This window comes from Gopherus evgoodei, chromosome 22 (assembly GCF_007399415.2).
Source record: "Gopherus evgoodei ecotype Sinaloan lineage chromosome 22, rGopEvg1_v1.p, whole genome shotgun sequence".
Taxonomy (NCBI): domain Eukaryota; kingdom Metazoa; phylum Chordata; order Testudines; family Testudinidae; genus Gopherus; species Gopherus evgoodei.
The window spans coordinates 7,835,502-7,975,508 of NC_044343.1; the positions used below are offsets into that span (position 1 = coordinate 7,835,502).

Consider the following 140,007-nt stretch of genomic DNA (forward strand, 5'->3'; position numbering starts at 1 on the left):
TTCTCATTTGTGTTGCCTTTCTCTGGACTTTTTCCAGTTCTAATATATCCTTTTTGTGATGGGGCAAGCAGAATTGCATGCAGTATTCAAGGTGTGGGAATCTCACCCCCCCCTCCTCCACATGCTCATAGATCTCCCCTGCCCCAGATCCTACACAAAGAGACCCACAGGGACAGATACATGCAGAGACCCCACAAGCTTCATCCACTAACAGAAACCATCTCCTCCTCCCTCACATACATGCTCAGAAACCTCCTTCCCTGCACTCACTCTGAGAACCCCCTTGTACATGCACATGCAAACACATGCCCCTCTGTACACATACATTGAGTGAAGTCTCCAGGTGTGTACACACACACACACACACACACACACACACACACACACTTCCCTTCCCTGACATACAGGTAAAGACTCCCAGTCTACCCCCTACACAAACTGGCACAGAGAGCTCCCACACAGATGGATCCTTTGGCCACCTACAGGCCCCCTCCTTATGCTGATAATGAGATTTCCACATCATAGCCATCCTCCTGCACAACCGCACACTCTTGCAAGACACCCTTGACTCACCCATCCCTCAAATAGACCCTCCCACAGAGAGACCTTCTGCCCAAATATTCAGAGACCCCCCGGACTGGACACACACTTCCATGCACTGAGACCTCCATTGCACACATATACACTAGGTCTGTCAAGTGATTAAAAAAATAAATTGCAATTAATTGCATGATTAATTGCACTGTTAAATAAATGGTATTCCATTATTGTTTAAATATTTTTGGGTTTACATTTTCAAATATACTGATTTCAATTACACCACAGAATACAAAGTGTACAGTGCTCACTTTATTTTTGATTACTATTTCTTTTGTTTTTTACAGTGCAAATATTTGTATTTTTCAATTCACCTAGTACAAATATTATAGCAAAATCTCTATCATGAAATTTGAAGTTAAAAATGTAGAATTATGTACAAAAAATAACTGCATTCAAAAATAAAACTGTGTAAAACTTTAGAGCCTACCAGTCTGCTCAGTCCTACTTCAGCCAATTGCTCAGACAGACAAGTTGGGTTACAATTTGCAGGAGATAATGCTGCCTGAGTTTGTTTACAGTGTCACCTGAAAGTGAGAACAGGTATGCTCAGGTAACTGCCAACATAAGATATTTACATGCCAGATGCGCTAAAGACTTGTATGTCCCTTCATGCTTCAACTACTATTCTAGAGGACACATGTCCATGCTGATGACGGGTTCTGCTTGATAACGATCCAAAGCAATGTGGACCGATGCACGCTCATTTTCATTATTTGAGTCAGATGCCACCAGCATCTTTTTTGGTGGTTCGGGTTTTGCAATTTCCACATCTGAGTGTTACTCTTTAAGACATCTGAAAGCATGCTCCACACCTCATCCCTCAGATTTTGGACAGCACTTCAAATTCTTAAATCTTTAGAAATCTCACATTGGTACCTTCTTTGTGTTGTCAAATATGCAGCAAAAGTGTCCTTAAAACAAATATGTGCTGGGTCATCATCTGGGACTGCTATAACATGAAATATATGGCAGAATGTGGGTAAAACAGAACAGGAGACATACTGAACTCCTTGGGGGAGAACTGTAACAAGTTTAATTAACACGCATCAGCATAGAAGCATGTCCTCTGGAATGGTGGCCAAAGCATGAAGGGGTAAGGCATGTTTAGCATATCTGGCAGGTAAATACCTTGCATCACTGGCTACAAAAGTGCCATGCGCATGCCAGTTCTCACTTTCAGGTGACATTGTAAATAAGAGGGCAGCATTATCTGCCATAAATGTAAACAAACTTGTTTGTCTGAGTGATTGGCTGAATAAGAAGTAGGACTGAGTGGACTTGTAGTCTCTAAAGTTTTACATGGTTTTGGTTCTCAGTGCAGTTATGTAACAAAAAAATCTACATGTTTAAGCTACACTTTCATGATAAAGAGATTGCACTACAATACTTGTATGAGGTGAATTGAAAAATACTCTCTTTTGTTTATCATTTTACAGTGCAAATATTTGTAATCAAAATACTATAACACTGCACCCTTTGTATTCTGTGTCATAATAGAAATCAATATATTTGAAAATGTAGAACATCCCAAAATATTAAATAGAATACCAATTGAAATTTATTAAACAGTGCGATTAATTGCAATTCATTTTTTTAATAGCAGTTAATTTTTTTGAGTTAGTTGCATGAGTTAACTGCGATTAATCGACAGCCCTAGTGTACACACACATGCACACACTCACTCCCTGGTACTCATACACTCAGAGCCCCACGTTGTATGCACACACAAACATACCCAGAGACCCCTCCATATACAGATATATGTGGAGACTTCTCCCAACACCCACAAGCTCATGCAGAGTGGTGCTCTTAGCCACTCGCCTGTCACCCTGACACTCTCAGCACCAGTCCCTCACAAGCCTATCGCACACCACACTGTGTCAGCAGGCTCTTGACAGTAATAATGAAGTTCCTGAACTGGCAAACCCAGCTAGGCTGGTAAACACAAAGCACTGAATCTTTCATAAGATGTGCGGAGATAAATTTTGGCTATGCTACACATAATCAACGGATTCTCTCTCCTTCCTTCCCTTGCCCCTGATGGAGGCCCCAGAAGGGTTTGTGTGTCTGCAATAGATGTCACCAATAATTCCCCATGGTTGTTCCTATTGGCTCAGTTCCAGCAATGCTAGCCATGGGGTAAGCATGAGAATAGACAGAGATGCAGCTGTTATGGCCATTGCGCCATGAAACTCTATACACTTGTGCTCGCACCATTGCTAGCACAAGGGTGGATGGAAACAGCATACTACAGGTCAGATCCTCAGCTGGGGTAAATCAATGTTGCTCAGTTGATTTCAACAGAAATCCACTGATTTATGCCAGCTGAGGATCTAAAACAAAATGTTCAGGCCACAGACACACCCAGAACCAGGCACTGCGTGCTTTCACCAGTTACTTTCAAGTTTTCCTGTTATAGCCTGCTAGTCCTTCCCTGTCCCAGCAAGGAGACAGACGCTCAGCACCTGGCCAGATCAGGCCTCCAGATGGGTTTCAGGGGATCTTCCCTCCATGACCCAGAGTCTGGTTTAGAATTGGGTGGCTAGAGGCAGCCCCAGTGCACCTGCCAGAATCCAAGAGAAAGAGTAACTGCCGTTGGTTTCAATGAAGGATCATTGTATCCTGCATTTGGGAGGACAGAGCTAGACCTGAGGGGTCTGGTTCTCCTGCCGCTTGGACCAGTTTTACACCAAATTAGATCTGTGGAAATCAGTGGAGTTACTTCTGAGGTACACCAGAGGGGAGAATCAGGGCTGAGACCATTACATGGTGCAAAGAAACAAACAAATACTAACTGGATGAAGCCTCTCATTTTAAAGGGCAGTGTGTGTGTGTATATCCACCCCCCATGAAGGTGCATGCATGAGGGGGAACACCCAAGGCACCTCCGACTGGGCACTCTAAAATCCCAGGCATCCAAAATCTCTAATTGCTTTTGAAAGTTCAGCTGCCAATGTGTGTAATGTTTCATGGACAAATACCAAAAGGTTCCTGCCCCAGGGAGCTTACAGCCTACATGTTATTGTAGGCTTATCAGTGTGCAAGAATGTGCTTCTATTCAGTGTATGTATGTGCATGCATTCATTCAAGTGTGTTTTTGTGAAAACACACAAGTTTAATATATACACACACACTCATGCAATTTTGAAAATACACACTTGTACTCATGGTGACAAGATGGCCACTGTAGTATGGTGGGTCCTGCACTTTTCTTGGTGGGGGGCTAAGATGCCACCCCTTGCCCCTGCTCTTGGGGCACCAAGAGCCCCACTAGTGGCCCAGGAAGGTGGTAAAGGGGGAAAGCAGGGGAGGGTCTGGGTTTGCTCCTCACTCTGAGTCCCAGCCCCTCTCAACCCCTGCAAGTCCTTACCCTCTTCTCCCTTGGGTGGGGATACCTTCAGTCCTTAGACATTTGGGAAGGGAGTCTCCCTTACTCCAGTTTTCTGATTTTCCAAGTCTCACAGCACACCTCCAAGCTCCAGTTCTCTCTTCTTCCTCCTTCTTCCTGACTGCCTGAAGCAGGGGGGGGTTTATTAGGGTGCTAACAGGGCCTTAATTGACTACAGGTGCTCCAATTAACCTGTAGCAACCCTCCCTAGTCTTCAGGGAACCACACCTTAATTAGACTAGGGTTTATATACTTCCCCTCGACCACTCTCCCACTGCTACCTGACCCTCCTGTGTCACATCATGCACACACCCAACTTCATTAGGTATGCAGGTGCAGTAAGGTGGAGTTAATTTGGGGGTGTGCAAAACTGTTCATCCATGGGGATTGAGATTACACATGAGTGAAAAGTAGCAATGTGAGTGTAAAGGTACAGCTCTGTGCATTTTTTGTGTGGGGGAGTGCATGAGTATGTACAGCAGGATTGTGTATGTGGAGGGGGGCAGGGACATATTTGGTTCTGGGTGCATCAATGTTGGAGTGTATATAATATGTTTGATGCCTGTGTGGGCGCATCTGTGCTTCTGGTTGTGAGTGTGTTGGTGCGGGGGTATGTGTGTGTGTGTGAGAGAGAAGTGTAGTTTTGGGGAGGGATGTGCAAAAGGCAAGCAACTGTGTGTGTGTGTCTGTGCCTGGGCGGTGCGTGAGGCAGGCTATTTCTGTACCACTTTGTCTTGGTACTGAATTAAACTCCCTGTGGATGTGCTTGAACTTGTGACATTAAAAGCATGAGAAAGACAAGGATCAGGAAGCAGTCATTCAGCCAAGCACACCTGTCCTTGGTTAAAGTTGTGTTTAACTCTCACGGTTGCTGAGGCAGTTAAAGAAAGTTAAATAAACACGATTGGCAAATCAGAACAGCGGGAACAAGACTTTCAAAAGCAGCTAAGTGATTTAGGTGTCCTGTCCATTTTTGAAAGTGTCTTAGGAGCCAAAACCCCATTGACTTTCAGTGTGACATAGACTCTTAAAGCATGGAGAAGATTTTGGAGATTTTACCCTAAATGATGTGCTAGGATTTTCATCTGATGCTAACAACTTGAGCTTCTTTTGGAACACCCTAGCATCAGGGATGCTCATTTACACTGGTGTAAATCAGGATTAACTCAACAGGACCCAGTTGTGTAAAATATGTGTAATCAGTGAAAGGTGAATCAAGCCCCAAACAGTTAACTTAGGTTTTGCCAACACTGGGCTTGCTCCCATTAAAACCAGCTATTCAGAGGTTCCAGCACCAAGCACTACCGTAGACAGGCCAAGCCGGTTTGAATTAGTGGTAAGCTGCACCAGTGCAAATGGCAGCATGGAGTGGCTTATCTGTCTACACTAGGGGCAGGATTTTTCAGAAGTGCTCAGACTTGGCCTCTCTCTTCTCCCATTGGCAGGTCAGCAAATGTCTGTTGAATAACTGGTGTGCATGGAGCCAAGGGGTTTGACCACATCACAGCTGCCGAGGTGCGAGCAACAATCCCTAGCTTCCTCTGCAGCGAGGGCTGGGCTAAGAGTTGTTGCTGGTATGGCTGGAGCTGTAATTTGGACACAGTCTGTGGCGTACGTGTGTGAGCGTATGGAGCTGATTTTGTCTGTAGTGCAGATCCGTCTCCAGGCCTGACCCAGCCATGACTGCTCCTCCAGCATTTTATTCAGCACTGATGAGGTATTGGCTTTGTGGCAGGAAAGGCTAAATTCATTCCCACGGAGAGTCCTGGGAGCAAAGGCCGAAAACTTTCCATCACTGTGTTTCCTAGAGATTTTTCTGACGGGGCTGCTCTCTGAGTCCACTTCCCCAGCTGAAAGCAAACTGTACAGAGAAAGGGGCCGGGGGGTCCCAGCACCGACGGGGTCAGTGTGGAGACACTCTTGGTTTTCGCTGGTACAACCGAGGGCAGAAACTGGCCAACTGTGAATGACTCTGCGACAAGCAGTGAAATTGGTGGTGATGTGGGCCGCTGCCTGATAGGCGATGCCATGTCTGAAACCACAGCCTGGCTCATCTTCTATTAGCAATTAGGGCTAGATAAATAATAATTGCTGTTGATATAACAGTATTACCTAGAGGGCCAGTGTTCCCTCTAATTTTTCCCACCCATGTGCGGAATGAATTTTGTTATGTGCAGCAATATGGAGGTGATGTGTGGAGGGGGTGGGGCCCAAGGCGTTTGGAGTGTGGGAGGGGGCTCAGGGCTGGGGCAGAGGGTTGATGTGCAGGGGGTGAGTGCTCTGGCTGGGGATGGGAGCTCTGGGGTATGGCTAGGGATGAGGGGTTTGGAGTACAGGCTGCCCCAGGGCTATGCCGGGGAGAGAGGACTCCCCTCAGCTCTCTCTCCCCACAGCAGCACCTGGGGCTGGGGCTGTGGGATAGGTGCCTCTTCTGCGCCTCTCCCGTGGCCAAGACAGGTCCGTGGCTGGGCTGGGTTGGGCATAGGGGAGGGGCGTGTCTCATGGTTGGGCTGGGTTGGATCCGGGGCTAGGGGAGAGGAATATCTCCCCACCGCAGCCCTGTGTGCGTGCACGACACTTAACAGGCTGCTGTGCGGCCGCGCAGCTTAGGGGGACCTCAGGGCCCCAGCCAAGAACAGTGACCCATCATGCTAGGTACTGCAAGTGCATAGTGAAAGACAGTCCCAGCCTTGAAGAGATTACAATCTAAATAGGAAAAGAATCAGTTACAGGCCCTATTTTCACATGGGAACCGAGGCGCAAAGAGATCTCGGGACAAAGAGGACAAGGTCAGACAAAGAGTCTGAGGAAGAAGCAGGAACTGAAAAGAGATCCTAGGCCAGCGCTTGTAACCACGAGACAAACCTTCAGCCCCAAATACGGCAGCCAGACGTCCAGAAACAGGTATTTGGTGTTTCTAACAGCATTTGCTTTGCCCGTGTTTCTGCTTCTTTGGCATTCGCTTCCCCTGAGCATTCAAGCCATTGAGTTTAGCTGGGATGAATGGTCCCGGAGCTTGGGCAGGCCTCACTGCAGAACGAATGCATCTGAGGAAACCACAACCCGATGGCAGACATTTCTTGAGCAGCCACAGCGGCTAAATTCATCAGCTAGATGATCTGTTGCAAATTATTCCCTGGGCTCTATGAGGGATAAATTATGATCTGTTTTCCTGGGGGATTAGTTACCTTTGTGAGGTGTGCTCATTGGATCTGGGTGCTACCAGAGGGGATTATTGGATATGCTACGTGCATGGATACAAGAGGGGATTATTGGACATGCTACATGCGTGGATAAGACCTGGAAGGTAGAGCAGTCACACATGTGCACAGGCTTGTTAAAAGCTGGTGCAAACACATACATTTCCCTGCATACACGTGACTCTTTCTCCGTATCATGCAAGAGGCAGGTAAAGTCACGGTGACAGGACCAGAAGCTGACCTCAGTTACACTGGTGTAAATCCAGAGAAACTCCATTATAACAGTGGAGTAAACCCAGACTGACACCGATAGAGCAGCCATCGGGGCCCGGCCCGCTGTTGCCGATACCCGTACAACGTTGCTGTGGACACGTGTGATCCGCTGTGCGATGCTGCAGCGTGTGCACATGTGCGTGGTCCACTGTGCAATGTTGTGGCGTGTGTGTATGTTGTGCATGTGTGTGTGTAAATCCCACAGGAATCAGCTTCTGGTGATCAGAATAGCTCAGGGCATGGCCCAGAGCCTCTCTTATTTAACTCTGGTCCTTTCTTCACTCCTTCTTCCCAGTTCTCATTCCCTCCTTTTTTCCATACTCTCTTTCTCCCTCCACCTCTCCTTTTGCTCCACTCACATTCATATACCAAGGCCTTTTCTTTTTTTTGGAATAGAATTATGAAAAATAAAGCCCTTGTTCTGAGCTGCACCGTGTCTCCTGCCAGAGAGGGGTCTTATTCATTAAGGTAATGGTCTCATATGCATTTGGGTCTGTTATCAGTAACACTCTAAAGGAAAATGGGCTACTTAAATCTATTATATCATTTCTTTATTCACCATGTGCTGCCATTTATTCCTACATGACACTGGGCTCTAATAGCCCCAGTTCCGAGAAACCCTAAGCATTAGCCACCAAGCAGCTCATTAATTCACTGTTTTTATTCTTGGGAAAATAGACTCCGACTGCAGGAAAGCTCAGACACCGACGGCTCAGCTGAAAAAGAAATGCTTTCCCATGCCAGCATCCCTGTGCAACCCTCTTCCCTCCCCACCCCGCCCCACGCCACACAGGACATCCTCTGCTGGGGGGTGCGGAGACAGAACGAGTTCGAAGAGTGGGAGGGAGACAGACAGACACGCTGCCAATGCCAGCCTGTCATCAGACTCTTATTGGTATTCTGGTCATGCTTAGGACCCGTGGCCATGGACCAGGACCTGCACTGTGCAAGGTCCTGTACAAACACAGAACAAATAGAAAGCACACTACCTGACTCAGTGCCATGCCCTCTCTCCTCCCCTTTTTCCTCACTGGAAGCAGCTAGGGGAGATGTATTGGTGACCTGGGGGCTAGAATAGGTCCCATCAGAAGAGGAACAAACCTATCCTGGCCGTGCTAAGGCCCAGTCGTGGGCAAGAGCACACGGATGGCGTCCCAGCTGGTATTGGCAGAGCGCTGCTAAGAAGAGGTTTACAAGTTCCACAGCTGGAGAACAGTGTGTTGCAAGGGTTCCCCTGAGAAATTCTACCAGAGCTGCAGTTTGCATGAAGAGAGGAGCCCATGCCGTCTGCAGTCTGCCGAGGCGGCAGCTCCTGAGAAGGGGGGTATGTCGCTTGGCACAAAAGTTGCCGGCTCCCTGAGTGTGTGTGTATGTCCCAGAAGCTTCAAGCCTTGCTCTCCCCAAGTCTGAGAAAGGTCACATACCTCACCCCCTTGAGAGAAGACCTTGCTGGCTGCAAAGAAGCTCCTTCCCCTGAGTCCTGCTCTACTATGGGCTTCACAGCTGTAAACCAGGAGCCAACTGGCCAGATCATCAGCTGATATAAAGCAGCCTAGCTCAACTGGAATCCGTGGAGCTATGTGGATTGACATCTGCTGAAGATCTGGCCCAGTAATGTGACTCCAGTGTAACTGAGATTAGGCACTGGCTGTGGCTGTTTGATGCAAGCCCTTGGCTGGCCACGCTTTCATCCCAAGGCACAAATTGTCCCAGGTGGAGACCTCCCCTCCCCCTTCCTCCCTTATGCTCCTACTCTGGGGGTTGCGAGCACTTGATCAGACAGAGAATTGAATGTTTAGATGATAGCAGAATTAATTCCAGGCAGGTACAATGAGACCTTCCTTGAGAGCCCTTGAAGGAAATGAAAGGCCCCTCATCCCAGCTCCGAGCCACAAATCCATATGCTCTGCCACTTCTTTTCAAACACACACAGCCTGAAAAAGCAGCCGCATCTGCTTCATGAAAGACAAGGACTCCGCTGAGAGCCCTGACTCCCACGCCTGTCATTCTCCTGCCCGTGCCATGCCAAGTGGGCACGATGCCGCCATTGTCCTGGGTCTTTGGTCTCTGTGTCCCCAGCCTTCCTCCCCGAGTCAGGGACGCAGCAGACTCTGGAGAGCTGTGTGCGCGCCAGCTGTGTTCTGTGCTGATATTTCCAATTCCAGCAAACGAGGCCTTCCGGTCACTCTAGGGGGCTGGGCTCCTGCGAGGAAACTCGCCTGAATTCTGCTGCTCGCCTGCAGCAAACAGCCATCCTAGAAAAGACCAGAAGGAACTTTACACCCATCTCCTCCAAAAAGGCACCAACTTGAGATGAGCAGCAGTATGGTCTAGCAGAAGAGGGCACTAACCTGCCATTAGGATTGCTGAGAGCTAGTCTTGACTCTGCCACTGATGTGCTGTACGTCCTTGAGCCAGTCACTTACCCTCCTTCCCGTTGCCCTTATCTGTTTGGATTAGGAGCTGTCTCAGACAATGATGCCTCTGTGCAGTGCCTGGCACAATGGGGCTCGGTTAGGACCTCTAGCTGCTACTGTAATCCACATGATAATAAGGAAATGTGGTTAAGCCAGAACCCCAGATCTGGTCCCCATCAAACTTTGGGACGGTTCCTCTCCAGATCTGGAGAGTGGGTTTCTGGCTCCCATGCCTCAAGGCTCAGAGACATGCAGCAAAACTGGGCCTGACCTCCATGATGTCACTGATCCTTTTCAAATGCCATTGTGGAACCCCCATCCCTAAAGAACAGCCGGGTTTCAGGACAACCTAGGGTGATCATATTTGCCAAAGGGAAAACGGGCCACCATGCGGGGCCGGCCCAAGCCCCCTGCCTGCCTCCTGCGCGAGACTGGCCTGAGTCGCTCACCACTCACCCTGCCTGCCCCCCACGTGAGGCTGGGTCACTGCTCACCCTGCCTGCCCCCCGCACGAGATGTTGCTGCTTGGTAGAGCCCTGCCTCCTCCCCTGCGCAGGGCTGGCATCACTGCTCGTCTCCCCACACTTTCCGCCCCATCACCCCCACTTTTCTGACAAAAGCGGGCCCCTGTCCCGTTTGCTCTTGCCAACTGATCAAGTCAGCACGCACACTTCTGCCAAAATAAAGGTTGGGACAGGGCTTAAAAACGGGACTGTCCTGGCCAAAACAGGGCATGGGGTCACCCTAGGCTTGACATGCTGCTTTGCAGTTGAGGCGAGATTCCCCTCAAAGCACTTTACCCACTTTCGTTCCTGAGGTGTTGCACGACCATTGGGGCTGTAGGTCAAAATCATGATCCCTTCTTCTGGAGACATGGAGAGGGCAAAGTGACTGAGCTGTGGTCTCACCGCAGGCTGGCAGCACAGCCAGCAGCAGAATGCAGGAGTCATTGTAACGCTCAGTAACCCTGCCTCCGGGGCCCTTGTGCTAACTGCTAATACTCCCTTTGCTGGTGCTGCCACTGAACATTATCACCAGCATCAAAACTCCAGCTGTCCCTTCCCCTTCCTCCACTGAATGGAAAGCTGTGTAGAGATAACAACCCGCTGCAGGTGTTTGCCAGGGGGGCCTGGAGTGTCTTGTTACCACCTGTGCCTATCTCCCTGCCAAGGCAATCCCTTTCGCTGCTGGAAAGGAGGGCAGAGACGCTGATAGACAGGAGGGGAAACTGCATACAGGATCCTTCCAGGATCAACCCCAAGAGACTTCCATTTCTGTCTCTGTGAGCAATTTCTCTCCTCCCTTTCAACCCGGCTCCTGGCTGGTGCATCTGGCTAGCAAGCAAATACGCCAGCAAATACCTGCCTGCCAGATGTGCACAGCTGTACGCAGGCCACAAGTGAGCCATCTGTGGCCCATCCAGCGGTGCGTGCCAGTTGCGTTTTGCGGGGAGCCTTAAAGAGAAAGTCTAAGCGTGCATTAGAGGAGAGGAGCGGGGCTCGGGAGACTTGCAACCAAATTCTCTGCAGCAGGGTTAGCGCTTGACGCAAAGAGAATGAGGTGCTCAGAATGATGGTGATGAGAGACCACAGAGGCGCCTTAGTCAGACGGACCCGTTTAGCTTCAAGCGGGAAATTGCATTTCTGCTTTTAAAAGAAAAGATGCAACGACATTGCAACGGGGTAAAAAGAATAAAATCAAATCCACGCTGATGAGGTTAAAAGCTCTGGTGAGCAGAGGTGGGCAGACGCACAGCACAAGCCGCCCAGGGAAACCAGGGCTGATAAAGAACCTGCCGCAGAAAGGAAATGCAATTACCGGCCTGATCCTGCTTCCAACCTGTACTTTTGTGTCTAAACAAAGCAGGTCACGGCGGGTGCACGGCCAAAGGCTTGGATTTAACTCTCCCCGCGGGGACATTCTCACCTAGGACCTGCAGCCAGCTCCTTTGCCAGCGTGACGCCAAAGACATCAACAGATTATTACTACAGGAGGGAATTTGGCCCTCACTGTGTCACCCTGGCACACTGTCATGTTCTCGCTCCGGAACACACCGTGTGTGTGTGTGTGTGTGTGTGTGTGTGTGTGTGTGTGTGTGTGTGTGTGTGACATAAAGGTTTTATCAGCACTCCCCTGGGACAGGCTGTATGATTCCCTCATGGCTGTGCCCCTCTCAAGCCATGAGGACGCTCAAGCCATCCTGCCGCATCACAGCATCCTCTGTTCTCTTCCCCCTCACCCTAGCTCAAGCTTACCCAGAGACCTGCATGGAAAGCAGTGTCAGGCTGCCCCCCCGCCCGCCCATAGCGTCTCCTTTCACTGCCCCACCTGAGGCTTGTTTTCTCTCTTGATGCCTCTAATGAAGCTAAGTGGCTGCCACTTGAAAGTTTCCACTTCCTGCCTCAGGGCTGATTGCTGCTGAACTGGTAGCGGCAGCTTCCCAAGGCCTAGCCTCAGTGGATGGTGACCCCCAGGGAAGGGGATATGTAGTGAGCCGTGCCCTCTGCTTACCAAGGGCCATTAGAGCACTGCCTGCCTGACCTAGGGGCCTAGGAGACAGGGGGCTTGGGGGCCTGGTGTCTGGGACCAGGGCATATAAGAAACATGCACTAACGCACGGATGCATGATCTCCTTTGACACCCTGCACGGCTCATCAGCTGCACATTGGTGTTACAGGCTGGAACCAAGAATAAGCAGGGCGGCTTTGCTGGCGGCAAGGCACCAATTCTCCACTGGCACTTGGAGGAAGGGAGACTGGTTTCTCTGCTGTAGTGTGTACATGTAGCATGGCTGAGAGACGCTGGATGTGGTTCTCTGTCAATCCAGTGAACTGGTGCAGAGAGAGAGAGAGAGAGAGAGAGAGAGAGAGAGACACACACACACACACACACACACACACACACACACACACACACACACACACACACCCCTACCTACCTTGGCCTGGAAGGACCCACTGCTAAGGGCCATTCATGGCCCATTCAGCCCTGAGGCTCTCTTTTAAGATGACTCACAATGAGGACAGGGCAGCAGGTACCAGTCAGTGGCACTGGGTCTTTATTGCAGGTTGCAGTGGGGGCATTGGTTGACCGGACTGTGAATGGAGACACTCGTTTCATGCAACACACAGAGGGTGAGTCTTGGTGTGTGTGGCATGTCCCCCAGTGAGCTGCATCTATCAGAGATGGACGCTGAGGGAGGGAGGTGCAGTTCGATCTGTTTGCACGAGTCATAAGAACATAAGAGCGGCCATACTGGGTCAGACCAGAGGTCCATCTAGCCCAGTATCCTGTCTTCCAACAGTGGCCAATGCCCGATGCTTCAGAGGGAGCGAACAGAACAAGGAATCATCAAGTGAGCCAGCCCCTGTCGTCCATTCCCAGCTTCTAGCACAACATGTTTGCAAATATTTATTGCCGAAGGTGAAAAGACAGAGGAGGCAAGTCAAGGCCACTGGCACAAAGGAAGAGGGAGTGAGAAATGCGAGGAAAAAGAGAGAGACGCACACATGCGCATATCTAGCGATCGTAGGGGTTTATCCTACCATCCAGCACCATAGTATCAGGGCGCCTCCCATATCAATAAAAGAGCAATAGCAAAGTCCTTAGTAGACTCCATGCATCTCTGGCACATCTCTCTTTTTGGGGTCAGAATCCTGCTTGGGGGGGAGATTTTCATTTTCTTGTTTAGATTTTATCCATTCCCTTGATTTGGATTTATCCTTGTTGGTTGGTAAGGGATCACTGGGGAGCGGGGGGCCTGGAAGGAAGGGGAGATCACTGGGGAGTGCGGGGGAGGAAGTGCGGGGGGATCACTGGGGAGCAGGGGGGCAGTGCGGGGGGATCACTGGGGAGTGGGGGGCCAGTGGGGGGGATCACTGGGGACCAGGGAGGGCAATGTGGGGGGATCACCGGCTAGTGGCGGGGCATCGGTGTTGAGAGTGAAAAGAACAGGAGTGCTTGTGGCACCTTAGAGACTAAAATTGATTTGAGCATAAGCTTTCGTGGGCTGTAGCCCACTTCATCGGATGCATGCAGTGGAAAATACAATAGGAAGGCAGCAGTCCCGGTCTTCAGTGGCAAGGGGCCCTTCAGTGCTACTGAAGACGCGGAGCAACTGAAGGGCCTTCCGCTGCCAAAATGCCCCTCGAGTCCTGGCCCGGTGGCGGTCCGGGTCTTCGATGGTGGGGGGCCCTTCAGTCGCTCCAGGTCTTCAGCAGCATTTCGGCGGCGGGGGGCCCTTTAGTGCTGCCGAAGATGCGGAGCGACTGAAGGGACCCCGCCGCCGAAGACCTGGACCGCCACCAGGTGAGTACAAGTGCCGCAGCTCCCCTGCTGTGCCCCAGGCCCCCTGAATCCTCTGGGCGGCCCTGCCCAAAGGATGGTCAGATTCTGGATTATTCAGAGCCAAATACAGCCCCAGGACAGCTGCGTCAGGGGTGAGTTTGGCCTGTGGTGTCAAATTCCCTTTTTGCCAGCTCAGCACTATGGGGCAGTGAAGGCTGGTTAACTTTTACAAGACTATAGGTGTAAATCAGACTAGATCTACTGACTTCAAAGAGGCTTTGCAGATTTACACCAGCAGGGGATTTGGCCCAAGGAGCCTCTATCCATAGCCTGTGCAGCCTTTATTTGGGAGGTGGTCTGCAAGAGGCCAGGGGTGAGATCCTGGCCCCACTGAGGTCCACAGGAGTTTTGCCATTGACTTCGCAGAGACAGGATTTCACCGAAGTTACTAGGAGCAAAGGCTGCCCTTTCCCCAGGAGGCCACTGATTCTCCCTTTCTGGCTGTCTGGATGTCCTGGGCCTGATTCTGAGCAGTTGTAACTCCAGAGGAAGTCGCCCGAAGCTGTGGGTGCCTGGCACAGTCTGAAATCCGGCCCTCCAGGTCTCAGGCGGCTCCTGTCAGCTGCTGGCCTGTCTCCAGAATCTGTTCAAGCCATTTCCTCAGGGCCCCATGGAACGGTGGCATCAACCATCTTCAGCAAAACTCCAGGATAAAACAGTGCACCCTAAATCCAGCTGCTGAGCCAGGGGCTTCCTTGGGAGAGTCCCCCTGTTCCTGGCTGCTCCTCCCTCCTACAGGCCACCGGCTCCAGGGACCTGGTTCTTACAGCTCCCGCCTCAGCTGAGCTCTTTCATCCTGGATACCAATCTCCTGTGCTCATCAGGCAACCCCCCAGCTCCTTGCAAAATCAACAGGGCTTTGCCTCAGAACTGGGCTGGCTGCTTTCAGGCTCTCTAAGCGGCAGACCGCCTTGTTACCATCCCCTGTAAGTCAAGGTATCTGCCAAATCACTGGCCACTTGTAGAAAGCTGGGCCTGTAATCCCTGAGCTCTGAGGCTTGGTCCCTGGGAAGCTTGGTTTCCCTGCATGTCAACCTGCTGACACCAGGGATGAAGTAAACAAGATTCTGCTCGGCTCTGTGGAGAGGGGCTGCTCAGGGGAGACCATCTGCTCCAGTCTTGAGCCCCGGGCCTCCCCCGCTAGGTGTCCAGGTAGGGAACTGCCACAGACTTCAACGGGGGAGTCACGGCATGACCGGGTTCTTTCCTGGTGAGGTGAGGAGTGACTTCAGAAGTCACCAGGCACAGTGCAGCATCCTCCAAGACTGAGTCTCTGGGTTTGGAATCTGGAGAGCCAGAGCCCTTGGGGTGACCTCTCTGTCTCCTCTCCCCATCACCCTCTCCCTCTTTCATCTTCCTTCTTTCCTCCCTCCTTCACTGACTTGCTTTCCTTCTCGCCATCCTTTCCCTCTCACTTTCCCTACACTCCTTCCCTCCTTTCTCTGGGATGCACCAGCATCACCCTGCTGAAAGACCATTTTATGAACCACCATTCCTTACATGGTAACAGCTGGCCGCTCCTGGTGACACTGGAGCGGTTGGGACACGAAGGCCATTAGAATCCAAGAAGCGACAGAAAGGCCTGTGGAGCTAAAGAAGGGGAAGGAGAAAGAAAGGAGGAAGGGAGAAATGAAGGAGAGAGGGGGAAGAAGAATGACAATGAGAAGGGAGAGGGGAAGGAATGAAATGAGAAGAGAAAGATGCTGGGAATATAATACATTCAACTAGTTGTAACACCTAGACCATCATCAGGGCGCTTTTCAAACAGCCCTGTCCTGAGGTAGGTCACTGTCAGTGCAATTAGAGAGTGACAGAGCCAGGGGAGGAACCCAGGAGTCCTGGCTATCAGTGCCTTCGCCCTGCCTCTTGATTCTCTTTCGACCCAGCTAGACTCTCCTTAAGCTGGCGAGGTTGAGGGGGGGAAATGCACTAGAGCTCTCTGCTTAATTAGTAGCAATAGCTGAAGCCCTTGAGAGACAAAGGCTCATCTCTGTCTGCCCCACTTTCAGCAGCACTTGGGAGCCAGGGGTGGGGAGCAAACTGCTTAGAAGCCAGAAAGCGCCCTGAATTCTGTCACCATGGCTGCACAAACACAGCTTCTGTTATCTACAGAGAGAGGAACAAAACCCTCCTCCCGCCCCCTTCCTGTCTCAGCTGCAGCTGATAAAAGAAGGAAAAATAAACTAAAACATCAGGAAACAAACAGGCAGGGAATAAATCAGCCTCCTTCAACACATGTCCTATTTACATGAGGGGCCTTGGAACCGCTGGGCGTGCCTGATGCAGGGACTTATATTTCCAAACCAGGCTAGCAATCCAGCCTTGCCAACCACTGGAGTTTCAACAGTCTGCAGCCAGGCCCCCTAAAATCATGAGGCTGGTTTAAAAATCATGAGGGTTTAAAAAACCCCACAACATATATGGGGTCCCTTTTATTTGACTTCTGGTTTTGGAGCCTTTAGGGTTCGCATTTGTCTCCACAACCCCAAGGGACAGAAACAAGATTTGAGTGTAATTCACATGACACCAGGTCTTTCAGAAATACTGCGCGGCTTGTGATAAACCCATGAAAACTGGCAACTCTGTAATAGCCACAGATTCATAGAACTGAGGCCAGAAAGGACCATTATGATAATCTAATCACACAAGAAAGTTGCATCCAGTGACTCATGCATCAAATTTAACTTCTGGTTGAACTCCAGCATGGCTTTAAGCAAGTTGCCCAGTTTCAGGTTAAAGAATTTAAGTGACGCAGGATCCACCAAATCCTGACATAAATTGTTCCAATGGTTAACTATCCTTGTATGGCCCGGCTCCACCAAAGTATTTAGACTCCTAACTTCCATTTCCTGGCTTCGGTTTTAGTCATGGGAACGTTGCATGTATGTGAAAGGCTTTGCCCGTGTTAAATGTCTGGATCTGTTTTTCCTTTGATGGAAAGTGCCCTGCCTCCACACACACATTTCTTCTAGTTAATGTTTCTTTGGTCCTCTAGCAATGCAACTTCACCCCCGTTGTTCCAATCTGGGGCATGAGAGACGTCAGTGGGAGATTTATTAAGAGAGGCCTCGCAGGAGTGAGCCCTTGCTCTTAAAACTCCCCACTAGTAAGCAGACTCACCTACATGAACTGGTTTAGTTTGCAGATTTCAGATCATAACAACTCATCAGGCCAGGCAGCCTTCCAAGATCAGGTTCTTGTAAATATCTCTGGCTGCCCTGATACCGCCACAGAAACGGCCCTGTTCTCCACTGCCAGATACAGTCACAAACATATGTAACCCCTGTTGTAATGATACAAATTATTTGATAGCCTGGTCTGGGGCTGGAACCAAATTTCCAAGGCCCAAGAGCTGGACCCATGAGGTTATTTTCACTAGGTTGCTGATTTTCTCCAAGATCCATCCATCAACCCAGAGCTAAGAACAAGGCTTCATAGAACCTCAGACACACAACATGGGAATAGATTTATTAGGTCATCCGGCATGGGAAGGAGTGGTATCCAAGGGGTTAATTCTGGGGACTGTAAATCAAGCTGGGTTCTAAACCCAGCTTTGCCACTGACTGGCTGTGTGACCTTGCACAATGTCTCTGTACCTCCATCTCCTCTGCTGCGCAGTGGGGATAACAGACCAGTGCTCACTGTGAGGCACAAGGAATGAAAAAAAGCTGGCTGGGCAATTTGAGATCTTCAGAGGGGGTGGAATCCATCCCCATGCAGAGGGACCAGAACAAGATCTACGCACCCGTCAACTCTACGGCCCAGATTCTCAAAGATGTTTAGGTGCCTGACTCCCACTGATTTCCTAACTACTTCTGAGGATCGGCCTACTTGATTCAGGGGACAATTTGCTCTGTAAAGGAGTGAATGTCTTTCCTGCCCCCACCACTTACTGGTCAAGGCCGCAGACTGCAGTTGCCATCTCGATTGACTCAGGAGTCCCTGGCTAAGAATGGAAAGGAGCGGGGTTGGCTTATCAAAGGACCAGCGTGTATTTTTGACCAGCCCATTTTGTGCAGTCCATGCGACCCCTTGTCTTCTTGTTAGAATAACTTTTTATTGCAATATGTCCCCTGCTACACCCGCCCCTTGTGCCACTTGCCTGGTCGGTCTTCTTTCCTTTGTCTGCCCCCTCCGTGGTCGTGTAACTGCTATTGTTCAATCCCTGCAACTCAAAAGCCAGCCTGACCTAATTTGAATCAGCGCTATTGAATCCTTTCTTGTTTTATCTCCCGGCACAAGGGATGTGCTCCCAGTTCCATGGGCTAATTGGGGGTATTGTGAAGGCAGCTTTGTCTTTCAGCCCCGGGTTGTCAACTTCCCTGCTTGATGGGGCTCTGAGCTCCCCTGAATGTCTCTCCACTCTCCTGTAACAAATTATGCCGACTGTTGGGGGGCTGGAGAGGGGGACTTGGGAGCCATTATGGATTGTCACCGAAACAAAGCAGAGCATGACACTGCTCACTACACCGGTGAAAAAGCCAATTTAGAAGGGGATAATTCAGTCAGTGCAGTGACGAGCAATACACAGGGTCATTTACCCCTCACATCTAAATTAGCCCCTGCTTGTTCTTTTAGTGTTGTTTATACAACATCGAGAGGCTTGCAATTGAAACAGACAAAAGGTAGGAAGGGAAACCACCTGCCCATGGTCACACAGCAGAACTGGAATAGATTCTAGGTGTCCTGATTGCCAGGCCAGTGGCCTACCCACTGGGTGGCACCACCCCTCTCTGTCTCACTCTTTCTCACTGAGCCCGTCTAGATTATGAAACTGACCAGAGTTAAGCCTGTTTATTGAATGTGGCTTGAGTGACTGCAATGTGGTGTTGGTCCTTGTTGTCCCTTCGTGCCTTTTTGGGGGGGCTTGATTCTGCTCTTACGACTGCTGCGGAGAATCGGATCCACTCGTGCCCTGCCATCATCTGGGCTGTGCTGTCTGTTGGAGGCGCAGCACAGACTCTGCCCTGTCCTTTCTCCAAAGTGTTCACTTATTCTTGGAGTTAAATAGGTCTTTGTGGCGTGGTTTGAAACCATCTGGTCTTGTCCAGGCTGATCTTCTCCCACCAGTGGTTTAGTGCCACTGCAGCTCTGCTGGAGCATGCAAAGGTGGGAACACTCATCTGGCTTCTGTTTCTTTCACCACCTTGTCAGCTAGATGGGCCACACTATTGCTGTCACGGCGGTTAGCCCCATGGGGACTATGCTGGCAGTAGTGGGATTCTGGGAGACATTAACAAAAGTGCTAATTCAGACAAGGTCCCACGGCTTCAGTGCGGCTATGGAACATAATTTAAGATCCAGGTCCTACCGCAATCTGAAACCACGTTTGCAATATTGCCAACCCCCAGACTCATGAGCCAGGCCCTCAAAAATCACGAGATTGGCTTAAAAATCATGGGATTTTAAAATAAACTGATATATTTTTGTGTCGTTCTTTTGATTTGCCTTCTGGAATCTGAGCCTTTGGGATGCGTTTGCATCACACTTGCAAGCTTTTCTCTGCAGCCACCAGGGCAAGAAACTTATTTTTTTTCAAACATGGAAGCCAAGATCCTTATGTAACCTCATGATTGCTGGAACTGGGGCTTTAAGAAAAACTTCAAAAATTATGAGCCTCACCATGAAATCAAGAGATGATTTGCAGATGATGCAAAACTACTCAAGATAGTTAAGTCCAAAGCAGACTGCGAAGAGCTACAAAGGGATCTCACAAAACTGGGTGACTGGGCAACAAAATGGCAGATGAAATTCAGTGTTGATAAATGCAACATAATGCACATTGGAAAACATCATCCCAGTTATATGTATAAAATGATGGGGTCTAAATTAACTGTTACCACTCAAGAAAGAGATCTTGGCGTCTTTGTGGATAGTTCTCTGAAAACATCCACTCAATGTGCAGCGGCTGTCAAAAAAGCGAACAGAGTGTTGGGAGTCATCCAGAAAGGGATAAATAATAAGACAGAAAATTTCATATTGCCTCCAAATAAATCCCTGGTATGCCCATATCTTTAATATTACATGCAGATGTGGTTGCCCCATCTCAAAAAAGATATATTGGAATTGGAAAAGGTTCAGAAAAGGGCAACCAAAACTATCAGGGGTACGGAACAGCTTCTGTATGAGGAGAGATTAAAAAGACTGGGACTTTTCAGCTTGGGAAAGAGATGACTGGGGGGATATGATAGAGGCCTATAAAATCATGACTAGTGTGGAGAAAGTAAATAAGGAAGTGTTATTTACTCCTGCTCATAGCACAAGAACTAGGATTTACCACATGAAATTAATAGGCAGCAGGTTCAAAACAAATAAAAGGAAGTATTTCTTCACACAACGCAGTCAACCTGTGGAACTCCTTGCCAGAGGATGTTGTGAAGACCAAGACTATAACAGGGTTCAAAAAAGAACTAGATATATTCCCGGAGGAAAGGTCCATCAATGGCGATTAGCCAGGATGGGCAGGGAGGTGTCCCTAGCCTCTGTTTGCCAGAAGCTGGGAATGGGCGACAGGGGATGGATCACTTGATGATCACCTGTTCTGTTCAGTCCCTCTGAAGCATCTGGCATTGGGCAGTCAGAAGACAGGATCCTGGGCTAGATGGACCTTTGGTCTGACCCAGTCTGGCCGTTCTTATGAGAGTTGGTAATACTGTGTTTGTCACTGGCTCAGGGATCACACCAGGTGACTGAACTCCCAGACAAGGTCATATTTCTTGAAAAGTCCTTAGTGAATGGAGCCTTCTTTAGAAAAAGATGTTCAGGACAATGTTCAGGAGGGCAGCCCTGATGGTGGCAAAAGGCTTTGGTTTAGTCTCTCTCTTGACTGGCAGATCTAGTCATTTGGCCTCAGATCCAGTCAGGAGCATAAGTAAATTTAAGCACATGACTGGCTCCACTGAAGTCTACAGCTCCCAGGGAAGTTGCATTTAGAGTCACTTGTATGTACGTGCCTTCCTGGATCAGGGCCAAGGGCTGATGTAACTGGGTCTGGAGCCCAGGTACCATGGTGCCAGGTGAGACAGAAAAGCCTAGATAGATAGAGTAATTTAGTCCACATGTGAGCAGGGCCGGTGCAAGCATATTTTGCGCCCTAGGCGAAACTTCCATCTTGCGCCCCGCTCCCCGCCCAAATCACGTACATTATAGACAATACACAGTCACAGAGTAACATGTTATAATTTAGAATTTATGTTTCTGCGCTTTAAGTTTAGCAAATTTAGAAACAAGTTCCTCCAAGTCAATGCTGTGAGCAATGTCATGTTCTAGTGACAAGGTAGATAGCCCAACAAGTCTTTGTTGCAGCATTGATGTTTGCATGTATGTTTTTATCAACTTGAGCTTCGAGAAGCTTCGCTCACCACTGGCCACAGAAACTGGGAGAGTCAAGAGGATGCGAAGAGCAATAACTGTGTTAGGGACACTATCTGTCAGCTGGGGGTCAGGGCTGTGGGGAGGATGGGGTGAGGGGGTTTCCAGCTCAGAGGGACTTGGCTCGGAGCTGGGGGTCAGGGCTGTGGGGGGGATGGGGTCGAGGGGGTTTCCAGCTCAGAGGGACTGGGCTCGGAGCTGGGGATCAGGCCTAGGTGGGGGATGGGGTCGAGGGGGTTTCCAGCTCAGAGGGACTGGGCTCGGAGCTGGGGGTCAGGGCTGTGGGGGGGATGGGGTCAGGGGGGTGCCTGGGGGCACTGGGGCAGCTCAGCCCTGCAGGCTGCTGTTCTCTCCAGCCATCCAGGCACAAGGGGAGCAGCAGCAGGGACCAGCCAAGGACCAAGGGGGCAGGAGCACGGGCACTTGAGGCCGACCTGTGGGAAGCACTTGCTTACCTTGCCCAACGCATGAGCGCTGGGGTCCTCTTTCTTCCTCCGCTCCACCAGACCACTGCTGAGGCTCTTTTCTTCTCCATGCCCCTCACTGGGGCTGACATGGAGCCTGAGCCAGGGGGCAGCCCCCGCTTTCCTCAAGAAGCCCTGGTGTCGCACTGCCCTCGCAGGGCTCCTGCCACATGCCCTAAGCAGAGCTGCGCAGCTCTGCCCAGCCGCCGGCGCTCCTGCCGGCAACGAGAAAAATGGCACAGGCTGGAGCCCCTGCTCTGGGAGGGAGAGGGATTCTGAGCTTCTGCCGGCAGCCCAGGGATTCCCCTGGGTCAGCGCGCCACGGGCAGCCCGAACCTCTGGGCTGCTGCGGTGGCGCCCTGACCCAGGGGATGCCCTGGGCTGCCGGCTGCCGGGGCGGCGCGCTGACCCAGGGGATGCCTTGGGCTGCCAGCTGCCAGGGTGGCGCGCTGACCCAGGGGATGCCCTGGGCTGCCAGCTGCCAGGGTGGCGCGCTGACCCAGGGGATGCCCTGGGCTGCCGGCTGCTGGGGTGGCGCGCTGACCCGGGGGACGTCCTGGGCTGCCGCCGGCAGCTCATACTCCCTCTCTGTCCCAGCAGCAGCGGCTGCTTAATCATTTAAAAAAAAATTGGGGGGCGCCGCTTTTTGGCGCCCCCAAATCTTGGCACCCTAGGCAACCGCCTAGTCCGCCTAAATGGGTGCTCCGGCCCTGCATGTGAGTCTCTCTGATGAGTCCCTCTCCAGCATACAGTTTTCTTTTCTATAGTTGCGCTGGCAGTGGATTTCTGCAGGCATTGAAACATGTCCTTGAAGAGCTCAAGCTATAGATACGGCCTCAGCGCCAGTCTCATCAAGACCTAACTGAATAGATGTCCCTGGAACCAGGTTCACTTTGACATACACTGGTAGGTGTTCAAACAGCCTCCTTCATCTCAGAGCCCAGCAAGAGCTGCTCTCACTGATACAGAGACACAGACCTACCATAACGGTGTCCACATACGGGCTTTGCGTGCATGTCCCGATTGGGGAAGAGGTGGTTAGAGGAGATAGGTGCTGGGGTATGTTGCATGCACAATATTTTTTGCAAGCTCTGATTTGCAACAGGAGGGATTTTTCTTGTGATGAGTGGCAGTTTCTTTTTGCTCTTCATCAGGACTTACAGCTCAGCAGGGATCAAACTGGTGCAAGGAAGCGCCGCTTTTACTGACCTTGATTGCATCTACTTATATCCAGCACTGAGGCTGGTCCTTACAGCTATCCATACTTTTTGGCGTAGAGGTCTGATTGGGCTGGCTCACAGCAATTCACTGAGCTATTACTTTTCCTGGGATGAGGCTTCCACTTGTGCTCCAGAATCCAAGCTTACATATATTAAAATAAAATACTAATAATAATTCATAATGATAATTAAATTGTCAACCCTTATGGTGGCAAAGAAAACCTTCAAAATGTAAACTGATGCAGTGACCTCTGCCTGAGTCTGTCAGCTGCCTGAACAAGATCTCTGAAACAGGTGTGAACCATCCCTGCTGTCTGCAAGGAGTTATTAACACTGAAATCCAATGTCAGCATTAGCTAGTTCACTGCTGACCAAAGCACGTAAAAAGGCGAGAGATGACTGTGTTATGGAGAACTGAGCTGCCTTAAGTGGAATGGGTGGAGCTTGGGCTGTGGGCGGAGCTTGGGAGAACACCTCCACTCATGTTTGTTTCACTCTCAGTATTCCCAACCCTTTCAACACTGATCCATGTTTAAAAATGCTGAGTCAGCCCCTCCACCCCCCCAAGCATGAGTTTGGCTTGAAAATAAATCATGAGATTAAAAAACTAAAATAACATAAAAGTTTGGGGTCTTTTCATTTCTCTTCAGATTTCTGAGCCTTTAGTTTAGTCAATAGTTGTGTTTTCATGGTTAAGTGGATCACACATTGGACTGGGATGCAGGAAACGTGGGTTCTTTACTTGGTTCTATCACTGGTTGTGGGGTGACCTTAGGCAATTCACTTCCCCTCTCTGCCTCAGTTTCCCCATCTGTAAAATGTGGATTATGATGTTCTCTACTGATGAAAGGTGCTACAGAGGGGCAATCTGGTGTTATTATTATTCATGCTTCTCTTTGCAGCGGGCTAGGAACATAATTTTGTTTAAAAAAGTATATGGAAGCTGAGATTCTCATATAGTTGCATGATTCCAGCAACTGGGGCTTTATAGAAATACCAGTTGTCATGAAACCCGGCAGAGCTGGCAACATTGCATGGTGAGCCCTTAGAGTGACCAGATGTCCCGATTTTATAGGGACAGTCCCGATTTTTTGGGTTTTTTCTTATACAGGCACCTATTACCCCCCCCATCTCCTGTCCCAATTTTTCACACTTGCTCTCTGATCATCCTATGAGCCCTAGTTGTGCAAGTAACCTGTTGGGTGACCTTGGGCACTCTCTGAGCCTCAGTTTCCCCATCTGTAAAATGGGGTTAGTGGCACTGACCTCCTAAGTAAAGGATCCTTTGAGATCTATTGAAAATGAGGTAGTGGTTATTATATTGTGCCCAGTCCTGCTAAGGGTTACCCTGGTAGTGCTGCGTGGTGGCCACAGAGAGCAATATTTGGCCCACGGTGTACCTGAGCAGCTCTGCTTGCAGGCAGGGCTACTGCCCAAGAGTGTTGGAGCAAGCAAGGGAGTTGGCCCAGGCCTGAGTGGGCTGCTCAATCCCTCTGAATCTCATCCAGGTCTCCGGTGCCATCCTCCTGGCTGGCTCCATGCCTCTGATTCCGCCCCTCGGGACACCAGCAGAACTGCCCCCAGCTTCGATGCTGCTGCAATGGGGGCTGAGTTGCTCCCCACATGGAGCTCCCCTTCTCTTCCCCCTTCTCCAGCAGCAGGTCCCTCACTCCTTCAACCCATCCCCAGAACTCCTCTAAGCTCCCTCCATTTCTGCAGGATCCCGCATGACTGCCTTCCCTACAGGCCCCTCCCAGGGTCTTGCTCAGAAGGCCAAGGACAGACTCTTGTTGCTGCTGTCAATTGCTTGGAACTCTCTTTTCTGAGCTGCGGGATCCTTGTTCTGCAAGGAGGGGAAGGAAGGCCTGTCCTATATTTCTGCTCTTCTGCCGACACCTGGTGGCAGCTGCATCCACACTAGTGGAGGCTTGGAGGCAGGTGGGTTGCTCAGGGATAGCACACAGGAGCCATGCAGAATGCAAATCAATCAAAGGAAAATGCAAAGCTGAGACTCTCTGCCAGGCTGGCTGACAAATGAATCAAGCTGCTGGAATCACGTGAGGTTGTGCGTATATCATTTTGGGCTAGTCACGTCTTCCATAGATGCCCTCTACTCCGTGTGGATTGGAATGGCTCAGTGGGCTGCTTACAGGCCTGAAGGCGAGGGGCTCGGGCTGGTACTAGAGTGGAGGATATGCATGGAAGATGCCTATTCCGGCCAAATTTATAAAGTGGCACCTTATCCTAATTTTCAGAGGAGCCCCGCACGATGTGGCGCCCGATTGCTTCCATTGGAGCTTGTGAGTTCTCAGCACTTCTGAAAATTGGGGGTCTCAGGCTAGACGCCACAAATATGGAGGCACACAAAATCCTTGGCCTCTGTGATTCTGAGCTGGGCTTGTCATGAAGGGCCAGGATCTGTAGATTACATGCACTTTAACCCCTCTGCAGCTGAGAGGTACTGGGTATTGAAAACCCCTGTGTAAATATACGATATGCCAACACCATGGGATGAATCCAGCAAGACAGCAAACACCCTCATTTCCCATTGATGTCAACAGGAGCGGAGTCAACTCTTCACAGGATCACACACATATTGCTCTTTGTAGTTATTACTAAGAATTACTATTTTATACTGCTCATTAATTACAATGGCCCATGTTCAGCCAAACTCTCGCCCATGTCCTTTAAGAACGTGATGTGTTGCCAACCCTTGCGATTTCACAATATTTAGTGGTGCTTGTTTTTAAACCCTCAGCTCCTGAAATCAACATGAGACTTTCAATTTTCATTTAAAAAAAATGTTTCTTGTTCTTTCAAAGAAAACCTGGAAACGTGAAGCAAGTGCACCCTAAATGTTCTGAAAACAGAAGACAAATAAAACCCCCCCAAATTTCTTTCTCTCTTTTTTTAAAATCTCATGATTTTGGGGGCCTACCTCATAATTTTTCAGTGCTTGTGGTTGGCAAACAAGTGACCAACGTCAGTCACCTGGGTTAATACATGACTGGGAGGCCCCGGGGCCAGATCCTCAAAGGTATTGCGGCTCATAACTCCCATTGACCTCAATAAAAGCACCCATGGAATAGAATAGTATAGACGAGAACCCATGCCTAAATTCCTCCCTAGGCCCTGATCCTGCAAAACAATTATGTGTGGGCATAGCTTAATGAATTGATTTAGGCTAGTCACAGTCTTGAAGTTAAAACACAAACATTAGTGTTTGCTCAATTAAGGGCCTTTTCAGCAAAGCATGTACGTATGTACTCCTGTATGAGTTACGCACACGCTTAAGTACTTTGCAACATTGGTTCCAATAATACTTAGCTAATAGTGTTGCTTCGTTGTTATTAATAATCAACATTTCTTCTAATAATTGGTAATGAATTAATAGTACTTAACATTTTGGATCCATGCGAGTTCATTGCAAAGGTTGAGGTATTGTATTGCTGTTTGTATCTCCAAAGGGCTTTATGAATTTTTACTTACTATATATACACAGATTCCCAGTATTTATAATTAATATTAATAATCAAAATATTTTGGAATCAGTCACAAATCTATAATATTTAGTGTTATATTATATCCTAGTTTTCCAGCTCTTTTTGTGAAGTTTAACTTACTGTAAACACATTATTATTATTTCTTGTTAATTAATAAGAAACCACCTCATAGTTAATAAATGAAGAATAATTAGGGATTACATTGCACTTTATGCTTAAAGTTCTGCTTGGCTTGTTCTTCGGTGTTTCTCCTGAGTGTGGCTTCAAAATCAATATCAAATAACCTCTGGGTTTCTAATATTATTTCTCAGACTTTTCAGCAATAACCCAGAAGACACATATTTTTAAGAGATATCAAGGCTTATAAGAGACACTTCCTTCATGGGTTTCCGTAGTGTAGCGGTTATCACGTTCGCCTCACACGCGAAAGGTCCCCGGTTCGATCCCGGGCGGGAACATGTTCAATTCTTTTTTATTTCTATTTTCTCAGTTTCAGGCTCATTGAACATCAAGGTTGATTAACCAATAAATTTCAAGTTAAATACCATGACGCTGCAGAGAATTCCTGTGGCCCCCTTGTGTTAAGCAGCCTTAATTCACTACTGTTTATTAGAATAAAGGTTGAGCATTACTTACAACTAAGCAATTAACAACTAATGTTCAAATTTAATTTTGAATTAATTAAAAAAATAAAACCCTAAGCTGCGTTGGCCGGGAATCGAACCCGGGTCAACTGCTTGGAAGGCAGCTATGCTAACCACTATACCACCAACGCGCTTCTAGTACAGCCGGTCCGAGAGCCCTACAGGAGAACAGCACAGTTCTAGGAATGTACCATTCGCTGTCTCTTGGAAGCGGGTAGTGCCTACGAAAGGCATTCTGAGGACTAAACCAATGCCTGTGTGGGAAAGAGGGGGGAGCTGGGCGAGCGAGTGCCCAGGCTCCAGGAGGGGGACAGAAACCTCTTCCATCCTCCTCCCATTAGGTTTAGTTCCCTCCATGGACTCTCAAATTCCCGGCTGAATGATTCCATCCCTCTTCTGCAATGTCGGCTTCCCCTCTCCCTGGTACAATGGTTGCGCCCACGCTCCCCTATCCTCGAGAGTGGTTCCTCCCAAGCTCTTCTCCCTGGTGCCCCTCCCAGGGGCGGGCTGGTTCCTCGCGGACCTCCCCTCTCCGCGGCGTTTCCGCCTCCGGGTTAAAGGTCGCGACTGTGCAGGCCGCCCCCCTTTCCCCTCCCCGTTTCCGGGGCTGCTGTCTGAGTGCCCGGGACATGGAGCGGGAGTGAAGGCGCCCCCGCCCCCCTCCCCGCTGAGGAGCCGCCCCGGCCGGGGGAGGACGCCGAGCCCCGGGGTGAGTCCGGGGGGGGACGCCCCTCCCCGCCGGGGCTCTGACTGAGGGAGGGGCGGGGTCACTGCCCCCCTCCCGCAGGGGCCCATGGCGCGGAGGGGGGTGGGCTGTGCCCCGGGGGGGTGTCCCTGGCTGGGCCTCTGTCCCCATTGCCCAGGAGGATGGGGAGCCCCCCCAGTGCCTGGGGGGGGGCTGTGTCCCTGGCACCCCCTCCCCCGATTTCCCGGGAGGAACGAGGGGGCCTCGCTCCCATTGCCCTGGGGGTGGGGGCATGTCACTCCCCCAGTCTCTTGGAGGGTGGGGGAGTCTGCCCCCCCCGGCTGCCTCTTGGGGGGGCGGGCGGAGTGGGGGCTGTGAGGAATGTGCTCACTCCTTATTTTCGCAGGCAAGCGTCGACTCACCCTTCTGGCAGCTGGGGCGGAGGTTACAGTGAGGCGCATTCCAGCTGCCCTCTTTGCCGGGCATTGCCTTGGCAGCCGGCTCCCTCCTTCAGAGACATAACCGCTTCTCTGGCCTTGCCTGTGACAGGAGCTTGAGCAGGGCTTCTCCACCTTGCTGCTAATGCCTGTGGCTGTTGGCAGCTGCTCCATGCCAAACCCTTTTCCTTTCAGTGCAACTTCTTATTGATTTGCCTGTTTTGGGGTAGGTAGGTCTCTGAGCTGCCAGACAATGCAGGGAAACATTTAAGGCTGTTAGGCCTGAGGATGACAGCGTCTTTGTGGGGCTTGCAGATACAGCAGCAGTCCAGGGTCTTTAGCCCCACTTTGAGCTTTCTGGAGTCAGGGAATATCATTGCCTGGAGCTTTCCCTGATGGAGAGGGCAAGTGAAATAGCCTCTACTTAGCCTCCCCTAGTGTACTGTTGGGTGGATAAGAAGTGGTGGTGGTTTGGACAGGCTCTGGGGTCTGTTAGTGAAGGCTGTTAGTGCTGCAGATCTGGGGCGTATTTACAATCCAAAGCTCTATGAGGGGGTGAGAGATGAGGGAGAGATCCCATAGTACTTTCAGGATTTTCTTGGCTTGGATTTTGCATTAAAGATACATTCCTCCTTAGGGTCTTAAGGAGCAATAACATCTTGTAAATACTAGTGACCCTGGCCATTCTGTCACAGACATCAGGCTGTTGCTGAGACAGAGAATTGTCAGCTCTGTAAACAAGTGGGGGTTATATTCTTGGTGGAGCTGGTGCCTGAAATATATGTAACAGACTTGAGTACTCTCTCTAATCTAGGGCTTTACAGCAATTTGGGCATTAAAGATTGAGATCATTCAGAAGAGTTTAACTGGGAATTTGGCAGAAGAAAAAGCTGCTGACTACCTGCATGGTTCACTGCATACACTGAACTTTGGTGCTGAGGAGATAGGAAATCCACCTCTTAAAATATTTGGATATTAATATCCCATATGGGTTAATTGGAATGGATCTGAACTGCAAAGCAAAGATATCCCCAGGAAGCTGCTCAGTAGGCCCCAGGCTGTGTCAGCAACATGATGGATGGAGGATTCCTTTTACAGTATTTCATTCCCATGCCAGGGGGAACTGCGGTTACATGAGATCTGTTCTTTCTCTCTCGTCATCTAGTTTCCTGTCGTGCCCAAGGCTTGCTGAATAGTTAATGCAGAAGGTAAAGAGGGTTCGTCTGGAAAACGAGACTGCAGGAAGTTGGAGAAGGTAACTTTCCTGGTCTCTATCAGGATCTTTGTGGCCTTTGGGACTAAGTGGTCAGTGGGCTACAATCAACATTCTGAATGAGTGATGAAGATGATAAACAACCACCTGTTAATTCTGCCTGTGGCATCCTGTGTCCAACCATATCGAGAGTGCCTGAAATGTTTGAGGAAAATTACCTCTTTCCTACTGAATTTAGGTTCCAGGCTTTAAAAGGTCTTTGTCTGCATTTTTCTACCCTAATGCTCCTTGCTCCCTTACCTTTGCTGTTTCTTTTCAGCCTAACTTTATTAAATTTCCCCCCTCCCCAAAACCTGGAGCCATGTAACCTCGTCAGATGTGGCAGATTAAGCAGGACGGTAAGACAGTATTTTCAGACTTCTTCAGACTCTTTTGTGTTGTCATTGAGGAATACTGAACGTAGGATTAAAGGCTGACTGTTCCATTTCCACCGAGATCATCTCGGCTCTTGGGCCATGTCTATGCTGCAGGGTCTAGAGCAGCATATCTATGGTGCCGTAACTATGCCAGTTTAACCCAATCGTGTAGATGCACTCTGCAGCGATGGAAGGGTTTTTTCCATTGCTGTGGGAAAACCACTTCCCCGAGTGACTGTAGCTAGGTCAACAGAAGCATTCTTCCATTTACCTAGCTGCATCTACACCAGGGGTTAGGTCAGCATAGCTGTGGTGCTCAGGATGGGGGATTTTTCTCACCCCTGAGTGCTGTAGCTATGTCAACCTAAATGTTAAGTGTAGACCAGGCCTCGATCACAGTGTGTTCTACAGACAAAATTCACCAGGAAGGGGGATAACCCCAGGATCTTTTGGAGTGCGTTTTTCTACCACCTAATTGTTAGCTGTGGGGTTAGTCACTGTGGAGTGGGTGGTTGCAAGTATGTAAAATCTGGGTGTGAATGGACTGTCTTGAACTTAGGTCACTGAAACCTGATCTGGCCTTGAAAGCCCTTCTTGTGAGGAGCAGTGTTGTTTGACTGATCATGTCACTAACCTTGAAGTGGCTTCACCAACTGGGTGGGAATTAGCTGTAGGCTGGAATGTCTTCAGCTGCATGAAAGCTATTTTGTTTTACCAGCTGAGCAGACTTTTAAGATCCAAGCTGCAGTGGGATTTGGGAAGAGCGGCGTGTACCCAAGTCACTGCTCTATCCCTTTTATATCCTTGTGTTTTCTGTGATGTATTTTTGATAGACAGAACTTTGCCTTGAAACACCGTATTAGTTGCTTTGAAGGGGAAGGACATTAGATTGAATTTAATTCCCCTCGCATGGTCCTGCGTTCACACTGAACAGACTCAAGACTGTTGACACTCTGCAAAGTCTTGGGAGAAAGTTTCTCAAAGCTCGGTCCAGTGTTCCATCACGTTGTCCGCTGTCTCTGCCACTTTGGCTTTACTTGTGCTGATTGGAAAGTACTTTTGTTTGTTTAATTTTCAAGCTGTGATTTGTTTTGTTGGTTGGCTTCAGGGTCACAGATATTAGGAGTAGTGGGGAGAGGTTTATTATGAGAGTCTCTTTCTGTAGCTTCCACACTGTATTTTGTTCTCTGCACCACTGAGAGACCCAGGAATTGGAAGCTGCCATTTTACTCTGTAGCTGTAACTTAATGGAGTCAAGCTGTATTTTAGTTCAGTTTTCCTGGCCTCGTGCACTGTGGTCTGGTCTGCTGGTTATGCAGAGCCCACTCTACTTACTGGGTCTCAGGCAGCAGATTGTGTGCGTGGTTTGGATTTCTACTTGCCTAATCTCAGTTTAGTCTCTCAGAATGAAGTCAGAAAGTAACGGATTAGAGGAGGAACTGTCAAGCCTTCCCTTTTCCCTCTTGGTTAAAGGAAAAGAGGTTTGTGTATTTGACATCACAAGAGGTATTTATTCATTAAGAGGGCAATTGAGCTGTCATTGTGCTTGACCATTAAAAGGCATAATTCTGTAGGACAGAATACGTCTAATTTATAGTCAAATGAGATCAAGACGTAGGGAAGAAAACTTTATTCTGAAAAGGCTATTGGAAGGTAGTGAGGAGTCCCCCAGCAGTGCTGAGAGATTTCCTGGCAGAATCATTTGTGAGATAAAGTGGATTGAGATGAAACGATCTAACACTGGTTTATGAGTTAACCAGCCACCCCCAACTCCTGCCAGAATCAAACTGGGAGAGGGCTTTCTATGTGGTGCTGAGGCTGCATTTTCAGAGAGTTGGTGTATATTTCATGCAAATTAAATACTCAGGTCTGACAGGCACATGGTAGGATGTTCTCCTGTTGAAATGCAGACAAATCTCTTAAGGGGCCAGCTGCATTCACTCATTTAAGAAACATGACTTTAAAAAGGAAGTCTTGGTTAACTTTGGGCTGTTTAGAACGGGGTCTTTTTTTAAAACTCCTATAGGCCTTATTTACTACATTGTTTATATTGATGCAACATCCAAGATGGTGATTCTGTCAAGGTGATGAGACTGCTCTAGTTTCATTTATTTTACAGCAAACTGAAATCCTCAGATACCCATGAATAGCTAAATGTCCCAGCGTAGGAGCCTTGACCCCATAAGATGACCATGAAGAAAGATGGTCCAGCGGGTAGGGTGTTAGCCTGAGACATGGGTTCCTTTCCCTGCTCCAGCACAGGTTACCTCAGTGTGTCAATTCCTATTTGTAAAGTAGCACTTGATAAAAGCATTGGCCTGCCTCATGTGGTGGTGTGAGGATAAATACATACAAGATTGAGGTGCTCAGATACCATGTTAATAGGTAGGACTAGGAAATAATGGAGCGACTAGTGCTGCGGTGACTTGAGGGTGCCATTACAGAAATGTCACTATTTAGAAGAAAATGAGTCTTGCAAATTAACTTGCTCTTGGGTTACCTGGATCTATGCTCCCTGGGCCGTGGTTCCACTGAGACTAAGGTCCCTACTCTGACTCTGATTGCCTCATCTGGAATAAGGTTGATCAAGGGTAGTGTATCCTGCTTCATATACAAATGTTGAACTGTGCAGATCCCAGAAGTGACTAATGGCTGGAGGGGCTGAACTGGAAGGTTTTATGACTATGGGAGATGGGTTGTGGGTTTTATATAATGTGATACTTGGGAAATCAATGAAGGATTCCTGTTGATTATGCAGTAGGAGTCCAGGATATGCATTATTCTTGTGCCACTTTCCATTAGTCATCTTAATTCCACAGGTATCTTATTTTGTCATTTGTGCCACTTCACTCCTGGTTGCAGCAGCACTTCAAGTAAGGCAGGTGTCATGCCTTCACTAAACCGATTTGAGATGCTTATCTGATCTCTGCAGGAAAGGAAGGGGACTTTACTTCTATATTCCCACTGGTCAGAAGTTTCTCTATGTGCTCACCCATCCATTGATGGTATCTTCCAATCAGGACCTATCCCATCTAAATGCCTGGAGTATGTTTCACTTAGGTCAAATGATTAAGCACTTGCTACACCAGATGCTTTCCTGCCCTGACTGATAACAGTTAACTTTTTTCCTGGAAGAAGTCCTGCACATGAGTCTTGGGTTCAGTTAGCATCCTTTACCAAGTTGGGCGTGGAAGGTGGAGAATTCCTTTCCATCTGATACTGTTTATGTTTAACTGGTAACCTTTATGAGTGTGTAGGTAACTTTAGGATCTGTCCTTAGAAGTTAGCTGAATGCTCAGAGCTCCCTGTGAGCGGATGGAATGTGCCTAATCCGATTCCCCACATTAATTCATCTCCCCCACCTTCTTTCTCAGTTTCTTGACCAGTTCCGAGGGGGAAGAGAGGATGACTGCAGTGGATGCGCTGTCAGACAACACTGAAGTGGTCGAGATGGAGGACGCACCTTCCCAGTTCCTGGTGGAGAAGCGTTCGTGGGATGGACTGCGTGACATTATTCACAGCAGCAGGAAGTATTCGGGCATGATAGTAAACAAGGCGCCCCATGATTTCCAATTTGTCCAGAAAACAGAAGAATCCAGCCCACATTCTCATCGCCTTTACTATCTGGGTAAGCCTGGCTTCAGCCAGCCACTTTCCTTAGTAGGTCACCTTGCTAGTCCCTTGGCAGAGCCAAACCAATCTCTGTGTCAGGAGGGTAAGTTTTGTTGGCTGATGTCTCCATTCATCGCTAGGCAGCCTGGTGCCAGAGAGGAAGGGGAAAAGAAAGGATGATCTTGTGGTTAAAGCACTGGATTGGGACTCAGAAGATCTGGTTTCAGTTCCTGGCTCTGGTGTATGTTTCTTATATGATCTTGAGCTAGTCACTTAATCTCTCCATGCCTCAGTTCCCCATGTGTTAAATGGAGATAAGCCTGCCTCTCTCCTACCCTTTGTTTGGTCTGGACACTCTTCAGGGCAAGGACTAGCTAACTGCTTACATATAGTGGCTGACCCAAATAAAGCCCCAGCTTGGAACCTCTGTGTGCCACTGCCTCTTTTCATTTCTCACATGGACTTGGGTTTGGTCAGTTCTCCAAACTATGGAGTACTACCTCAAAAAAAGGGGGACAATTTGGTTCTTTAAACAGGTTGGCTCTCCAGGAACCTGATAACTCTCCCTATGGTTATTGTATCCTTGCAAGCCCAGTGCATTTCATTAATGAGCCAGGTGATATCAAGTTTTTTTCAATAGAGGGAACCCATCAGACAGTCTTGTTGCTGTTCTGCCCAATAAACTGGAAGAGCCTGACCTCGCTGTGGGTATTGTGAAGATAAATCCGTGCTTGAAAATGCTTTGACAAGAGGAAAAATAACTAGATAAGTGTTGGGTATTAATGATATTTCCTAGAGAAGTATTCTGTTCCTTACTAGAGAGAAGGCAGATCTTTGTGCTGTACCAGTTTATAGTTATGAGCAGAACCATGATGTTACTAATAAGCAACAGTTAAATACAGTGGCTGGATTTTATAAGGGCTGGATAATTTTATGGTCAGTAATAATTAGTTTTACAGGCTGTGAAAGGGAAATATTTAATGCTCCAGGGCAAAAGCTGATCATTACAGGGCTCAGTAAAGAACTTTCCCCATGTGCGACACTCCACACAACTGACCATGTTTTCCTGCAGTGGGCCCATTTTTATTTGAAGCCTTGGATACTGGATTTGATGGACCAATGGCATGAGCCATTCTGGTAACTCTTGTGTGCCTGTGACTGTTACTTATTGTAGTCCTCAGTACATTTTCATAGAGAAATTAGTGGAACAGGCACCCTGCAAACAAGTTAAACAGATGTGTTGGAGGGGGGAGCGGGGAAGCATGTGGGTTCCTTAGTGAGAGAGTATGGACAGTAATGGCTCTTTATTAATAAAGTTTGTCCATTTGTCAGAGCAGACTAGATGCATTAGATCCCTTTGGCGCTGGTTCTTTGGTGTAAGTGACAAAAGGTAGCCAGATATTTAAGTACAGTAGTAACTTCAGAGTTATGAACAAAAGGGTTACGAACTGACTGGTCAACCACACACCTCATTTGGAACTGGAAGTATGCAATCAGGCAGTAACAGAGACAAAAAAACCGAGAGCAAATACCGCACAGTACTGTGTTAAATGCTGACTATTAAAAATAAATAAAGGGAAAGTTTACATTTTTTTTGACAAGTGAAGGAAACTATTTCTGTGCTTATTTACATTAAGATGGTTAAAAGCAGCATTTTTCTTCTGCATAGTAAAGTGTCAACGTTGTATTAAGTCAATGTTCAGTTGTAAGCTTTTGAAAGAACAGCCATAGTGTTTTGTTCAGAGTTATGAACAACCTCCATTCCCAAGGTGTTTGTAACTGAGTCTGCTGTAGTTGGCTTATGAGTCTCATTTAATGTTAGTAATTTTTCTCCATTTTCTCCATTTGTCAGGAGTTTCTAACTCATCTTCCTAGCTGAAGTTGCACAGTAGAATGACCATGATGATTCTAGTACCCAGTGTTAGATGATGTATCCATATGTTTGATGGTTAATTTTCATTGCTTCATCCCCAAGAAGATATATGGAACACAGGAACAGATTAGATGTTGGCTGACTATATCTCAAAGCAGTGTCTAGTAATTTGATTTCAAAATATCTTTACTTCAAGGCATTCCCACACTATAGGGTAAAACCTTCCTACTCTATTACAGCCTCATTAAGCTGGGGTTGAGTTGCCCGTTCTATTTGATCCGTACTGCATTAGGTAGGTATTGTGAAGAATCTGATTCTGAGTTAAGAGATGTGCCTGTTGACGTTTCACCAATATGCTTAAACGCAGTATACCAGTATTGTCCCACACTTAGCATAAGTATTGCTTTCCAAGCATCAGTGTGAATCTTATTGGAGTATGCCCATTGAGGAGGGGGGAGGAGCGAGTAAATATTTTCTATTCGACCTTTGGAAAACTTTGATATCAGAGCTGAGCATCTTTTCTACTTCATTTAAGGACCAAAATACAAAGTATTGAAAACTGGGGGACAATTCTTTTGCAGATACTGGTTCATCATAGAATATCAGGGTTGGAAGGGACCTCAGGAGGTCATCTAGTCCAACAGTAGAGAGTCATCATAGATATTAGTGCAGTATGAGAATATCCATAGATGGATCTGAGGTTCGCAGGTTGTTGTAGTCATGGCCTTGAGAATGCATCTGTAGTATTATCTGTGTCCCTGACTGCAGTCTGTTCTGTTTGAGCATGTTAGATCTTTTCTGGGCTGTTCCCATAGATTCTCGTATTGTATCATGGCAGATGCTGCTTATATTAAACACCACATGCTCAGCATTTCAGTGTTTCTTCATCTCTGAAGATTGTATGCTTATAAGTTGCTTTGCTTCCTGAGAAATTACAAATATATTTAAATGTTAATTGTTGTAAAGTGAATTTAGTGACAGACTAACAGGCTTGGAGACTGAAGGCTTCCTTTCCTGCACAGAATAGATGCTACAGGGACAGTAGCATGGGAAGCCTCCCCCACATGGCATCCTGTCAGCGTACTGCAGCCTTGATCTAGAGCGTCACCATCAGTAAAGGTGAAAGGAAACATTCGTTGTCTTCGGTGCACTGCTGAAACTGCCAACAGAGTTGCCAGCTGTGTTAGGTTTTTGATGATGGAAATTGGACTGGCACAAATAACTTCATTTTACCATGGCCACTGAACAGCCAGCATATAGCAATGCCTTTTGGCCAGTATTAAACAAAGACACATTTGAACCTGGTCTCTAAGACCTAAAGCTGTAACAGGCTGGCTGTGTTTTAGAACGCTCTTTCCAGTTAGCAGTTCTTCGTTGTGCGGAGGAATGTTAAGAGGGTTCTGCTGGCTTGGACACAAACAGCTACACGGGTCAGTTCTCTTGAGGTGAGGATCTAGGGTGATGGCTGAGCAAACTGTAGAGAGGAACCCTAGGAGTAGCCAAAGCTGGGAGAAGCTTTGAGTAAGACTTAGTCTTATGGAAACATTTTTATGTTAATAAAACTAAAGCATTTGGACCCTATGCAGTAAGTGGACTGTGTAAGAGCAGGTTGAGAAAGGCACCTCTTAAAAAGCCCCTGAGCCATCTAGTCTTCCTGAATATTTAAGAAAATGGCCTTGTTTATCTGCCTTTCCTGGGTTAGTCCTGGCTGACTTCTCTGAAATTGCCATGATTGTTTTGTTTGGTTGTTCCATACAGGGATGCCATATGGTAGCCGGGAGAATTCCCTTCTTTACTCAGAGATTCCCAAAAAGGTACGGAAAGAGGCCCTGCTACTCTTGTCATGGAAACAGATGCTGGATCACTTTCAGGTGAGGAGATACAACATACTCTTTGCGGTGGTGGTGCGTGGGGATCCAGGCTGACAGTACGATATTGGAGTGGTAGCTGGTATGTTGGAGTTCAGTGAAGTGGCATGTAAGGCAGGAACAAGGAGCAGGGCTTGGTGCCGGGGGCATGGCACTGGTAGAGTGCTGTGTAGGGAGATGTCTTCTCTGGTAATACAGGAGAGTGGCTGGTGTGCCAAGCATGAGGCTGGCAGTGACAGCATGGAACAACAGCTGGTAGGGCAAGGACTGGTTTAACACTGTACCTAAGTCTCCTGTTGCCTTCAGTCTACCTCCAGTTATAAACCAGTAATATAAACTGTTGGGAGAATAGCACAGAGCTCTGGCTGTCCTGGCCAGACTCCCCCACCTGCCCTCCCTCCGTTTGCACATTGATTACCATGTTTATTTTTGATAACTTTGTACTTTTATCAAATGTGTGGAATAAGGATCAATCTGCTGCCTGCATTCTAAACATACATTACCCATTAGACTCACATAAACCAGATCGAATTAGGAAGGGAAACAAATTCCCCCTCCCTGTCTTCACAGGGGCCTGGTGTTCTGGTACTATTAATAATTCGCCAGCCTCAGCAACAAGAGGGTGGAAGATATGGGACTGGCTTTTGACTTCCCAGGTCTTCTGTTAAGCAGAGATTTCAAGTGCCTGGAACTACACTTGAATCTTCTCAGAGTCCCTTTGAAACTAACTCAGGATTCCTGGAATAGCAGTTGTTTGCAGTGTCTGACTTGGAAGCTGTATATGAGAGGACACGGGTAATGTCATTAGGTGAATTGGCTGCTCCTAATTTGCATTAGCAAGTGGCAGCTCTTCCTCAGTTTTAAGGTGGAGGTGCCATTCATAGACTACAGGTCCAAGCCTTTGGCTCAGATCTAGATGGGGACATTGCAACTGGAAGGTCATGGGGGTGTAGCCTTCGTGGGCCACGCTTTCACACTAAAGATGGCGGTGGCCGTGCTGTCGGACTGCTGGCTGCATTTGCCTAGTGGGTTACATTCTAGCCACTCCTGGATTAGCTGGTCTCATTAATAAAGTGTTGCCATTCCTTCAGACCTGCAGATTGTCTCTCTCTGTCGTTCGCAACCAGGCAACCCCTCACCATGGGATGTACTCTAGGGAAGAAGAACTCCTGAGGGAACGCAAGCGTCTCGGGGTCTTTGGAATCACTTCCTACGATTTCCACAGCGAGAGCGGCCTCTTTCTTTTCCAGGCCAGCAACAGTCTCTTCCACTGTCGAGATGGGGGCCAGAATGGCTTCATGGTGGGTCTGCTAATGGCTCTGTGGGAGGTTTGAGGGATTCTGCAGCTCAGCGTAGTGAATGCCTCTTGAGTCAGACCTTGGCACTGGTCTGCCATCAAGTCTTGTTTTCTTGGTCTTGATTCCCTTGTGGGTGGGCTGGATCTATCAAGAAGTTTGTGCCTTTGAAGCTGAAAACAGGTGGGGAACATCATATGCCTTATTTCCCCAGGTGTCTCCAATGAAGCCCCTGGAGATCAAGACCCAGTGCACAGGACCGCGAATGGATCCCAAGATCTGCCCTGCCGACCCCTCTGTCTTTTCATTCATCAATAACAATGACCTGTGGGTAGCGAATATTGAGACGGGAGAGGAGAGACGGATGACTTATTGCCATAAAGGTAACCGGAACTGCTCCTCCACATCTGGAGGCGAATCACCTCTTGCGGCAAGAGTCTGACCAGAAGGATTTACTCCTCTGCTCTTTTTTTTTTTCCCCATCTAAGTCCCCCTTCCCTTTCTGGATCATTCTTTCCATTAACTTCAACCGCTCTCTGCTCTCTTTCCTCTGCAGGTTTATCCAATGTGTTAGATGACCCCAAATCGGCAGGTGTAGCCACATTTGTCATCCAGGAGGAGTTTGATCGGTTCACAGGGTACTGGTGGTGCCCCACAGCCACCCTAGAAGGTGAGTGTTCTGCTTAGTCCTGGAGAGACCAAGCTGCATTGGTAACATAATTACTGGCCCCTTTAAGGTGCTGAGTTCCAGGTCATTCATTATGGGATGTGCACTGTGTACTGGTAAATATTTGTGTGACTAGTTAGTAGGTATGGCATGACCTAAGGGAGATGTGGAAAACCAGTAGGCCCCGTATGTGCTGCTGTGGTGGTCGTGGCAAGCCGACACAGTTGGGGAAACTGCGTGACAGCAAACAGACCAACCTTGTCTTGTCCTAGGTTCAGAGGGTTGGAAAACGCTGCGGATCTTGTATGAGGAAGTGGACGAGTCAGAGGTGGAGATAATACATGTTCCTTCACCTGCCCTGGAGGAGAGAAAAACGGATTCCTATCGGTACCCCAGGACAGGTCAGTGAGGCGCAGGGGAGTGACTAATGCAGCTGCTGCCTCATGCAGGCTGAAGCATCATCTGTGCTATAGACTTTGCATTATTAATCTAGATACTTAACAGGATTTAGGGGAGGGTCCATAAATATTCAGGACAGTCTCTGAACCTGTCAGCACAAAGTTCATTGCAGGAAGGACAGCTAACGTCCAACTTAAGTAAAGGGATTGTTGTTACGAGATGGAGGGTATCCCTTTGCCACATTGCTGAATACACTTGGAATCACACCTTCTCCATACTGGGAATGCTTGCCCATGCATTCATTCACATGGGCAGGCATACTTCTCCACACATAGAATTGCTTATCTCCACACCAGCAATGCCATTCCACAGGTGTATAACCACACAGAGCCAAATAGCATCAGGCTCAGATTTTTATTCTCTGCAAGCCTGGGATGCTCAGACCGCTTGCCATCTGATAATGGTGTGTTCTCTCATTGCTTCTTCCTCTGCAGGTAGCAAAAATCCCAAGATCTCATTAAAACTGGCAGAGTTTAAAATGGACAGCCAGGGAAAGGTAAGTAGTAATTACCGCAACAGGAGCAACAAAGAGTCCTGTGGCACCTTATAGACAAATGGACGTATTGGAGCATAAGCTTTTGTGGATTAATACCCTCTGATACTTGCAACAGGAGGGTTCTCCCGTCAGCATAGGTAATCCATCTCCCTGAGGGGTGGTAGCTAGGTCGACAGAATTCTTTTTCTGTTGACCTAACATTGTCTAAACCTGGTGTTAGTTCGGCTTAGCTACATTTCTCAGGGATGTGAGTTTTTCACACCCCTCAGAGACATAGCTGGGCTGATGTACGTTTTCATTGTAGACCAGCCCACAATGCTGGAACATCCTAGTTTTTTAATACTCCTTTTTTGGTCTCTTGTTGCAGATCATGTACGCTCAGGACAAGGAGCTGGTACAGCCTTTTGCCACGTTGTTCCCTACGGTGGAGTACATCGCACGGGCTGGATGGACCAGAGATGGCAAATAGTACATAGGTTTTTCTACCGCACGCTACCCCCCCACCAGTTTACTGAGCTATTACAGCCACTCCGTGAAGAAATTTGCCTCTCACCTTTCACCATAAAGGCCTGGTTTTAAACCCACAAAAGCCAGAAGTCTTGGCTGCGCTTGACTCAGCCCCTGCAATAATACGACCTTACATAGCACATGTAGTAACTGACCAAGTGGAGTACAGAGTGAAGGGCTTCATGTTTTTCGAGCTTTTGTGGGTTTTAAGCTGCCACAAGTGTAAATGACATTGATGTATTAAGTGTGACCCTCTCTGCCCTGGGAATTCAATTAAAATTCCATGACTAGGACAGTTAACCCATAGGCACGTGGACAAAACACTCCTGATAGGAAATGAGAACATTATAAAGGGTCACATCATTAAATGGAACAATGATTTGTCCTGTTGCTCTCTGTGACCATGCCAGATGCATTAGAAAAATTCCCACAGTGCACCTAGTCTTTTGTGCATTCTGTATATTGGGAAAACTCCTTTGTTTTTGCAGGGGCCTAGCTTACACTTCTGGAACGTTAATCTCTCAGCTAGCATAGCTATACAATTGGTAATGGTCATAACATCCAGCCCTGAAGGACTGAGTGAATCTGTATTGGGGAACTTCTTGTTGTTTGGCTAGATAGGAAGGGGATCTTGTATAGTATTTTCTAAGGGGTGCCTGGCAGATTTAGCTACATGGTTCCCGACATGCTGTCCTTTGACAGTATATCTTTGTTTCCAAGTACAGCAGAAAAATAGTCAAGAGACCTTGGAGGTGAGGTCCCAGCTCAGTGATTTGCTTTTCCAAGTACAAGAATCACATCACGTTCATTTTTTCCCTTCCCCCACGCAAACCTGGATGATTCTCAGACATCTTATGGCTCTTTTTTTTCCTTTAAAATTGTTTCAGGACCCCAAAATAACATCTGAAAAAAAATTCTTTCCTACTAAAATCTCTTTAATTTTGCTTAAAAAGCTTGCTAAGGTTTTGGCAGGCTTTAGTCCAGATCACACTTGTTTTGGCTGTTTATTGATTGTTTTCAGAAGCTGTAATTTCTGTGGCTGATCACTAACTGGCACATGTTGCTGCACTTTCCTTTGGGCCCGTTCTTGATTAATTCACCATGCCCCTAGCGCTAGGTTTACTCAGCGTTACATAGGAACCACAAGGCAGCCTTCTACTTCATGATACAAGTGCCATGCACTAGGGCTCATGGAGGGAGGCAGTACTCATGAGTTTATGAAATAAGGTCATAATCAGCAGGGTTTCGTTCATGGGAGAACCTGCTCCTTCATCTTTCCCAGTTTTATAAAGCTTTTCTGCTGTGGACACAGGCCTGAGGGGTGTCCAAACCAAGTAACGATGACCTGCCTCTAGTTAGGAGGACCACAATAGAGCACCACTCCTGATTAATCAGCTGTCTCCCTTGAGAGACCCGGAGCTGAGACTGGCGCAGCTCCTTCAGTTTGCACTGATCTTTGGTCTGTTCCTTTCCTCACTTGCATAGCCAGGCAGCAAGGAAGCTGCAAAGTGGTTATTTTAGCTTCTCGTTTTGTTTTGGAAGCTCATGATAAAACATGTGGCCCATGCTATCTAGGGAGAGAGACTGCCCACTGAAAAGTTAAATTCTAAAAATGCAGCTCTGCTAACTGAGTTTATCTTTGGGAGCTTTGCTAGAACGGCGATTTACAAAACAACCTGCCTGTATGTTACCCACGTACAATACCATGGATGCCTTGGGATTCAAATTTGTATGAGTCTTTCCAATAAAGATGTAAGGTTGGAATGAGGAGGAGCCTAAATTCCTTCCTCAGCTGAGGAAAGGCTAGTGTGTTCTTGACATCCGAGATCTGTCCATTTCACCTTTGCAACTTTTCTTCCCCAGTGCCTGGGCCATGTTCCTAGACAGACCTCAGCAACGGCTCCAGCTAGTTCTCCTGCCTCCAGCACTCTTTATCCCAGTACCAGAAAGTGAAGAGCAGCGCATCGAATTTGCCAAAGCCGTGCCAGAAAACGTCCAGCCATATGTGATCTATGAAGAAGTCACAGATGTGTGGATAAATGTAAGGGCACGGGGCTGTCCCAAATTACAAATGGTTTTTTCCCATCCTCTTGAACGAGATGTGCAACCAGCTTGGCCTATGCTGATGCTGATAATGTCCATGGTTACTCTGGCCCATGTCAAACTCTTGATTGTTCAAAGGACTGGTAGTGGGATAATAAGGAACCGTCACCTCTGGGTTACTGGTTCAAGCCTAGGTTGGAAAAGACAATTCATGGCAGTTGAGTGGCCAGAGTGAAATGAGTTAGTGAGTTTGACTCTTAGTAGATGTCTGTCCTCCTTGCAGACATCATTAGCTGTGGTGCTAATTGACTTTTGTGACCGTTCTGGCAGAAAGGTCAAGGAGTGAAGGGATCTTGAAGAATGAACTATCCTCAGCCCTAGAATTGATTCCTCTGTCAGGGTTTAGGTAGTTGATGGACATGGGACGAGGGGACGGAGTTTGCATTCTCCGGGCTATCCTTGTCCTGTGGATAAACAGGACTTCAGTCCCCAGGGCTGTCAGTCTGATGAAGCTTGGTGTTAAAAAAAAAAAATTACACGGGAGGGGTGGGGGTGGAGGGCGTGTCTGCTGGACATGGGCATTTGAAAGGCTCACTTGCGTCCTGGGGCCAGATGGAAAGGCTGAGGTGCCTGGGGCCGTCCTTTGGTGCGACAGTAGGTGAGGATCCGGCTTTCCCTACTATCTGTCATTTTGATTTCCCATGAAATTGCGTGGGTTAGTGTTGGCTCCCTAAGCTGTGCTTCTGCTGGGTTATTCCAGCATTGCTTAGCATAGGGGCTGCCTGGCTCATGGTGCTTTTGTCCATCTCTTGTCTGCTAGGTTCACGATATCTTTTATCCTTTTGCCCAACTGGAGGGTGAGGAAGAAGAGCTCTGCTTCATCCGAGCCAACGAATGCAAGACCGGTTTCTGTCACTTGTACAGAGTCACAGCCATCCTAAAGCAGAGCAGCTATGACTGGACTCAGCCCCATGTCCTTAGCGAAGGTGAGAGCAAATCCCCTCCCAGCTTGGAGGAATATTCTCCCTCCTTTCTGCCTCACCCTTGTCAGGAGGGTGTTTCTGAATGTACTCAGCTCTTGTACTCTGGCGGTGGGGGATCTATGTCTCATCCTTGCACTCTCTTTTCTAGAAGACTTCAAATGTCCTATCAAAGAGGAGGTTGCCCTGACCAGTGGGGAATGGGAGGTGTTGGCGAGGCATGGATCCAAGGTACCGGTTACCTTTATTTTCTCTTGCAGTGCTCTGCTTCTGTACTCACTGCCCACAATCCTGGCATGTACTTTGTGCTACAGGCTCTTGGGACCAGCTACAACCATTTAGACTTCATTTTGTTTCCAGTTTCCTTTTTTATTGCTGCCTTCGCTTCCCCCAGAAGCACTGTAGCCGGGTGCACAGAAAGCTGATTGCCTTTAATCAGGTCTCTTATTGCTCCTTCTGGGAAACCACGTGGGTCAGGCCATAAAAAGGAGTAGAGTGAGGTTTAATAGCCACAAAGACATTCTGTGCAAACTCATCGTGGGGCTGGATTGCAGCATTTTAACCCCAAAAGGCATTTGGGAATCGGGGACGTTACCTGGTGCTTGGAATTATCTGCTTCCATCTAGCTGATCCCTCTGTAGAGCGTTTTGAGAAACAGGCTGGGGAATTTAGTGTGATCGTGGAGAGGAGGGAACTGTGTGTATCTACAGAATAGCCAGATAGGTGTTTTATTAGCCTGCTATTGACTTATGGAAGGCCCGGTTCCTTTCTGCTTTAAGAATGCGGTGGCCCTCAACCTAATTGCTCTGACCCAGTCGGTTTCAACTGAAATAACGAGCCTGTCTGCTGAGCCCCAATTAACTTGGATTTTCGCTCACTTCACACTCTTGAGGGCATGCAGCTAGTCTCAGCAGCTTTTCCCCACTCTGGAATTAATCTTCTGTCCCTCACACAGAGAATCCATGTGGAATATGCTGTTTGTTTTGGCCGCAGTATTGTTCTGTGCACACGATGGCTGAAATTGTACTGGCAACAATTATTTCAATGCATTTGTCACTCTGCAGGGTTCTATCCCTGTCTTCCTGGCTAATGTAGATGGTTCCCTTCCACCCACTCCCTCGGAGCGCCATGCTGGCCAAACTCTGCTGCAGACCCCAGCTAGGCTGGGCTAGGAATAGCATTCAGGAATCAGAAACCTTAAGTTTCCCGTGAAGTTTCTAAAACGGGCCAGCTAGCTATAGTGAATGGAGCTAAGCTCTGCTAGAACTACGTTTAAAAGCCCTAGTCTAGTCTAGCATTACAACCCTAATGCAGTGTGACCTCATCCAAACTGGCTAGCGAGAGCGTTTTAGAAACGGCTTGATCTGGAACCATGATTAAACAGAGACATGCAGTTGAATTGGGTTTGGGGTAGTGGCTATTCCGCCCCCCGCAAGGAGTGTAGAGCATGAATGTATAGCATGGTGGTTGGACAGAAATGTTGGAGGTGCGCGCTGGTCAGGGAAGCAATGCTGGAACACTGGGGAGATGCATCTGTGCTTAAACAGGGTTTCAGGCTGAATGAACAGAGCCAGGATATCCTTTTTCCCTGGCTTTGCTCTTTAGCACATAGGCACAGTGAGGCTCTCCTGGCCAGCTGGCTGTCTCCTTCGGTGCAAAGGACTGGGCTTTATCCTGTCTTCTAGAAGCACACTGTGTGCTCTGTAACTTACCAGATCAACAGACCGTGTGCATTAACCATTAATACCACAAGCACCCTGTACTGCTGTGATGTTTTGATTTAAGCTGACTTTCTATATGGAGATATACCTATCTCATAGAACCGGAACGGACCTTGAAAGGTCATTGAGTCCAGTTCCCTGCCTTCACTAGCAGGACCAAGTACTGTCCCTGACTTTGCCTGGTGACAGATTGTTGCAGTGGGGCAGGGAGCAGTCAGCTGTTTTTGTTTGACACTGAGCCCTCTGTTCTCTTGGCAGATCTGGGTGAATGAGACGACGAAGCTGGTATACTTCCAAGGCACGAAGGACACCCCATTGGAGCACCACCTCTATGTGGTCAATTATGAGTCCCCAGGCGAGACTGTACGGCTCACCACACTGGGCTTCTCTCACAGCTGCTCTATGAGCCAGGTCTGTTTGCCTCGTCCATAGGATACCACGTAGGCTCCCTATCTTCCGGCTAGTATGAGTCCTGGCTAGTAATGCTCCATGAGGGCTGCCTTAGATGCCATGGCTCCTTGTGACTGCTCTGCTGGACTCTGATGGGAGTGATCCAGTGCCTACCATGATCTCCATAGATGCCATCATGGGAAGTAGAGGTCTGTGCTGGTGCTCATTTGGAAGGCTCCATGATGGATTTACTCCTCTGAAGGAGGAGTGTGATGTTAACATGCCCCAGAGAGGAGTCCTGTCTGGCTCATGTGACAGGATGGTGACTGAACCATGAAAGCATGAGGGGGGGGCTTGGGGCGGGGGGGAATAAGCATTGGCTAGTTCTCAAGGTCCTGATAGGGATACAGACCCCCACTGAAGTGGCCTGAGGGAATAATCATCTTCGCTTAACCCCCATCAACTGTTTCTTGCCTGTAGAACTTTGACATGTTCATCAGCCACTACAGCAGCGTCAGCACCCCGCCCTGCGTGCACGTCTACAAACTGAATGGCTCAGCTGACGACCCACTCCACAAACAGCCCAAGTTCTGGGCCAGCATGATGGAAGCAGCCAGTAAGTCTGTCCTGATCCCCTCTGTGCCAGGCGACCTAGCCAGGAGAGCATCACCGATACTAGTAACTGAACATGATCGAAGGGGAGAGCAAAGACCATTAGATGGCAAATGACCTGGCTAATTTCCACCTTGCCATGGTGAAGTCTTGAAATCCTTGGAGAGAGATCTCATCAATGGGTTGCTTGGCACAGACTGGGCTTTGCTGAGGTCAGAGGGCCCTAATGCTATGCATTGGTCTTACCCACCCCTTGCAGAAGTTGTCACACTCCTTACAGGGTGCCAGGTTAACGGCTGCATGTTAACCAGGGGTTCTTGACTGTGATGGTCTGCAGAGATGGGATGGGTGGGGATCCACTGACTGCTTCATCCAAGGAATGTGTGTAGCTGCTGGCTCATCCTGTACTCCTGCGTTTGGTGCCCATAAAGAATTATTTTCAGCTCACAGCAGCTGTTGCACCCTGCTGGGAAGGCTTTCTCCCTCCACCCCATCCTCCTCTCCCCTTGCAGGGTCACCCTGGAGTTACAGTGGGTTGTGCACAGTATGAGGGGCTTGGTGCACAACTTGGTGAAGTTTTGTAATGGGTTGTCCCTGCGCTGCGGGTGGTCAGTTCCCAGGTGCAGGTGGACAGGGGCTCTTGTAAAGGAGGTTTTGCTAAGATCTGGGACAGTCTGTTCGTCCAGAAAAGGAAGGTGGGGAGGGACCCCTGGTCTGAGGCACGTTGGGCAAAGGTTGAACTCCCCTGGTTTGGGCTGGGGAGGATGGTGAAAGCATGTTGTCCTTAGCTTGGTAGCTAGCATCTGAACTGTTTCCCGCAGGCTGTCCTGCAGATTACATCCCCCCTGAAATCTTCCACTTCCATACCCAGTCGGACATAGAGCTCTACGGGATGGTCTACAAACCTCATAACATCCAGCCTGGAAAGAAGCACCCCACGGTGCTGTTCGTCTATGGAGGCCCTCAGGTAACAACCCAGCCACGGCCAGGACAACAGCTGACCTTGGCTCTCCTCCTTGAGCTGGTGGTGCCATCCAGGACAGAGCTCTCCATAGATCAGCTCTGCATGATTGGAATTGGACAGCTTTGCCTAGAGTATTGTAAACCCACTTTGGTGAACTGCAGATGGCTTCTCCCATTTAATCCAGAATTGCATAACTTCCCTAGTTAATGGCTTTTGCCCATCTGGTAAACTTGGCTGCCCAGCTCAGAACCTGATGGAATTTGGGAATGGCCAAGACTAGCTTCCTGCTAGCACAGAGCCCAGCCATGCTCAGTTACTACTGTTGGTGAGGTGTGCGTAGGGCTGAAAGGCTAAAGGTTTCCCTGGGGGAACGTTCCACATGCCTTGTCCTTTCTCCTGCTCTAGGTGCAGTTAGTGAATAACTCCTTCAAAGGTATTAAGTACCTACGGCTCAACACACTAGCGTCTCTCGGCTATGCTGTGGTGGTGATTGATGGAAGGGGCTCTTGCCAGCGAGGACTCAAATTCGAAGGGGCCCTTAAAAACCAGATGGTAATATCCTGTTTTACAGTGTCTCCTTTCACTTCCTTCCCTCTTCCTGTCTCTTACACACAAACAGCCTTCCTGTTGCCTCCTCCTAGGGTCAGGTGGAGATAGAGGACCAGGTGGAAGGTTTACATTACGTAGCAGAAAAATACGGGTTCATCGACCTGAGTCGGGTAGCCATACATGGCTGGTCTTACGGGGGCTTCCTCTCCCTCATGGGCCTTATCTGTAAGCCCCATGTGTTCAAGGTGAGTCTGGTGAGGTCGGGTGTCCTTCTCGAAGTCCCTGCTGTGTCTAGGAGGAATAATACCAGGCAGGGAGGACCAGGGCTCTGCACCTGTCAGTGGCCTTTACTCTTTGCTGCCCTTGGTGGCTTGTGGACCCAGACTGTAGTGAAGTGTGACAAGTCCCTGCTGGTAGCATGCCAGAGCTCCTCCCCAGAATCAGGCAGGTCAGGCTGCATCACACATACGCTCTGGGTTTCAGACCAGGCGTGGCATGCGGGGACTCAGGCAGGTGGGGTTCAGGCACTGTGCAGAGTGTTCTGAGTCAGCAGATTGATCATAGCACTTAAGAGCCCCAGTCCTGGGTCAGGACCCCATTGTGCCAGGTGCTGTACAAAGACAGTCCCTGCCCCAAAGAGGTTTAATGACTTTGCATCCCCCAGCGACTGGCTGTAGCATAGCTTCCCACGAGACTGTTACTGCCAGCCCTGGAGTAGTGATTTTAATCCTTGAATGGAAAGGAAAATAACAGACGAGGGAAGAAATTCACCAACCATCCAGACCTCTAAGTCCCTGGTTGTGGGATACTCTGGTGCAAATGACCAGGGTTGGCAGGCGAGAATCACCACTTGCAGAAACAGATGCTCCCCATCCTCCCGAAATGTTCTAGAAAAGGAAAAATTACCCCCCACCCCCCATGCCTGTTTGGCAGGTTGCTATAGCAGGTGCCCCTGTCACGGTGTGGATGGCGTACGATACTGGATACACCGAGAGGTACATGGATGTCCCAGAGAACAACCAGCAAGGTTATGAGGCCGGCTCTGTGGCGCTGCATGTAGAAAAACTTCCCAATGAGTGAGTACTGTGGGGTTGGATGCTTATAACTGGAAACTCGCCCTCTGGGCACTTGCCCTGTGAGGAGTGGTCGAGAAGCTGTAATGCTTTCTGGTGTGTGTATGGGGGGTGCTAACGTTATTAAAAAGCTCACAGGAATAACCCTTCCTGGGTTGTTGATTGTGCCTTGGGTTCTCCTCCCTGGTTCCTGAAACTCGGCTCAGCCAGCACTGGCCAGTCAATACCATGTCAGGTACACTGGCCACCAGTTAGCACCAGTGAAGTCCAAGTCCCCCAGGGAGAAGAGTCCTGGCCAGAGCAGGACACATCTGGTTGCTGCCAGTCACCTTCCTGCTGGGCTGAGCTGAGCTGCCTTACTTGGAAGGAAGATCAAGATGGAGGAATAAGATGACCAGGGAGTCTAGCTAGAGGGTCTAGTTGGGGAAAAGACTGTTCGGCTTGGAGAACATCTATCCGGAGGGCCTGAAGGTTTGTTTGGGTAGGTCCAGGCCCCATGTAGCCTTATTTCTGCTCGGCTTATCGCTGCCTTCTGCAGCGAGCTGGGGTGGCATTGTGCTCACCCACAGGGAAGAGGCAGGGCTCCAAGCCTGTGGCACTGCACCATGCCAAGTGGGCTAGGGGCTGGCTGGCAGGCAGCTCCCCGCTCAGGGCTCCTGCAGGGCTTTGCTCTGATTCTCATCCTGTCCCATCTCCAGGCCAAACCGCTTGCTGATCCTCCATGGGTTTCTGGATGAAAATGTGCACTTTTTTCACACCAACTTTCTGGTCTCCCAGCTAATCCGGGCTGGAAAGCCTTACCAGCTGCAGGTAGGAGGGACTGCAGTGAGGTGGGAAGGTCTCTTTAGCCTGGAGGCAGTGGAAAACTCCCCTCCTCCACCCCCACCCCCCCAGGGGAATATGAGTGCAGCGTGGATGCTCTTTCACCTGGAGAAGCAGAGTTCTCTCCTATGACTTCCTGTGGGACTGGCCAGTAGGTGGCACTCCGTCGCTGTTTGATGTACTGCGTGTTCCAATACTGAGCAGTAGTTTGGAATCTGGACTCACCCTCTTGGCTGGTGTTTGTCCTTCTTCCCCTGTACTATGTGGCTGGGAATCTCATTTCCCCAGGTGGCCTCTGCCCTCTGGTAGTAGATGCTTCTGCTGATGCCACTGAGTGGGCTTCTCCGGCCTTTGGCTTGCAGATAGCCTGCCACCGTAATGGAGCGCCGGGGTCGCTGTCTCCGAACTGCTGTTTGCTCCCCTAAAATGGACTCCACCTTCTGAACCGAGAGGCAGGCTAACAGAAGGGAATGGCTCCATGTCTAGTTGGTAGCCGGTGTCAAGTGGAGTGCCCCAAGGGTAGGTCCTGGGGCCAGATTTGTTCAATATCTTCATTAATGATCTGGAGGCTGGTGTGGACTGCACCCTCAGCAAGTTTGCAGATGATGCTAAGTTGCAGGGGAGAAGTAGATATGCTGGAGGGTAGGGATAGGATACAGAGGGACCTAGACTAACTAGAGGATTGGGCCAAAAGAAATCTGAGGTTCATCAAGGACAAGTGCAGAGTCCTGCACTTAGGACAGAAGAATCCCATGCACTGTTACAGACTAGGGACCGAATGGCTAGGCTGCAGTTCTGCAGAAAAGGACCTAGGGGTTACAGTGGATGAGAAGCTGGATATGAGTCAAGTGTGCCCTTATTGCCAAGAAGGCTAATGGCATTTTGGGCTGTATAAGTAGGGGCATTGCCAGCAGATCGAGGCACGTGATCGTTCCCCTCTATTCGACAGTGGTGAGGCCACATCTGGAGCACTGTGTCCAGTTTTGGGCCCCACACTACAAGAAGGATGTGGAAAAATTGGAAAGAGTCCAGCAGAGGGCAACAAAAATGATTAGGGGGCTGGAGCACATGGCCTATGAGGAGAGGCTGAGGGAACTGGGATTTTTTCTTCTGCAGAAGAGAAGAATGAGGGGGGGATTTGATAGCAGCTTTCAACTACCTAAAAGGGGGTTCCAAAGAGGATGGATCTAGACTGTTCTCAGTGGTGGCAGATGACAGAACAAGGAGCAATGGTCTCAAGTTGCAGTGGAGGAGGTTTCGGTTGGATTTGAGGAAAAACTTTTTCACTAGGAGGGTGGTGAAGTACTGGAATGGGTTACCCAGGGAGGTGGTGGAATCTCCTTCCTTAGAGGTTTTTAAGGCCCATCTTGACAAAGCCCTGGCTGGGATGATTTAGTTGGGGATTGGTCCTGCTTTGAGCAGGGGGTTGGACTAGACAGCTCCTGAGGTCCCTTCCAACCCTGAGATTCTATGATTCTATCACTTATTCCTAGTTAAGGGCCATCCCTTTTGCTTCTGCGCAGATCTACCCCAACGAGAGACACAGTATTCGGTGCCCCGAGTCCGGAGAGCATTATGAAATCACACTGCTGCACTTTCTACAAGAATACCTCTGAGCGCACAGGCCTCTGCAAACTGTTGGACACTGACAGCTCAACTCTGCCTCCTGCCGCTGCCCACCCCAGCCCAAAAGCTGCCTCCATCCAGTGCACAAGTCACTGAGTGCCCACCCGCAAGCGGGGGTGCTGCCTCCAGTGAGGGAGAGGGTGGGAGTCACCCCTCCTGTTTCCTCTGGACAGTGCCACCTTCCTTCACTTTCCAGCTGGAGCTCTGCCCTGCTCAGCTGCTCTCCTCTCTGGCCTGGCTATTAATGCTTTTTTTTGCTGCTACTTCCTCTATGCTGGGAAATCAGTGGAGTGTCTCCAGAGGCTGAGGTCTGCCTCTTTCCTTTTTCCCACTACTGCACCTCCACTCACCTGCAAGAACTCTGTGCCTGTGCTGGAGATGGACGAGCCAAATCAGCAAGCTGCCTTAAGCCAGGAGGGAGAGGGTGATCCACTGCTGCGTCCTGTGGGGTCTGATCACTGCTGCTGCGTCCTGGCCCATACGTGATGAGCGTCTGAGCCCTGGGATCTGAGAAGAGCTCTGTAGAAGCATGCAACACTAGTCGTTTTTTTAATTAATTTTGCATAGCAGATTGGGGGAGGCGGCTGGGGTTGGCGACAGTTAGCATCCTCGGGCACCTTTCTCCGCTTGCTGCTCATGGGCGGAACCGTGCCAACAGAGAGCATGGCAGCTGAAGCAGGTCAGCACTCGCCTCTACAGAAACTGCAGCAGCAGAAGCTGGATTTTTCCACACTCAATGGATATTTATGCAACTACTTCCCCCGCCATTCTCTCTCCTTCCTGCCCCTCTACCCTTCTTTGTGCTGTGTCCCAACCCTGCCTTTCTCTCCTCACCTATGCCCTGAGCTTTCAGACGTGCACTGAAATTGGCTGTGCTTCAGTTCTCTGCGGGTCAGTGACTGTTTCCCTCGCGCATCTATTTGGTGAACATTCTCTTCTGGTTTTTATTTTCCTACTTAACAGGAACTGCAGTTCCAGGGAGGGGGGGATCGAGCAATTGCACCTCAGGGTCGCACCCACCCCCCAAGCCAAGGGTTCTGCCAGGGGCAAAGAAAAAAAGAAACCCACCCTAATGAACCACATCAACTTGCCCTCGAGTATTTTAAGTGCGTATTATGAAAAGAAAATATTTTTATGGATTCTTATTCTTTTATAATTATGAGTGTACGATGTAGCGACTCATTAAAATATTGGAAGCAGACCCAGCCATGCTCTCACTGGTCTTCAGACTGCCCGGCGAAGCTCAGGGGGGGAAGCAGTCCCTTGCCTGCCGTGGCCGGCGCTGCTGGCGGGATGAGCGCCAAAGGCTCAGTTTTGTTGATGAGCGTTGGGAATGTATTACGCCCCTACAGCATTCCTCAGGAGAACCATGAGCTAGTGGTTGAAATTGCGGACAGCTGGGACTCTTGGACTGTAGGCCTGCCCCCGGCTGAGTGCGTCCTTGGGGGAGGCCGGGTTGGAAAAGGTTGGCCTCAGGTCCGTATTGAAGTGGCCTGACTCTTCAAGACGAGCTGAACAACCAGCAGCTCCCACTGATCACTGTGGGGGTTGAACAGGCTTGCAACTCTGCACAGCAGGCCATGTAGGTTCTTCACCTCTGTGTGGGTGCTCAGGCCTGCCTGTGCTCATCTCCCGGCACAACTGGGGTGGGAAGTGTGGAAAAATCAGCATTAATTTGACCCTTTGTGTAGGGGAGTGATGCATTAATTAAGCCTGAGAGAGATGGAGCCAGAGGTCCTGTTCAAGTGCAGAGTATTATCTCACAGCCAGGGCATCTACCTGATCTTTGAAGGCTGAACCTAGAAGATCCTTCTGCCTGGTGGCTACTCGCAAACCCTTCCACCCCCCTCCCCTCTTCTGTCTTGGCCTGACTGTAGTAATCTTGGTCTAGCTGCTTCAGGAAGTCCTGTTGGGTAAAAGACTGAGCAGCAGGGCTGGGGGAGGGAGATGTGATGGAGGAAGTTGCACACATCTGCAGTTCCCCGAGTGAAGGTACTGGTGGCCCCGCATTGCCGTGAGAGAGAGAGATTGGAGTTGCTTGTGCTTTCCTGGCCTTTGGAGATCCAGGTAAGTAAGTGCCAGTCAACAACAAAGCCTTTGCGCGTTGCCAGGATTGTTCCTCTTCTGTCTTCCTTAATCCAAACAGCTTCCTCACAGCTGAAAGAGCGATGGATTGCAGGACGGACCTGAGCCCTTCAAGCCCCTATTCCCAGCCTGCTGTGTTCTTTCTTATTCCTCCTCCTCCTTAGACTATGTGGTAGGTGACCAGCAATGACCCAGGAGCCTAAGGCAGTTGATTGTAGTTGTATTGTGCAGTAAGTGTGCAACATCTTTTTTTCAAGTCCTTCTGAAGCATTTACAAACCTCTCCGCTACTGCAGGCATCCAAGCTCATCCCTTGAATTTGTAAGACTATTCCATGCCATGAAGAGTGGCTGTTTTTTCTATGGGGGCTGGGGGGATTGAGAGCTTGAAAGACAGCAGCTGGGAAATCAACCTACTCCAATCTGCTACTGTGGACAAATTATGTAGAGTCTCCACCTTAGTCCTTTCAGCTGCTCCTTATCTTATACTTACCTCTATATGGCTGGAGCCAGGTTGAGTGCATCTCACTGCATCTGTATCTCAGGTAGCTGCTGACATGTTAAACGAATTGCACCTGGCAGTGAATGGTATTGGGGGATTCGATGTGAGTGTTGATGATACTTCATTAGAACAGGGCTGACCACCAGAGCTGGTGGGGAAAGGAATTCTTTCCCTGTGAAAAACTGAAAAATCAAATTATTTGTCCATTTTTTATTTTTTCTGGATTTTCTGCAATGTGGAAAGTATTCTGGTTTTAGGGGCCAGAACATTGTTTTAAAAATATCTTTTTCCCCCAGTTTTTGGTTTTGACAAATACCAGACAGATGGTTCAGAAAATTCAGTTTAATCAAAAGCCACTTTATCCCCCCCAAAAATGTTTTGACGGAAAACGTTCTAGCATTTCCCTTGATCACTGCACAGTGTGCTGTTAGTGTCAAGTAGTGGTGCGACTGTGTGGGTCCCAGGATATTCGAGACACAGGGTGCGTGAGGTAATGAAAGATCTTGAACGATTATAGCCCCCACATTGTATCATGTTTAGTGTCAAGGTAGCTATGGAGCTTTGAAAGCCATTAGACAATGCTAAGTTAATGGGGGTCGTATGTGTACAGGGCTAGAAGCCTTGAGCGCTTTTTCACCACTGAGCCATGTTGAAACAGTATTGCCACATTGTGTTGCTCTGTGAGGCAGAACCCGCAGCTCTGCGTTACTTACAACACTGCAGTGTTTATAAGGTGGTGGCTAGAAGACCCAACAAATTTGTAGGGCGGGCAGTGGTGGGGTCCTGCAGCCCTGCTAGGGGGAGGATTCTTGTTACACAGCTGGAAAAATAAAGCACACCAGAAAATAAAATACACCCGAAAATTCTGAAGCAAGTTCAGTGAAAATCTTTCCCAGCTTCTACCCTTCAGCAAGCTCCCTTCACACGATGGTGCCAGAAGCTATATTTAGCACTTGCCGTTTTGTTCTCTATTAACACTGTGTAGCACTGCAGTGCCTTAGAGCCCCTCTTTTCCACCCCAGAGCCAGCTGCATTTTAGAGGTGGAAAAGGGATTCCTTTGCAGTAGCCCTTCAACTATTTCTAGGCTGTTAGGATGCGGTTGTCCAATATACGTAACATTTTGTAGAAATTCTACCTCAGATCTAACCTACTAACTTTACGGCTGATTGACTTAGGCAGTTGCTTGACAGCCAACACTTGGCTTCAGACACTCCTTGCAACCATCACTGTGGAATGACTGGCCCCGCTACACAACAGCGGGGTGGATTAGTGCCCCTTACAGTCATTTACCACAGGGGCACGTGTGTATCAACTCTCCCATTCATTCATTTTACACCTGCTTGGTCTTGGGGTAAATAATTGCACAGGGGGCAGGAAAATGGAGAATCTGGTTTAGAACCTGACCAAAGGGTTTGCTAAGGAGCAGGGCCTGCTGTTTCCACCTTCCTACAGCAACACTTACATAGAAAGGGGGTTGAAACAATTTAGCAAGTGCTAGCTTCCTGAAGTGACAGATCTAGGGAGTTCCTGGCCAGCCCAACTTTGTATCTTCTCTGGGAAGAAATGGGAGAGAAAATCAACTTGTTCTGGTGAAGCTGACCCAGGAGTAAGGGGCTCTTTGGGGATGGTCTTCCATCCACAGTCACAGCTGGATTCTAGCTGTTACAGGCTTCCCAGTGTGAGGCACCCTGCCTCAGTTTCCCCTCTGTAAAATGGGGTTTACTGATACTGCAACAAAGTCTAGAGGTCCTAGTTAGGGCACAGGCAGGGAGTTGTATGCAGGATGGTTTTGCAGATCCTTTGGCTGCTTAAGTGATTGGAGGGAGGAAACTCAGATCTACCTCCCCCTAACCCTAGGCATTAGACAAACCTTCCTACAGTCATCCTGAGCTGAGTCCTAGCGGGTAGGGCCCTGAGCTTAGAACCCAAGGCTCAGTCCATCACACACAGCTCTGTGTTCACCCACGCCTTGCAATAAACCTCGATGCGAAGAAACAGCTTGCTTTCTCCTTCCCCTGGTTTCTCTGACCTTATCCATCACACATGCTATTTCTGCCTCTGATCATGCAGCTCACAAACGGCCCTACTTATCAGCGCTGCGGGAGGACGTGTGATAGTCTGCAGCAGCCACAGCCCAGGGAGGGAGGGGAAGCGCTCGACTGTTTAAAAATGTTGCGGACACATTTTCTCCCAGCAGTCATTGTCAAGCTGGTCTTGGGCTGGGCTGGACTCTGGCTTTCTGTCCAATAGGAAAACCAGCTTCCTAGAGATGTTTGTCCATGATGTTTCTAGGTGCTTGCTCATGAGGTTTGGAAAAAATAGATTTTTTTTTCTCAAATTGGTAAATGTCAGTAATCGTAGATTTCATCACACAGGCACAAACTGACAAAAAATCCCACTGCTGATAACTGAAACTCACAGGCAATGTAGCTCGATCACTTCTCAGAGTTTGATTTAAGGCTCTTGACTTTTTGTGTAGTTTGACAGGTGATGTTGCCAATGAGTGTTTTAGCCGTTTATGAAGCTTTCAGTTGTTGAATGTCAGCACCAACTTAAATAAATATTACCTGACCACCCCATCCCCAGTTTCCTGAAACTGTGAAGATAAAAATGGTGGTAAGCATTTTTCCCCTATTTTGCATAACTATGAAAACTTAATTTGTAAGCTTTTTTAAAATCAGTTTCTGTTGAAATTATAAAAAAAAACAAAAACAAAAACCAAATTGAGTTGTACCACTTGCCTTGTGACATTTGCCAGTTAGCAGCATCAAGCCTTGAGCTAAATACTTAGGGGACACACACTGAACCCCCAACCTCTTTGTCACCAACAGGGCCGGAGGGGTAGAGGCAGGTCTCTGCCCCAAGAAGTGGAGGGAGTGTCTAGCCACTGCAGTGGGGAGACTCAGGTTAGCTCAAGCTGATCTAGCGTTAAGAACAGTTCGGCGGATGGCGTAGCTCTTCCTAGCCCCCGGAGCTTGGATCTCAGTGGGCAAACGGTGGTTAGCCCAAACTGCTGCCCACGCCAAATGTCTGCACCCATTAGCTCAAGCTAAGCGAGCGTGAGTCCATCTGCTTGGTCTGGGAATCATGCAGTGTAGACGTACCCGTAGAGTTCAGCCAGAGAGGCCGATCCAAGCCTGACGTGGAGCAGAACCACGGTCATTGCTGGAAGGCTTCACAGAAACGGCCTGGGCAGGGAGGAGCAGAAGGTGAGGGAGGCAGCGCCGAGGCCAAGGGGCTGTTTGTGAAAGAAGGGGCGAAGATGAGAATGATGCACCGAAGTAGCAATGTGTATTGATGAGGAGACAGACTGTACAGAAATGAGAAGTGATGGGATGGATAAGATGGAGTCTGGGCCAAAATCACTTGGGGGAAGAAAGCTACCCCTGGGCTAGTGACTGGTGCATGCTAAAGCCCCCAGGATCTGATCTGGATATGGAGAGGGAGAGAAACCTTGTTAATGCTTTTAATTAAATAAAATACTGCTGGAAATGGTGTGATCATGGGAGACTTTAACTTCCCAGATACAGAGTGAAGGACTACTAATAATAGAAGGGCTCAGATTTTCCTAGATGCGACAGCTTTCTTTACCAAATAGGCGTGGAACCAACAAGAGGTGGAGCCATTTAGATCTGGCTTTGGTGAGCAGTGAGGATCTCAGAAAAGAGCTGGTTGTAGCAGACAACCTTGGCGTGAGTGATCATTTCAATGGGCCGCGGCTGTGAAAAAGGCTAAGGCAGTCCTAGGATGCATCAGGCGAGGTATTTCCAGTAGAGACAGGGAAGTGTTACCACTATACAGGGCACTGGTGAGATCTCACCTGGAGTAGTGTGTGCAATTCTGGTCTCCCATGTTTAAGAGAGATGAATTTGAACTAGAACAGGTGCAGAGAAGGGCTACTAGGTTGATCTGAGAAATGGAAAACCGACCTTATGAGAGAAGACTCAAAGAGCTTGGCTTGTTTAGCCTAACAAAACAAAGGCTGAGGGGAGATGTGACTGCTCTCTCCAAATACATCAAGGGATAAATACCAGGGAGGGAGAGGAGTTAAGTGCCCATGTGGACATAAAAACAAATGAAAAGAAACTGGCCATCAACAAGTTTAGGCTTGAAATTAAACAGTTTCTAACTATCAGAGGAGTGAAGTTCTGGAGCAGCCTCCCAAGGGGAGCACAAGGAGCAAAACCCTAACTGACTTGAAAAGTTGATGGAGGGGATGGGACGGTGGGGAAGCCCATGAGGGCATATAGCTGATCTGTGACTGCTAGCAGCAAAGATCTCTAGTGGCTGGTGATGGGACACTAGATGGGGAGAGCTCTGAGTTACTCCAGAGAATTCTTTCCTTGGTGTTTGGCTGGTGGGTCTTACCCACATGCTCAGGGTCTAACTGATCACCATATTTGGGGTCAGGAAGGAACTTTTCCCCAGGTCAGATTGGCAGAGACCCTGGGTTTTTTTTTTTTGCCTTCCTCTGCAGAATGGGGCGCTGGTCACTTGCAGATTTAAACAAGTGTCAGTGATGGATTCTCTCTAACTTGAACTCTTTAAACCATGATTTGAGGACTTCAGTAACTAGGGTGACCAGACAGCAAATGTGAAAAATCGGGACAAGGCATGGGGGATAATAGGAGCCTATATAAGAAAAAGACCCCAAAATTGGGACTGTCCCTATCAAATCGGGACATCTGGTCACTCTGTCAGTAACTCAGACCGAGGTTAGAGGGTCTATTTCAGGAGTGGGTGGATGAGGTTCTGTGGCCTGCAATGGGCAGGTCAGAGTAGAGAATCATGATGGTCCCTTCAGACATCAAAGTCTGAGTCTATGGGGACAGTTAGAAAAGAGTGTGTGGGGGGGTGAACCTCCCTGTGAGTGGGGAAAGAGGATCCCAGAGGTTCCTACCTGCTCCCAGCCTGTTCAAGCCCCTCTGGGTCTCAGCCCCTGCTCCCCAGCAGCTGCTCCAATTTCTCTGGGTCCCACTGTTGCCTCTGTGCCCCTCCCCCCAGCTGTTTACATGGGAGCCGAGCCCCCAGGGTATTTCCATTGCTGGTGTGCTCACCCTCTGCCCCAACTGCTTCCACCACCCCTGGGCTGCAGCAGCCCTGCCTGGCCGGTGCCTCAGTTTGGGTGAGTCCTATCTCCTGTTGATCTCAGGCGTTGGGGAGGTGCCTGTCGGTGGGCTGTCCTAGTGCTGCAGTGTTCGTGCAAAGGGGGTTAGCCTGGGGGAGAACTGCCAGACTGGGTCAGACCCCTGGGCCAGCCGGTCCAGTCACCCAGCTCTGACCATGGCCAGCATCAGACATTTCAAGGGAAGGTGCAAAAAACTCCACTGGAGGCCGATGTGCACTAATCTGCCCCACCCTGCCAATCTCACCCTCAACCCTAATACAGAGCAGTTTGAGCCTTGAAGCCTGAGCGTTTCTCTGCATTCTGCTTCTGGTGAGCATTAACTAGAGCCACTGGTTACGCACAGAGACGGCCAAGCCCTCCTTGAACCTTGCTAAATTCTTGGCTGCAAAATGGTGACGCCCCCCGGCGTGTGGGGCATACAGTGTACAGCCTGTTGCAATAGTCCCACACTGCTGGCAGGGAGGAAGCCGCACGCTGAGTCATTTCCAAGCAGCAAAGGTTGGGTTTTTGTCCTCATGCAGAGATGCTGCTGGCTGACACATCCGTTAGGTCGATCAGAGTTATGATATGATCGGGGAGAGCCCCCCGTGCGCTCGGCCCTGAAGAAAGCCAAGGCACGAATGCAGTCCCCGGCCCAGGGAACCTAGGGTGCAAAGGGCACACTGACCGTGCGGGCGGCACCATTCTATTCAGGCACACGGGACCTGGGAAGCCGAGCTGGAAAGCCAGATCTTCAGATTGCTGCTGTGTTTTATTTTCTAAATCTGTTGAATACAGTGGGAGGAAGGAGGACAGGGGCCAGTGTGTAACCAGTGTCCTTGCAGCTGGTGGTGGGGAAGGGCCCAGCTGATAGCTCTGAGCCTGGATTTGTGTAGGCAATACAGGGCTCAGCAGGACCAGCTGACAGCCCCAGGCCAGATCCAGAGCTCAGGCTCCATCCTCGGCCTCCAGCTGAGACTGAGGACGAAGAAATCACGGGAAATGGCTGATCTTTGAGGTGTAACCAGCCAGCAGCTAGGAACTGCTTCCTACCACTGATTCCTAGTAGCCACTCAGCACCCGTTCAGAGGATGGCACATTTCAGCCCTGGGCTGGCTTGGAGCTGCCAGGCAGAGCGGGGTCTTTTACATGAATTTCCTAGGTCTCTGTGTTTGGAGGTTTCCCCATCACGTTGCCGTCAATGGCGGGGAGGGGACGTCGTAGCTGGAGTTACAATTGGGAACCGACAGCAAGCTGCCCTTCTTGGCTCCTGTCCCCCTCCGTGCCCCGGCTCGGTGAGATGCCAAGAGCAGGCAGGATTAAACTCTAACAGGTGCATTTAACCCACTCAGCCGGAGAGAGATGCAGCTGCCAAGGCTGATGGGGTCCCTTGTGGTCCTGCTGGGTGTGTCTGGGGCACTGGACCCTGTCCTGGAGCAAGGCTGGCGAGGGTGGAAGACCTTCCATGCTAAGGAGTATCCTGAAGTAAGTACTGCGGCCCCAGTAGCTTGGCCACTGTGACCATCCCGTCAGCTGTCCCCCAGCTCGCTCTGTCTCCTTCGCTCCCTGGAGCAGGATTTCCTCGCTTGGCTGCATTTGAACCAAACCGCGTGGCTAGAGCCCAAGCTTCGAGGATTTGGGGGCAGGGCAGAGGGAAGCAGCAGGTCCTTCTCGCAATCCAGCGCATCCAGCCCCAGCTGCCAGAGAGCGAGCAGCACCCACTAGGCCATGCGAAGTGGCCGGGGCATGGCCAGACTCGACTTCCTGCAGAGTCGTGGTGGCTTGGCCAGGAGGTTGTAGGATGTGGATGCCAGTTGCCCCTGTAGGAGAGCTCTTGCTTCCTTCCTCGCTGGGGTCTGACGGGCGACGGGGTGAGCCTCAGTGGCTGTAGGGGTTTGGCTGCTCCTCCACCCTCAGGGCTCCCCAGCTCCTGTGGGGTTTCAGGCCTCTTAGGCTGGATTTTGGCACATCTGCTCCCAGCTGGAAACAGGGATATTCGGGGGTTAATGGAGCTGGGAGAAGGAGGGGTAGTGTTGAGGGGGGCCCTATAGAGCCAGGCCTGGGAGAGGAGGGGACATGTGCTCTGCCCCCACACTTCAGCCCCTGCAAGCAGCTTTGGTGCATGGAGAATCAGGCAGGAAAGTTACCAGCTCTCAAACGTTTGAGGCAAAATCTTTGCTGCTTTCTCTTACCCTCACTGCTCCGCCCACCCCAGCCCCACGGCCTGTGCTCACCGGCTGCACAGAGCCTGCCCAGGCGAGCTGAGCTCCTGGCCAGCCCGTGGGTGCCCGGATTCCCATGCGTTGCCCCCCTAAATGGAACTCAGGCCAGGCTGGGACCAGCAATGGCTCCCATCACTGCCTCCCCGATGGACGTTTGCTTACAGGGCGCGGGGGTCATGACCAAGCGTGACCAAGCTGTCGCTCCGTCCCCTGGCAGGAGGCGGAAGCTTTCCGCAGGGCGGTCTGGGAGAAGAACCTGCGGCGGATTGAGCACCACAACCTGGAGGAGTCTCTGGGGAAGCACAGCTACCGCCTGGAAATGAACCACTTTGGGGACCTGGTAACCTGCCCCCTGGCGCGGATCCTGGCACTTTTGCGGGGCGAGGCACCCGTAGTACCAAACCTGAAGCCTCCTTCCTGGTTTCTCCCCCTGCCTCACGTGACTCCCCACTTCTCGCTGGGCCCGGCAGATCCCAGCTCCCAGCCCACCCGTGACTCTGCTCCCCTCGCCCCATCCACCTCCATACCTGCTGCTGCCCCCACTCATGTCAGGGCCCCACTGTTTTATAACTTTCTCTCCTTCGGCCACCTCCCTCTTCATTGGCCTCCCAGCTGCTGTTGGTGCAAAAGCCTCCTCCTACGCAGCTCCCCAGCCTCCCCCTCTCTCAACATCGTCAGCTGTCTGATCTGTCTGTATCCTCAGGGGTTGGGTGCCGGGGCAGGGCTGAGAATGCAGCTCCTCTGTTGGCCAGGAGTTCTCTGTCATATGCTCTCCGGATTTAAAAAATTTTCCTTCCCCTCCAGACGGACGAAGAATTTAACCAGCTTCTGAACGGTTTTCTAGCCGAGCGACATGGCGGGAAGGTGCCTCTCTTCCAGGAATCGGCTGCTTGGGAGACTCCCAAGGAGGTGGACTGGCGCGCAAAGGGCTACGTCACCCCCGTGAAAAACCAGGTGGGTGCCCGGAACAGGGAGCTCCCTGCTTGGGACCTAGCCCCTCAGCCAGCCATGGAAACCTCCTAGTCCTGGAGCTCCCTGTCACTGGCCCCCAGAGCCTGGGACAAGGCAACCCTCAGGCGGGCCTGGCTGCATGTCAGAACAACGTCGCTGCCTGTGATTTCCTGGCTGATGGATGAGGGGCCCTTGGCGGCCCCTCTGGAAGGTGTGCTCAGCCTGGGGCCCTAGAGGACGGCCTGGCAGGTTGGGTGGCAGTGGCAGTGGCTAACCGGCATGGAATTGGTAGGTCCTTGACCTGTCCTGCTTTTCATGAAGCCCCCTGGAAAGGGCCTTTGCCCCCCCAAGAGTCTTTGCCTGGAGCTTGAGCCTGATTCAGACCCTGCTGTGCGTTGGGGCTCGGACTCCCTCCTGCCACTTTCCAGCAAGCAAGAGCTTGTGAGGCCCTGACGATTATCTAAGCCGACCGCCTGCATCACGCAGCTCAGAAGCTCCCGGCTGAGCATGAACAGTGGTTCTCAACCCGCGGCCCAATCAGCACACGGCCGCGGCCCATGGGACATCCTCCGGGCCATACGGGTAAATAGGCTGAGAATGTCTGAGCTACAGCCTATCCCCCACCTACCTGCCTTGCTTTCTGCAGGGCCACTGCGGGTCCTGCTGGGCTTTCAGTGCCACGGGAGCCCTGGAGGGCTTGGTCTTCAAGAAGACGGGCAAACTGGTGTCGCTGAGCGAGCAGAACCTCATGGACTGCTCGAGGAGGCTGGGGAACAACGGGTGCCATGGGGGCTTCATCACTCGAGCCTTCCAGTACGTGCGGGACAACAAGGGCATCAACTCGGAGCTCAACTACCCCTACTTGGAGAGGGTAACGTAGGAAAGCGTGGCCTCTGGGTTGGGCGGCCACTTCTCCAGGGAGTGGTGCCCGAGCTCCCGTTCCATTTCCTTTCTCTGCAGGACGAATTCAGCTGCCATTACAACCCCCAGGACAACGCTGCCAACTGCACCTCTCTCATGCAGATCCAGCTGGGCAATGAGACCGCTCTAGAGCAGGTGGTGGCCACTGTCGGCCCTGTCTCCGTTGCCGTGGATGCCAGCACCTTCCACTTCCACTTCTACAAGTCAGGTACCAAACGTCCCAGAGAGTCTATGGCCAGAAGGGATCACTGGGATAATCTAACCCAGTGGTTTTCCACCTTTTCTCATTTGTGGACCCCATACCTCTTGAATGGAGGGGCGGATCCCTTTGGAAATCGTAGGCATTGTCGGCAGACTCCCAGGAGTCCACCGGCCACAGGTTGGAAGCTACTGATCTAGTCTGCAGCAGGCAGGAGATGCTGCGGGGAGGGGAAGGTTCTGATAGGGGGGTTGCTGGTGGGTGCTCATACCCACCATTTTCCCCCCATGGGCGCTCCAGCCCCGGAGCACCCACAGAGTCAGTGCCTCTGCTTCAGCAGATTTTTTAGGAAACCTTGATTTAAAAATTGTCCCAATGGTTAATTACCCTAACAGTGAAAAGTCTGCCTGTTATTTCCAGTCTGAATTCGTTTAGCTTTAACTTCCAGCCATTAGATCACATTACGCCTTTGTCTGCTAGACCAAAGAGCCCCTTCTCAAATCTGTATTCCCCCTGGAGGTACTTAGAGACTGATAAGTCACCCCTTAGCCTTCACTTGAAGCTAGATAGAGTTAGGCTCCTTGCTTGAGTCAATCACTGTGGAGTGTGTTTTCCGAGTGACACAGTTATACCAGCCTAACACCCTAGCCTTCTCCCGTCAGAGCTACCGCTTCTCAGGGAGGCGGAGTACCCACCCCGACAGGAGAAACTCTCCCATTGACATAGGGAGCATCTTTGCTAAGCGCTACGCTGGGACAGCCGGAGACAAGCCCAGATTCTTCTACCGTTGTGATGGCTCTGCTCTGAGCCCTCTTCAATTTATCGACATCCTTCTGTGCAGACCAGAACGGGACATGGGATTCCAGCACTTTGGCGCAGGGCTTTTTCACTGAGCTGTCCGGGCTCCCATCCGGAATTACTGAGTCTGTCACTTAGTTTCATCTCACCTCCCAGGGGGCACTTTATTACCTCCTTCCACAGCTGGGCCTGCTATCTGACAGCCTGCAGGGATACAGCAGGGCAGCTCCGTGTGGCTTCAATCCAATGCCCTGGGGGTGTTCTTCCTTCCGATCCACTGGGACCTCCCTCCAGGGTCTGCTTCTGCTCCGAGAGGGAGATACCCCCAACAGCTCATCTCACTCTGCCTTTGCTCTCCCCAGGAGTCTTCAATGACAGCCAGTGCAGCCACACAGTGAATCACGCGATGCTGGCCGTGGGCTACGGCACATCCCAGGAGAACGGGAACAATGCCGCCTACTGGCTTCTCAAGAACAGGTGAGGGGGAGGAGCCAGGCGAGAGAGCTCTCCCTGAGACATACTCACCTCTGCCGCCTTCTGGCGGTATTCAAAGCTGCCTCCGACCCATGCCCTCTGTGAAAATGCACCCCCACCGCTTCCCCCAACTGTATGTGTACACACATCGAGGGGGTTCCAAAGAGGATGGATCTAGACTGTTCTCAGTGGTGGCAGATGACAGAACAAGGAGCAATGGTCTCAAGTTGCAGTGGGGGAGGTTCAGGTTGGATATTAGGAAAAACTATTTCACTCAGAGAGTGGTGAAGCACTGGAATGGGTTACCTAGGGAGGTGGTGGAATCTCCTTCCTTAGAGGTTTTTAAGGCCCAGCTTGACAAAGCCCTGGCTGGGATGATTTAGTTGGGGATTGGTCCTGCTTTGCGCAGGGGGTTGGAGTAGATACCTCCTGAGGTCCCTTCCAACCCTGAGATTCTATGATTAAAACATGCCCTGCCCCCAAGACGTGCACACTCTGCTCAGATTGCATGTGCACACACATGTAAACTTCCCCCCTCCCCCCCGCAGGACATTCTGTGCCAACTAAATCCTACCCCCCAGCATGCAGGTAACTCACAACCCTTCACCCTGCTCTCCGACCGTACGCATTCCCATGGGCACTCATGCAAACTTGCACCCAGGGCCAGTTTTAGGAACTGTGGGGCCCGATTCAAATACCCGGCAGCGGTCCGGGTCTTCAGAGGCACTTAGGCAGTGGGGGGTCCTTCATTCGCTCCGGACCCCCCGCCGCCGAAGACCTGGAGCAAGTGAAGGACCCCCACCACCACCAAAGTGCCGCCGAAGACCCGGACCACCACTGGATATGTAAAAAAAATTAAAAAGGCACCTAAGGTGCAGGGCCCGATTCCAGGAAATTGGCCTAAAGCTGGCCCTGCTTGCAACCCTCACCCTGGAGATTTGTCTTGTTCTGGGCCTGTCTTCGGATTCTTGCCTTCTCAAAATGAAAGATCTAAGCAGCTGCCAGGAGCCAGGCGTATGTGGAGCAGGCACTGGGAAAGCCTCCCCCATCTCACACTGCACACGTGGCTACTTTCCCTACCCTCTCCCCGGCGGCTCCTGAAATGAGAAGGCCACACTTGGTAGTTGACGGAGGGGTATTCTGGAGAAATGGCTTAGCTGAGGCTGCCAGATTTATTCCATTGGTGATCGAAGGCAGAGGAGACAAGCCAATGCAGAGAACAAGTGTTTGGTTTCTTCATTGGATGATCTGGAGAACCTGAGATCAGCCAATGTACAGCTGGTTAGGCAGATGCTCAAAGCATCCTTGAAGCTGGCCTCTAGCGTGGTGGTTTTCAAATTTTTCTTCTGGCGGCCCAGTTGAAGAAAACTGTTGATGCCCGTGACCCAACTGAGATGGGGATGAGGGGCTTGGGATGTGGCAGGGGCTCGGGGCTGGGGCAGAGGGTTGGGCTGAGGGTGCAGGCTCTGGGGTGGGGCCAGGGATGAGGGGTTTGGGGTGCAGGAGGGGGCTCTGGTTTGGGGGGAGGGAGGATCGGGGTTGGGGTGCATGAGGGGGTCTGGGCTCTGGGTGCAGGCTCTGGGGTGGGGCTGGAGATGAGAGGTTTGCGGTGCAGGAAGGGGCTCTGGGTTTAGGGTGCAGCTTAGCCCAGGGGTGTGGGGTTGGGGCACGGGGCAGCGGTGCAGCGGGGGTGCAAAGGCAGACTTCTCGGTCAATGGGAATGCGGAACCGGTGCTCGGGGAGGGGGCAGCGTGTAGAGCCCCTCTGCTTCCCCCTGCCCAGGAGCCAGAATTGCTGCTGGCCACTTCCAGGGTGCAATGCAGTGTCAGAACAGGTAGGGACTAGCCTGCCTTAGCCGGGAGCACTGCCGATGGGACTCTTAACGGCCCGGTCGGCAGTGCTGACCAGAGCCCCCCCCATCCAGTGCCCGCAGTTTGAAAACCACTGGTCTAGCATATTAGGACAACTTTTCTTTCTCCTTACAATGTTCAAACGTCCTTCAGTTTTCCCAGAGATTCTCTCATGCTCTTTTCACTTTATCTTCCCGCAGCTGGTCTGAGCAATGGGGTGAAAAAGGTTACATCCGGCTGGCGAAAGGAGCCAACAATCACTGTGGTGTGGCCAATCAAGCAAGCTATCCTGTCTTGTAGCCACTTCTGGGTTTTCCTCCTGCCCTGGGCCTGCATGGCAGAAGGCCTCACATATTGGCTGGAGTTTTTTTTCTTCCCAATGACTTGATCTTTGTCTTCAGCATGGAGATTCTTTTTGCTCCTGGCCGTGATTTCTGGGCTGTTTCTTAGCTGCGACTTACATGGGTTTAGAGGCGATTAAAAGTTGTGCAGCAAATTGCTCTTGCAAGCCTGGGTAAGTCCTGTTCTGGTCACGCCGCAGCATCGCTGAATGAGGCTTAGTGTCCTGTCTAACGTATTCATAAAATAAAGAATGTTTTCCTCTCAGTGTGAAAACCAGTCTCCTTGTGGGTTTGAAAGATGATTAAAGATGGTTCTCCGTAGGAGCTTTCTATGCACCTTACAAATTCCCTTAGCCGTTAGATCCCATTTTCCTCTTTAGCTAAAGCCCGTGGAGACCGTGCCAAATTGGCTGCCAACAAAACCATGAAGCTGATGACGGGAAGATGGAGAAGTGCCTGTAACCTGAGTCTGTATTATCTAAACGCTACCTATGTGCAGGCACGAGCTAAGACCACAGAGCTTACTGTCCTGAAGATACGTATTTACATAACAACCAAACAGGAACAACAAGGCAAGAAGCCATATAAATAGCTCCCATTACATTTGCTCCCCAGGCCCTCTGTATTCAGCTATGATAATGCCAGGGAGAACGAAAGTGATTAGAACCCCATTAAATTCTCTATACAATTTTTCATTTTATTTTTTGGGGGAATTTGGGGTTTCATTTTCTCCAGCCAGAGGAGGGTCGGGTCCTGGCCCCAGTGGAGTAGGAAGCTGAGGTGTGGGTGGGGGTTTGCAATGCAAACCCACTCCATACTCTTTGGCCCAGTGTGCCAGCTTGCAACGCTACTCACTCAAATTTGGCCCAACCATCTCCCCCCATCATGAGAGAGAGGCAGCTGGGCCAAACCCATGTGCCACTGCCACCCCCTGCACTAGGCCTACAGGCGGTAGCTGCCACTGCAGGGGAGTTTCTATTTTGTTTTACACCTTGTTTTTCATTTTATTTGGTATTTGCAAAAAACAAACAAAACAAGACGCGGGGCTGTTCAAATGACCATTACCCAACAATGTTTGAGAAAAGTGAAAGCGGAGTACTGCCCAATGGTTAGAACTAGGAAGCAGGAGAACAGAGCACTATTCTCTACTCTGTGACACCTCAGGGCTGGTCCTGTCCCCTTTCTGTGCCTCAGTTTCCCCATCCACAGCAGGTGGGTGATAATATCGATCAAATGCCCTGCTGTGGTGTTTGTAAAGCCCTTTGAGCCCCGCTGGAGAAAGAGGATAGCAGCTTCACCTATTGTTGCAGTGAGGTCTCATGTGCTTGGATCCCCTTCCCATCAAACCTGCCCTTCTGGGCTATATTCCTTGCTTGTTACCGAGGCAGCAGGTGGCTGTGGGCGAGGGGTAAAGCTCTCAGCTGAACACTAGAGTCTGGGAGGGAGGCCCCCTAGGGAGGCCCGTGCCAGGGAATGCCAGAGAAGCCAGCAAGACTGATGCTTCATGCCTGAGACTGTTCAAATCTGTCAATGGCCCAGCCCAAAAGAGTGACCCGTAGGTCACCCTTGGCCCTCAGGCAGCGAACACCTGCCCATGCCAATGGCAGATGTCCACCTGTCTCTTCGCCAGGTGTCCAAGAGCCATGCAATCCGAGCAGCATCAGCATGCATGAAGGGCGGGGGGGAGTCCAGAATTCTGCTCAATGAGCCTTGTTACTGCTGTCGCTGCTCTGGCCTATTCTCGGGACGCTGTGCCGAAGCTGCCCTGTGCCTTGGAAGCCTGGTTTGACAATTTGCTTTGCAGCAAACAACACTCAACCCAGCTCGCGTCCTTCATGCTAAGCCTCCTGAGATTTATGAGAGAATTAGCAGCTCCTTCAGCTTTATTTGCCCCTCGCTCTATGAAATCGCAAGTTGGACTTATGCTATAAATCAAGCATTTCACAGCCAGCTTCAGGAATAGTTAGATTGATTTCTGCGCTTACAGGCAGCAGAGCTGGTGCTCTGCGGCACCTCTGTCAAAGAGCAGCCGGTCCCCTATTTTTAGCAAGGGGCCTGGGCTGGTTTAGGTCATTGCATGAGCATATGAGCCAGACCCAATGGACACTGACCTGAAAGAGATGGAGGGAAGAGGAGATTTTTTATTTTATGGTTTGGGGGTGGGGTGGAGGGGCTAATTTAGTGCTGGCCTATTTGACAGCCCTGGAGAATGAAATCCTCTGGTTACAAAATATGGGCAGTTAGCAGCAGTGCAAGCTTCTCCTATGGTGTGCGGCCAGCGTACTGACCTGTAGGGGGTGAAAAGGAGCCATTCAATCCAGTAAAAAGAACAGGAGTGCTTGTGGCACTTTAGAGACTAACACATTTATTTCGGCATATGCTTTTGTGGGCTAAAACCCACTTCATCAGATGCATGCAGTGGAAAATACAGTAGGATTACACACACACACACACACACACTCTCTCTCTCTCTCTCTCTCTCTGATGAAGTGGGTTTTAGCCCACGAAAGCTTATGCTCAAATAAATGTGTTAGTCTCTAAGGTGCCACAAGGACTCCTTGTTCTTTTTGGTGATACAGACTAACACGGCTGTTACTCTGAAATTCAAGCCAGTGTTATTGTAGCCCTGTTGGTCTCAGGATATTAGCGAGACAAGGTGCGGGAGATAACATCTTTCGTTGGATGTCTGTTTGTCCTGAAGATATTATCTCACCCATTCAATCCTCACTACCCTGCAGGCCCCTTGTCATGTTACTACTGCTCCAGGAGGGCCCCATGGCAACGGCTCTGCACAAGCCATTCCTATGGTAGCATTCCTAGAGTAAGGTCACCATTGATTGTCTCGTCACTGCCCAGTGCCGCTGTTCGATTGCTCTGCAAACCCGCTCCCGGCAGCACTCGTCAAGTCAGCCGTCACCGTGGCAGAAGGAAAACGCCGTCCCTGTTGTGCAAACAGTGCCACAGATCTACAGTGTCACAAACATCTGCTAAGAGAAGCTGCCTCAGCATCACTGCCTCATGCCTGGCAAAGGTTGTCCCCACGCCGCACCATGTGCCCTGCATGGTGCCACTAAGCGGACGGCATCCCCACCGTGCTGCTCCTTCCAACATGCTGTTACAAGAAGCCGTTGCTGCCACAGAACCGCAACAACACGCCCCTGTGCTAAGCCACCCACCTGCCCCACGCTGCAAACAGTCAGCTGGGCCTCCATTGTGCAAACACCACCACTCTTGTGCAAGCACCCTCGTGCATGCACGGGGCCATCACCCTTGTGCAAGTGAAGCGCCCTTGTGCATGCACTATCCCCCACACCACGCTAGCTCATGGCAAGGTGGGGGCCTGGTCTCCTCCCTTGCTGCCCTCAGGGCTCTAGGGAGTAGAATGGGAATGTCCCCAAAGGGTTAATCTACAAGCCTGGTACCTCTGCCCACATCCAAGATGGCCGCCTGGGGATGCGCCTCACGTGATCCGGCTCGGCCTCCTTCTGAATTGACCCCTGCGGCTCGCCGTAGAGAGGCTTCTCTTCCAAGATGGCGGCGCCCAGCGGAGCAGGCGCTTGGCGGCTCTGGGCCGGGCTAGTCCCCCTTCTCCTCCTGTTCGCCACGGCCGAGGAAGGGCCCAGCACGGCCGAGTTCGACGTGCGGCCCGGCGGGATGGTCCATTCCTTCTCCCGGAGCCTGGTGAGGGGAGGGGAGGAGGAGTATGGCACGACGCCCTGATTGGCTGAGCCTCACGTCGCTCAAACGTCCCGCCACTTTGATTGGTGGAAAGCCAGGGCTGGAAGGATGATGACGTGGAGCTGGGAAACGGGGTGGGTCTCAATGTGGCCGGGTCTGGGCCGCTTCCGGCCAAGTGGCTCCCGGCGGGGGCCGGCTGAGGGGGTTGGGCGGGGCAGTCCTGAGCCGGGGGGCGGGGCATCGCGCCTGTAGCCCCTCCCCGAGTTGCTATGGGGGGGGTGTCGCTCCATGGGCCCCTCCCCTGTGTTTTTGGGGGTGGGACCCGTAACCCTTTCAGTAGGAAGAGGTAGCCCCCCCACCCCCATCACCCTTCAAAGGCCTGTCCTGTGGGCCCCCCCACCCCTGCGTGTCTCTGGGAGGGCGCTGCGGTGTCTGTCTAGCCCCCCTGCCACCCCCCAATGACCCCTACCCACAAGTGTCCCGTCTGAGCCCTGCAGAGACTGGCCCCCACTGCAGCAGCGTGGCCAAGCTGAACTGGATGCTGTGTGCGGGAAGGACCCCACCCATCAAGTGCAGCCTCAAGGCTAAGGGGGGGGAGGGATAGCTCAGTGGTTTGAGCATTGGCCTGCTAAACCCAGAGTTGCCAGGAGTCTGGTTTTCAACTGGAACCCCCGGTCGAAAAGGGACCCGGGTGGCTCCCGTGAAAAGTCCGGTTAGCAGCGAAGCGAAGGCCCAGGGCTAAGGCAGGCTTCCTACCTGCCTGGGCTCCACGCTGCTCCCGGAGTGGGCGCCAGGTCCCTGTGTCCCTAGGAAGGCTCTGCACGCTGCCCTCGTCCCCAGGGCCGGCTCCGCAGCTCCCACTGGCTGGGAACCGTGACCAATGGGAGCAGCAGTGGGTGGTGCCTGCAGGCACAAAGGCAGAGCTGTCTGGAGTGGCCGCCCATGTGCCTGGAGGTCACAGGAACCTGGTGACTGCTTCCCCAGAGCCGTTGTAAATACTGCCAGGAACCCACATGCTCCTGCACCCCAAACCCCTCAACCCTGTCCCCACCCCCAGCTGGAACCTTCACCCCCTCCTGCACCCCAAACCCCTCATCTCCAGCCCCACCGTAGAGCCCACACCTCCGGTTGGAGCCCTCACCCCCTCCTACACCCCAACCTCCCGCCCCACCCTGGTGAAAGTGAGTGAGGATGTGGAAGAGTGAGCAACAGAGGGAGGGGGGATGGAGCAAGCGGGGGGTGGGGCAGGTTTGTTTGGTTTTGTGTGATTAGAAAGTTGGCAACCCTACTCAAGGCAGCTTGCAGCAAGACCCCTGCTTGGGTACTAACCCAGCTAAACTTGATCCTGTGCATAGAGGAAACAAGATACTGTAGCCACATTCTGGGGGAACTGTGAATATTTCACCACTTTCTCATGCTTGGAGAGAAAATTTAAGGGCTTTTGGCAAATCAGAACCTAAATTCCCCATAGCTTCTCCAGGTTACATACGTTCTTTACAATGCCAAGTAAATTGCTTATGCTCAACAAATAGCTAGTAACATAGCATATCCTGTGTTAGAAAGACTACTGACTTTTCTCTGTGTTTTCAAGGGGGATTACACCTGCACATTCACATACGCGTCTCAGGGAGGGACCAATGAGGTGAGTTATTTGAACACTTCACTGAAGAAACACAGGTGCAGAGGCTCCAAGAGAGTAGAATAAGAAACCTCTCAAGAGGTCCGTATGTGGAATGATTGTAGCTAATTACTTTGTTCACCATTTTTCTGGGTCTCCGGAGAACAGTAGTGTATTTAGATTCCTGGCTCTTGCAGTGTAAGAATAAGGAACAATTGCATCCCTCTTTCTGGGTATAGAAATGATCTTACAAACAGAGGTGTTTATATCACAGCAACCCAAAGGGTTTAAACATCTTGAGAAGCCCCCCCTGCAAAAATAATTATTGACTTAAATTAATAAATATTGAGTCTTTTCCACTGCCTTCTGATTGTTGCGCCTTTAGAGTTTGTGTATTCAAGCTTTTCTCCACAACCACCAGGGCTAGAAATTTGGCCTTTTTTTTTTTCAAAAAGGCCAAGAGTCTCTTCTAATCCTCTGACTCAAGGAGCTGGGGCTTTTCAAACAAATATCATGAGAGTTGGAAACACTATGTGTCTGCAGAAGAGAAGTGGATGATACAATAAGGCTGTGTTTAGCAAGTCCTGGATACTTGTAAAGCTTATATAGCTTTGTAGTTAGCTTTGCTTTTTTTGTGGGCTGGGGGAACCTTACTGGTACAGGGGAAATCTCTGTGCAAACAACCAGCAGGCTTTCTGCTCTTAAAGAGGCTTGAAGACTTTTGTATTGCAATAGTACGTAGGAGGCCCAGGCGTGGATCACAGCCCCATTGCTGTACAAACAGAACAAAATGACTTCAGATTCTTGTGGCAGTAGCATGAATGGGGTTATGGCTTTTTAGGGTGGGGCAGAGGGCGGCCGCTGCTGCTCCACCCTTTCATTGGTACTGACAAGTGGAGCTAGAGGAAAGGGTTCCCCTGTGTTCCACCCACTAGAAGTGAAGCTATTAAAAAGAGCCACGGGTAATTAAGTAGCAAACGGTGTTTAATTGTGTATGTGCGGTTTTAACATCACCCTTTGTCAATGCAAAATTTGTAATGAAACAAATCACCCTTATTTAATTTTTTTACTTTCATAACTGATGCGCCAGGCCGAGAGGCGCCGGGGCTACGAACTGCCAGGCCGAGAGGCGCCGGGGCTACGAACTGCCAGGCCGAGAGGCTCCTGGGCTTAAGCAAGCCCTGGCACAAATTAAGCACTTCCCTCCGTTTGAGAATTATGTTCTGCCCTTCTCAAGCTTGCCCTCCTCATGCAATAAAGCCACAATATGAAGAATGTGACTTTAAGTTTCTGGTCTTGGTCTTTCTCATGAGATCTCTCCCTGGGAGTGTCAGTTGTTTCGGGGGAGGCTTGTGATGTGCATAGCTAGCACCATTGCTTGGGGCATGACTGTAAATGCTACCGAGATTTACTGTTCGGACCTTTTCTCTCCACAGCAATGGCAGATGAGCATTGGAGTCAGTGAAGACAACAAGCTCTTCTCCTGTTCAGTGTGGAGGTGTGTTGAGTCATTTAAGAGTATGCCTTGTTCTCTGTACCTGGTCCCTTGAAACCCCTCTGCTCTCAGTATTCAGTTCTCCAGAGGGTCTCTCTGTTTGGTGGACAGTTTCCCACTTTGCACTCTCCTGCAGAGGTCTGAGGCTTTTGGGTCATTTGGTAACATGTTTGGATCTGTTAGGGCTCCGTTTTAATTCCAAATTGCTGCCCCTTTTCTTCGTTCGGTGACGTGTCCCTCCTCATGCTGCAGCTGGGATCTTCTATGCTGAGGCCTGGTCTCCACTAAAAAGCTAGGTCGACCCAGCTACAGCGCTCGGGGGTGTGAAAAATCTACACCCCATTGTGACTTAGCTATGCTGACCTAACCCCCAGTGCAGACAGCCCTAGGCCAACAGAATAATTCTTTTGTTGACCTAGGTACCACCTCTGGGAGGGGCGGATTACATAAGCCAGTAGGAGAACCCCTCCCATCGGCATAGGTAGGGTCTACACTGAAGCGTTCGAGTTTAGACAAGCCCTCAGACTTAGCTGGCAGCCAGGATTTACGGTGTAGATAAACCATCACACATTTTCATGCTAGGTGGTATTTCCCTTTCCCCTAACTTGGGGTCCCTGGTCGCAGATTAGCCTAGCTGGATTCATTGCTAGACGCATGTGCATATTATTAGGGGGCTTTTGCCACCAAAGGAATCTTCAGGCTTCTGGCAGCAGTTTGTAAACCCTGCCGTCTCTCAGCCTTTCCTCACTAGGTGGAAGTACAGGAGAAAGGTGAGGTACGTTCCTGAAGGCACAGGACACCCTGTGATTGCTGCACATGCTCTCGCTGCACCTCTGTCCTTTCTTTTGCTGGGCTCATTCACAACAGGGACGTCCAGCCCCTAGCAGAGACCTGCTTCCTTTCAGAGCATTTCTTCCCACCCGTTGGCTAGTAAGAGAGAGACACGTCACCTCCCTCAGCTGAGCACGATGTCTGTAATGCTTCCACCCCTGCTAGCTGGGAAAGCCACAGGACGAAATTCAGATGCCAATTTCCCTGAGTGGCAGTGATGTTCTAATCACCAGGCCGGCTGCACGCTCCTGTTCTGTGCCTTCTGGATAATGTTTTTCCTCTTTCAAAGTCAAAGATTTTGCTCTTCCTTTTCAGGCCCCAAGGAAAGTCTTATCTCTTCTTTACCCAGTTTAAAGCTGAAGTGAAAGGAGCAAAGATAGAGTATGGCATGGCTTATGTAAGTCCCAGCTGCTTACTTTGAATGGGCGTATGGGAGACGCGCTTTACACCAGAATGATCAGACAGCTGTACTATAAAATGTGTACAATGAAACCATTGCTCTCTTGTGCACTGAATTAAAGCGTGGTTCTGGCAAGAAACATGGCTAAAATGGGACCCTCCTGCAGCATATAGTACTTGCTCCCTGACAGTTTTGGACTGGTTGCTGGCTTTATGGACACCAGTTGCTAGTAGTTCTGAAACAATGCTGCTATGGGATGGATGGGGAGGGGAGTTGTGGCCCAATCTATCCAATCATTCATTGTGCAGTGAGTAATGCCTCTGTTGGACCCATTAAAAGATACAAAAGATTCTAGAGAACCATAGAAATTAGAGAGAAAAGACTTTTTAGTTCTGTGGTTCACAGCTTTTTCTATACTGGAACCCCACGTTCCAACAGAAACAAACGTTTCCCTTCCTCCCCTGTTTTATGTAGCCATTAAGAAAGGAAGGGTGCTTATAACCCCATGGAACCTCTTTGAGCCCCATGGTCCAGTCCATTCCTCGATGCTTTGCCCTCTCCAATTCTAAACGTCTCAGATGATGAGCCTTACCAGCACCTCCCCAGGGAAATAAAGTTTATAGGAACTAGGACAAATTCCCAGAGACTGACCTCTAAATTTCCTTTGCTGATTCAATCCCTTGACCCTAGTCATTACAAGCTACAGGAGCCAAAGTGATCTTTGGCAGTGGAGCCAGATGATTATTTTGTTTAATATGGAAGCTCTCTGGATTAGCTCACACGGTAAAAATTCTTCTTTCCCATTTCAGTCCCAAGCTGCAACGGGTGGACAGAGCGACGTCCCCTTAAAGGCGGAGGAATTTGAAATCACCGAAACCACAGGTATGTAGCTACCTAAAGAGCAGAGGGTGACTCGTGAGGGAGATGAGGTCACTTATCTAACATGAGAGAGATCTCTGTATATCCCAGGAAAATGGGCAACAGAAGTATGGAAAAACTACATACATACGCCCAGGTGGATGGTTGTATATTTTGATCCACGGCTGGAGCTTGGCAGTCTAATAGGGGACTGATGGAAAGGCACCTGTGCCCTGGATGAGTCCAAATCACAGGTGGTATATTAATGGTAACAGAGGATTGTGAGCTTGTTGGGGTAGGAACTGTCTTTTTGGTGCTTGGTTGTACAGCACTTAACACAATGGGGCCATGAACCCTTTCCGGAGCCCATCAGTGTTACTACACTATGTATGTGCGGGGGGGGAGACAACAATGACTTTATTAATAAGCCTTTTAGCGCGGGGGGGGGGGGTGGTTCTCAGGACAAATTTTTTGGTGGCCTCAGAGTGTTGCCACCCACCCTTCCTGGTGGCCACGTTCATGCTTTTTCCTAAAACACTCAATTAGCTTTAGGGAAAACAAATAAGTATGCATGTAGATAGCAATAAATTACCACAATTTGGATGTATCTAGTAAGTCTGTTGTGAAAAGTGATATTAACAAGCATACAAGTATCGCTTTTCACAGCGGACTTACTCAGCCCTGTCGAACCTGGGGAAAAATTAAGCCCTGGTTGGAGGGGTAGAGGCAGCGGGAGTCAGGGGCAGTGGGGGTGGGTGGGGGGAGCCCAAAGCCCTGTGACCAGAGCTTGCCACCCCTCTGCCCCACCACGGTGGCTGCATTTAAGAAACGCTGCAAATACACTCCACATGTAGAAGGTGATCAGTGCAGTTCAGTTTTTGATTTGCCCTCTCGATCTCTTGCGAGGAACCGGCAGTTCTAATCGTTGATGCATCATCGTCCATTTATTCCCTGTTGTGTTTTCTCTCATTCTAGTGGCTCACAAAGAAGGCAAGTTCCGTTCCGAACTGTCTAAACTAGTGATTGTAGCGAAAACACCCCATGATGAGTTGTGATCCGGAGACCTAGGGAAGGGGCTTGGCTCTCGGCTGGAGAAGCATGGCGGATAACGGGGACTTTTTCTTAATTGCTGGTTGTCTAGGGTGTTCTTTCCTGTTTCCCACACAGAAGTATATTGGGGTCCGCTCTGAACTGGACTTGGAGGTGTTAAGACAGATACCCTCTGTCTTGTGTCAGAGTAACCATGTGCCTGAGATGCTAGAAGCCTTTGCAGCTGGAGACTTCCTCTGAGATTCTTGATCTGTAGCCAGCCATTCTGTTGCCTGCTTTATGCTTCAGTGATCAGCTGAATAGGGTAAAGCTCTCCTCTAGCTGTGTCCCTTATCTTCCTTGCTAAGCAGAGCAATGCAGAAAGATAAGGAGCAGGATTTTAACAAGGTTTGCTAAAGGAAAGTAGTTAACTCTCTAGTCTCTGGAGAGGGAATAGGGTTTCTGCCCAGAAACGTGACAGGAAGAACACATTGAACGGGTAGTAGGAGCGGGTACGGAACCGGCCAAACCTCTTCACTGTCCTATCTGGTGGGTGATCACCAATGAACAGCATTTGGTGAGCTGAGGAGGAAACACTGCCCTGTTGCCCAGATCAGAATTTGGCACCTTGGCATAAGAAAAGCAGAGCTGTGGGGTCCACATGGGCCTTGTTTATTCTGATACCACACAGAAATCCATCCAATGAGGCATCCATTATTCAACAGAGTTCTGGGACTATTTTCATATATACTGAAGTGATTTTCTTATTTAGTCTAATAACTGTGAAGGAATCCAGAATTCCATTCATATGTATATAAAAAAATAAAATAAAGCATCTTGTCTCCAAGTTTGCTTAGATTGATCACTCTTGCTGTTCCAGCTTCTTACCATCTCTACGATTGGGAGCCCGGAGTGTGGAATAGCCTTTGCTCTTCAGTTTGACATTCAAGCAGCAGACACCTGCAAATCCTCTTACTGGGTCTCCTTGGTTGGGAGACTGACATGTCATAGGACAAAGGCTACTTCAGGGACCTAACCCATGGTCTATGCCAGAAGAACCTAGAAGTTAGGGATGCAAAGGGTCTATTGCAACACTGAATCCATCCTCCTGCAAGAAGCTATAATCAGACATATCTGTTGTAGTCCCCAGCCATGGTGCAAAGACAACGCTCGATCTATGAATTTGTCCCATTCTTCCAGTAGCTGTTGCTGGGTCACTTGTGTGTTGGACAGTAGTTAGGGACTGGTTAACCTACGTTCTGTAGAGTCCATGTGTTTTTTGGAAGTCTGTTGCTCCTCTACTAAAGTTTTTAGAAGCCTACCTGATTTCCGGAGATGCTGAGAACTCGTAGCTCTCGTAAAGACAGAAAGGGGAAGGTCGAGTGGGGGAAAAAGGGAAGTTCCAGGCAAGGCCCATCTCTGAGGGACCCTCCTTGTATAGTTGCTATATAGACACGTTCCTGGTGAGTTCTGAGGTATGTTACATCATGCACTGTCGTACCAGTGACTCATGATTGAGGACTCTTGCTGGGTCCAGAGAACTTTTCCCCACAGAGATGTTCCACATAATCTCATAAATGGTGCTGAGAATAGAGCAGTAAAGCATTTTTCTGTCAGCGTTCCAGCCCTTTGCTGTCTCATCAATCAGACAGGTTCCGCTTCGGTTTCTCTCTGCACATCTGCCAATGTGCCAGCTGGCTATTGATAGGCTGTTCCAGGCCTGGGCTTCTCGTCAGCACAGACTGACGGGCACAGGATGGTAAAGTAATAGAGATTAAACCTCTGCTTGCAAACTTTTACAACTGCGAGCCACAGAGGTGAAAAGCTGCTGTACACAGCATGCCGCTGGGCTTTCTTATATTCATGCACCTGTAGCCATGCTTTTCCCCTGTATCCCCAGCTGCTTTGCACAATTAAATTAGCTGCCATTGTTCAGAATAAGCCAAATTAAAACACAGGAGGCTGGGGCTTTGCAATTTTAAAAGCCTGAAATTTATGAGTGCCACGAACCAGCAGCAGAAAAGGAACTGTGTATCAGAGGGGCAGAGAAGCTCACTGCTGTAAATCTACAGGGTTAGCATTAGCAAGCTCCTGAAGGCTGGAGCTGCTGCGCCTGGAGACATTCCTCGGAATAGGATGCACAAGGAGGTCACCAAGATAAGGCAAGGCTGCCTTTGTGAAGCAGCTGCTGTTCTTAAAGGACCATTTTCAAAGCACAATGCAGAGATCAGAGTGCGGAAGACAGGCCCTGGATGGTGGCATCTGGTTCAGACCGTGCTCTTTCACACCGTGTTTTTAGTTCATTCTTAAAAGGGTGAGAAGCCAAACAGCGGCTTTATCTGGGGCATGGCCACGGAACTCTGGTAACGCCGCTGCAGAATACAGCACTTGGGTTTGTGTGCCAAGGGGGAATGAACATCCGCAGCCCCCCAGCTCAAGTGTTCTCATTTGCATGTGAAGCCTGGCCCCTGCTTGAAGGGTGGCAGTATAGTAAAGCTGTCCAACTTTATTTAGAAGAAGGGTGGCTGGATGACTCCAGTGGCTGGCAAATGAGATTATGGAATCATCTGACTGATAGTGGTGCAATGGCTTATGCCCAGCAAACTGGTCTCAGGGCTAATTCCCACTAAACAGTTGATGACCACACTTGACCCCTCCTGGCACCAAGTTAGCAGAGGGTGAAGGCCCAACTACCTTCTCACCCTCTAGACACAGCCCTTCCTGATCAGGGTTGAGGTGGGGGGAGGGAGGGGGAAGCTTGCCCAGCCACTGCCCACTTGTACCTGCTCTGTGGACAAAAGCAGATGGTTAAGGGCTGGAGCACCGCAGTCTTTAACTGGAAACAGTGTGGCTTAGTGAACAGAGCACTTGCCTGCGACTCAGGAGAGCTGGGTTCTATTTCCAGCTCTGTTGGTGACCTTGGACAATTCACCTCCCAGTTCTGTGCCTCAGTTTCCCTATCCATAAAATGGAGACAATGCTACTGGTGTCTTTTGTAAACACTTTGAGATCCACAGATGAAACGTGCTAGGTAAAAGGTTAGGATTAGTAAGCAGGGCTGTGGTTCAGAGTCACACACATTTTGAACAGTGGGGGCTGTCAGAGGTGACAAGTGCCTAATCTGAGCTCCTGCTCCCCAGAGACCCACCCCTGCATGGGGTTAAATGCCCTTCACTCACATGAACGTGGGTAGCATCTCTGGATGCGCCAGCACCCCTCAGGCTTTGTACCTCTAGGTGCAGCAACACAGTTCTGCATCTCCCCTTTCCTGGGCAGAACCCTGGTGCCAGAAAGGCAAAGGAGAGATCTTAGGCTCGTACTTCTGCTGCAAAAGCAAAAACAATGTGAGGATCTGCCAGCAATGCACCCTGGTTACTTACAGAATTGGTGACCAAACCCTGTACTGTGCCCAGGTGGAAGATGCAACTTTATTTATTTATTCATTCACCAGGACTACAGGGTGGTTGTTTTTTTTTTTTTTTTTTAATTTATTGGAATCTAAGACGGTGTTTCCAACCTACAACATACTAGGGAAAGCCCTCAAGGACCAAATCTAAACAATTACATTGATATAATCAGCTGAAGAGGCTGACGACAGAGAAATTCAGCTTGGATTTCAGAGGAGGAGGAAAGTGCACATTTGCTATTTGGTTTGAAAATACAGTCTCCTCTTTTCCCCTATGGGAAGGGAACATGGATGGAAAATAATGCTTCACCATTCTCAGTAGGAAGGGGGAGGCTGCCTCTGTAACTGGCCCAAAGTACCCACTGGGCAATAGTCAGGAGGGGCAAGTGGTACCTGGAGCATGACCACTTCTTGCTCCAGCCCGTAGTTTAGGCCTGACCTGTTTTAAGCTTCAAACCACAAAAGTGTCTGAACCTGACCACCTTCATTGCAACCTCTCTCCCATTCAGTGGTCCCTTCCCATCCTGGGAGCCTGTGGGTAGAGCCCTGCGAATCTGCAGATATCCAGTTTATATCCACAGACCATATTTGTGGATGCGAATACCAATTTTGTATCTGTGCAGGGCTCTACTTGTGGGGTGATCCATCCAAGCAGGGTCCATCCCTATGTGAGATCCTCCCACTATCCAGATCTTGGCCTCCCTGGAAAGAATAGTGAGGTAAATACCACAACCCCATTCTTGCTTGCAAGGTGCTAATACACTTTCCCTGGCCCAGGGGTGCTAGGCCATAGCATGGCTTTGTAAAGCATTTTAGAATATGGCTCATCCTTTTCTACGCTGCCTAGGGAAACTGACAGCATGGTTCGAACTTCAGGAGAGAGAGCTTTACATCTTGGCAGGACACCTGAACCACTCCTCCATGCTCTCTGCTTGAATTAATCTTAACCAAGCTACACACAAGATGTAGTGGGTTTCCCCCCCTCACCAGAATGAAAATAGATTTAGAAGTGAGAGAGATTTTGCTACAGCAGGACTCCTTGGGCTCTGAATTGGGGGTTTAAGAGCACTTGGTGGATAAAAATATATACCTTTAAACAGAGAGCTCATGAACTGCAGATGGGGTTGCAGGGCTTGGCCTCTGATGGGTTATAGACACTGGATTGGGTTCCAAAGTGGAGATCTCAAGCCAGTGCAAAAAAAGAGCATTTTCTCCAGTCTCACTCATACAAACAACCCCGCCTTTGGTGTGGTTGTGCCCCAGTAGGATAGAGACAGAAGCTGCTTTGTCTCATTTTAAGTTCATTAGGGAGCTAAAGTGAGGTGAAGAGATTCCAGCTACCAAGACAAGCAGCAAATTGCAGCCTCATTTAGACAGAAAGTGAAGGGTCCTTGGTTTTCATGAAAAAAAAAAAAAAAGGAAAAAGAGTAAGACATTCAGCACCATGGAGGAAAAGCGAGCGAGAAGACCTGACCCACTGAAAACAGACGTCTTGCTGTTGAATTCATGGATACCAGAATGCAGCCTGGAGAGTCAGGCAAAGAGCCAAACATTTGCTCTCAGGCCTTGTCTTTGCTGGTTCATATGTTGTCCTCATCCAGCATTTTGCTGACCCCTTCACAGATCCTCTGCAGGTGGCTGCGGTAGGGTTCAGAAGGTCCATACAAGGCCGACAGGAACTCATAGTCCGCAAAGTGGTTGAAGACGTGATTGATCCTGGAGTGGGACTTGGCCGTCAGGTGGGTGTTGACGGCCTGGTGGAGCAGGTCGCGGCACTCGTTCAGCACGCTGGACATGACCCTGCGGTCGAAGGTGAAGTCTATCTGGTAGAAGCTGACGGCGGTCATGGCCAGGGTGTGCACTTTCTTGTGGAAGTGCTCCATCAGCCGCAGCTCATCAGCGGTGAACTGCCGATTGCGGTACAGTACCCCCAGCTTCATGACGATCTTGATCAGGTTCTTGATGATCTTCTGGGCCTCCTTGCGGTTGTGGGTGAACTCCTTGGTGACCCGGTACAGCTCGTCCAGAACGTCGCTGCTGGTGTCATCAATGAAGATGTTTGCCATGGTCTTTGAGGCCATCTTGCTCAGGAGCTTTTTCTGAGCTTGCAGAACCAAGTTCTTGGTGCTGAAGGTGTCCATCTTCTCTGGAAGGGTGAAAAAAAAGGGAACACGACCATGTGATTCAGCCCTTGCCCTGGAGTAATGATCTCTCCCCTCCCGGCCCAGGTGCACATACACACAAAAGCATCTTGGTCTAATAGTTAGAGCAGAGGGAGTTGGGAATCTGGCCTCCTGCATTCTATTCCAGCTTTGGAATAGGAGGAGGGTCTAGTGGTCAGAACAGGCAGGGACTGAGCATCAGGACACCTGGGGTCTGTAATTTAGGAGTGCACATGATTTACAGAGTAGGAGACTAGGACCCCCAGGACTCCTGGGTTCTTTCCCCCTTTCTGGGAACAGGTATTTTAGTGGCTAGGTATTACTGTGGACTAAAATCCCCTAAACATCAAAGGAAGGTCGATGCACTGCATACATTGGAAAGGCCCATTAGGCCTATATTGCTGTCTTCCCACCTGGGATCTGTATTGCTTCCTATGCAGAATAAGACTTATCATCCAGTCATTTTAATGTGCTTGCCTTAAAATCTGGCTCATTTCTTTGAGGGGGAGACCCATGTGACATTTGGTGGTCATGTGGCTGGTGAGCAGCTGTTTAGCACAGCAGAGCTCGCATCCCGAGAGCGGATAGCATTATACACCATGTTTGCGGATATAATTTTGTTCAGTCCCTGCAACCTGCCAGAGAGCAGCACTCCTGCTGGTTTCCTTTTGTGTTTGTCAAAGTACATAAAAGCACTCCGCACTCCATTTCTCCGGCTCCCTCCTATGCTAGAGTTTGGATTCTGGAACCAATTCAGTTTCCTGGCTGGATGATAACCTGTGCTCACCATTACTCAGGGACCGATTCTCCGGCCGTGCCCCACCGGCGCTGCGTGATGGAATTTGATTCCTGCAAACCCGCCAAGGAAGAAAGAAGTGAGGAGCTCATAAGCAAGGTTATCAGCTTAGATGAAGGCTGCACAGAGATGAATGCAACAATTCAGGCAAGAGAAAGACCTAGAGAAAGACAAGACCTGCCTAGGACTCACGAACCCAAACCGAGCCACTTAGCCAGTGACTGTGTTAGAGACCGAAACTAGCGAATGAAGCAACACAGGTGCTGGGATTCATCCTGCCTGGAATAGCAACACACTGCAGACCATGATAACTACAAGCTTTCATTTAGGACAGATGGCAAAGAGAAGCAGGTCAATGATGCAACTGTTTGCATACAGTGGGACCTGTTTACACTGAATTTGAACAAATTTGGTTTGGCGCTTTCATTGGCTCAAGAGATCTGAGTTTAAGTCCTAGCTCTGTGACCGTTCATTGACTCGCTCTTTGCCTCAGTTTCCCTTTTGGTCAAATATAGGTAACAGTCCTTCCTTTTGCCTGCCCCTTGTCTGTTTAGGTTGTAAGTTCTTCAGGGCAGAGACTGCCACTACAGCACCTAGCACAACAAGGCCTTGATCTTGGCTGGAGGGTCTAGCTGCTGTTGTAACACAATAAAAAAAAAAAAAAAAAAAAAAAAAAAAGGGTTTCACTGCGTTGACCCGATGGGCAAAAATTACAGCGCTGACTTCAGGGAAGCTCTTAGAGGAAAGGCATTCTGGGGCTTTGGCCTCAGCGGGCTCAGCCATTGTGTGTATATGAGGAACAACACATAAGAGGCTGTATATGTTTGTACAGCTCCTAGCACAAATGAGTCCTGGTCAATAAGAAACACTCCCCAGGCACTATGATAATACAGATCATATGGGATGGGAAGGTAATCCAGGCCACTGGGGTGAAGCCATTAATAAGTTGATTGCTCTGAAGCATTTTCAGTGTCTCCCTTTCCTAAATAATCCAGTTTCAAACCTTTACCCTCCAAAATCATGCTCTTTAATATTTGTACTTTAAGCTTTTGGTACTTGCTCTCTGAAAATCAGGCCCCTTTAAGGGGTCTCCAGGTGGCCTCCAGAATCATTAGCTGTTGCTGAAAATGCACCTCCCAAAGGTTTTGAGTAACACCAAAACTGGGGTTGAGATGGCTTTACTGGTCAGCGGAAATGGAGTCATTCAAACAGGGGCATGGAATGAGGACCCAGGTGCTATGGATTATAATTCCTGACTCTTAACTGTGGATCGCCAAACCCTTTATAAAAGGAGGGCAGTATCATTATCCCAATTTTACAGATGGGGAAACTGAGGCACAGAGTGGCACAAGGTGCGTGGCAGGAATTGAAACCAGGTCTCCTGCATCCTAGTCCTGTGTCCTCTCCACTAGTGCTACAAACAGCAGTATGCCCAATAACAGAGATTGTGCTTAAAGGAGGGAGCATAGTCTAGTGGTTAAAGCACTGAATTAAGAGTTAGGGGGACTGTGATTCCATTCCTAGCTCTGCTGTACATTCCTTGGGTGACCAGGGGCCAGTCACTTCACTTCAACATGCCTCAGTTTCTTCATCTGTAAATTGGGACTAATAATACTTATCTACTTGACATGGGAGGAAGATAATTAGCCAAGGTTTGTAAAGTGCTTTGAGATCATCCAGTGAAAGGTGCTTTAGACCATTCATAGAATATCAGGGTTGGAACCCCATCTAGTCCAACCCCCTGCTCAGAACAGGACCAACCCCAACTAAATCATCCCAGCCAGGGCTTTGTCAAGTCAGGCCTTAAAAACCTCTAAGGAAGGAGATTCCAACCCCTCCCTAGGGAACCCATTCCAGTGCTTCACCACCCTCCTAGTGAAAAAGTTTTTCCTAATCTCCAACCTAAACCTCCCCCACTGCAACTTGAGACCATTGCTCCTTGTTCTGTAATCTACTACCTCTGAAGAACAGTCTAGATCCATCCTCTTTGGAACCCCCTTTCAGATAGTTGAAAGCAGCTATCAAATCCTCCCTCATTCTTCTCTTTTGCAGACTAAATAATCCCAGTTCCTTCAGCCTCTCCTCATAAGTCATGTGCTCCAGCCCCCTAATCATTTGTGTTTCCCTCTGCTGGACTCTTTCCAATTTTTCCACATCCTTCTTGTAGTGTGGGGCCCAAAACTGGACACACAACTCCAGATGAGGCCTCACCAATGTCCAATAGAGGGTAATGATCACATCCCTCGATCTGCTGGCACAAGATCATTGTCATCCTAGGGTTTACATTGGCACAACAGTCCAGCTAATAGAACTGGTGACTCTGAATCAGTTCCTCCACTGGTAGCAATACAGCTAAGCAGGAGAGCTGCCGCAGGTCGGATGACAAAGGTGCCGGTGGGAGCCAATGCACCGAGCCCCAGCCTACTGGGAATTTTCCATTGCGTGTTCTAAACCCCTGCAAATAGGGGGCATTCATGGAAAGGCTGGCCCAGGCTTAAGGAGGGTATAAATTAAGCGAGCAGTAACAGAGCCGTCAAAACCGGTACTGTTGCAAGATGTTCCACGCAGTGTTATTTACAGCCCTTTGGAAACACAAAGGTTTGCAAGTATTTCCTTTTATGTGAAAACATTGATTTTAACAGCGTGAGTCGGGAGCTGGAGGGCTCTCTCTTTACTAATAAAGAAATGGAAAAAATATAGCCTGCAATGCTGGAGCTGCAGGCATCCTCCTAACAGGACAGGTTCATTTTCTGCCGACAGGCATACGAGAGATAAGCTAGTACCGAGAGAGGCTGCCTGTGAGAGAGGAGAGAGAAAGCAAGGGGGAGAGAAACAGAGCCGCTCAATCAGGGGCGTGGGTGGCAGTATGGGGGCTATGATTTAGCACCTGCATTTCAGAAAGTTAACTTCCCCTGCTCGTGGGAGGCTGCAGTTAGCTTTGCTGTGGCTGTGGCACTGGTAGGCAGCTGCCCTGTCTGCCAGTGTCTTTTCCAAAGACCGACCCAAGTTGGGTGAGCAAGCATAGTGATGTGACCGCTCTGAGCACCTGCCTTAGGAGAGATGGCGGTGGGGAGAAAGTTGGCTAGGTAGCTGTTTCTCTATGGTGGAAGCCTTCTTATGCTGGCCTGATCCCCATTTCACAGATGGCAGAACTGAGACCCAGAAACCGTACCGCCCTAGTTTTCCAGAGCAGTCCCCGGTTTGGGAGAGGAATAATTGGAGGCATGCTGAGCATCCCTAGCTCCCACTGACTTTCTCTGGAGCTGGGAAGTGCTCAGAACTTTGGAAAAATCACGCCCCTTTATGATGTCTCAAAGCAAGCACCCCCAAAAAGCTGGGGCTTCCAAAATCCTTGGTCACAGCTCAAGGCCTTGGCCTAAAAGACACGGGGCTGATGTATCCATTTGTTCTTTCAGAGTAAACCGACGCTGAGCTCTTAAAGGGACCATTTTGATAATCTAGCCTGACTTCCTGCAGAGCACAGGCTGCAGAACTGAATGTAAGCGACAGAAGAGAAAATGGATTTGGCACATGTTAGAGCATGCGACCTTACCAGCTGTGATCCTCTCTGCTCTGCACAGACATTACACTTCCCGGGGTCTTTTCTGGGAGAGTAAGGACCTCCACCCACACAATCCTATAAAAACAAGGAAATGCCCAGCAAAGAGAACTTTCTCTAAAGAGCCCGCAACACCCATACGTCCCTGTAAGCAACCATGGTAACAGGCACCACACAACACTCCCTCACACTATTTAACGATGCCTGGCTCTTACATAGCGCTGTTCAGCCACAGATCTCAAAGCGCGTTAGCCGGGGAGAAATGGAATCGTTGCAATGGAGGGCTGGAAGGGCCCTTGAGAGGTCATCTAGTCCAGCCCCTCCGCGCTGAGCCAGGGCCATGTAACCCTAGACCGTCCCTGATGGGTTATTAGTCCAACCTCTTCTTAAACACCTCCAGTGATCGGGATTCCACCACCCCTCTAGGTCGCCTGTTCCAGAGCTTAACCACCCTCTGGGTTAGAAAGTTTACCTTCATATCCAGACTCAGTCTCTCCTGCTGTAAACTAAGGTGACACCCTCTTGTCCTACCCTCAGTGGACACAGAACAACTGGTCACTGTCCTCTGTATAGTAACCTTTCACATATTAATCACATCCCCCCTTGGCCTTCTCTTCCCTAGAGCGAACAGGCCCAGGTTTTCAACCTTTCCTCCCAGGTCACATTTTCCAAACCTCTTCTCATTTCTGTTGCTTATTTCCCTTGCGTCTCAGGGAGCAATCTGCCTCAGGTCACCCCGCCAACCAACTGCAGAGCCAGGAACTCAGGTCTCTCCAGTGCCAGTCTAATCTTTCCAGAAAGCTGTGCTGCTCCTGATTCAGCCAGTTCTAAGGATCACTGCATGCCAGGGGGCTCTGCAGCATCACCCCGGACTTGGGGAATGAATTAATTAATTTCTACGCCTTCCCTCCGTGCTGAACCCCTCTCTCCTGCTAATCTGTTACTATCCTCTCAACATGCTTCCCCGACACATGGCTCACTTCCCATTGGGCAGACGCTACCGTTTAACGAGCAACTGGAGATTTCCCTCGAATGAGACATTTTCCTGCTCAGACGAGCCCGTCAGGCAGAGCCTCCTACTCATTCCATTGTTCGCTGCGGCACTGCTTTATCAGCTGACAGAGGAAGAGACAGTTTTGCCCCAGCCCAAGTTAGAAATGGAAATAAACCAGCAGCTTTCCTTCCTGTCATTCACGCTTCCAGCTCTGCTGGAGTTTGAAAACACCTCTAAAACAAACAAACAAAAAAAAAAAAAACCCAACCACAACAGCCTCTGAAAGTGCTGCCTGTGACACGACTGTGAGGAATGGAGCAAGGCTCTGTTGAGAGGAAGGATGGGGCTGAAGATGCAGCATCCAAGACTGCAGACTTCTCTGCTATCCCTTCTCTTCCAAACACCTGAAGTGCTTTCAGATCTCTTGCCTGCAGTTGGGAGCCTGGACACCTCAACGTGACCATGAGGAAGGACGGCTCAGTAGCTAGGTTGCACTCCTAGGATGCGGAGGACTTAAGTTCAGTTCCCCGCTTGCCCAAGGTCAGACAGGAAAGTCTGTGGCCAAGTCACTTTGGACAGGGTTGCTTCCCGAGCAGTGGGTCATGACTCACCAAGGGGTCGCAGGTTGTAGATGGGTCACAGGCCTGGTGCAGGGGCGCCATAGCCAGGTTGTAATGGGCAGAGCAGCGAGCCAGTCCTGGCCCTGTGGGACAATACCTAGGGTCCTGGGTGGGACTGTACTTGGGCAGCTGAGCTATCTGGATAAACATAGCAGTGCAAGATGTCTACCCATGCTGCAAGCACTGCTGTGCCTCAGTTTCTCCATGTGCACAATGGGAAATAGCAATTCCTTACCTCACAGGGGTGTTGTGAGGATAAATAAAGATTGTGAGGTGCTCAAATACAAAGGTGATGAGGACCAGGCAAGTACCTTAATATACAGCTAGATCTTCCAAGGCAAGTTGGCTGCATGTTTTAATCTGCCATGCCCAAATTCAGGATTGTTTCTCCCTGTCGAGAATGCAGCTACTGCATACCTACAGCAGAGCAGTGAGCTGCTTTCCTGGCTCGCTGGATGGCATGAGCTGTGTTATCTGTTCACTGATGTTGATCCGCCAGCATGACTCTGCATTGAAGCATGTCTTTGGCTTTGATTCAGTGGGTTTTACTGCCAGACATGAGCGCTGATGGACCTGGCGATAGGAGGGATTGGAATGAGGAAGGGCCAGGCACCTGGAGCAATTCACGCCTCAGGCATGGGCATGGAAGGAGGCACAAAGACCAGGGTGGGAGAAGGGGGTGGTTAGGCAGATTCATCATCAGAGCAACGGGGAGTAGCCAGAGACCAGAGTGGAGATATAAGCAGAAGCGGCTTCATGCAAAGCCTTATAGGGAAGAATGAGAACCTTGAACTATCCATAGGGAGTAGGGGAAGCCAGTGGAAATCCAGCACACACTGTTCATCCACAGGATCCTTTCTGTACCTGTTCCTCTAGGCCCCAAAACCACAGAGAGCCCCTCTCCAGCTCTCACGAAGGGGCTCTGAACCCAAGGCAGTTACAAACGCGTTCCTTTGCGCATGCGAAGTTGGCACCTGGCGCAGAGTGAGTTTTGCCACTCTGCAGCAAGGGCAACTTGCAGGAAGGAAAACACAAACTGAGTTTTAATAAGAGCTTAACTGAAGGGCATGCAGCAGAGAGAGCATCACCAAATGCCACCCCCAGATATCAAGTGACAGCCGTGACCTAACCAGCAGAACACTTAAGCTAGAAAGCGCATAGCATCAGAATCTGTTTTCCCTGGCTGATCAAACACAGAGCCTGGCCCAGGAGTAAGAGCCTCCCTTGACCTCCGCAGTGTTGCAGCCACTTAGACCAGGTCTGAGTTTTAACCCTTTCATTGGGGAGGATGCGCACCACAGGACTGCTACGGCATACGAACATTTCAGTTCACCCATAAACATGGCACATGGTAACCTGTGCACATCCAGCGACAGCTTCACGGTTCCCCCAGCCCCACCTGCTCCTGAGATGCTGACACAAGCCTTCCTCTGTGGGTACATGTAACAGAGACAAAGCCAGATCTCTTCCCTCCGCTCCTGCCCCCCCCCACATGAGTGGTGCACATCAGGAATAACTCCCGCAGGAAGCAAGGGCCGAATCAGGCCCAATCCTTTATAAGCATCCCCGTGACAAATCAGAAAACCGGCGCTTTGTGAATCTGAAAACACTGTCATCCTGCCAGCACCCAGCAGAGGCTGGTGACATTGGAAATGGATTAGGCAAAATTGACACATACAGGTGTGTACAGGGAGCCAATCTGCAGCGCCACATCCAACTCCGGCAATGTTGTCCTCCCGGGGGCCTCTGCTATCAGCACGGCTCTGCGGGGAGCAGGCTTCTCGGAGCCTGAGCCCGGCCCCCTCCTATTCCACAAGCTGGGAAGGGAGGGGAGGTGATGATTTATTATTTCCCACTCTGCCCCTTGCTTCTCTCTCCCCCGTCCCCCCATTTCTTCCAGATGTTGCACACCTGCACTGCTTCCACTCATGGCGATGCTGGTCTCAATTACTGGAGTAACCATCAGCCATTCCCCTTCTCCCGCCGAACACCCACCCACCGCTCCCTTGATGGCAGGATGAATATTTCATAGAGCAGCACAGAGGCACTTGAATAATTTATGGGTCAGCGTGGAGAGCGAGCTTGCAGCATGTGGAAAGAGGCGCTGAGAGCAGGCAGGCACCTCCTCCTCCTGGTGCTTGTTAGGGCCGCGTTCACATAGCTGTCGAAGCCCCCTCGATCCCCCCCGTTTTGCCTGGATTTATAACTTGCCATCAAAAGTTTCCTCTGGTGCGAAAGTTCTCCACTCAGAGGGCGCGTTAAACAGCGGGAGCAGCATCTGTCCAGCTGATTGGGAAACCAGAGATGAACGCGGTGTGGGGTCGAGATGCTCCCTGGCTGTCCTAGAACTCAGCTGTTCCACCATTTCTCTTCCAGCGCGGTGGAAAGCAAGCCTGGCAGGAAAGCCTCGCCACCCAAAGGCCTAACCCGGGTCTACCGGAGAGCAGCGTGTCGTGCCAGAGCCTGACAGGAGCAGAGCAATCCGGTGCGCAGTGCTTCACCGTGCCATTATCTTGTCTACACTGGGGCAAGGCACGCTGCTTGGGTCTGGTTCTCAGTTACACTGAGGCCCCTTTATGCCACCCTGGCTGTACAAAGGGGCCTTGAAGTATGCAGAATATCCCCTGTGCAAGGGCATCCCAAAGGGGTGCAGAGCCGCACAAGGGCTACCCCCATACGCACATTTAAACTTCTGCCCGCGTCTGGGGCAAGCCAGTCGGGCTCTGTAAAGGGGTGAAGGAATTTCAACAACTGTCCTTCCCTTTTGCTTCTCTTTGTATGGCTCTGCCCTGCAGTACCACCCAGAAGTTCTCAGCGCCGCTAAGGGACACTCATTTAATTAAGCTTCGCAGACATCCCAGGGAAGCGTTAATATGACCATTAAAGATTGGGAAAGAGAAGAGTGAAGTGACGTAACCACCCAGAGCAAGACCCTGGAGCCACTGGCTCTGACCATTAGGTAACACTCCCTATATCAGCCAACTCCAGATGCCCTTGGCAGCACCGTTATGACAAGCGTCAGGATCTCTCCCTCCCAGGCTTGACTTTTAGTGGCATTTTGGGGTTGGATAAATAAATAAAGAAGTACCTCATCTCCTGCAGCCACTGTTGTTACCCGTTGCCATGGGCGCCAACAGCCTTGCTAGGTACACCTTCCCCAGCAGCCCCATTGCTAACATCTACCAGCTGCTCGAGAAACAAGACAGGCCCGTTGCAGGAGTTCTCCCGGAGTGGCCAAATGTAAGAGTTGATCAGTAGCCAAGCAACTGAGGTCTTGGGAGGCAGACTGTGTACAGAGTGGGCGGGTCCCAGGAGGAGAAGGAGCCGGGAGCTACTGTGGAAAGCCCCTCTCCCTGACGAAGGAGGCAGGAATCCGGTGAGCCATCCAGACCCAGCCATGTGTACACACAACGGTGGCCTATCCCATTTATAGTGACGCTGGGCCGGCATGGTGATGTAATTACTGGCTGCATGGTGGTGGCGCAGAGGCGCCGGCGTCGTAGGCCAGGGCTCCTGATGGTGCTCAGCGTTCAAACACGGATCAAAGAGACAGCCCCTTCCCCAAAGAGCTTACAGTGAAAGGGTCATTGTGGGGCCAGGACCGGGGGGGAAGACATGGGACTCATCTATTCCTGGAACACGGGCTGTTTTCCCTCCTGGTGCAAGCCAGGCCTGGCCTAAGCTAGGCCTGCTGCAAGGCTTATAGGGGCTGAGAAACATTGTTCAGTGGATGCTGTGAAACAAGTTGGCAAGGCCTCAGTCCAGGCCCCGAGACCCTAGGGCTAGGACAGCGGGAAACTGGCCTGATTCAGGGCTGCCTTGGCCAGGCCTCCTGCAGCTCACCCCTGCCGTTGCTCTGCCCCCAGCCGTCCCACGTGCAGGCCCCAGCCAGGCAGCGGGGAGTTGATTAGGGGACAGGTGGCTATGCAAGATAAAGGGAAGTGCTAATGTGTTATTGTAAAAGGCCCTTGGGGTTCCTGATGCTTTGCAGCAGAGAACCCTGAGGGCCTTTAATTAGTCACCCAGCAGTGGCAATGGAAGGTCCCCCTGGCATCAGCATTGCTTGGGGCATACTCCGGGGTTTCAGATGGCTAGGATGTTCTTTGGTTTCTCTTGCTGAGGCCCATCAGCAAGGGGCCGGTTAATGCAGCGGTGACTGCTGTAAGCTGGACGCCTGGTTGTTCAGAACCAGACTGAGAACTCGCCAACTCATTTCACATAATCTCCCAACCAGCATTTCTCAGCACGCCCTCCACTCCCGCTATTAGCACTCCAGCCCCCCGTCGGCCCCTTGCTGCTCCCAAGCATGGAACTGATTAGGAGTGGCAGGAAGCCAAGAGACACAGCAGGGCGGAAACCAGAAGTCGTCTGAAATAGTTCTTAGGGTTTCTTCTTTGTAACAGGCCACGGTCACTAATAACTCTGCTCCGACTAGTAAATAGCCAACTCAGAGCAAAAACCAGAGATGGCCCTGAACCGGAACCCTGGATCCGGCTCTCGGCTCACAGCTCAAGTGTATCCCCGTAAAGAGACAATCCACCTGAGTTACTCAGATACTTGTGATGACATGAGATAAGAACCTTCGACAGAACTGAGCTATTCACGTAGCGCCTGGGTGACAGAGTGCTGGGACCTGCCTGGTGAGTCAGCACTCTGATCACTGGGACTCCCATCAGCTCTCCCTGGAAAAGGCTAGGGGAGGCACATGCTAATTAGCTGATCCAGCTGGGAGGCTGGAGAACGAATGAATCCATCAGCTGAGGGATATAGGAAAGCTACAAGAAGGAAGTCCGGGAGGAGGCAGGAATGGTGATCCAAGCTAGCCGAGTCTGATGGATGCAGAGATCTCAATGACGGCTCCTTCCCCTGCTCTGGAATATTATGGCAGTGATGCCTGGGATTGGGAATGGATCACATGACATTGCCACTCAAGAGAGGGAGTGAGAGGTTCCCAGGGCATCTGAGGTCAGGGACAGAACTGTAGCCTGAGCCTCAGTTACTCCATTCCTGCACTGGAGATAGGGATGCTTTATGTCACCACTGCACTCCCTATATTCTGAAACATGCAGGATCCTGCCCAGTCCCAGTCAGAACAGCCCTGGGGCTGCTCTGACTTACACTCTCCTTCCCTCAGCCCTCTGTGGGCCCTGAGAATAAAGACTAGCTGTGGCACAAGGCACTTGGCTGTGCCCCTCACCTGCCCCTACATCAGGGCCTGGGAGCAGGACCAGCAGAGAGTCCGTAGGCCAGTTCTACGCTGGCTGGGAACGCTCTGAATACAGGGAAGGGAGATTCTTAGAGGGAAGAGCTGCTTCCGTCCAACTTAAGGTCTCTTTCCACTGGCCCTCAGTGTGCTTGCTCCCATCACAGCTGCATCCTTCCAACTTTGGGCATAATTCCCTAGGAGAGGCAGGAAGCAGGACCAGATGGGTCATGCTCTGTCCCAGAATGAAGCAGCGATACAGAGGGGCGAGTTATTTTGAGGCATCTCTCTTGCTTTCAGCTCCCTCTCTTCCTTGTCGAGCTCAGATCAGCAGTTCTCTCTTCTGAAGCAACTTCCTCCCTACCTTGCTCAGGTTGGTGATTAAGGAGGTTTATTAGGAAGAAGGACCTTTCAAGCCCCCATGCAGAGATGTCTCAGCTGATTGTCACAGGGAATGCTCCCAGCCCACGGGGTCTGTGCCTTTGAATGGATCATTGCGAATATTAAGCCACTTTAGAAGCAAAGATTCTCATGAGGCGGGGGGGAGGCCTGTGGTAGGTGCACCCCAAATTGGGCCTAATGGGGTGGAGGGAGGCTGGCTGGGCAGGTGCCAAGCAGCCTGCACAGCTCATGGTGCAACTCTTGCTAGTTTCATTGTTACCCCCTCGTCCACACCGTTCGGTTGGTCTCATTCCCCATATTGTTTTTTGACATAAGGTTGCACAAGCCAGGACCGCGTAACTTATTGCTGGACTGTGCCAAGGGCCCTGAGTCCTGAGTCCCTCTCTAGGTGTGACTATATTGCAAATAATGAACAACAACATCATTTACAGGCTGTGTTCTGGGGTTGCTGCATTTATAAGTTTGCTTTTAAGCCAACTGATGATCTAGTGGTTACTAGGGAATGGGACTCTGGAGCCCTGGGGTCTATTCCCAGCTCTGCCACTGACCATTAGGTGACCTCAGGCAAGTCACTGTGCCTCTCTGTGCCTCAGTTTCCCTATCTGTAAAATGGGGTGATGCGGCTCAGAGGGACTAAGAGGGTTAGTTCTTTTTTAAGAGCTTTAAGGTCCTTGAATGGAAGGTGCTAGAGATGTATATGATGTTACTCATGAGATCAGGAGCACAGAAATTGACAGACAGGATAAGACCTAAGGTCCATCTCACCCAGTATCCTGTCTCTCACAGTGTGAGAGGTGCAAGAAACCACAGTAGCAGCTGTCGGATAATCTGCCTCTCACCATAGATCTCACCCTGATCTCTAATAGTTAGAGATTGGCTTAAACCCTGAAATTTAATATCCCTTCCAAAATTATTGGTAATAACTATGATAATTCACATATACTTGTTGTCTCTTTCTGAACCTTGCAAAGTTCTTGGTCTCAGTGATTTCTTGTGGCAATGAGTTCCCCAGTCTAATTATGCATGGTATGAAAAAGTAGTTCCGTCTATCTGTTTTGAATTTACCACTTTTGAATTTCAGTGAGCATCCCCTAAGTCATGTGTTACAAAGACCGGGAGAACAGATGTTCCTAATCTCTTGGTTCTAGACCGTTCATTATATTATAGAATCGTATAATAGCCCCTTATTTGCCACCTCTCTAAGGTGGTCATAATAATAATCCTCAGCTCTTAGAGCTTTATACAACAGTAGATCTGCAAGTGCTTTGCAAAGGAGGTCAGCATCATTATCCCCGTTTTATACATGGGGAAACTGAGGCACAGAGAAGGGGAAGTAGTATGCCTAAGGTCACCCCGCAGGCCAGTGGCAGGGCTGGGAATAGAGCAAAGATCTCCTCAGTCCCAGTCCAATGCTCTCTCAACCAAACAGTCTCAATCTTGTCAAGCACCCTTCAGAGGAGAGACTTTCTAGGCCGTTGTTCATTCATGTTGCCCTTCTCTGAGCCCCTTCTAAATCTGCAATATCTTTTTAGAGAGGAATTAAATGGCTCCTTTCCCTCCCCTGCCGAGCTGCTTTTTTTAACTGGTGGATGGGGCTTTAGAAGACAAATCATGCCACAATGTCACCTGTTCCAGCAGACACCACCACTGATTTTACATAATGTAAGAACAACCATACTTGGTCAGACCAAAGGATACTGGGCTAGATGGACCTGTCTTCCGACTGTGGCCAATGCCAAGTGCCCCAGAGGGAATGAACAGAACAAAGAATCATCCAGTGATCCATCCCCTGTTGCCCATTTCCAGCTACTGGCAAACAGAGGCTAGAGACACCATCCCTGCCCATCTGGGCTAATAGCCATTGATGGACCTATCCTCTATGAATTCATGTAGTTCTTTTTTGAACCCTGTTATAGTCTTGGCCTTCACAACATCCTCTAAAAGGAGTTCCACAGGTTGACTGTGTGTTGGGTGAAGAAATACTTGCTTGTGTTTATTTTAAACCTGGTGCCTATTAATTTCATTTGGTGACTCCTAGTTCTTGTGTTATGAGAAGGAGTAAATAACACTTCCTTATTTACTTTCTCCACACCAGTCATGATTTTATAGCTCTCCATCATATTCCCCCTTAGTCATCTGTTTTCCAAGCTGAAAAATCCCAGTCTTATTAATCTCGCCTCATAGGGCAGCCGTTCCATACCCCTAATCATTTTTGTTGCCCTTTTCTTAACCTTTTCCAATATATCTTTTTTGAGATGGGACGACCACATCAGTAAGCAGTATTCAAGATGTGGGCGTACCATGGATTTATATAGAGGCAATATGATATTTTCTGTCTTATCTATCCCTTTCTTAATGACTCCCAACATTGTTTGCTTTTTTGATGGCCGTTGCACATGGAGTGGATGTTTTCAGAGAACTCTCCACAATGATGCCAAGATCTCTTTCTTGAGTGGAAAGAGACCACAAGGAACAAGTTTTATTCTCTGTTCTTCGATCCTATCAAGTCATTCAGGGCATGGGGTAATAAGTTAAACGGATTCTGAACAATCACTGCCTCCTCGAATCCCAGTGACATGCTGGTTGTCCCTTAGATTGGAGTCGCACTTCAGTGCTCTTCCTTGGCACCAGCACAGTTTACTCCCCTGGAACCAGATCTTCAACAGAGCTCCGCTCCCATTTAGATGCCTACGTAAGCAGCCAGGTGCTCAGAAGAGTAGAGCACATTGGGTGGAAACCTGGCCCCAAGGGGAGCTGCTGAGTGCTGAGGCCTATGAGTATAAATCCTGCCCCCGGTCATGGGTGCTGAGACCTTGAAAAATCTGGGCAGGAGAATGGAGTTGGTGGGTGCCATGTTGAAAGGGGAAAGTTCTGCAGGAACACTGGGCCCTGAAGTGGCATCAACATCCCTCCTACCCCTTTAGTTACCCCAGGCCAGGGAAATAGTAGATTGGGTCATAAATCAGGGAAACAAGGCAACATCCCACAACATCCTCCCGGACCCATACAGTCTGTGGCATTTGGAGTGGGCATCTAACCATTACTGCTGGTATTCAGACACTACACCGGGAGCACGGTGCAATGGGGCTTTTCCCTCTCTGATTCCTAGGAGGTGAGAGATGAGTCTTCCTAGAACCCTGGTCAGGGAGGAGAGGAGGGTGATGCCCAGCTGGTGGCGAGGAGGCCCTGGTCGGGGATGGGGGGAGACAGGAGGGTGCTGCTCAGCTGGGGAGGGGAAGGCCCTGGTCGGGGTGGGTGGGGGGCGCAGACGCGAGGGTGATGCTCAGCTGCGGGGGGGGCAGGCCCTGGCCGGGGGTGGGGCAGACGGGAGGATGATGCTCAGCTGGGGGGACAGGCCCTGGCCGGGGGGAGGGCAGACGGGAGGGTGATGCTCAGCTGGGGGGGCAGGCCCTGGCCGGGGGGAGGGCAGACGGGAGGGTGATGCTCAGCTGGGGGGGCAGGCCCTGGCCGGGGGGAGGGCAGACGGGAGGGTGATGCTCAGCTGGGGGGGGCAGGCCCTGGCCGGGGGGGGCAGACGGGAGGGTGATGCTCAGCTGGGGGGGGCAGGCCCTAGCTGGGGGGTGGGGGGGCAGACGGGAGGGTGATGCTCAGCTGGGAGGCAGGCCCTGGCCGGGGGGAGCGGGGGGGCAGATGGGAGGGTGATGCTCAGCTGGGAGGCAGGCCCTGGCCGGGGGGGGGCAGACGGGAGGGTGATGCTCAGCTGCGGGGGGCAGGCCCTGGCCGGGGGTGGGGCAGACGGGAGGGTGATGCTCAGCTGCGGGGGGCAGGCCCTGGCCGGGGGGGGGGCAGACGGGAGGGTGATGCTCAGCTGCGGGGGGCAGGCCCTGGCCGGGGGTGGGGCAGACGGGAGGGTGATGCTCAGCTGCGGGGGGCAGGCCCTGGCCGGGGTGGGGCAGACGGGAGGGTGATGCTCAGCTGCGGGGGGCAGGCCCTGGCCGGGGGTGGGGCAAACGGGAGGGTGATGCTCAGCTGCGGGGGGCAGGCCCTGGGCGGGGGGGGGGGCAGACGGGAGGGTGATGCTCAGCTGGGGGGGGGGCAGGCCCTAGCCGGGGGTGGGGCAGACGGGAGGGTGATGCTCAGCTGGGGGGGGCAGGCCCTGGCCGGGGGTGGGGCAGACGGGAGGGTGATGCTCAGCTGGGGGGGACAGGCCCTGGCCGGGGGGGGGGGGCAGACGGGAGGGTGATGCTCAGCTGGGGGGGGGCAGGCCCTAGCCGGGGGTGGGGCAGACGGGTGGGTGATGCTCAGCTGGGGGGGGCAGGCCCTAGCCGGGGGTGGGGCAGACGGGAGGGTGATGCTCAGCTGGGGGGGGGCAGGCCCTGGCCGGGGGAGGGCAGACGGGAGGGTGATGCTCAGCTGGGGGGAGGCAGGCCCTGGCCGGGGGTGGGGCAGACCGGAGGGTGATGCTCAGCTGGGGGGAGGCAGGCCCTGGCTGGGGGGGGGCAGACGGGAGGGTGATGCTCAGCTGGGAGGCAGGCCCTGGCCGGGGGCGGGCAGACGGGAGGGTGATGCTCAGCTGGGGGGGGCAGGCCCTGGCCGGGGGGGGGGGGGGCAGACGGGAGGGTGATGCTCAGCTGGGGGGGGCAGGCCCTGGCCGGGGGGGGGCAGACGGGGGGGGGTGATGCTCAGCTGGGGGGTCAGGTCCTGGTCGGGGGGGGCAGACGGGAGGGTGATGCTCAGCTGGGGGGTCAGGTCCTGGTCGGGGGGGGGGGCAGACAGGAGGGTGATGCTCAGCTGGGGGGGGCGGCAGACGGGAGGGTGATGCTCAGCTGGGGGGGGCAGGCCCTGGCCGGGGGTGGGGCAGACGGGAGGGTGATGCTCAGCTGCGGGGGGGGGGGGGGGGGGGGGGGGAAGGGGGCAGGCCCTGGCCGGGGGCGGGCAGACGGGAGGGTGATGCTCAGCTGGGGGGGGCAGGCCCTGGCCGGGGGGGGCAGACGGGAGGGTGATGCTCAGCTGGGAGGCAGGCCCTGGCCGGGGGGGGGGGGGGCAGACGGGAGGGTGATGCTCAGCTGGGGGCGGGGGGTGTCCCAGACTCCCGCCGCGTGGCCTGGGGCTGCGCCTGTCGATTCCCGGGGCGGGGGGGCTCTTTAACCGGGGCTCGGTTCTCCAGCCCAGCGGCAGCCCCGCACTTACCCGCCTCCTGTGGGCACCGGCCCGGCGGCGGAGCCCGGCGCGTGTCCCTCTCCCGGACCAGCAGGGTCGGGTCTGGTCCGCTCTCAGGTCCGCTCTCAGGCTCCGCCGCGCCCCCCGGGCTCCGCGCCCCGCTCCCCCCGCGGTGTAACCCGAGCCCAGCGCAGCCCAAAGTTTCAAATTCAAGGCGGAGCGGGGGGTGACAGAGCCGCCAGCCAATGGCAGCGCAGGGCTAGCTACAAAGTAGCCAATGGGCCCCGGGCGCGGGGGCGGGTTCCAGCTGGGGTTTGATAGAGGTGGGGGGAGCTGCCCCCGAGCAGGCTCTTTAGTTTCCTGCCCAGCCACGGGAGCCTCTGGCCCGGCGCTGGCACCAAGGAGGGGACCTGACCCTGCCCGGCTGCATCAGCTCTGCAGACTTAAGTGCTGGAGCTGGGGGGGCGGCTGCACCCCCTGGCTCCAAGCGGTTTCCATTCATGGGGTTTGCAGTTTGGTTCAATGGCTCTCAGCCCCCCCGACCCCATGCAAATAGTTCCTGCACCCCTGTCTCCTGATGCAGCCTTAGAGCCAGGGTCAGCGTCCCCTGCCAAGGCCTTGGCCTCTTTTGTCTCCCAAGCTTCCCCAGCTTATGCTTTCCCTCGCTCTTTCCTCTGGCTTTATTGCCCTGTTTTGCTTCCGCCAGCAACTGAAGGCGCTTGGCAGCTCCCCGGCCCATCCTGGTTCCCACCCTCCATGGGAAGCAGCGCAGGCTGCAATAATAATAGTAATTACCAGCCGTGAGCCTGCTCAGCCCTCAGCGGATGGGGCCCCAGTAACAGCCATTAGCTGGAGAGAGAAGGGTCATTATCCCCGTTTCACAGATGGGGAAACCGAGAGCAGAAAGTCACCTGCCTTGCCGTGAGTCAGTGGCAGGAGCCGCACCCAGGAGTCCTAATTGTGACTTGCCATCTCCAACCACTAGATTATATGGGGGCAGTCACAGAGACCTGCCCGTGGGACTGTCACCTGATGTGCTGAGACTACCTCTGAGTCTGTTTTCTCTGCCAGTCGGGGACTTCAGGACCCTGCCTTGTTGAGCCAGGCACGCCAGCCGGTTGCAACACAGACCAACAACCGAACAATGTCCCCAAGGCTGCAGACTTAACTGAAAACAGCTCAGCAAGTGTTTCTGTCTCCAGCACCCAGACACCCAGCTCCCATTGGGCTCCAAACCCCAAATACATCTGTTTATAGGGTAAACTCATAAATTGTCTGCCCTCTATAACACTGAGAGAGAGAGAGATGCACAGCTGTTTTCTTCCCCAGGAATTAATCACTAAAAGCATGAGTTGCTATGGCTTGAGCTAAATGACCCACCCTTAGGGGATGTCTACACTGCAGTCATGGGGCACAGGTGCTGGACCCCCCTGGCTTGAAGTGGTTTCCATTATATCCAGGATTTACAGTTTGCTTCAGTGGCTCCCAGCATCCCCACTATATCAATGGGTCAGAGCCCTCCTGTCGTGGGGCGTGCTTGCATTTCAAGCAGATGTATCCAAGCTAGCGTGGGTCCTGGAGCTGGGAAAATGCAGCCACCTGGCAAAGGCTGGACAAGCCCACCCAAAGCCCTGGGGACTTGCTCCGGTGGTTAGCTGCTGCAGCTTCACTGCTCTGGAACCTGATCTAGCTAGATTTGAAAGCTAGCTCGGGTAGGTCAGCTCGAACGGCAGCCACCCCGCGATTGCAGTATAGTCAGACCCGCAGCTGGGTGAAGCAGCAGTCTTCTGTGGATTGGCCACTACTGCGAGACAAACACCCACATTCTGGCAGGAGTTACACCAGCACCTCTGAAAACCAGGACCTAACGTTCCCTGGTCCCTCGTCCAGCACGTCATCTCCTTGCACCATACCTGCCTTGTATCTGGGAGCAACCTTTCTCATGTCACCCCATAGCCCTAATGCAATCATGCCCTTGTATCACCTCAGACATGGACTCAGAGACTTTAAGGTCAGAAGGGACCATCATGATCCTCTAGTCTGACCTCCTGTCCATTACAGGCCACAGAGCCTCACCCACCCACCCACTCCTGTAATAGACACCTAACCTCTGGCTGAGTTACTGACATCCTCAAATCATGATTTAAAGACTTCAGATAAGCCACTATTGACACCAGTTTAAACCTGCAAGTGATCTGTGCCCCATGCTGCAGAAGAAGGTGAAAAAACACCCACCGTCTCTGCCAGTCTGCCCCAGGGGAAAATTCCTTCCCAACCCCAAATCTGGGGATTGGTTAGACCCTGAGGATGTGGGCAAGACCCATTAGCCAGCCACCTGGGAGAGAATTCTCTGTAGTAACAGATTTGCCCTATCCTAGATTTTGAACTCCAGCTTTTTTGTGCATCAGCCAGGTCCCCTGAACAGACCTTCCCTGCATTAACCATTCCAAGCCTGAAGTTGAATCGCCTCTTTCTCTGCTGGTAAGTTCAAATGTTTATTCAACTTTCATCTTTTAACTGCTCAGATTAACATCATCAAAGCGGCTGCTCCCTGGAAGCTGGGGCTGAAGTCAGAGAAGAGAGCTTTGTTACCTTGTGGTAGTTTGGCCAGAGAGCAGGATGCAGCTGGAATATTTAGAATTGCAGCTGTCGACAATGTTCTGTCCACTCCTGGTGCCTAGAGAAACAACAGTATTCCCTGGCCAGGCTGTGTACATCCAGTACTGGACAAGTTACCCCATGGAGCAAGAGAATTTCCATTGACTTTAGTGCACAATGAATGCATGTGTTTGAAGGTATCTTATATGCGCATGTATTTAAATATGCGTAAGTGTGTGCTTGTATGTATGTGTATATTTACATATGTGTGTGACTGTATTTGTGTGTGTGCATGTGCAGGGGAGCATGTAAAAGGTACAATATATATTTATTTGGGTGTAGGTGTGTAGGAACCGATGTAGGTGTGAATATGTGTTGATATGTGTCCACGGGGTGTGTGTAGTCGTGTGATTATGTTTAGGGGTGTGTACAGGAGGGGTGTGTGTGTATGGTGGTATTTACACATGTGCAGATGGATAGATACATTTGTGTCTGTGTGTGTGGGGAAAGGGCATTTAGATATTTCTAAAATTGTGCGTGTCAGTGTGTGTTTTTAGGGGTCTGGGTATGTATAAATATGTTTGTGTGCATAGGACAGTGTATACATATTATGCGTACACAGATATTTGTGTCTATGTGAGTAGGGGGGTACGATTGCCTTTATATGTGTGAATGTAACTGTGTGAAATGTGTATACATTTAGATGTATGTGTGCTTAAGGGGGTGCATGTTTATGCATATGTGTGTGTGCTTATAAGAGTGTGTGTGTGTGAATAGGAGCCTGTGTGTGTGTGTGTTTACATGCATGAGTGTATGGAAACATCTACACTGCAGCTGGGAGCAAAGTTCCTAGCTCAAGTAAATGGACATTTGCTAGCTCGGCTCGAGCCAGCAAGCTAGCAGTGTAGCCAGAAGTAGCACAGGGGTGGCTTGGGCTAGTCACCTGAGAACAAACCCACCTGGACCCTGTGGGTTGGACTCAGATTAACTCAAGTGGGATCCTGGCCAGCTAGTTAGAGCTGTCACCAATACTACCCTGAGCTACATGGCTACTTTTCGATGCTTGCTCCCAGATGCAGAGTGAAAGTACCTGATGTGTGTGTGTGTGTGTTCATATATGAGTGTGTGTGTGCATAGGGGTGTGTGTGTTTACATGTATGAGTGTGTGCATATAGGGGTGCAAGCGTGTGCCTTTACATGTGTGAATGTAGGTGTGCGTTGAGGGGTGTATGTATTTATATGTATGAGTGTGTGTGTATAGGGGTGTGAGCATGTCTGTTTACATGTGTGAATAAAGGTGTGCATTGAGGGGTTTGTGTATATGTCTGTGTGTGTATATAGGGGTGCGAGTGTGTGTGTTTACATGTGTGAATAAAGGTGTGCATTGAGGGGTTTGTGTATATGTCTGTGTGTGTATATAGGGGTGCGAGTGTGTGTGTTTACATGTGTGAATGTAGGTGTGCGTTGAAGAGTGTGCGTATTTATATGTTTGAGTGTGTATATATAGGGGTGCAAGTGTGTGTGTTTATATGTGTGAATGTAGGTGTGCGTTGAGGGGTGTGTGTATTTATACATTTGAGTGTGTGTATATATAGGAGTGCGAGTGTGTGTGTTAACATGTGTGGATGTATGTGTATGTTGAGGGGTGTGTGTATTATACATTTGAGTGTGTGTATATAGGGGTGTGAGCATGTGTTTACATGTGTGAATGTACATGTGTGTTGAGGGGTGTGTGTGTGTGTTTATATGTATGTGTGTGCATGCATATAGTGGTGTCTGGAGCTCTGGAATGGGGATGATGGCCATGGACTGGTGTGCCTTTTGGCCTGCTTTTCCCAAGATGACCCAAGGGATCTGCCAGCTGTCAGACTAACCTGGGCTCCCTCCCGGCCCCGTTCTGGCCGACTCACACACATTGCACATAGAGGTCCATTCAGTCAGTCAGCACCGTGAAGAATGGCGTGCTGGGACCCGTAGTCAGCTTTGCACACCTTCTCTGCCTTGGTAGGAATGTCAGAGGCACACAGATGCCAGCTCTCCAGGGTGCAGATAACCTGGCAACATATCTCCAGGGTGCAGGTAACCTGGTCTCACAGATACGTATAACAGAGTCGTTGGCACAAAAGGCGTGGTACGCAGACCAGCTGCAGTTCATGTCTCCTGCTCAGTGGCAAGTGATAAAATATAGATGATCTTGCATTACAAAGCTGGCTTGAAACCTCCGCACTGGCCTCGGAGACTCTGGTGGCCTAAGCAAGATTAGGTCATGGAACTCCACATGGTGCCAGAGACAGGAGAGATTTTCAATGGAATATCTTGATGGTTTTTACGACTTCACCTAACTACAGAGGAAAGAGGCCAATAGCAGCAAGTCACTGTCTTCTTGCGCTGTGCTGGACAGAGACACCCCCTCTTCCCCATCTGCTTACAGCCAATTCCAAGTTCCTTGTGTTTTTATTTGCCACTCGGCGTTCCTGTCCTGCAGATCTATCCATCTATCCGTTCCCAAGACAAGACATCAAAACATTTCATTAAAAACCCGACCCGGTTGCTAGGCGACTGCCAAGGTACTTACCCTTCACATCACTTACAAAACTCGAGCAAATAAATGAATCAGTGAGGACACATAAACCTCACGCTGCTCACATGATAAACACAAACTCCCTGACATCAGACACTCAGCAGATGGAAATCTATCTAAGTCCACTGAGCTTAATAATACCACCCCCTCGCTCTTTACATCGGTAGATCTCAAAGCACTTTGCAAGTTAGGCCAGCATCATTATCTCCATTTTACAGTTGGGGAAACTGAGTCAGAAGGCGGGGAAGTGACTTGCCCAAGATCACCCAGCAGGCTAGTGGGAGGGCCAGGAATAGAGCCCAGGTGTCCTGAGTCCCAGCCTAGTGCTCTAACCACTGCAGGAGCTGGGCTGATTAATGCCAGCTGAGGAGCTGTCCCCTCTCAAGCACAAGGAAGGGCTTATCCTGCCATACGTGCAAGGCCTGAGGCCTGGCAGATCAAGAAGGAGCCTGTATCTCTTCCAGTGGATGCTGGACTGGACAAGAAGTCGATACCTCTAGCCCTAGCTGGTGAGTTCCATTTGTGGTTGTCGTTTCTTGGCCCCCACGTGTTCCTCTCCTGAGAGGGAGGGAGGCTGCTGCTGTCCCCGGTTTCATTGCAGTGGAGCAGAACCAGACACTGAAAAGACTTGTTAGGGCTCCTCTAGTTATTCCTCAGCGTTGTCCCCTGCAGTGCACTCCCCAGTGCTTTGCCAAGCTGCGGTTTTCCATCTATGGGTCTCCATCCCTCGCCCGGGGAGACTATCCCAGAGCCTAACCCATTTCAGCAGCAGGAGACGTATTCCTGCTGTTTCACCCACATTTCCTCTTTTCTTACCTGCACCCTATCACGCCACCCAGTCGCCTTCAACATCCCCCCATGTGGCGCTTTCGCATTCCAGCAGCTGGTCACCACGGCCCTCCTCTCCCCATCACGGCCTGCGCAGGACCTGGCGCACCAGCTCAGGCACCGTCCGTCTCAAGCCTGCCCCGGGGCCATCTTTAGCAGAGGCAGAGGTGAGCCAGTCTTGGGGGGAGAGGGGGAACAACAGGCACTACGATGCTCAGTTGCCATCAGCAGCTGTGGAACAGGGAAGGGCCCGATCTGGCGCTCAGCTGAGGCCGTGTTCTCAGCTCTGGTTGGCAAGGCCAAAAAAAAGAGAAGGAATCTTTCCAGGAGGCTGGCAAGTCTCTGACATGTCGGATTATCAGCCTCCTTTGCTGCCAGGAGAGAGAGCAGTCGCTCTGAGCTCTGCCTTCTGAGCTGGGACTGTGCTCCCTGCAGCTGGCTGGCCTGTCCAATGGAGCCAGCAGATGGGACTGGCAGCAGAATTTGACCCTTTAACTGATGCATCTCCTGTGAGAGGCCGGTGCCTCCACCACCTCTGTTGCTAGCGTTCATGCCCATCAGCTCGTGGGCCTTGGTTTAAGAAGAGAACGGTCTTTTCCTATAGCTTCTGTATGGAGCTGTAGGAAGAGACACTGCGCTAAAGGAACCGCTGGTCTGATCCAGTCCGGCTGCTCCTGTGCTCCGAGGCTGGGAAAAGTGGGACTCCCCCATCCAGGTAACAGCAGCGGTGGAAGCTGTATTGTCCACAGGGCTCATGCGACCTCAATGAAATGCCTGAGCCCTGCTGCGCTGCAGCTCCCCCCCGGCACCGAATCATAGGTTCTGCCTTTGCCCGCACAGTCAAGGCCCTCGTGAGCCAGGTTTCCCTGGGGGTGGGCGTCTCTCTGGGCCGTGCCAGGGCTCTGCATGGTTATTCAGGATTGCTGCCAGGAACACAGCCGCTCGAAAGCAGTTTAACCCAATCCAATTGCCCTGCAGTTGGTCTGTGTGATTTTGTTGATTCTTAGATGACTGGGCCCCAGTGGTTCCTGGTGCTTTGCTGAATGCTGATTGCTCACCAGCAGCTGAGCTGAACTGCTGGGAGGATGCATTGCCACACAGCCCCTGCCCCTGGCCAGCTTAAACAGCCTCTTTCCTCCCCATCTGTCTGTCTGTAGGGAGGCTAACAAAGCCATGGCAAGGCGCAAGAGACCCACCAGCAGCTCATCAAGGTCCTAAAAGGAGGTGAACCCAAGCCCAGTTGTCACCTCCTTGACTCATCTGCCTGGGAGATTTTTAAAGCAGGTTCTTTGCCGAGGGGAAGGCAATGTTTCCCCCCTCTCTTCCCACCGCCCAGTCCAAGCCTCCGAGCCAGTGTAGCTCAGTGTCCCAGCTGTGTGCAGGCAGGAAAGAAGAGATGGATAAATCAAGGAGAAGGATGTGTGTGTGTAGGGGCGGCTCTAGACATTTCGCTGCCTCAAGAATGGCGTCATGCTGCGGGGGCGCTCTGCCGCTCGTCAGTCCCGCGGCTCCAGTGGACCTCCTGCAGGTGCTGGAGTTGCGGGACCAGCGGACCCTCCACAGGCACGCCTGTGAGAGGTCCACCGGAGCCACGGGACCAGCGGACCCTCCGCAGGCACGCCTGTGAGAGGTCCACTGGAGCCTCGGGACCAGTGGACCCTCCGCAGGCATGCCGCCAAAGGCACCCTGCCTGCTGCCCTCCCAGCGACTGGCAGAGTGCCCCCCGTGGCATGTCTCCTCACGCACACGCTTGGCGTGCTGGGGCCTGGAGCCACCCCGTATGTGTGAGCACCTCGGCCATGCTAGCCTGGAAAGAGAGCCCTCTTTGAAGAGCCAAGCAGGGCTGCTAAGGGGAGATAGGAGAGATGGGGGCTCCAGCTGATTGTGGATCTGGTCTATCTTCTCCCAGCCCAGCTTCCTCCACTCACTGTTAAGAATATAAACCTGTAGGCCTGGGAGATGCCTTCACCTGGCAGAGGGGAGAAGCTGATGGAGCTCCTCAGAGATCCTCCCTGCTGCGGCTTGGGCTGGGGTGGGCTTCTTCAGCCATTCAGGTACGTTAGGATCCCAGGGCATCGAAGCTGGAGGTGTGGAGGCTCTGTGTGACTATCTTGACCCCCCCTGCTGCTGGTTGCTGGATTATAACGGCCCCTCTTCGCTGAGCCGGGAAGGAGAGCGTGGTGGCCCTGGCAAACGTACTGAGCAGCTGGAAAGCCAGCTCGAATCCCTGCCAGAATCTCCTGGGGTTTGGAGGGGGAATAATCCCAAGGAGAGCGTCCAGTCCCACCCCCAGTCCAGATCAACCCCAACCCCTCCCACAGCTGCATTCCCTGAGCCTCAGCCTCCAGGAGGCGTGGATATTAAAGCGATGGGTGTTTTATCAGCCCCAGGGATAAGTGGGTAGGTGATCAGATTAGACTAAGGGAGTGGCGTTTGTACGGTTTATGGAAGGTGCTGGGACATCCCTTGGGTCTCTCTCTGCCTCTTTTGTGCTCACTTTTCGTTCCTCCTGTGCAAAGAGGTGAGAGCGGAGGCTCTGCTCCATGGCTAGAGCAGAAGCAGAGTTTGCATCCTTCCCCACTGTTTTTTGGGATCACGCAGTTTCACTCTTGGCTCTGTCACCGACCTGCAGCATGACCTTGGGCAAGTCCCTGCCTTCTCTGTGCCTCAGTTTCCCCTCCCACCCTCTGTCATGTCGCTTTAGGCTGTAAATCTTTCCAGGCAGAGGCCATCTCTTGCTGTGTGTACATGGTACCAAGCACACTGGGTTCCTGATCTTGCTTGGGGCCCTGAAGTGCTAAGGTAATACCCCCAACAATCGTCTCATGGCCCTGATGCGGATTTTTTGTGACATCATCACATGGCCCTGCAGTAGGGCCTCAGCCACTCTGGAAGAAGTTTTTCTCCATCACTTGTTGCTGGGCGGTAAGCCAGACCTGCCAGCAGCTGGGCCTGGAAGAATGCTCCTGGCACCATGTTTCCATCAATACCCATCGGGGGTCTATTCCAGGATAATGGATTGTTGTCTGGTGTCTTCTCAGCTCCTGCCATGGGCGGTTCAGTAGCTGTTTTTTCTCTGCTGGGTCTTACCTCAAAGGCTTCTGCGTTCCAGGTAATGCGGAAGAGGAACAACTTTGCAGCCGATGCTTGTGAGCGGCAGGGCTTCCTGGCCAGAACATCACAACAAGGGCACTGCCAGGCACCACACAGGTCTCTTTAGGCTCTGGCAATACTACCTAGGGTTTGCATCCAAAGCCTGGGAATATGCATGGAGGATCCAGCCTCCAGGAAAGCCACAGAGTTTCTTATTGGGTGAAATTCTCTGGCCTGTGTCATGCAGGTGCTGAGACTAGATGATCAGTGTGGTCCCATCAATGGGTCACATCCTCAGTGGGCAGACATCAGCATCGCCCGGTGAATTTCAGGTGGGGCTAAGGCGCTGGACCTATGAATCCAGAAAAGTTATCCTTGAATACAGTAACCCTTAGCACCATACTATGCTTTCCTTCCAGAGATTTCAATGGAGGGTGGGTATCATTATACAGCTGGGGAAACTGAGTCACACCGCAGGAAAGTGATTTGCCCAAGGTCAGCTAGGGAAGGTAGTAGCAGAGAAGGGAAGTGAACCCAGCTCGCCTGACTTCCACGCTCTGGCTCTCTCCTCTGAAGCACTTTGTCTGTGTTGCTATTTATTGCAATGCACTGCTGGCTGCACAGCCTCTAGGGTATGATAACCCCTACTCGGGAAACAGCTTGGAATGACTCTGAGAGCTGTTATGCTTGACCACAGTGCTGGTGCATTAACACGCCACTTGCAGAGCACCTATCCCCCTTCCAAGGCTCCTCTTTTCACTCTGGCACCTCAAGAGGGTGGAAGCGGATGGGGGTGGGGCATTATTTGTGAGAGCCAGAGGGTTGGCGGGGAGACTCCTGCCTATTGGATGGGGGCTGGGGGTGGAGTTTTGCTGGGGCCGGGGCTTGATTTGGTTGGATTGTTATTTTAAACCAATGCAAGGGTGCCCTGAGTAAGAGATGTAACATCCTGTCAATCAAAAGAATGAGCCATGCGGTCATGGGCGAGATCAGAGCCCCACTGTGCTAGGTGCTGTACAAATCCAGGCATTGCTAGACCGGAGCAGACCACGGGTGCATCTAGTGTTAATCCTGCCTTAGACAACCAGCAGGAAACCTGGGGGTCTTCAGACACGGACGCCAGCAGGGAAGAGCCTGCCTGTGACTTGGTAAGGGAGGGCTGCCTGGGGTGTACAGGGGGATGAACAGTCTTCCCTGATATCTGTCCACCCACCACATTAGCATCTGCACAGGCTCAGTCCTTTCAATGGAAGATGCTGCCTTAGGACCCTCGGGCTCTGCTGTTCCTTGCAGACCCAGGAAAGCACGTGCTAGCGCAGATCCGCTCCGTCCATTCTGGCTGGCTTGCGGGACGGAGCCAGACCGGCCTCACCCCTGAATGCGTCACACACCCACTGTTTTGTTCTCTGGGACTAGCCCGAGGGTGGGAAAGGGGAGGCGTTAAAGCCCCCCTGGGGACTCCTCTTCAGCCAGGTGCAGAGTTTCTGGCATCAGGACACAGGTGCGGCCGAGGGGACACGCAGAGTCCGGGGCTCCCCATCCCCTTGATCCACAGCTGGGCTTTGCCGTCAGGCTTATCTCTCGTCACAGCACCACTCCACCATGGGACCACGTTGCAGCTTCCCAGAAGCTAGTCTGATGGACCACTGGAAACCTCCACCTCTCCTGGGTAGCGATGGTTGGGGTGTGGCCGGATGGATGGAAGGGACAGGAGTCTCATGTCAGTTCCAGAGGTAACACTGCCTGGCCTGCTCCTCGGCCCTCCACTGGGCTGCTTTTGCACTTGTTAGCCAGGGGAAATCTTGCACACGCTCCTTCCACCCATTCGGTCCATGCTTACTGGAGACGCAGCTACGAGGTGGTGAGAGCCATGACGCCCGACTCGTCCCCGTCTGTTTACCTGCAGCTGTTTGTGGGTGTAAATGTGGGGCCAGAGGGCCAACCTCTGTTAAACCAGAACATGGACAAGTGCAGGGTAATCTTCCCCCTCACCACTTAGTGCTACGGGGGGAGGGATAGCTCAGTGGTTTGCGCATTGGCCTGCTAAACCCAGGGTTGTGAGTTCAATCCTTGAGGGGGCCACTTAGGGATTTGGGGCAGTACTTGGTCCTGCTAGTGAAGGCAGGGGGCTGGGCTCAATGACCTTTCAAGGTCCCTTTGAGATAGGTATATCACCACCTGGAGCCAGTGTGTGTCCCACTTGACCCCAAGGGGCCAGTCTCTGTAGCCCGGCATGCTGGCAAGAGGGCCTTGCACAGCCAGCAGTGAGGGTGGTTTTGTGGTGTGGAGACCAAGCCACTGTGCCCCAGCAAGCTCATTGTACCATCATGTCCCCATAGGACTGGAAGGGACCTCAAGAGGTCACCTAGTCCAGTCCTCTGCACTCAGGGCAGGACTACACATTATCTAGAGCATCCCTGCCAGGTGTTTGGCCAACCTGCTCTCTAAAAATCCCCAATGACAGAGATTCCATAACCTCCCTAGGCAATTTGTTCCATTGCTTCACCACCCTGACAGCTCAGAAGCTTTTCCTAATGTCCAGCCTAAACTCACCTTGCTGCAATTTAATCCCATTGCTTCTTGTCTATCCTCAGAGGTTAAGGAGAACAAATTTTCTCCCTCTTCTTTGTAACAGCCTTTTATATGCTTGAATCTGTTTCGCTCACACACAACGATCGCCCAAACAGCCCCACAGCTAAGAACACAGAAGCCTTCCCTGTCACCAGCCTGCAGGAAGGGGCTGTCATGCAGGAGCCTAATTCTGAAGGGTGGCATTAACCGGCTTACAGTCGGGATTTAGAGCGGATTAAAGCCAGGATTAAATGGACCCTTGAATGGAACCTCAGCGTCACGCTGTCTCTGGGAAGCATGCAAGCTCCTTGCTTGAGTTGTCTCTGCAGCTTTCCTTTCTGAGCTGGAGAGGTGACCACCAACCCTGGGCACGGATACAGCGGGCCTTACCCCACTGCCTTGTTTTTGCCGTGTGCATTTTTGATTTGCATTAGTGCTTCATCTCCAGCAGAGGGCATCCTTCCCCTGTGGTTAGGCCAAAAGCTACAGGAACAAAGAGGCAAATTCTGGAGAGAAGATGATCCTGCCATGTATTTGCGATGCTGGAAAAAAAAACACCCCAGCATCTCCTTTTGCTTCGGTGTTGCTGTCTCTTTGCTGTCAGTTTAATACAGGCATTTCCCCCGCCTGTGTGCCCTCCACTCTCCTGCCTGTCTCTTCTAGATCACTTTACATCTGCAAACATGTCTATAATTCAGGGGGAGGCAGGGAAAGAGGCACAAATCAGAGCGACGGCTTGGTTAGGGGGATAAAAACAACCAACCCAAGTCGGGGGGAGGTGGTACACCTGCCCTGGCAGCCCTACAGCTGTACTGCAGGTGCCATCCCCAAGGTTCTGCTGGGCTAGCGCTTGGATAGGAGACTGCTATGTTCCCTCTGAGTCAGCACTGGGAGGGGAGATACTGCTGCTCCTTGGGATGCGGGATGGAGAACCAGTCCCTAAAGATCCCTGGTGTTCTTGGAAGTCAGGATATGATCTCCAGTACTTGGACTGGATGCTAGTTATGGTTTTGATTCGCAGAGTTTAAGGTCAGAGACCAGTCCCATTTGATCATCTAGTCTGACCTCTTGTAGTTCACAGGCCATTCAGTTTCTCCAGCTACACCTTTATGGAGCCCAGTAACTTGCGTTTGGCTGAGGAATGGGCCTCCAGGTCTGATCAGAGGACATCCAGAGCTGGAAAATCCACCTCCTCCCAGGAGAATTTGTTGCAATGGCTAATTATGTTCTGCCCCTGCCCTCTCATATGCTCCTGCAAGCGGACACACTCTCAGCACGACCCATGGGCGCCCTGCGCCCTGTGTAGTCATTTACGGCAGCGCACTATGCTACCATTCCCATCTGGTAGCGTTTGACGCTCACTTTGCACGACGATGAGTGACTGCCCAAGGGGCAGGGCACGACTAGTCAGGCCCAACTCCTGTCCTGACTGATTGGGGGTCGTTGCTGTGTGCTGCTATGCACCCCCGCGTCAGATGCTTTTCTCTGGCGGATGCGGTGATCTTCTCTGTCAGTGCTGTGCCTGCAAAGTGCTTTTTCCTCCTGTGGAACAGAGGGCTCTATCGAAATGGTAGTTAGCTCAGACGTCGGGCGCTCCCATTTCTCCAGAAAGCCCCACTCTTTGTGCTGACGGAGGTGGAGAATGAGGGGCTCCAGGGATTATAACTGGGACATTTCTCTCCTCTTCCAGGGCGTGGGGAGGCAGTCCCCCCGGCTTTATCAACACTGGCCTTTTTCTCCCAAGCTCACACTGCTGCATTAGCATCAGCGCCGCCCCACTGGTTGCAGAGTTGAGAGCCCTAGTGTAGACAGATCCCCTGTGTTTTAACCCAGGGCTGGTAAAAAGGCCAGAAGCTGGTCTACATAGTGCGACCACTAGGGGATGCTGCACCAGAACAGTAGTGGGGGAGCAGAAGAAACATACCACTGTAGGTGAGGCCTAGGTGGCCAGCGTCTCAGGGAAAGGCTGTGCAGCCAGGCAGTGCCGCCCGGCCGAGGGGAGTTAGGACTCAGTGAGAAAAGAGCGGGGAGGAGCTGGAGTGTGGGGGCTGGAATCCCTGGGGGCGTCCCATCCCTTGTCCCGCCCAGCCAGGAGAGCAGGCTGCTTGCAGCCCTTCCCAGCCCCACGAGGCTCCTTATCCAGCCATGGTTCTCGCCTCCAAGCCCCTGCAATTTACAAGCTCCCTTCCCCCCTAGTCGCCCCTCTCACCTTGAGCCCCCCTCGGCCCTCCCCCTGACTAGCCCCCGTAGGCCAGCGCAGAGCCCGATGGGGCCGGTCCAAGTCTGACCAAGGAATTTGCTTCCCCCAAACACGTTGCACTGTAACAGGAGAAACAGCTGCCACCCAGTTCCTGAACAGTTGCAGCGCCAACCTGCGCAGCATAAATCACCATCGCGGGCTCATCTGTTGCTTTTGGCCACTTGCAGCGATCAGAGATGAAACATGCACTTGAGACAGACCGGCACAAACGGGGAGCCCAAGGAGACAGTGATAGATGGTGCTGGAGCCGATAGCAGGGCCCAGGAAGTGTCAGCAAAATGCAGCTTCTTCCTGCCAAGAAAGGCGGCTTTTGTCTGAGCTCTGCCTGCGGCTCAGCTGCATTGTTAGTACGGCTTCACCTCCTTGTTGTTCTCCGTGTGTTGCTGTGGAGGAGACAGCGTTTCTTGTGATGTAGGGACAGCACGGCAATGACTCCCAGCCTATCAGTGCATGTGAGCAGCATTCCCACTGCCAGCCACTGCAGCCAGCCTGTGAGCAGCATTCCCACTGCCAGCCAGTGCAGCCAGCCTGTGAGCAGCATTCCCACTGCCAGCCACTGCAGCCAGCCTGTGAGCAGCATTCCCACTGCCAGCCACTGCAGCCAGCCTGTGAGCAGCATTCCCACTGCCAGCCAGTGCAGCCAGGACCGGCGCTAGGGGTTTGAGCACCCTAGGCAGACGGCAATTTCGCTGCCCCGCACGCTGGTCCTGCAGCTCCGCTGGAGCTGCTGCAGTGGTGCCTGCGGAGGGTCCGGTGCTCCGCGGCTCTGGTGGAGCTGCTGCAGTGGTGCCTGCAGGCGGTCCACCGGAGCCGCGCGAGCAGCCGACCGTCTGCAGGCACTACTGCGGCAGCTCCACCGGAGCTGCGGACCAGCGGACCCTCCGCAGGCACCACTGCGGCAGCTCCACCGGAGCCACCTGCAGCCCCCTCCGGCAAAACGGCACCCACCATTTATTCTGGCTCCCGAGACGATTGCCTAGGCTGCCTAAATGGTAGCGCCGGCCCTGAGTGCAGCCAGCGTGCTAGGGGAGCATTCCCACTGCCAGTCAGTGCAGCCAGCGTGTGCAGCAGGGTTTCCACTGCCAGTCAGTGCAGCCAGCATGTGCGGCAGAGTTCCCACTGCCATCCAGTGCAGCCAGCATGCTAGGGGAGCATTCCCACTGGCAGCCAGTGTTGCCAGCGTGCTAGGGAAGCATTCCCACTGCCAGTCAGTGCAGCCAGCATGTGTGGCAGAGTTCCCACTGCCATCCAGTGCAGCCAGTGTGCTAGGGGAGCATTTCCACTGCCATCCAGTGCAGCCAGCATGCTACGGGAGCATTCCCACTGGCAGCCAGTGTTGCCAGCGTGCTAGGGAAGCATTCCCACTGCCATCCAGTGCAGCCAGCATGCTAGGGGAGCATTCCCACTGCCAGTCAGTGCAACCAGCATGCTAGGGGAGCATTCCCACTGCCAGCCAGTGCAGCAAGCATGTGCGGCAGAGTTCCCACTCACACCCAGTGCAGCCAGCATGCCAGGGGAGCATTCCTACTGCCAGCGGTTGGGGCAGCTTTCCCACTGCCAGAGCCAGCATGCTAGGGGCAGGATAACCACCCAGTCCTACACACTCAGTGCAGTCAGCATGCTACAGGCAGCATTCCCATGGCCAGCTAGTGCAGCCAGTATGCTAGGGGCAGGATAACCACCCAGTCCCACTGTGACGAACTGGGAAATTTCTTAATGTTTTCTCTGAGTACTGTGTTGGTGCCTCAGTGTCCCCATGGCAGTTCTTAAGTATCTGGCAGAGCAAAGGGCCAGTGCACCTAAATGCCTGACACTCTGTCTCCTAGCAACTGATGGCCTGGGCCCCTCCCCTGCAAAGGTGCCAGCTGAAGGTGTTGGAGACAAAGGGATCAGGTGACCTCCTGGCCGGGAAAGGGGCTGAGGAGAGAGGAGGGGCTGGAGGGGGTTGTTAGTCTGGAGCTGACTGAGGGCAGACGTGTGGGTCTGGCTCACTGACCCCCAGAATGGACCCGGCTGAGGGGTCCGGTTCTCTGTACCTACAAGCTCTGTTTTAGACCCTGTTCCTGTCATTGAATAAACCTCTGTTTTACTGGCTGGCTAAGAGTCACGTCTGATTGCGAAGTGGGGGTGCAGGACCCGGTGGCTTCCCCAGGACCCCGCTGGGGTGGACTCGCTGTGAGAAGCGCACGGAGGGGCAGAGGGTGCTGAATGCTCCAAGGAGAGACCCAGGAGGTGAAGACATGTGAGCTTCTTGCCCTGAACAAGTCTGCTCCAAGGGAGAGGAGGCTCCCCAAAGTCCTGCCTGGCTTGGTGGGGAGGAGTTCCGGAGCATCGCCCCGGGGACTCCGTGACACCCACACCTTGTAGAGCCAGCATGCTACAGACAGCATTTTTACTGCCAGCCAGTGCAGCCAGAAGCTGAGCACAGGCATCCCAGTAAGATCCTGTGACTGCAGCAGGATCCAGACATCAAATCCAGGTAGTAGCCAGACCTGTGGGCTTTGAATGGGGGCCCTTTCTTCCCTCTCCCCAGTACCTTTTACCCTCCATCAGCAGCACATCCACCTCTCCATGCACACCCAGTCTTGCCGGGCCAGATCTTGCTGTCATTGCACCGGTCTGAGGCCAAGGAGGGTGTAACCAAGATCAGCAGTTGGCCTATACACCAGCAGGAGGGTCCTCTTCCCCTCCCCCCAGATTCGGAGGTGGGGGAGAGCATCCCGTGGCCCCCTCTTTGTGTAAAGGAAATTGTATCCCCTCGGAAGCAAGTGCTCCTTGTCTTTGAGAAGGAAGCCTGCCTCATAGACACTGCCAGTCAATATTAAATGAAAGCCTGTGACACGTGAAAAGAGAGAAAAGAAAAGACAAATGGCATCTGGGCCAAACAGACTTTCCCTTTCTTTCTTTCTTTCTTTCTTTCTTTCTTTCTTTCTTTCTTTCTTTCTTTCTTTCTTTCTTTCTTTCTTTCTAAGCGGCCCCTTTGGACTAGCTAATATTTGGTGCCTTGTGCAATTTCCCAGCACTCCGGTCCCCCCTGGAAGTAGGTCAGGGTTCGGCGCCTGTCTTGCCATCTCTCACAGTTTGTTTGAACACTGTTATTTTTAATCTATAAAAAATTCTTTCCCTGCCTCTGAAGACCTGGGCTCGGTCCCTGATTAACTAGGCTCTGCTAGCGCGGGAGAGCAGCCGATGCCCATTAATGCACAGCTCAAGGCTTGCAATGCTTCTTGCTAAGGGCAAAGAAATGATGAGACACCACGGGCAGCCAGATAGTTTCGAGCGAGGGAAAGGCCGGGCCAGGAGAGGGTGGTGGGAACAGGATGGACTTGGAGCACAAAGATCTTGGGTTTATTCTCAGTAACGTTCCCAGGCCGGTGCTCCCAGGTTCCTGAAACTCCTTCTGGCCTAAGCACTTTGCGAACCTGAGCAGAATCCTTTGCTGCTGGTGAGGTGAGGGATGGAGGGCAGAGCCTGCTTTCCTGCTGCCCTTGGCTAACAGTGACAGCCTTTGGGTTAACCCAGTTTGCATCCGGCTCAGGCTGAACTGGTGCATTTTCCCCTTTGATCACTGACGCCTGAAATGCGGAATCAGGAGACTGGCGGGGTAGAGGGGGTTCTTCATGAGCATTAGCAATAGACAGATTAGATAGGTAAGATTGTCTCTGCTAAAGAAAGCCACCTGACACCCTTTTAAGCCCACACGCTCTTGTTTCTCTGCCAGCTGTTTGTTATCCTCCAGAGAGCAGTGCAGGCCAGTGGTCTGAACCCCAGGCCTGGTGCCAGGCACTTCTGAGCAATCATCTTGTCTCTGCCACCAGCTTGTCTCCAGGCCTCAGGCAAACCCCTTAACCCCTCTGGCTGGGTTTCCCTGTTGGGCATAACGCAATCCACCTGGTTGCTTTGGAGAAAGCCCCTTCTCTTTGCTGCAGGGATTCAGGTGACATTGGCCACCACCAGGACAGGATGGCTTGGAGTGGAAGGCCTCAGGCGCACCACAGCTAGACTCCCTCCCTGGTGAAACCAGAGCATCAAAGCCTGGGCAGTTTGATTCAGCCCTTCACCCCCTGGAGGCAGAGAAATAAAATCCAGGCTCTTGTCAGCTCTCCAGGACTGCGCGCGCTGACGATTCCCATGACACATTCCATAAGGGCAGGGGCGTCTCTTCTCCCCATTGTCGGGAAGGTGAGTCTCTGCCAGCTGCCAGCCCACCACAGAGGTGGCTGCATTTCTGTGTGGGGTGGGGGAGGTGCAAAGGGATTCTGGAGTGTGACTTAGTAAAGCTCTGTGGGCTCCTTCAAGCTGGCTCAGGCATGTGGCTGCACTTGTCACGCATACAGCCACAGTGAGCCATCAAGATGGTGGACAGGCACCCTCACCTCCCCAGCAGCCCTATGGCTCTACCATTTAAGCTAAAGAAGCAACTCCTTTCGGTGCTGGCGGTAGTAAGGCTGTTATCCTCCAGGAGCCCATCCACTAGAGAAGGACGCTGCACCATCTTTGCCAACAGGTTGTGCATCCGGCCCTGGGCTAAGGAGCCCTCCCACCCCCCTCGGTCCTGCGTTGACTCCATGTGCAGGACAACTGCCAGCTGAGGCCAAATGTTTTCCATCCAGTTGGCTAATGAATCCCTCCAGTGTGGTTCTCTCAGAGCCCAACACAGCCAGTTTCTCCCTCTCTCAGAGAAAGCCGCCTCACTCATCTCACAATCTCCCTATTGTAGCCATATGGAGTGTGCGGCTGGGATGCACGCTGGGAGGTATTAATACACGTGCCCTTGGGAGAGTTGTTTGTACTTTCACTTGGGTTTTGTCAGGATTTTGTTTCACATTTTTCTGGGCCTTCCCAATGCTTTCCCTCACCAAGCAAAACAAACAAAGCTTCTTCCCCCAGCCCATCGCGCAGCTGCGAGGCTGCCTCACAATGGGGCTTTCTTGCCGGAGTTATGAATATCGGCAGGGGGAGGTCACAGAATTCCCCCAGCGACTGCTTTCCCCGTTCGTTTTCACCAGCCCTTGGAAGGCCCCCGCCTTTTCCTGGCCGGAGAGCTGGCAGGAAAATTCATTCTTGTGACCACTTCAGGAAGCCGTCAGCTCTGGAAAACAACAGGCATCCGAATAACTGCATCCAGTAGCAGTCAGCGCTGGAATTACTTCATCCCACCAGCTGGACCCGGTAGGCATTAGAGAGTGGGGATCAGATCCAGAAGACCCTGTACTCATTAGGCCTCAGAAATGAGGTCCTGGCATAACTCTCCAGCAAGTATGGAATCACTTCCCAGGTGTGAGCTGTGTAGGGTGACCAGACAGCAAATGTGAAAAATCGGGATGGGGTGGGGGGGAAATAGGAGCTTATATAAGAAAAAGACCCCAAAATCGGGACTGTCCCTATAAAATCAGGACATCTCGTCACCCTAGAGCCATGGCATCACTCATTCCAGCCAGTGCCAGATGCGATCTAACTGTAGCCAGTAGGGGCCAGATATGGGATTGCTGGACCCAACAGCCATCCAATTGCTATGAGAGGGTCCCAGCCAGACTGCCCCCTCCCCATACCCACCATCCTAGGTGTGGTACATACACTGAGTTCCTGTCCTGAGGCCAACAGAATGATCATTAGTCCCATTTTACAGATGACAGACTGAGGCCCTGAAAGGTACCATGGCCTGCCGGCTGTCCGTGGGAAAGCAGGGAACGCCAGTCACTTCTCCACAGTCCCTAGTCCATCCTTCCCCGCTCTCTAGCCAGCTATGGACTGATGGGATCTAACAGGGAGCAGACCTAGAGCGCCTGCATCTTCCTTCCATTACCCCAGACAACTGGCTCCAATGAAGCCACACAGGACACGGAACTGGGATTACAGGAGGGAGACTCAGCCGGAGGAGCAGCTGGGTGTGGGGTGTGCACCTCCAGCGGCGGAGATGGAGTGTCCAATCCGTGCGGTATAGGTGACAACTGTGCCTACCAGGTGTGGGACACCCAGCAACTGGAGCTGATTCTGAGCTCCCTTGTGCCAGGTTCACCCGTGTCTAACCCTGGTGGCCTTCACGTCAGCGAGGGGCCCTGTGCAGCCGTGAGCCGCCAGGCGCTGAGTGAGAACAAGGCCCTTTCTTGTCGGTGTCATGTGCAGAACAACTTTTCCACGGGCGCCGCTTGGAACAGGTGTCAGACAGAGGCGAAGGGAAAGGAGGGAGGCCCGGCGGGAACATCTGCTAGCTCAGCCTTGCATTGCAAAGGCTGTGCCTGGGATTGGGCGGTTTGGAGAGTGTCACAGCCAATGCAACCCCCCCACCCCTCCAAGATCATAACCTGGCCTGGCCACACCCCTGGGATCCAAGAGTCCTCATATGCAGAGCACTGAACATGAGCTGGCATCTTTGAGTGGGTTTGGCGGGGGGGTTGCTCTGTGCATATCATCGGGGGTGGTGTTGGGGGGGAGTAGATGGCCCTCAAGAGCCACCAGGGGCACATCGGTCAATGAGCGGCTGGCCCAGCTACAGCTGGGGGACAGGAAGGGAGAAGCCTCTCTCTGGGAGTCACTGAGAGCCCTAATCCTAACCACCCACCAGGCCCCTTAATCCCTGCAGCCGCTGGCGGAGATTTATGAGGCAGTTTTGGCTCACTTGCTCTTTCCCTGGTGCCTCGCGACACACCAGTCTGCGGCAGGGCTCTGGGTGCTGCGTACAGCCAGGGTCTCCGGCGCAGCCCCCCTAAAGGAAAGCTTGTGGATCTCAGTCGGGGCTATGAAAACCCTCCGGGGGACGGACGCAGACCGGCAAAGTTTGTCAGAGGGGAAACAAAACTAGTTCCTTCTCTTGCGCTCCGCCGAGGCTGCAGTTACTGGGCTATGGCCCCCGGGGGAAGGCGGCTGTGTTAGGAAGAAGCCACCCACGGACACTCATCTGTAAAGCACAGAGCTCAGTGGTACCATCCCAGAGAGTCCGCTGAGGTGGGGATCCAGGGATGATCGGCCCTGAGGATAGCCTCCCTTTGAGTAGAAGCCATGGACTGGGGTAGAGCCTTTGCGGTTCCCTAGGGAATGCCCCTTTCAGATTGAGCTATTCTTAGGGTGACCAGATGTTCCGATTTTATAGGGACAGTCCCGACTTTGGGGTCTTTTTCTTATATAGGCTCCTATTACACCCACCCCCTGGCCTGATTTTTCACACTTGCTCTCTGGTCACCCTAGCTACTGTGCCACCTTTGAGTAGGAAACATCCATTAATGTATCGGTGAGGTGCAATTAGGTGCCCAACTCCCATTGAATGCTCTTAAGGATCTGGATGCCTAACTCCCCTAGGAAGCCCCCGAGAACCCTGATTATCTTCGAATATAACAGAAACCAGACACCGCCCAGGGTGAGAGCCCAGCAAGTTGGAGAGAGGATAGGTGAGGAGGCCAGTCTAGGAAGGATGGACTTGGAAGGAGGCCAGTCTAGGAAGGATGGACTTGGAAGGAGGAGAGAAACAGCTTCGAGGGTTGGCAGTTGGGCGACGGACATCACAAAGCTGAGAGTAGCAGGAGGATGATAAAGCGGTGGGAGGAGAGACCTGGGAGGAATATAGCGGTAGAAAGGCATCTCTAAAGGAGCCCCCAAGACACAGGGCTGGCGCTTCTATTGAGGCGAACTAGGCAATCGCCTAGGGCGCCAGGATTTTCGGGAGGCAGCATTTTACCAGGAGGGGGCGGCAGGTGGCTCCGGTGGACCTGCCGCAGTCGTGCCTGCGGAGGCTCTGTTGGTCCGTGGCTCTGGTGGACCTCCCACAGGCACGGCTGCGGCAGCTCCACTGGAGCCACGGACCAACGGACCGTCCGCAGAAATGGCTGCGGCAGCTGCACCGGAGCCGCGGGAGCGGTGCGCGGGGCGGCGAAATGGCCGTGCTCCTAGGGCGCGAAAAACTCTAGCGCCGGTTCTGCCACCACGTGCCTCATTAGCAGGGGTTGAGACTCCCTGACCTTCAGCAAGGCACTCCTACATCTCTACCCTTTAAGCAAAAGAAGTAACTCCTTTAGCTGCTAGCAGTAGTAGGCGGTTATCCTCCAGGAGCCCAGCCACTAGAGCAGAACGTGGCTCCCTCTCTGCCAACACATTGCACATCCACCTTGGGATCAATTCTCCAGACACCAGACCTTAAATAGAATCTGAAATATACTCCCCATGTCCTCCACCTCTAGGAGTGGCCCACGTGTCTCCCTACCCACGATCACCATAAAGCCGCACCACGGGGCAATGGAAAGCTCTGGTGCTCCCCTTCTGCTGAGAGTGGCCCCTGCAGAGTAGAGTCCCCAGAGCCCTGTTGCATTGGGACCCATTATGTTGTGCTTCGAGACGCCCTGCCATGCAGACTCAGTTTCAGACCAGATTTGTTTACTATGGCAAAGCTCTCAGTGGCTTTACATTGCTTTCGCTCTTCCTTCTTCTTCCCCATGGCTCTCCCCCCGCCCCGACACATCTGGCTCCCCGCCCCATCCTCAGACACATCTGGCTCCCTCTCCTTCTGTCTTTGTTTGTTTGTTCACAGTACAGCGGTTTCAAATGTTGGGAATCATTAGGCAATTAAAGCTTGTCGAGGCTGTCGTCGGGAAATGCCGCTCCTCAAAAGCCTCTGAGATGCCGCGAGTGGGTCTCCTGCCTGCTTGGGAGGGGAAGGGGGTGATTGCCAGGGGATAGAGAAGGGGCAGCTGTCCAGCATCCACACCTCTACAGCACAGATCCCAGGAAAGCCACTCTGGAAAGGTGGCTGCAGGAAGGTCCCTCATGAGTAGGGACTTTTGTGGCGCCTTTTACAAATCAGAAAGGGCCTGGTGCCCTCCTGCAGCCCTTTCTCCCAGTGCAAAGGGAGCATGAAATGCCGCTGTTCTGATCTGGTAGCAGCTTACACCCAATTCACGCTGGTGCAAACAGCGGCACAAGGGGCAGGGCAAAGGCAAAATCAGCCCCAAGATGCAAACTTCGTCTGGCATCCGCAGGCATATCTATGCTGCAGTCACAGTGGGTGATTATGGCTCAGGATGGTTTAGCGGTGCTAGCTTTAATCTCGCTAGCACAAGCCCGGGAGCAGAAAAGTCTCAGCATGGGCTAACCCAAAACTAATTCCCGGGGTTCCGGGCGGCTTCGAACGGCCTCACTGCTCCGGAACCCAAGCGAGCTAGATTACCACGAGCGCAGATATGTCAGCTCAAGCTGCAAGCACCCACCAGTGATTGCAATGTAGATGGACCCCGAGAGTCGAGCTGGGGTCTTTCCACACATCATCCCCAGGCGTCTGCCCTCATGACTCCTGAGCAGCCCCCAAAGCAAGGCCCCATTGTTGGAATTTAAGCCCAGCTCATCCCTCTCTGGTGCCCAGAGGGGACCCTCTGTGTGTGACTCTCACCTCCCGCATGGTGCCGTCATGGCCCCATCCCCATTCTGCTCCAGGGAGCTCTCTGCACAACCCACTGGGGAGGAGTGGGTGGGTTTTGCATGGATGCCCTGTCACAGTGCGCCAAAGGGTGGCATGCGAGGTCTCTACCAACAGCCAGAAAGGCACTGGTAGTCCTGATCACTGTGCGACATAGGTGTTATGACATTTAAGGAGTTACGGATCTGTACTGATTGCTGTGTTCTTAAGATCTATATGTTACAACAGGTCACCGGAAGGTGATGAATAGCGCGTAGGAGACGCTTATAACCTTGGCGCATCACTGTGGGTCTGGCAAGGTGAGTCTATTTGCATTCAGAGCTGCCAGCTAATCAACAGTTGCAACATCAACAAGAAACCCATAAGAAATGGGGGGCAGGAGGGGCGTTCCGTTGACAAGTGAAGACAATGGATTGTTGGAATACATCTACAGGCACACAGGGGTGCCAGGTCTCCTTCCCCTAGGAGACAAGCTGCCAGCATGCATGTCTTCTGGACAGAGGGGTCACAGCCAGCCTGGCTTTTAAATGGCAGGAGAAAGGCTTGGGGTGAGACAGGCTTCACTAGACAGGAAAATGTCTGGTTAGTTAAGGCTAGGTTCTAGAAAGGGTAATACGCTTTCCTTTTACATGTTACCAACGCCTTGCAGTACTTCTTCCTACGCGCACTCACTTGGATTTCCTTTTGTGAAAGAAATTCCTGCTTGTTTTCGCTCGACACAAATCTAGGTGCTGCCTGCTAAGCTGAGCTGCAAGCTAAGCGGTCCCGGCTCAGCAGAGACGCACTCTCTGGAAGCAGAGGAACCGGGAATCCTGTGCACGGTCAGGGGGCCAGGGGCTGGCCGCTGCAGAGGGATGCCCGGGGGGCTTGCGGGTTGGAGTGAGCCTGTCGCTAACCTGCAGAAAGACAGCGGAGCCTGCGTGGGCTGACGGGAGCACTTGGAGGGGTGATGAAGTCACTCTTTTCTCTTGTGCCTGCTACGGCGGCTCATCTCTGCACCCTGGAGACACCTGTTTGCCATGTGCAGTAGGGGAAACGGCTGTAACACTATCCGGGGTGGGGGTTGTTATCTGCCTGGCAGCTGCTGCCCTGACAGCTCTGACCTGGCCTGCATTCCGAGGGGGTGGATGTTACTCCAGGATCTCTCACCCCAGCTGCGTGGGTCTCTCTGCTCCTCCCTGGCAGCACTTGAGTCAAAGCCAGGCTCACGGTGGAGTAGGATGTGTGGCCGGGCGCGGCGGCACCGAGGGCCTGAGGACAAATAAGTTCCTGCCAGCTGAAGCTGGAGAGCAGGAGCAGCTGCCTCAGAGCACCCTCACGAGAAAGATGCAGCAGGAAACGAGATTCGTCCTCTGAATCGTTGGGAAACGTGGGCTCTGAATTGCTGGCCAGCCTGCCTTCCCTGGGCTCATATACAGGCCCTTCCTCCTGCTCCTGGATACGACGTCCCCCCCACTCGCATCCTGCTCCCAGTGGCAAAGCTTCTTTGCAGGATGAGGTACGCATGGATGCCCAGGAGAATAGATCTCCCTGGGCTTTGCCCCCGCCCCCAGCTGATCCAGTAACGGGCTCCTGCCCTGGGAAGGTCACCCTTTCCTGGACTGGCCTCCAGGTGCATTCACTCCTGGACTTCTCCTTCTCTCTATCCATCCCAACCCTATCCTGGCAGAGCCAGACAGCTCTGCATGGAGCAGGATATCAGGTCTCCACGTTCCCCTAGTCCTGGGGTTAATGGATTCCTGCCCTGGAGAGTCAGACTCCCCTAGGGTGACAGGCCTGTGCTCTCCCAATGGACATCCGATGTGCCCTGTAGGGAGCACCCTCTCTTGCGAGATTTCAGTGTCTGTTCCCAAGCAGCTCCCACCTCTCCCCACGTGCTCCCACTCAGAGAAACAAGACTATTACAAAGGAGCCTTTCTGCAAAGGCCACCTGTCATGCTCACTCATGCGCTGGAAACACAGACATGCGAGGAACAGCCCCTTCGTCAGTGGTGCACAAAGGATTTTGGATGGACACACAAGCAACCTAGGAAGACTGCAAGAGACAGAAGGTTTTTCGCCTTCATCTGCAGCGTGGGGCACGGGTCACTTGCTGGAGGATTCTCTGCACCTTGAGGTCTTTAAACCATGATTTGAGGACTTCAGTAACTCAGACATCGTTTAGGGGTTTATTACAGGAGTGAGTGGGTGAGATTCTGCGTTGTGTAGGAGGTCAGACTAGATGATCATAATGGTCTCTTCTGACCTTAAGGTCTATGAGTCTATGAGAAGCCCTGCAGGAAACATACAGGCCATTGACGGTCCCCTTCTGAGCGTTTACGGAGCAGACTCTTCGCAAGAGTATGAATCGGTTTGACTGCCAACTTTCCCAGAAGGATTCTCCCCTCATTCGCAGGGCTGGGCTTCCGGCTCATTTTCAAATCCAGAGCCCTCAACTTCCACCCAGCCAAGATGACTGGGGAGGAGGACGTATTTCAGCTCTGGCCTCTCCTGACAAATGAAAGCTTGCTTTTCTCCCAGTCTGTTGTACATTCTCCAGGTCTCTGATCCCTTGCTGGCCGGGGAAGCAGGGAGGCTGGGGGAATATGAGTCTTAGACAAACGGCGAGTTTAGATGAGTTATATGGTGAAGCTCTTTCATGGCAAGAAGATGCTTTCAACAGCAGAGTGGATGCCAAGGCAGCTCAATGGGGCACGCATCCAGGAGGAAGCCAAGAGCCTCGCTGGGTAAATCACAGTATCTTGGCTTATCGTGTTGGTTTCCTAAGAAAAGAAACATGGTTGGGTCTGATCAGGGCTTGGAGGGGAGGCCTCAAAAGAAAACTCAGATGCAGTGTTTGTAGCTCAGTAGATGGCACTCTGTCCCTCCCAAGTCCCCAGGTCAATGCTTAATCAGCCAAGGGGTAGCAACACTGCTCGGGTGCCATCTTTGGGATGAGGCGTGAAACTCAAGCCCTGCCTGCTTGCAGTCATTAAATGTCCCCTGGCACTTTTCGGAGAAGTAGAAGTGCTAGTACCCTGGCCAGTTTCCAACAGGGATATTTACATTTCAACTACCTAAAACTCCCGCTGCAGTTTCAATCAAAGAAGTTATTCTTTACTTCCCCTTCTAAGAACACCGGAGTGTCGCCAGCACAGAGCATGTGTCATGTTCCATCACAGTGGATGGAGTGAACTTTTTGCCATGATTTGGGTGTAAGAGATTGAAAAGAGCTAGGCCACCCGAGCCCCAGGTCAGAATGCTGCCCCACCTTTAGGGAAGTTTAGGTTCCGATCTGATTCTAGATGGGAACTTTGAGGCTTGGGCCTTCCTCTGTAATGGGCCCCAACAGAGATGCCAGATCCAAACACACCAAACTTTATGAAAGTTTTGGAGCCAGATCCAGAAAAGCTTGGATTGAATTGTGGATCTGAGTGATAGGATCCCCTTCTCTGATATTTGCAAGTGATGGAAAAGCCTCAGCCTGCTCAAAGTTTGGCTCGCTTTGAAGACCCACTCAAGAATTCAGAACTTTGGGTTGGAAATACCACCAAGCGCAGCCTTTCCATGAGCAAGATGGTCATTCTCTTTCTAGTTCCAGATGTAGCAAGCTATGTGGAACTCGGAGGAAGGAGCACAGGTTGCAGGAGGGAAGAGTGTAGAAGAGGCACCAGAAAGTCAGTCTGTGTGCACAGGACTGGAATGCCAGCTGCAGTTGCATCATCTTTGTGAATAGTCATCTTAACAAAGAGCCAGTTTACATTTAGGAACCTGGGGTCCTCTCATATTATCACCCAGCATGTGGTACATGAGGCATCAGACACACCCAAGAAGTGCAGGGCATCATGCCTGGATGGAAAATGTTTCATTGGGGTCTGGTTCATATTCTGGGTGAAGGATCAGGTCAATTCGTTTTGTACTTCACTGGTTCACTCATCCACAGTATTTGGCCCACGCACAAGTTTTCTTTGACCCCTAGCATCTATGATTCTGTGCCCTTTATGGATGGAATCAGAACTGCTTATCCATGTGTCATAAACCCACTATTGCTAGCAACTAGCTTGTGTAACAATAGCCACGAAGCTGCAGGAGGTGATGCATCCTAGCCCCACTTGCCCAGGATCCTGGGCACACACTCAAAAATCTAGCCCATGCTAACAACACCCATGCTGTTGTGGCTTCCCTGCTGTTGTTATTCAAGCTAGTGCAGGTATATCTAACACATGCTGCAATCACACATCCTGGAGATATACCCTCAGGATCTGTGTCAGAGCTGGAGCCGTCTCGGTTAGATCCATCTCTATGGAATTTGGTTTCCATAACCCTTGGAAAAAGCCAGAGCAATCAGTACAAGCAAGAAACCCACAAAAAGAGGGACAGTGAGAGTGGCTCCAGCACCAGCCTTGATAAATCATGTTCTTCGCAGACTTGCATACCTGAGCCCCCGTAGATCCGGCTGATATATAACCCCATCCTTGGAGTTCATTTATCAAAGCAAAAGAGAGGAGCCGGGAGTGTCCGTGGCAGCCTGTGAGTGTCACCATAAAGCAGGGGATGTGGGACACGTGTGCTGTTTATTTGCTCTTTCCTAATTTACACTCCCTGTCAATTTCACTTCCTGGCCTTGTTTATCTTCTCTGTCCCCCTCCGACCACATTCTCTTCGGTCAAAGCCCGAAGCCCCGGCTCCCTGCTCACTCTGCAAGCTGCTAATTTTTGTTTCTCAGTGCTCCCTGGGTCCTTGTCCCTTTGTCTTGTTCCCCATCTCTCCGTCTGCCTCTTTCTTCCACCATCAGCCACTATTGTTTGCATTAGGGTAGCTTGTACTGTTCGAAAGGGGATCAGGCCCCCATTATGCCAGGCACTGCACAGACATATGATGAGAGACAGTCCCGGCACACACACGGAGAAAGAAGGCTCAACATTTCCTAGCTTGGGAGCGTGGCCCAGAGAGGCAAAGGACCAGATTTTCCAAAGAGCTCAGTATCCAGCATGCCGAGCTGTGTAAATGGAGAGGTGCAGGGGTGTGTGGAAGGGGCATGTATCATCACTGGATCCATCTAACCTTGATCTTTAGCCCCATTTTGAGTCTCTGGACATTAGAGCTGGCCAGACCCCTGGGTACCTCTTCTCCAAATAGACGCTCCAATTACAGCACTCACTTCCTGCTGCTACCCCAGCCAATCAGTAACCAGCAGCATCAGGCCTGGCCACCCTGTTTTAAGGATAGGGAATTTCGAACTTGCACCCAGGAGTATTTGCCAGAAACACCTGATTCAAAGAGCTCACACTCCTCCAATCAGGGAGCTGAAATAATCTCATGTGATCCACAGAGTCTGGATTTTGAACAGCTGTTTTCCTGGCATTGAATCACCCAGGAGCAAGCTATGGGCCAAGAATGATTAACGCATGGGGTTTAGCAAGAGATAACAACTCTATCGGCTGTTAGCAGGTGAGTCCAAACAGGAAATGAGTAAAAGATGATTCATGATGAATGCACTAGAAGAGGCAGCGTGGCCCAGTGGCTAGGGATCAGCAGACCTGGCTTCTGTTCCGGTTCTGCCACTGGCCTGCTGGGTGAGCTTGGCCAAATCATGTCCCCGCCACGTGCCTCAGTTTCCCCATCTGTAACATTGGGGATAATGATACTTTACTTCACATGTAAACTGCTTTGAAATCTATAGGTGAAAAATGCCTTCTAGCCATGGCAAGTGTCGTTATTCTGTACCCCCTTCCATTCAAGCATCTTAAAGCACTTTAATTACAAATATTAATGAAGACTCTTGACCTCCAAAGCCCCACCCCTGTCTTGCATGGACGAAGCCTTTCGCAGCTAGGGAAATGAAGCCCCGAGTGCACACAACGGGCCCAAGTTCAGCAGCAGAGCGAGGAACTGGACCCAGGAGTCCTGGTGATTGCTCCCGTGAGCTATTCAGTTCCGCAGCAGAGCCTGGAATAGAGCCCAGCAGCCTGGAGTTCTAGTCCCGTGGACTATTCAAAGAGCCATGCACCTGGTGGAAAAAAGCCATTCTCTTCCCAGCGCTGCCCGAGCCTGCTGAGCAGGCATAATACAGCAGAAACTTGCCCCCATCCCTAGCGCTTCCTTCCCTGAGGCTGGGCCGGGCGGTGGTACATCATCTCATACAGCGGGACAGGAGGCTCCGGCCCGGCATGGCTCCGATTAGAGGCAGAACGAGGAAGGAATCTCTGGCTGAGGACAAGTGAGCAGTTTCCCCAGGCCCATTCTTAACGAACGAACCATGGCTGGGGCTCTGCGCCTCTCCCAACCCGCCCCACTTTGCTTTGGACGGGGTGAAATAACCTGAGTGCTTCGGCCATGTTCCCTCTGCTGCCACGCTGCAACCCTCCCCACCCTGCGAGCCCTTTGCCAGCCCCGCCAGTGGTGGCTGCTCTGCGGTGGGCAGAGCGACATCTCACTGGGCGTGCAGACAGACCAGCAGCCTCACTACACCTCCGCAGAGTGCAGGCTTGTTGATAAGAGCAGGTCAGAGACCGTCAGGCCTAGGCCCCAGCAGTCCTGACTCACTATACCCAGTTCTAACCACTAGAGAACACTCCTCTCCCTAGCTGGGACTACAATTCAAGTCCTGGCTCCCAGCCCCCCAGCCGCTCTAACCGTTAGACAACACTCTCCTCCCCCAGAGCTGGGAATAGAACCCAGGAGTCCAGACCACCCGCCCTGTTCTAACCACTAGCCGACATTAAGCACTGGAGCATCCATCCTCTCAGTTCCAAAATCCATCAGCTGATGGGAAGCAGGATGCCACACTGGCTGCTCCGTCCTGCCATGATTCCCTGCCCATCCCTCACTTTGCTGCCTTGGCTTCTGCTCTTTGCTTCTTCCAGCCCCCACCTCCGGTGGATTCGTTCAGACCCGCCGGAGGCAGAGCAAGGCAGAGGACTCCCCTCTGCAATCTCTTGCCTGCGTGCCCAGCACGGGGCCTCAGCTGTGAAAGGGGGGCCCCGGGGCGCTCTCCGGCTGAGATGGGGAAGGACAAAAGGGAATCTAGGTTAAACACCAGCAGTCCGGCCCCAGCCTGCGGGCACCCGGCGGCTCAGGAAGATCGGCAAGCTGAGCTCTTGAATAGGAAATCTGCAGCCTGGGGTCTGATCCCGGCGGTGACCTCCTGCCGCAATGAGATAATTGTGTGTGTGTGTGTCTCTGGGTGTGTGCGGGAGCCAAGAGCCGCCGGGGAAGGGCAGAGGGAACTCTTAGGTCTCATTACAGAGCCCTGACATCCGCAGGGAGTGCATTGCTGTGCTCTTACACTGTTCCAGTGCCCACAGGTACTAACTGTGACAAAGCCACATTTAGAGGCAGCAGGCAGGTGGCAGACCAGGACTAGATCCCCTTGCCCTTGGCTCCCAAATCCACGCCTCTCCCAGGGGGCACAGCAGGAGCAGACCCTTCCAGCCTCTCCACTGACGGGCAACGCCACCGTCCCACCAGTCTGGTGTGTTTGGCCTCTCGGGCTTAGGAGCGCCATGCTGCAGGGCCTCTCTCTGGAGGGAAGAGACAGCACAGGGTGGTGCACGAGGAGATGGGAATAGAACCCAGGAGTCCTGGCTCCCAGTCACTCCTTTCTGTCTTGCTTGGGTCCCTACTGGTGCTGTTGGTCTAGTTCCTTGGCCCCTGGTCAGAGTCAGCTCCACCAAATGACCTCCAAGCTGTATGGCCGGGGGGCTGGAAAATCCCTTCTCCCCAGGTGAGGAATGAGCCTCTTCCTGATTGATTTCACTCTCCTTTTATCCTGATTTTTCTCTCTTTGCACACAAGCCCCAGCTGTGGGCCGTTTCACTCACCGAGGGATGCCGGGCCCTGCTCGGGGCACAGCTGGGTTTTTTCTCCGTCTTGTAGCAGCTGCGTGCTCCATCCCTCACCAGTGTGTGAGAGGTGCTCGGGCAGCAGGGCGAGCGTGCAGTTGAGACACTGCTCTCTCATGGAAGAAGGCCACTCTCTCCATACGCATCCACGTTAAAAACCCAGGCAAGACCCCGCCCTGCTTCTCACCACCTCAGGGTCCCATGATCCATGCAGGGGACACAATGGGGCCAGTGTGGGGTTGTTCGCCTATGAGTGGGCGCTGGGGGGGCAGCAGCTCTGGTGACTGGCACCCCGCGTGGCCCAGTGCATCCTGCTCCGCCCGTCCTCTGTTGAACAAGGAACTCCAGATGAGCTGGAGGATCCACGTTCTCAGTGGGAGGTGGGGGAGGGATGCAGGGGCACGGCACTGGGCCATTCCCCTCTCGCTCAGAATGGTGTTGATCCGGGGTGACCCCACTGCTGTCAGTCGATCGGTGCTGGTAGGAAGCAGGCCCCCGTGGCTACGGCCGGGCTGGATTTGGCCCAGGAGTTCCTAGAAGTAAAGAGCAAATGCTCCTCCTGCGTCTGTTGGTCTTTCTGTCTCTCCATCTCCGCCTCCGCCACCTCAAGGCTCTATCTCATTCAGTGTTTGCGGTGATGTCTCTGGAAACGGGGAGCTGGTTTCTGAGCCCAGTCACATGATGGATACCTGCCGCTGTCAGCTCGCCGGGCTCTGGACTGATTCCCGTCCCCCCATCGCCAACAAACCTCTTTCCCGCAATCCGGCCTTGCCGTGGGATCCCCGCCAGCATCCAGGCCATGGGGCTGGTGTTCTCCGACAGCCTGCACAGGGGAGAGTGGAACAAATGGGGTAGGGGCAGGGCACTGTCAAGAGGAAGTTTGCAACGCCAAGAAGCCATGTCATAGCTGCATGGGGCACGGAGGTGGACTCTTAGCTGGGCCTAACACAGGGCACTGTTGTGCTGAAGCTCACAGCCCTGGCTGCCTGCTGAGGTGAGGAAGGTCACGTTGCTGGGATCCTGGCTGGAACAAATAGATGGCACAGCGGTGAAGACGTTCTCAACACTAGATGGCCCATGCTCACGGGGGGCACTGCTCTGAAGAAGCTCACAACACGAGATGCCCACAGCTGTTTCTGTCCGTGGGGGCACTGCTGCAGGCACACGCTCCTTGCTGGCTGTGCAGTGCAGGGATTTACTCTGCCGCACGTTGGGGCTGCATCCCAGTGTTGACATGCTGAGCTCTCAGGAGCCGTTGGGGAGTAGGGTGTTGGCCACGCCCAGAGCCCTGCACTTTCCTAGCACAAATCACGGACTCCCAAGACTGGTGTCATCCCTCCCCACATTCCTGCTGAGCGTCACTGGCCAAGGAGGATGGTGGTGCTCAGGGAAGTAGCTGGCACCTGCTCCCCAGGGAGTAAATGGCCTGGCTCAGAGGCCATGGGACTAGTGTGTCTTGGCACCCTGGTCCTGCCACAGCAAAGGCTGGGCCAGATGGGCCAGTGGGTGTGAGCCTGGCTGTGGGCTGAGGAGGAAGAGTGGGTGGCTGTGGTTTGTAGCCTGGATGGTGGATGGCAGGGGTGCTAGGCTGCCACCCACCCATTCAGCTCCCTCCATATTTGCTACCAGATCTGCACCCCCCCATCTCCTCCCATGGCACTCGCTGCCTGCGCCCACCTCCTGCCTACAACTGCCCCCATCCCCCTCCGTTCAGGTTGCAATGAGCACCCCACCCCTCAATTGCATGAGGTCCCATGGCCCCAGACAGCCCCATCCTGCACTGGCCCAGGGATGAGGGGTGGGGGAGGACGCTCCTTTCCAAGGGGAGTGCAGAGAGCTGGGAGCTCACGGCCGAGTCATTTAGAGCAGGGCTGGACAGAGTCCTGGATAGTAGCAGTCAGGATGGAGCACCCAGTCTCTGCTGGGAGGGGATGTTTAGCAGCAGCAGCTGGGCTCACCCTGGGTCCTTTCCCCTGCCTCATTTCTTTACCTCTTTATCTGAATTCCCTGCTCCCTTGCAAAGAAGTTCTCCCAGTCAGGCCTCCATCGCTTCGCACGAAGGAGAGGTGCCTGACTGTGAGTGTGGGGCTGGGTGTGTTTGAGCGTGCGAGTGAGGGCATGTGCATCGAGTGGGGGTGTGTGTGAGTGCGTTTGGATCTGTGGTGTGTGTTTATAAACACGTGTGAGTGAGTGTGTTTGGGTCTGCGGCGTGTGTGTGTGTATGGATGTTTGAGTGCATTTTGGTCTATGGTGTGTGTTTGCTAGTGTGTAAGTGTGTGTGTGTGTGTGTTTGGGCCTGTGCTGTATTTTTGTGAGTGTTTGTGAGTGCGTGTGTATGGGTGTGTGGGTGCATTTGGGTCTATGGTGTGTGTTTGTGAATGCGTGAGGGTGAGTGCATGTGTATGGGTGTGTGAGTGCATTTGGGTCTGTGGTGTATGTTTGTGAGCGCGTGTGAGTGTGTATGGTTGTGTCTTCCCAGACCCTCTACACAATGTTTCTCTAACTGGGGTCGCCGCTTGTGTGGGGAAAACGCCTGGTGGGCCAGGTTGGTTTGTTTACCTGCTGCATCCGCAGGTTCGGCCGATCGTGACTTCCACTGGCTGCGGTTCGCCGCTGCAGGTCAATGCGGGCTGCTGGAAGCGGTGGCCAGTACATCCCTTGTCTGCGCCACTTCTCGCAGCCCCCATTGGCCTGGAGCAGCGAACCGCGGCCAGTGGGAGCCGCGATCGGCTGAACCTGCAGACGGGGCGGGTAAACACACTGGCCTGGCCCGCCAGGGGATTTCCCTACACAAGCGGTGACCCCAGTCTGAGAAACATCATTCTGCACGAACATTTCCCCTCTCCCTGCAATTTGCTCAGTTCCAGCCCTGCCCAGCAGCGCCTGTGTGACGTTCCATCCGCCATGACACCGGCACCATGCAGCTGGGAGCCGCGCTGGGCCCTGCTTCTCCTGGGAACCAACACCTAGCACAAGGCGAGAGGTGACGCAGTCCTCCTCTGAGCCCTCAGCGCATATCTATGGGAGACCCTTCCCATCCGCCCTGGGGCTGTCGGATCTGCAGAGACACCCCAGAGAGTGAGCCCCAGCTGCGGTCTCACTGCCATTACGCAGAAGACAATTGGCTAGTGCACTTCTCTCTCTCTGGCTTCTCTGGGCTGAGAATGGCAAATTCCACCCCCAGTGGCCCATGTCCCACCTTCCCTATCAGAAATCCAGCTGAAAACGTTCCCTGAGTTCTGCGGACACCGTTCAGTCACTAGGCTCTGAGCGAAAAGCTAGCGGCCTGCTGGTGCATTTGGCCTTAACAGTTAGGCGCCGAACACGGATTGGTTGCAACTGGACTTAGGCTCCTAAATACCTAAGGAGCTGGTTTCTTCATCTCCTGGCGTTACTCATTTCGGGGCTGTGGGAAGGAGCCAGCAGAGATGAGCTCAAACAGTCTAATGGGGTCTAGTGTGGCTTCCGCAGGGGACGGGATTTCCATATGCATCTCTAGGGCAAGATCTAGGGCGGGGATGCTACCAGTTGGCCTCCTACAGCCTGGCATGCTCTCGCTGTCGGGGTGCCAATGCTGAGGGCACGGGGTGGCTGCACCTGGAAGGACACCCCCAGAACAGGGCTCCAGCTGGAGCTGGATCAGAGAGGTCTCTGCACCGCGGAGGTTGTGACCTTGAGGCGAGGGCGCCGCTGCCAAACAAAGACAAGATGTAATTAAGAAGTAAGCTCTAATTCTTCTCCGAGCTTTGATAAACCAGGCCTGTCATGTGCAGCAAATTGATGGCCTTGGTTCTAATCTGCAGAGACAGGGCATGCTTTAGCGTCAGTTGCGGGGCTGGGCGACTTTCCCTCATCCAGGGGCTGGAGGGCTGGGGGTGGGGCGGGGGACAGCATAGAGAGGGGGCCAGAGAAAATTAACCCATTAATGACAACAGCTGTGGAGCCTCGCGAGAGAAACGCTGGATTTGGCAACAGGATGAAATGGGGGCCGAGTGCTGTGACATCATTTTCGTGGGGCTCTAGAGTCACTAATGGGGTGATGTCATCAGAGACACTGGTGCTCTGTGAGATCATCACTGTGAGCAGGAAGCACGGCTGGTTGCCGTGGCAACATCCCTTGGAATGGAGGCAGGGACTGCTGTAGTGTGACCTCACTGGCGTGCGTGGGAAGAGTGCCTGTGGTGCTGATGACATCAGCAGGCTGACCAGTGAGAGCGGCTTATGCGCTGTGACATCATCACTGCGAGCAGGGAGAGGGACACCGTGCTCTGAGCAGCGAAAGAGGCCGATGCGCTGGCTGTGACATCAGCAGCGGCTGCAGAGGGAGTGGCTGATGGGCTGTGATGTCATAGCTGGGCCTGGGAAACCGAACTGGATCCTGTGCCCCGTGGGGTTTCTCGGCAGCGCTCCCGAAGCAGCTGCACTGAAGTCAATGGTTCTGCATCTTTGAGCGGAGCCGGCCTAGAGGATGATAGCAACAGCAGCCCCTGGGCTGCTCCCCTATCACTCATCTCTAAGCATCACCAGGGGTCACACCTGTGCCAGCCCAGGAAGATCCCAGTCTGCACTAGAGCCCTCCAGAGATGTGCAAAGGGCTGGGCCCAAGGGCTGGGGCTGCTGCAGGCTGCATGGAAAGCGACATTCTCCATAAGGACGGGGGTGATTCTCTGAACCTTCTTCCAAGCCCCCAGAGCCTCGGATGCATCTTCACGCCTCTTGGCACTCCAGCATGCCTCCCTCACTGGCTGGAATGATCAGGCTACACCTGGAGAGGCTCCGAGGATGCCCTGGGTTCGAGTCTGACTGGGTCTCCTCGGTTGGCTTTGCTAGCCCTAAACCTTGGGCTGGCTCTTTTGTCTCTGAACAGCCCAAGCCTGGAAAGGTTCAGCTGAAAACTTGCGATTTCGGGGCCTGTCTTTGGTTACAACATCACCCATACCCCCACCCCCAGGGCCGTCCTTAGGCATAGGCAACATAGGCAGCTGCGTAGGGCACCTGAAAATTTGGGGCACCACTGGGTCTTAGTGTCCACCCTCTTGTTTTCCTATCCCTGTTTTGACCCTTCCTGCAGGCTCCCACAGATGGCTGCTCTAGCCTGGTGAGTCTTCCTTGGGAGGGAATCTAGTAGTTAAAAGTGAAAAAACCTCCAGCCTGCCAGACCTATTAGCACAACATTGAAACTGTTAAAGAGACATTCAAGGGGTAATAAAGTCATTTAACAGGCATTTGCCAACCCCAAGTATATACTGACAGGTTTCAGAGTGGTAGTCCTGTTAGTCTGTATCAGCAAAAACAAGGACAAGTCCTTGTGTCACCTCAAAGACTAACAAATTATTTGGGCATAAGCTTTTGTGGACTAGAACCCATTTCATCAGATGTCCACGAAAGCTTATGCCCAAATAAATTTTTATACTGTCAGTTTCTGACTTTACTGACAAAAACAGTTGTGCATTAATGTAATATTTACACAGAACATGTCAGTCTACAGGACCTTAGTTTAAAATTTGCTTTAAAAATATTTCATTAGTAGCTGGTGAAGATTATAAAATCACATTTCTAAAAAATGCTTGCATAGAGTTTTAGATGCACAATCATCTTTAGCCTTAAATGTGTGGATCTTCACACATAGTTTTTTAAATAAATCCTTCAAAAGACCTCCCTTATCTAAAATACACATTTTAATTACTATAGTTAAAAAAAAAAGTGCTTCCAAGTCTTCCTGTCCTTTCTGTCCATCCCTTCACCACCTCTCCCTCCACTCCCCACTGAAGAGAGCCCTTAAAGGGACAACAGTCCTTCCCTTCCAGATAGCTGAACAAAGAGTTCCCTTTCTTTACTTCTGACTATCCGACAAACTAGTTTTAAAAGAACCCTCCAGCAAAATCAGTACCTTAGTAAGACAAAATCCTTGTTATACCTAAAATCTTTGGAAACATTTTTTTAAAGTTGGTGAAATTTCATAACCATGTCTCTTGTTATGGAGATCACACAAAGTAAATTACTGTTCCCTTTTTCTAAAAGCAATGAACATTGTTATGAACACGCTAAATCTCTCTGATTAATTTAAAAGAATGTCTTTGTTTCAGTGAGTTAAATATGTAGTAATCTGGAATGCTGGCTTAAGATTTGAGTACATTTAAAATATAAATTCAACTTAGAAATACTGATGAAGAAAATGTAAAACAGAGAAGAGCTGCATCATGTATTCCATTATATGTAATGTTGTATTCAGCAGGACAGCTGACTCACCCTTACTATGAAGTTTTTGCAAATAAATCTCTGACAAACTTCAGGGCATTTCAAAAAACCTGTGACTGACATTTTTTATTCCCAAATTTTAGTGTTTTTAATGAGGTACTTTCTTCATGTCCATTCTGCATGAGGGAGAGTGCATGGAAGTCTCTGCGGGGATCTCCGCCGTGATGAGGCAGGCTGGGCATCTCATTATCCTTTGCTGTCAAGTCCCTCCTCCCCCTCCCCCACCATGCTGTGAGTTTGGGCTGCCATCCGGCATAGGGGCACCAGTTTAATAATACTGCCTAGGGCCCCATAAATCCTAAGGACGGCCCTGCCCACCCCTGCACCCTTCCAGCTCCCATCAGGATCGGGGAAACAGCTGACACACTGTTATCTCTCCCACATGATGGGATGTGCCATTGATTCTTGTGCCATCACATCATCCAGCCCCAGGTATATGTGTGTGTGGGGGGTGTTACCTGCACAGTCTAGGGCCACCCCACCTTTACCCTTCTGGTTAATTTAGGCACTCAGTTCCTACGGCTCCGGGTGAAAGGCAGCCAGTCTTATCCAGTTCCTAGGGCTCCGGGTGAAATCTTCTGTGGGTTTGCAGGGCCTTTTTCCGTGAAAGAGCCTTGCATAGTAATATCCTTAACCTCTATTTATGAACAGTTACCAAACCAGACTGCACGCGCTAAGCATACAATGCTCACCACTCCCTGTAAGGCAGACAAATTTTTCCTGGTGGCCAGTCAGGATCAGATCACCTGGAGCTCCAGCTTCTGCACAATATGGCTGGCAGGGTGCTGAGGTCTGGCAGCTCTGATCTTGGGTTGTGTCCTGGAGTTAGGTTCAAAAAACTTCTGTTTGGACCCTAGTTTATATAGTTCAACTGGAGTCCTGCTTAGCTGTACCTCAGGGGTAGGCAACCTATGGCATGTATGCCAAAGGTGGCATGGGAGCTGATTTTCAGTGGCACTCATGCTGCCCGGGTCCTAGCCACAAGTCCGGGGGGCTCTGCATTTTAATTTAATTTTAAATGAAGCTTCTTAAACATTTTTTAAAAAGTATTTACTCTACGTACAACAATAGTTTAGTTCTATATTATAGACTCATAGAAAGAGACCTTCTAAAACCGTTAAAATGTATGACTGGCACGCGAAACCTTAAATCAGAGTGACTAAATTAAGACTTGGCACAGCACTTCTGAAAGGCTGCCGACCCCTGCTCTACCGTAACCAATCGTTTTAAACTGAAGTCCTACTAAACCAATCCTAGCCCATTACAAAAAATTCTTTAACCAATCATATGCCACCCCCAGTTGATTGAAATCTTGCAAAATTAGTTATGCAACAGACAGAAACAATTAAAGAATCAGTGACCCTACAAATAAACAATAGGGAAATGGAGACCATAAAGGCAAATCAATAAAGAAGTCGAGATTTCACAATCTCCACAGTTGACAAGTGGGTTCTTGCCAGACAGAATACGCTCAAACCGACTTTTCTTTAAATATCTCAAGCTCTGTTTCTTTCACTGGTGATGGCAGGTACTGTTAGGTCAGGAGCCTTCTTAACAGCCGGATGCTTCATTGTTTTGATGCAGTTTAGATGGAACGTGAGGATGTGACTTTCTGATCTTAGCTATTCCTGCTGCTGTCCTAGTGTGGCTGCCGAAAAAAGCCTCCCACCTTACAGCAGAGGGTGGGGTTGCCGGCTGGGGCTCCTCGCATGAGAGCAGCAGCTGATAATGGGGAACTCCGACTGGGGCTAAACTCACTGCACCTTGGCCTGGCCATTGCCTGTAAGCCTGGCTCTTAACGAAGGTGTCCCTGCTCCCTAGCTGGTAATGTATTGACGAGCCATTCTTAATCAAGTGGATTATTAATTAGCGGAGAAAGCTGGCTCTGTGATTCTCCGTATCCTTGGCTGGGTTCAGAGATGGTTCTTTATGCTAATGGAGCTTGTTATCACACTCATGTCGCTATCTGCGGCCAGGGATGACAAGAGAAAGCCCCAGCGATGTGATATGTAATTGCAAATTTAATCAGATGGTAATGTTTGTTTAAGATGATCGCACATTTGTGTGCAAAACATAGTGGCTCTCCCACAGGGCCCTGCGGCCCAGCTATTAGGAGGAGACAGAGACGGAAATACAAGGGGAGCGTTCCACCTCCGCCTGGCCTGTGTTAAATATCAACCAGGTTGGGTGCATTGGCTTGGGATGGAGGATGCTGACCCAGCACTGCAGACAAGAGCAAGTCGCACACTATCAGGGGAGCTTTTTGCAGGCGAAGGTGTTGGAGAAGAGGTTGTCCGCAGTATGTGTGTGTGTCTGTGTGTGCATGCGTGTGGGGGGGGGTGTAAGTTCGTTTGCCTCTGCATGTGTACGTGCACCTCTGCATGCATATTTGTATGCCTAGGTGCATGTGTGTGCACATGTGCATTTCGGTGTGCCTGTGTGTGTGTGTGTGTGAGGCCATGCGCACGTGTGGGTGCTCGCATGTGGGTATGATTGCTGTCAGCTAGCATCACAGGGCACAGACGTGTGCCCGGACCGAGTAAGGGTGTTGTGTTCACTGCACATTTCTTGGCCTGGCTCGTGAGGGGACTCCAGGGTGCAGGGGAGGGACAAGCAGGCTCCAGATCTGTGGCTTGGGCTCCTTTCCCAGGGCGTCCCAGCAGAGGAATGGCTGCCTCCCCGGAAAGCATGGCTGCCCCTGTGGGAATGGACCGGATGGAGGTGAGTCATGGCACCTCCTGGGGAATGACCCCTCTTCCCCAGTGCCTGGTGGGGCTAAGTGAGTCATGTGTGACCCCCGCCCCCCCTAATGCTCTGTGGAGGGGAATGAGTCACGCAGCCTCTCTCTGTGCCATTCCCCACCCCCTGCTCTTGTGGAGGGCTGAGCCATGGAGACCCTCTGCTTCCGCTGGGCAAGTGTGAAAAATTGGGACGGGGGTGGGGGGTAATAGGAGCCTATATAAGAAAAAGACCCAAAAATTGGGACTGGCCCTCTAAAATCGGGACATCTGGTCACCCTAGCAAGCACTGACTCCCAGAACCCCGCTCGGTGCCAGGGGCTCCCTGCCCTCTTGCTGGGCCAGGCCCCTCACCCCCAGTTTCGCGCTGGGATCAGTACAGGATCTGTGATGGGCCGGCCCCAGGGCTAACCATGCAGCTGTCCTTCGCTCTGGCGCTTCAGACCAGACCCGTCTTCTAGCTGAAATTCTTTCCAGGGCTCCCAGGCTGTTCATGCCGAG

General features: G+C 51.5%; 4 protein-coding genes and 2 non-coding genes across 13 annotated transcripts; 4 read left to right on the forward strand and 2 right to left on the reverse strand.

Moving 5' to 3' along the window:
- Positions 1–27,168: 27,168 nt before the first annotated feature.
- On the forward strand, positions 27,169–27,241 carry TRNAV-CAC. Its single transcript has one exon. It is a non-coding gene; the product is annotated as a tRNA-Val (tRNA).
- Positions 27,242–27,486: 245 nt separating this feature from the next.
- On the reverse strand, positions 27,487–27,558 carry TRNAG-UCC. The gene has a single exon. It is a non-coding gene; the product is annotated as a tRNA-Gly (tRNA).
- Positions 27,559–27,991: 433 nt separating this feature from the next.
- DPP9 (dipeptidyl peptidase 9) lies at positions 27,992–52,936 on the forward strand. 5 transcript variants are annotated; one of them, XM_030540596.1, is made up of 21 exons: positions 27,992–28,136; positions 29,715–29,804; positions 33,553–33,806; positions 37,422–37,534; positions 38,623–38,832; positions 39,041–39,209; positions 39,383–39,496; positions 39,766–39,894; positions 40,387–40,448; positions 40,816–40,916; positions 42,819–42,996; positions 43,819–43,984; positions 44,133–44,209; positions 45,958–46,110; positions 46,570–46,705; positions 47,523–47,668; positions 48,071–48,217; positions 48,307–48,459; positions 49,148–49,290; positions 49,986–50,097; positions 51,633–52,936. In XM_030540596.1, exons 2-21 carry the CDS (start codon positions 29,749–29,751, stop codon positions 51,723–51,725), a joined length of 2,712 nt encoding a protein of 903 aa, XP_030396456.1. In that variant the 5' UTR covers positions 27,992–28,136; positions 29,715–29,748; the 3' UTR covers positions 51,726–52,936. The 5 variants fall into 5 exon arrangements, with proteins under 5 accessions (XP_030396456.1, XP_030396455.1, XP_030396457.1 ...); XM_030540595.1 differs by having other exon boundaries at positions 27,993–28,136; positions 44,130–44,209; XM_030540597.1 differs by having other exon boundaries at positions 27,993–28,136; positions 38,659–38,832; positions 44,130–44,209.
- Positions 52,937–53,003: 67 nt separating this feature from the next.
- LOC115638703 (cathepsin L1-like) lies at positions 53,004–67,449 on the forward strand. The gene is made up of 8 exons (XM_030540614.1): positions 53,004–53,802; positions 60,781–60,913; positions 61,868–61,990; positions 62,455–62,604; positions 63,248–63,472; positions 63,562–63,730; positions 64,882–64,996; positions 67,044–67,449. Exons 2-8 carry the CDS (start codon positions 60,791–60,793, stop codon positions 67,141–67,143), a joined length of 1,005 nt encoding a protein of 334 aa, XP_030396474.1. The 5' UTR covers positions 53,004–53,802; positions 60,781–60,790; the 3' UTR covers positions 67,144–67,449.
- Positions 67,450–70,688: 3,239 nt separating this feature from the next.
- MYDGF (myeloid derived growth factor) lies at positions 70,689–77,940 on the forward strand. The gene is made up of 6 exons (XM_030540621.1): positions 70,689–70,865; positions 72,454–72,504; positions 73,917–73,978; positions 75,122–75,203; positions 76,016–76,088; positions 77,040–77,940. Exons 1-6 carry the CDS (start codon positions 70,716–70,718, stop codon positions 77,117–77,119), a joined length of 498 nt encoding a protein of 165 aa, XP_030396481.1. The 5' UTR covers positions 70,689–70,715; the 3' UTR covers positions 77,120–77,940.
- Positions 77,607–99,498, reverse strand: TNFAIP8L1 (TNF alpha induced protein 8 like 1). Of its 4 annotated transcripts, none has more exons than XM_030540617.1 (2): positions 99,387–99,498; positions 77,607–82,645 (listed from the first exon to the last, which is right to left on the reverse strand). In XM_030540617.1, the coding sequence occupies exon 2, from the start codon at positions 82,638–82,640 to the stop codon at positions 82,080–82,082; it is 561 nt and encodes a 186-aa protein (XP_030396477.1). In that variant the 5' UTR covers positions 82,641–82,645; positions 99,387–99,498; the 3' UTR covers positions 77,607–82,079. The 4 variants fall into 4 exon arrangements, with proteins under 4 accessions (XP_030396477.1, XP_030396478.1, XP_030396479.1 ...); XM_030540618.1 differs by lacking the exon at positions 99,387–99,498 and adding an exon at positions 91,719–92,360; XM_030540619.1 differs by lacking the exon at positions 99,387–99,498 and adding an exon at positions 87,232–87,872.
- Positions 99,499–140,007: the final 40,509 nt, after the last annotated feature.

Excerpts from the sequence above, each read along its gene's own strand:
- DPP9 (XM_030540595.1), top strand. The coding sequence starts at position 29,749 with ATGCAGAAGGTAAAGAGGGTTCGTCTGGAAAACGAGACTGCAGGAAGT. Across the intron at positions 43,985-44,129 it reads GCCCCATGTCCTTAGCGAAG|AAGACTTCAAATGTCCTATC; the intron begins GTGAGAGCAAAT and ends TCTCTTTTCTAG. Across the intron at positions 46,111-46,569 it reads ACAGCTGCTCTATGAGCCAG|AACTTTGACATGTTCATCAG; the intron begins GTCTGTTTGCCT and ends TCTTGCCTGTAG.
- LOC115638703 (XM_030540614.1), top strand. The coding sequence starts at position 60,791 with ATGCAGCTGCCAAGGCTGATGGGGTCCCTTGTGGTCCTGCTGGGTGTG. Across the intron at positions 60,914-61,867 it reads ATGCTAAGGAGTATCCTGAA|GAGGCGGAAGCTTTCCGCAG; the intron begins GTAAGTACTGCG and ends GTCCCCTGGCAG. Across the intron at positions 61,991-62,454 it reads TGAACCACTTTGGGGACCTG|ACGGACGAAGAATTTAACCA; the intron begins GTAACCTGCCCC and ends CTTCCCCTCCAG.
- MYDGF (XM_030540621.1), top strand. The coding sequence starts at position 70,716 with ATGGCGGCGCCCAGCGGAGCAGGCGCTTGGCGGCTCTGGGCCGGGCTA. Across the intron at positions 70,866-72,453 it reads ATTCCTTCTCCCGGAGCCTG|GGGGATTACACCTGCACATT; the intron begins GTGAGGGGAGGG and ends TGTGTTTTCAAG. Across the intron at positions 73,979-75,121 it reads TTCTCCTGTTCAGTGTGGAG|GCCCCAAGGAAAGTCTTATC; the intron begins GTGTGTTGAGTC and ends CTTCCTTTTCAG.
- TNFAIP8L1 (XM_030540617.1), bottom strand. The coding sequence starts at position 82,640 with ATGGACACCTTCAGCACCAAGAACTTGGTTCTGCAAGCTCAGAAAAAG.